This window comes from Culex quinquefasciatus, chromosome 3 (assembly GCF_015732765.1).
Source record: "Culex quinquefasciatus strain JHB chromosome 3, VPISU_Cqui_1.0_pri_paternal, whole genome shotgun sequence".
Taxonomy (NCBI): Eukaryota; Metazoa; Arthropoda; class Insecta; order Diptera; family Culicidae; genus Culex; species Culex quinquefasciatus.
Window position 1 is genome coordinate 38,288,958 of NC_051863.1, and position 122,975 is coordinate 38,411,932.

The window sequence follows — 122,975 nt, forward strand, 5'->3', positions numbered from 1 at the left end:
AATTGGCTCCATATACACAAAAAAAGCTTACATAAGCGTTGGATAATATGTTTACAAAGTTTCATTGAAATCGGAGAAGGTCCGGTACAACCGATTTCCTATTTGGCATGGAATTGTTCCAAAAGAAAAATGGATTTTCTTTCAAAATTTCATAAATATTTGAAATTATTGTCAGTTGAAGCTCTTGCACTTTCGAGCTGTTATAAAATTCAATTTCCTATACGATGAATCTCGTTACGTGCTGTGGCAAGAAAGGGCTTTGCGGAGATGTGCAATGATTAAACACTTAGTTCACACGTCTTATATTCATATTTATTATAAATAGCCTATTTATTTCATACTTTAGCTCTGCCGCGGGGCAACCATCGATTTTGAACCAGCTTGCGCGCGCTCGCTCTTTCAAACGCTTATCGCGCCCTTTTGTTTACTCTGCTCTGGAACGGAAAAAGCTGTTATCTTCTCACTTGTTTGATTTTGATTTTTTTTTTGTTTGATTTATTTTAGTTTTTTTTTTTGCGTTGTTAATTGTTCGAGCTGATTCCGTTGAAGTGACCCCGAAATGTTTGTTCTATTAGTAAATGTCATGAGTATGTAACATTGAGAAGAGAACACAATTTTTCATGCATAGTTTCAATATGATTGAGAAATAATCGATCGAGGTCAAATTGGGATGATATTCTGAGCATTACAGCGAATTCTTTGGGTTAGTTTGGGTTTCGACAGATTCGAAGGGTCAGTGAGCGTGCTCTGTCCATGCAGATATATTTACATCTACTTAAGTGACCGGACCATTGGTCAGAGAGGCGCGCTCGGTTAAGACATGGTGTCCTGGAAGGCTGGCCTGGTTTCGAAACTTCCGTACTGTCGCCCGTACTGTGCCACGTTACTAGTTTCCAACCTAGAACGGTTAAGTATTAATTCTTCATTGGACTTGCACCGTAGCCCGGCTTCGACTAACTCTGTGACCGACCGGGCCCAGTGCCCCTGCTTGCTGTTGTAGCTGTTGGTCAGGATCAGACTGTTGGCCGAGGGCAGGCGCCACGACTCGATCGCGAGCGAGTGCTGACTGGCGGAGAATCCGGCCGGTTTGTTGCTGCATTTCGGATTTTTTGGGGGGAAAAGAGCGAAAAAAAGGGAATGATAAGTTTGTGTTGTGACATTGAATAAGAAGGATGAACTTGTCCTAAATCGACTCACTACTGCTACTCCCAATGTGTGTGTTTATAGAACCCCTGTCGGCCACTGACATTTATTTTTGTAAATATACTACAAAATGATAACAAAAATAGAAATAATCTAATCAACGATTAGACGCACGTTATGTGCGTCCAGTTCAAGGAACACGGTTAGAACTATTCTTCAATAGTGGAGAATGATCTGTCTAGAATACTGAGTAGGTCACTATTGAGGCTAGTGATTGGTAAAATCGCCAAATGTCTGCAAAATGGATGATCAAAACATTACGAGCATGCATAAAAACAGCTGAAAAAAGACAAAGCTTTATCCAGGAACGTACCCCCGTAGAGTGATATCCAAGCTGCTACTCCGGCTGGCCACACTTCCATCGATCGACTGGCCGTCCTGGCTCTTGAGCAGCGACTCCACCGACGAGATCTCCTTGTACTGCGTAGGCGTCTTGCAGCAGCATATGAACAGCACGATGACTGATCCCACGATCAGCTCCAGGACCACGATGAACAACGTCGAGCTGCGGAACCCGATGGCGTCGAACAGGAATCCACTTACAGAGGGACCGACGAACGCACCAAAGGCGAACGTGGACGTCCACAGACCGGACACCAGTCCGTACGTCTCTATGTTGTCTGGTAGGCCGTGGGCACTGTTGAGAAATGAGTAACTTTTAGTACATCTAATCAAAATTTATAATTTTACTCATCAAACAATACTTACATTGCCGTACGCAAAGCGTCCGTAAAGCCGGACACCAACACTGCAGCGATTCCAAGCCCGTGGAAGACCAGCCCCACAATAATCACCGCTAACGATCTGCAAATTAAAAATAGGAAAGTAATTACTTTCAAGTCGTTTTTGGCTTCCACCCGAAATACTCACGTTTCCACCGGGAAGAACGGTGCCGGCCCTACAACAAGGAATCCAGCCACCACCAGGAAACACCCGATGGCGGAGCACACCTTCGGACTCAAACACCGATCCAGCGAGAGACCCCACAGTGGTGCAGTACCGGCGTAGATTCCTCCGTTGATGACAAACACCAGTCCCAGCACGATCGGGCCCAGGTCAAACTGGCGCAAGTGTGGTTCCAACGTTGCACTTAAAAATCCAATCGACGCAGACGTGGCGCAGATTGCCAACGAGCACACCAGCACACCCGGGATCCTCAGCAGGGTCATCATCGAAGCTTTCTTGCCACCGTTTTCCGTGGGCTCGTCCACGTGCCTCGGCAGAACGCACAGCGTTAGGATGGCCACGCCAAACAGGGCAGAACCCAGCACCACGAAGGGCAGGTAGTAGCCACCCACGGAGTACAGCGCCCCACCGACCATCGGACCAACGATCAGTCCAAAGCCGAAGCACGTTTCCAGGGATGCCTGAAGTGGAAAAAAAACAACATTACAAGGTATTGAACCAGAAATAACCACAATCTGATCAAAACTTACAAAAGTGGTCGCCACGTTGTTCGGGAACTCCTTGGCGATGATGGCAAAAGAGGCCGTCAGGAACGCGGCATTCCCGAGCGCTTCCACTATCCGGATCACGAAGGCCGCCGAGATGAAGCCTGTGTGGCTCGGGATCCGATCCAGCAGTCCGAAGATGATCGCGGACGTCCCGGTGGTGAAGATGCCGGTGTTGAATAATACTTTCGGTCCAATCCGGTTGATGTACTGACCGTAGATTGGGGAGATGATGAACACGACGAGCTCGAACACGCCAAACACCAGACCGTACTCGGTCGCGGTCGCACCCTTCTTCTCGGCCTGGAAATCAGGGGAAAGAAGCAAATACACGCGATGTAATTAATATTCGATAGTGTCGACACTACGTTGGTTCTGCCTGGATGGCGTAATTAACGCCGGTTTTAAGTTTCACAAGGCGCCAGGAAAATTTAAATCAAGCCAGTACAGATTTCTATTGATGTTGTGAAGATCACCATGTTTTAGTTCCTTATCCAGGTTTTTAAGCGAAGATGGCGTTCGAATGGTGAACGTCCGAAATGTCAAAATCGCACAGTAGCACCAACATTAGAAAAAAAATGTGGCGGTCAAACCATGGCACACTTTTTTTTCGCAATGTTGGAACCACTGCGTGATTTTGACAGAACTACTGATACTGATAGAACTACTGTCTCCTGGTATATTTTTTCCTACGATAGTTGTCACTCATAACGTATGTACGTTGGTACGGGTTCATTGTTCTTTAAAATTAAAATGCTTATCATTCAAGGAAAACTTCAAATTTAAGGTTTTCTTTAAAAAAGGATGTAACCCTTATTCATTTGTTAGTTTTCGTTTCCCTCCTTCAGATTTATCTCATTAACTAAAAATAAATAAATGTTTGTTGAAATTATGTGCCGTAGACTGGGGTCAATCGGGATACATGGGGCGAATTGGGACAGCAGTTTTAACCATGTTGGAGCACAATATTTTAATTTTTCTGGTTGGTTTCGGTTAGAACAGACTCAGACCAACAAAATGTGTACATCCATTTCCAAATATAAAAGCTTTAAGTGCTCTAAAAACTGCTGTCCCTATTCAGACTGTAGTCCCGATTCGCCCCAGATTACGGTGTTATCTTCTTGGATATAGTTTTCTTACCCGGGATATAACATTTTATTGGGGGCATGAGTCTTAAAAATTTTAACCACCGTCATCTGGGGTGAATCGAGACTACAGTCTGAATAGGGAAAGCATTGTTTAGAGCATTTAATGGGTTTAAATTTGGAAATGGATGTACAAATTTTGTTTGTCTTAGTCTGTTCTAACCGAAATCAACCAGAAAAAATAAAAATATTGTGCTGCTGCATGGTTAAAACTGTTGTCCCAATTCACCCCATGTGTCCTGACTCTCCCCAGTTGAGGGCAATAATTTTAACTTTCTAAGCAGGGATGGAATACTCGCAAAAAACATTTTTTCCTGCGATCTTTTTTCACCCACGAAAAAGAGAGCAGGCGAATCTAGAGAAAAAATCTTTCCAAACTTATCTGAGAAAATCAATCTGTTGAGGATTTTTGTGAATTTCCTTGCCAGCACTACTTAGCATTGTTTATTTCGCTTTGTTTACACACAATGCACATCTAAAAAAAGTGACAGGTCATTTTTTTTTTATATCAGGCAGACGACTCTCTCATCTGGAATGACTTAACGGCCTAACATCAACCAAAGCCGGGACCGACGTTTTACTTTCCCATCCGATGGAAGGTTAGAGCAGATGGGAATTAAACTCATGATCATCCATAACAAAGTGGGCGGCGTAACTATTCGACCTCGCCTCCAATGTACCTAAGTTTGAACTAAATATTTTTTTTTTACGAAAAAAAAACCTTTTTGCGGTTCTGTACATTGAAATTTCACCAAAAACCAGAACATTTTTCAACTGGATAGCAGCGGATCAATTTTTTTGCAATATTTTTGTTTTAATTTCGAGGGAATATTGTGGGCGATATAGACTTTGAAAAACATTTGTAACAAAGTTCCTTTTTTTTATCCTCTCCGGGTGGTGAAAAAAGGTCAAGCAAGGATTTCTAGAAAAAAAAGTTTGAGATTAAATAAATTTAACATATCATTTGAATAGGTTCTACGAAAAAATTAAATGCAGTTTTGGTGCTGTCTAAAAATATGTACATATCTTGGAAAATTTCTCGTAAGATAAAGTGAAAACAAAAAAAAAATAAGTTCGCGAAAACATTTAAATGACAAAACGTAGAAATTTTTAAGTATTTCACTAAAACGGCGATAAAACATCATTGTCATTTTCATTTGCACAAACATATTTCCTAGCATATCATCACTATATAGAAATATATTTTTAATTTTTATGCGGGAATTTAAATGTAAATTTCTGATGACGGACGCATTGTTCTTGAAACAGAGAGTTTACATTTAAAAGATATTCAAAATCTGTTTCGATTTCTGATTTAAAAATGCTATTTAATTAAATAGTACTTTTTAAAGTTGTAGCTATTTTCAATTAAAAAATCATTTCTATTTTATCTCAAAAAATCGATAGAAAAAATCTAACTGCATTCTTTTTTGAACACTTTTGATCCATTGATACAGGCCACGAAAAATATTTTTAAAGGGTGTTTTGTGTATCGATTTGAAGGAAAAGCCTTGATGTTTAAATTTAGAAATATATTCACTGTATTGTTGTTTTCGTACCATTGAAAATGTGATCAATAATTTCCAAGACATAAAACTTACAAAAAAAACTCAATTTTAATTTAATGCAAAACTTTTTTTTATTTTAGCAAAGAAATTTGAATGGACAATATGAAACATAATTTCTTGTCAATATTTTGAATGTTTAAAATCAATGGTAGTTGGCACAATTTACAAATTTGAAACAAATAACACAGTCCAACAAGATTTTATCTCTGAGACGAGTATATGTGTTCCTAGTAGAATTTTGCCTGCTGAATCCGAATCTGGGTCCAGAATTGCTCCAAATGCTCCCAATTTTGAGATACACCCGTTTGAAATGTTAGTTTTGGCCAAAAATAGCTTCTTTGTTGACTATTTTACAAAAGAACTATTGAATAAACAAATAAACCAATACATGTATCTTAAAGTTCACGTTTTCCCCTTTCTGAAACACCCCTGGTTTTTAAAATTTGATTGTTTCTACGCATATTTATAGCCATTTTAAAATTATATTTTCAGTTGGTTCTCATTCAAGTTTTTCCAACTTGCATGCAAGTCAAATTCTAATTTTAAAATGGCTATAAATATGCGTAGAAACAATCAAATTTTAAAAACCAGGGCTGTTTCAGAAAGAGGAGAACGTGAACTTTAAGATACATGTATTGGTTTATTTGTTTATTCAATAGTTCTTTTGTAAAATAGTCAACAAAGTAGCTAATTTTGGCCTAAACAAACATTTCAAACGCGTGTATCTCAAAATTGGGACTGTTTGGAGCAATTCTGGACCCGGATTCGGATTCAGCAGGCAAAAATCTACTAGGAACACATATTCTCGTCTCAGAGACAAGAAACATTTGATTTTTTGTTGAACTGTGTAATATTTGTAGAAAAAAATAATAATAAAAATTCAAAAACGGTGCACTTTATTTCAAATTCTTAAAATTTCTTAACAAAGGCAAATTCTTTTATGTTCTTTTATAATTCAATATTTTTTTAAACATTTTCTGATCGGTCAAAAACAATTCTCGCGAAATTCACTGCACCTTAAATATATATGGTATAATTTTTTTGTTTCAAATAAATTTGGTTTTTTTTCTCAAATATTATGTTTAAATGTCCGCCATTACGGGAATTGTCTCTCGTTACCCCCTGAGACCGCCCGTGGTTCCCCAAGGGGTACATGTTCCCCAGGTTGAGAACCGCTGGTATAGTGTATTTTTTCATTTGCCATGCAGATAAGCTAAATGACTAACTTTTAAAACAGTTCAATTTTTTTTTTTTTTGAAAAAGAAAGTCGTTGTCAATCATGGCAGTTCAAGGTCACCTGGCAGACAGATGAAACAAAAAAAAAAACGCAAAAGGTAACTTTTTCTAAACATTTCTTAAAATCACAAAAACTCGTGATGGTTACAAGACATGACATGTCAGACCATTTCTTTACAGTGTAGTTTCGAAAAGTTGCAGAGGGTTTCAAACAATTTTTATATTTTTGTTTTATGAAAATACAATTTATCGGAATTTCGGGTACGTCATCTAATTTTAGGCTGCAAATTGGACTATAATTTCCCAAAAAGTTTCACCGCAAATCGAAGTGAGTTCGAGGCAACTTTCGTGTGAGTTTCCAGAGATTTACTTATATTACATTATATCTGACGCAAATTTTAGAAGAAAGATAATGAAATTTTAGGTGGATAGGTCGACTAGGAGTCATAGAAGAAGATATAAAGGACGGAAACTAAGTCAGCGAAGGGCCATTTGAGGAAGTATGTGTGTGTGTGTTGAAAACTGCTTCTCGTGATACTTTTAATTCTGTATCAATTTGTTCAATATAATATCGACTCATTCCGTCCGTAGTTGAGCTTTGTTTTCAAATTGCTTACAAAAACGAAATCATGGTATCAAAGTCTCTTAGACAACGACAAAAACCCCTAACCGAAACGCACTGAATTGCTTATGCTTATTTAAACTATTTATCAAACATTAAGCTTTGCTAACAAGAGGTTATGTTTTTTTTAATATCTTGAGTAATCATAATCATAATCATAATCCACTTTTCTTCTACACTTTTCGAAATATTTGCAACGGTAACTAAATCGCTGAATAGTCCTTACCTCATTGGGGAAGAACGGCGCCTGTAAGCTGACGCAGATTGCATTGCAAAAATCCGCCAGACCCATCACCGCCAGTGTCAGCCACTGGCGCTTGGTAAAGTTGAATTGCCATGGCATGGTGCCACCACCGTCAACACAGACTCCGTCTAATAATAAATATCTCTTCCTTATCAAGTGCTGGGGATCCTTTCGTGCCGGTGTTGCTCCACTTGATCGCTAATTAGTGCAAGTGCGAATGACTCTCGCGATCGTCGACGACTAATTATTGCCAAATGCGATAAGCGGCCGGGGATTCGGCCAGCCAGCCACAACGGGGACACTCACTGCTGCCTTGCTGGGTTAGACTAGATTAGAACACACACAATTTCACGCACCACTTGTCGAACTGACTCTTCTGTGCACCGTACCAGGGTACGATCGTGGGATTATCAGTAGACAGTCGATGATCTCGGTCAAGTGTTGCGAAACGCAGAGATTCGCGCTGACCTGCAGCAAAGGCTAAGGATGCTTTGCGCTAGAACGTTCTTTTAGGGCACTCTAGAATAAGTGTCTTTTCTTCACTCCCTCAAATCAGGATCTAGATTCACGGTGAATTTTTTTTTTGTTAAAATAAGCAATTACACGCACACACACACACTGTAGACTTATTCTTTGGGAGGCACTTTTTGGGGCACAGAAGTGATAACTCTAGCTTCGTGTCGGCCGAGGAAACAAAGCAAATCCAGATTCATTGAACTTTTGCACCGCACTGCACATATCACACGGAACTCGGTGGAGCGAATACTGACTGGCAGGAGAAGGTCCTATCACCGCGGGGTCGTCGCGGGTACCGATAGTCGGACAACCTTCGGGCACTGGAGCAGCGATTTGCGCTTGCACATCTTGGGAATCAAGACGTCAGCAGGGTATCGAGTTCTACCACTTCAAGCACAATTGCCTCTCGAACTATTGTGTCCGCTTGTGTCCGCGAAACTTCTAGTTCCAACCGTACACCTAACCTTGACGTTTCAGAACCTGGCAAACCACACACACACGCCGGCAGAATCAACCGCTCAAGTACTACTCCCCGATGCTCGAACTCTACTGATGATCCGCGCTCGGAACAGATCGTCTCAACGTTACTCTCAGAGCAGCAGCTTTCCCGAGCAGCCGAACTGTGCCTTATCGATCGGATTTCACTCACTCAACAAGAACTCCTAGATCGGACTGAGCTCGGCTGGGCTTTCTCCGGGAGCGTTTATAGCCCGGGGCAGCAGGATTGGTAGTGGATTACAGGCAGTCAGGCAGTAGTAGGTAGAAGTTTGTCGATCGGTAGTAGATTTTGTCTTAGCTTTAGCGTCGTAGAAGCTTATCAGTTGGCTAGAGTCGTCGTCACTGTGTGCGATGGAGCGATGATGAGTAATTGAGCCTTTTGAGGTAGATCGTAAAGGGAAGTGTATCTACCTGGTAGTATCAGGAGGAGACATGTTTGTAGCTAAAATTGAACATGTTATGATGATTCAGCAGAAAGGATGTCAAATCGATACTTTTATAGATAAAAAATCGTTTCTCTAATATGAGATTTTAAGCATAACTATCAAATTAATTGCATAACTCATACATAATATTCAATAATTGAACTGGATAAAATCTGTAGCAAGATTTAGTTTTTAGTAGTCCATTTTGGGTCTATTTTTCAATCGCTTTTTATCTTTGCTTTTATATTTATTTTCTTGACAGTTTTTACACAAACCTTAAAACGTATTTGCAATGCCTTATCCTACCATCATCATTTTTGAAAATCGTGAAGTTTGGACACTGCTGGATTATTTAATTTGGGCCAAAAGTATAGCCTTGCACTGCTGGATCAGAATGTTATAGTTAAATATGCACATAGACAACCCTGTTATCTTCTGTCAATGGTACTAATATACTTCTTCGACTTCCTGTGAACATCGCGTAACAAATTTGAACCCTACTTCCAAAAGGTAATTATGATGCTGCCCCGGAAGTACACATGTGATGCATCACTGCTGGCGATACGGAGCTCGCATTTTAAGGCCCAACGAGTCGTGTAACCGTTATCAGGAAACCCCGCGCCAGCGTCTGCATGACGAGGACGGATCCGTCCAGTGGACCCAATCGATCTGCATCAATCCGGTATTGGCCACATCTAAAAGTGCACACAAGGCTGAAAGAAAAACAAAACTATCAATCCTGCTGGGCTGCTGGAGCCTATTTTTAGACTCGGTGTGTTTAATCCCGAGTTATCAACACTGGCAACATTGGGACTGATATGAACAGCAACAAAGATCGCCAGGAAACTCTCAATGAAGCGCTAAGCTGAAATAAAATGAGTACACACGGTACAGTAGTCCGCTGCTTATGAAATTATCAGCCTTGAAGATTACTCGCTCGACACCTTCCAGAGCTCCAAACAGGCAAGACCTCTGTACACAAACATTACGAGATTGGATGGTTTGTGCTCCTTTCCTGATTCTTCGGTCCATCAATTGGCGTCCGCCAGCTGGACGCGTCTGCCGTGACCAAGACGACGACGACGACGTCCTTATCAGCAACCAGTGTCAGTCTGTCCAAGTCCAAGTCAGTATGCGGTGCGGCGGCGATTATGCTTCTTTTGATATACTTAGTAAAGCTGACAGATGAGTTACAAATTAATTATGAGCGATTGCACGACGAATGCTGCAACAATGTGCTGTGCAGGAAAGTTGAAACTCAGCCATGTCTTGATGAAATGATTTATGTTAGGTGTTGGCTATGCGGTAGGTCGATGGCTTTTAGTTGAATCGAAATCGTATGATTTGATACTGTTTTTACATTGATACCTGGATGCTGGATCCACATTTAACAAAAACATACAACCAAAGTACAATTACAATTGCAAACATTCTACATTAGTAACACATCTAGTGATTACAATTCAGTTCTGTGCACCACTAAATTCAAGTTGAATATTTTTTTAAGGCTTTTCTAAAAAATATCATTCAAGAGATGGAGGGCAAAGGGTAGAGGTTGTTCACGCACGGTTCATATACAATCTTTATTTTTATTTCACTAATTTCAACTGAAACAGGAGACTTGGTGTTCTCGACTGCGAGATTCCTACTCAAAACTAGTCCCAAGGCATGATTGTTGAGGCAATAAAAAAAGGAAGTTGACTGTATAGCTGTCGACCACCATTGCTAGTACCAACCACTAGTGTCTTCCTTTTATCCTTTTATTATACATAAGATGAACTCAGGCCAAATATGAGCCCTCTACAACAAAGGGAAGTGGGGTAAAACGGGCTTCGAAGTTTAAGGTCCAAAAACCTAAAAAATCTTAAAATTACTCGCATTTCCGTAAAACTTCATCAATTCCGACTTTCGTAGATGCATTTGAAAGGTCTTTTAAAGCGCTTCAAAATGGGCCATAGACATCCAGGATCGGTTTGACTTTTCTTATAGCTTTTGCAAATTACTGTTAAAAATTTATTTTTTTAAACCTTAAGAAATTTTCCGAGGATTCCGAATATGACAAAATTGAGACCAAAAAGTGCCGCTATGAAGGCCTACAGGGCAAAAACTAACGTTGTAAAATGTTTGTTGTAGAAAAATCGAAAAACTATGAGAAAAACTGCGATTGCCCAAAAAGTTAATACCGTAGGCTTATAGTCCATGCAATTACCTATCTTTTGACCTATGGAAGTATGGGTGTTGGAGGCTGTTGCATAAAGATATTGAGGTTTAAAAAAACAATTTTTAACAGTAATTAGCAAAAGCTATGTGAAAAAATCAAACCAATCCTGGATGTCTATGGCCCATTTTGAAGTGCTTCAAAAGACCTTTCAAATGCATCGACGAAAGTTGGAATTGATGAAGTTTTACGGAAATGCGAGCAATTTTAAGATTTTATTTAGGTTTTTTGGACATTAAACTTTGAAGCCCGTTTTACCCCACTTCCCTTTGTCGTAGAGGGCTCATATTTGGCATGAGTTCATTTCATGTATAGACAAACAATCGCTGAACGTCATCCAAATCGGAGCACCTCGATACGACCTGTAACACATTGGTGAAAAACTCGCTCTTAAGTAGGCCATAAAAGCCTATTTAGGTTATATGCGGTTTTGCAGAACCTTCATAAAACCTGTAAGTTTAAAAATGTTACTTGGGCGAAGGCCTTGGAAAAATTTTACTCCGGATAATCGAATTAAGATAAAAAGTTTGTTGTTGTCTTATTTTTTTTTATTGTTGAGCCTAAGTATGACAAGGATTTTTCGCTACTAAGCTGAAGTGATTAGGAATTTTCAATCCCAAGATGGCGGCTAAAATGGCAGTGATGACATTTTTCTAAGAACGAAAACAATGGGACGCCAAATATTTGGAGCAACTTTTTTTAAATGTTTGTTTCCGATTTTATAACATAATTCTTCAGGAAAATTGCTGAAAATCGATAGAATAATGTACATAACCATAAAAATTCTTATGAATATGCCAAAAAGACTCTTACATACATAATTGATTTTATTCTAGCTTTCTTTAAAGTTACCCCAAAATTAAAGCTTAAAGTACCAAGACGAAGGATTTTGTTTTCTTTTTACATTTTGTCATAAAAATATAGCCTGTATACAAATTGAGCATTAAATAATGCTTATCTTTGAGTATTCCATTAACCCTCTACAACCTAACCCCGCCTTTAGACGGGCTTCGATCTAAAAAATCGCCAAAAATCAATTTTCCAACCGATTCGTGATCTTTTAAAAGCATTGGAAAGAGGAACTTTTAAAATTTTAGAAAATTTCAGGGTTGGAAGTTTAACTTGTTTTATGTGACTTTGTCAATGTTTAAAAAAATGTATTTTTTGAGAGGTCAACTTTGGCTGTGTTTTTTATTAACATTTCCTATATTTTCAGCCAAAAGAAGTATGCAGTATTTTTTGCAGTGTCCCAGACTATTCCTCTACGCATTTTTTTTTTTTGCAATTTAAATGATGATGGTGCTATTCAATAGTAGAAAATGTGAAAAACAAGCAAAAAAAAAAATAAAAATGAAAAAGTGACTGTAAAAACGTGAAAAAATAGATAGACAAAATGTAATTATATTAGGTGGTAGAATAGACAAACATAAACTTAACAAGATAACTGCAAATTAAAATACAACACAACAAGAAAAACATAAAACAAGAGAAGTTAAGTTTTTCGTAGAACAAAAGTGGCTCAAAATGACCTCCTAAACTCGTTAAAAATAAATATTTTCGAAAAAAAATTGGGCAGTGGAGGGTTAAAAGCTATTTATTACACAATAAGTTTACAAAATTATTTTTTCGATCTTCAGCCATATTAAACCATTACATTTTACGATATTTTATAATTATTCACTTTGTAGAGAACAATTTGCAGAACATGTTCTCTCAAAAAAAGTATCAGTTTTGATTTAATTTGACCAGAGATATGTCAAATATAGTGAAATAAAAAGAGACTTTCTCTAAAACTTTTGGTCCCTTTTACATGATGAAAATTTTATCAGTCTCACAATATAACCGTTTTAATTACTTAACAATTTCCAAACTAGTAATTTATGCAACAAGTTGCAAATAGAAGATTTTTCCAGCACGAGTCGTACATTTATTCGACGAGAATCGCTTGATCAAGTTTAGCAAGGAGTTTCATATTGTTCCGTAAAAACCCGCTGAATGGAATTTTAAGTCGAATTTCCATGTGTGTAGTCAAATCACCGTTAAAATAAAAACAAACTTTTTGAAGGCCGAGCCAAATTTGAAGCTTAAATGAGCTTGCGGGGAAAATTTACTAAATCATTTAAAAAAATACTTTGAGGTTTTCTGAAATTTCTGTTATTAAATAAAAAACGCAAAATGTCACTTTTCTATCAGTATTGTTAATTTTATTGTACTAGGTTTAAACAAAATTAAGTTGAATGAACTTGTATTTTCATTAAAATGTTTATTTTAAAATTTCGAAAATAGTGACATGTAATCAGAACCATTTTTGCCACAGTGAAATTTTCAATATAAATTAAGTGTAACTGGTTTCAACATTTCAATAAAAAAATGTTAGAATGTTTTTTAAGCTCCCGTAAAGTTGAATTTCAATCATTATTTTCAAAAAAAATGGTAATCTCGACGAAAAAAAATATTTGGTTATTTTTGAATAAACCCGAACATGACTAAAATAATTCTGAACGCAGAGGAATGCATTTTTAATTGATTTCAGCAAGTTGCACGTAAATTTCCATTGATATTTTGAAGTTTTTGAAAAAAATATTTCTGCTCCTAGTTTTTTGACCCAATTATTAAAAGCTTTGGAATAAATATTTTTTACAATTAGCGCAGATTTCTACCAAAGTCAAACTCCAACGTTAAATAAATATTTACAAAAATGTTTGCTGAAAGTTTAGACGATATTAACAAGTTTAATCAAATTGAAACGTGTGAAATTGTTTTAATTATTAAAATTATTGGACAATATATTTGTGTCGTAAAATGGGGATCAAAATATTAATCTTATTTTTAATAACAAAAAAAGATCAGCATAAAAATGTAATAATTCTAATTTTGAAGTATAAAATCGCCTTACAAGTCTTAAACGGGCCATTTTCCCGAGCAGGGGTAAATAACACGGGAATACCAAATTTTGGTATTACTTGGGCAAATAACAGCGACCAAAATGTGCCCTTGGTTGCCCAGTAATAGATGGTAAAATACCATGAAATCATACCAAAAGCTTGTATGTGGAAGGGCACAACAATACCAAACCATGTTATTCCAAGGGTAAAATAATACCTCAAAATAAAACCATTTCAATACCAAGTTGAGGTCTTCTGGATTTTTGAACATTGCTTGAATACCAAAACTTGGTATTGCCATGGTTTTATTTTTAGGTTTTTCCGTGCCCTTGGAAAATCATATTTTGGTATTTTTGTGGTCTTTCACATACATGATTTTGGTATGATTTCATGGTATTTTACCATCTATTACTGGGCAACCAAGAGCACATTTTGGTCGCTGGTATTTGCACAAGTAATACCAAAATTTGCTATTTTCATACCATTTTTAGTGCAGCAGTTGCAGTTAGTGAAAAAAACGTAAATGATCCTTATGCAACAACCAAATCTACTCACCTGATGATTCCATGTTGTTTTTAGTGATATTCTTCACCACACCGAATGCATTTGTCATTGATGAACGGCTGTACTTGAAGTTCTTGAAGCTTCTGAAAAATAACAAGATTGAAAAATAAGTATTATTAAAATGAAACTAGATTGAAATTCACCAAAATTCAATAATCTGTTGATTGACTCGTTTTTCAAAGTATTTGGTTATCCCAACTTAGAAAAATTTCAACGTTTTTGAAAAAAATATTAGTGGGTATATCACAAAAAAAAATTTAAATCAGCTTTAACATTTTTGGGTTTCAAATCATTTTAGCGCAAAATTAATTATTTCGTCAAAAATTAAAAAAAATCCATAGTTTCAGAGAAAATTGATGAAACCTTTCAATACCAAAATAATACCAAAATGTGGCATCCTGACTTAGAAATTTTTCCACAATGTCAAGTCATTTCTGTAGGGGGTATATAAAAAATGTTTAAAATCAAGTTTGAAATTTCCGGTTTTCAATGAAAGCATTCGCTTTGAGACCTCGTTTTAGCGCAAAATTAATTATTTTGTCAAAATTGGTCAAAATTTTCCCATAGTTTCAGAGGAATTTGATAAAACACTTTAATACCAAAATAATACCAAAATGTGCCATTCTGACTTAGAAAATTTTCCACAATTTCAAGTCATTTCTGTAGGGGGTATATCAAAAATGTTTAAAATCAAGTTTAAAATTTCCGGTTTTCAATGAAGGCATTCGCTTTGAGACATCATTTTAGCGCAAAATTAATTATTTTGTCAAAATTGGTCAAAATTTTCTCATAGTTTCAGAGGAATTTGGTAAAACACTTTAATACCAAAATAATACCAAAATGTGGTGTTCGACCATTGACAAATTCTGCAATTTTGCAATATCAAAACAATACCTTAAATTGGTATGATACCACATTATGCTCTTGCATAATCCTTAAGACAAATTTTAAAGGGTCCAGGAATACCAAAATTTGGTATTGATACCAGAGAAAGGTATTATTACGCATTTCCCTTGTTGTTTACCCATGCTCGGGTTACATGATCATTCAAAACGGGTCCGCGGGCCACAAAAAATCACCTCGCTGGCTACGTTTGGCCCGTGGGCCATACTTTGGTTCACCCCTGACCTATGTGACTGGTGCCTTCCTCATTACTTACTTAAAAGGTTCTCATAGATTTTTACAATTCAAAACTCATTGGAAAGGTCATTCAATTATCTAACCAACGTTGGATGACGGATTCGGAAATAGTTTACATACAAATAAGTGAGATCCGGCTTCAAAAAAATACAAAAATATCACTTTAGTGGTCATAATTTGAGACTAGGTTGCCGGATAATCAATGTTTTGGACTCAATTGATAAAATGAAGATATTTGATGCGATTTTGGGTCATTTATCTAACATCCGGATACATGCGAAAACTAATTTTTGGGACCCTAAACTGAGTCAAATTCAACCGGCTTGGTCTAAATCGGTTCAGCAAGTGCTAAAAAAATTGAGTGTCAATTTTGGACACAGCCACACAGATAGACAGACATTTGTTCAGTTTTCGATTCTTAGTCGATAAGTATACAGTAGTTGTTCGGTAACTGGGCTGAGAACGTAGCCCAGTCACCGAATGTTGCTCGTTAACTGGGCTAAACAAAAAATAGTGAGGGGACCACCGATGCATAATATTTTCCAGATGAAATATAAAAATAAAAGTTCGCTCAAATTTATTTACAATACAATTTACAATTTATTTACAATTTAATTGAAACTTGAAATTAAACAAAAGCTTGAAAAAAGTTTTTTTTATTTATTGAATATGATTTTTGCAACCATTAACACTTCGGTCATTTTGGTTTGTTTTGGTTTTTTGAGGTTTGTCTGCTTTTTAACTAGGCTTAGCCCAGTTACCGAACAAGTACTGTATATGAACGTGGGTCTACAAGTATTATGGGAAAACATCATTTTTAGGGCAGGATTACAGCCATACTTCAGTGAGGAATGCAAAACTGTCATGAAAAGCATTACTTTTCGAAACATGTGCTGAAAAGTTCTACTTTTCAACACCCATTTTAGTGCTGAAAGGTAGTTCTTTCAGCCATTGTATCGAACAGCATTACTTTTTGATTCTGTTGTTTTTGGTTGAGAAAAGAAGACCATTTCGTTTTTCGAGATTGCCTGGAAAAGTTAGTACAGTCGACTCTCTGGTTGTCAATATTCAAGGGACCGTCGAGGAAGAGAATCATCAGTTTACAGAACGATGCAAAATGAAGACTCGATCGAAAATATTTTTTTCTTGATACCCAGCTATGGGAGAGAATCATGGCAACGTCCATCAAACAAAAACAAACTAATGTCAAACACCCTTCAAAGCTTCGTTTCGCCAAGAAAAATGTCTATGTAAGCCATGAGAAAGTAAAATTATTGACAACCGGAAGAGATTTCGAAGGCAATCAGAATCCAAGGGACCGTCGAGGAAGAGATCCTTCAAGCAAAGGGAAATATCGAGGAAAGAAGATAATTGAAGTATGCAGATTGAAGGGACTGAAGAATTCATCGATAGGTGGAGAATTATTGATATCGAGAAGATCGACAGCCAGAGAGTCGACTGTAGTTTCTCGATGGAATTGCTAAAAGTATTACAGCACGAAATTAAAATCTTTAGCAAACGTGGGACATTATATCATAATTTACGTTCTTTGCCAAACTTTTACAGTAATCACTCATAATCTGCCTTCATTACTCTAATGTGCGTCTTCTGGTCACTAGTTTTTCCGCGCGCTTATCGCTGCCAAAGTGAGTTCCTTTCCGTAACCTTGGCAAACAAAGCTCGCCAAAATCAAGCGGCAGGAACTTTGGACGCCGTAATGCTACGTAGTAATTGCTCTCCGCTAGTTGAAACTGTCTTCTTGCTTGGTATGATTTGTGATTATTGATAACAGAGGATTTGGTTATGCTGTGTGCTGTAATTAGCAACAGTTTTTTTTAGCAATTTACCGCTATCGCTTCTTTTTTTGCGTTTATTTTCGATGATTAGTTAAAATGATGAAATAATGTTCGCTTATTGCGTGAGAATAATTTGTGTTGCCGGTGAAAGCGTTTGGCGTTTCGGAAATGAGTAAACACCCGTGAAGAGTATCGGGGCCTGCATTTACAAAGCGGATTCAGTGATAGTTATTGATTAACTTAATGTTAACATGTTACGGTTAATGTTAACATTCCATAGGTTGTCTTCCTAAGGTGTCTTGATAAGGTCCAGTTTGTGACGATACACTACCTTCTCTTTATTAAGCAATCGAATCCAGAAGGGAAAAGATCACCAGTTGTGTTGGTCCTAGCCGTGGCTCAGTCGGCGTTTCGGAAATAAATGTAACAAATTTGATGCATAATTTTTATGTACTATTTATTGGTTTTATAATTCCTGTTTTTTATCGTGTTTCCTATGGATACAATACTTTACTCATATTTACAATCATACAAACTTAAACGCTAGATGAACATAAATCGATCTTTCATAAATTTTTGTACGTTTCTGTCTTCCTAGGTTCATCGTACAAGTGAACCTCTCGCACTCCACTCGGAGAGGTTGCTGACGATGAGAAAAACTCAAATTGCTTTTTCTTTCATTCTTTACAAATACTTACAACGGGGGGCGTAAAAAGAAAACACTTTATAGCAGTACTATATCTTCAATAAATAATAACTTGTCTCAGCACAGTGACAGCCAATCGCAAGAATGATTGTTTTTTTTTCTCAGGCGAGAGTAGTCTTGCAGGAGAAACTCAGTCAATTGCTCAGCAATGACTCTCTTGGAAAAACTCAATGAAGATACCTTTGAAGAGACTTAAGATTTTTTTTGGTTAGAGATCCATAACATTGATTTCGACAAACGTTACAAAACTTAGCACGCATCAGAGTCAATCGTGTGACCTAAACTGATCGAAAGAACAGGATAAGGAAGAAAGGATAAAGTCTTACTCACTAGAACGTATCACTTAGGGGCTAGGTAGAAACGCTTATCACTAGAACTGCATGCAGTACACTCATTCACAAACGCGCGCTTCGGGGTTTACGATTTCGTTTGTCTTATCGCTTCTCTCTTTTTCTTCTTCTTCGTTTTCTTGTTCTTCACTTTTACATCCACATCCAAACTGAGCCGCACACACATACACAGCAAGTTAAGCGTTGCTTGGGATTTAGTCATCCAGCAGCCACAACCGCATCGGGATGTTGCTGAAGGTGTCGTTCAGGAACTTGCGGAACAGCTTGGCGATACTCTGGGACGCGGCCGGTCTCATCTCCTGCACCAGTTCGTTGGCGTTTTGGTTCAGGAACTGGTTGATGGCCTCACCTGCAAATGAGAGGGGGGGACAGCTTGTTAGGTGTTTGTTTTTTTTTTGCTTAAATTGAGTCTGCTTATTGATTTAGTAAACAAAACAAGTGCTCTTACAGCGTGAACGTCCCACACTTACCGAGCACATTCTGGGTGTTGACATTGTCCTTGACCTTGAAGCGGGCGTTCTTCATCGTGAAGTCAACCAGCATCTTGTCGATACCCATGAACACCTCTCCGTCACGTTCGACCGGTTTGCCGTAGATCTTGGCGATGGCACTGATGTCAGCTATTGTGGGATAAAGAAAGATTAGTATCGCCAAACATTCGACCGTCACCCGCGAAAAAACCTACAGAACTCGGTCCAGAACTCGCCGTTGGAGCGCACCGGCAGCAGCAGCACGTTCCCGATGATCTCGTACTTGCCCCGGGTTTCGACACGCGGGATTCCCAGGCTCATGTCGATGCGCAGCTTCTTCACGTCGCTGCGGACGTCCTTGACGGTGTAGTTGCCGGCTCCGAGCGCCACAATGTCCGTGAACAGGGCCTTGATGCGGACGGCACCGGCGTTGTTCTCCATCGCCAGCTCTTCGATGCGCAGCGGTTCCAGCGGGGGCGTCTTCAGCTCGGTCAGACCCTTGGCGATGTATGGCCGGATGTAGTTGAACGAGTTCTTGATGCATTTGTTGATCTCGGGGTCACTCCGCCGGCAGGGCTGCACGTACGATGCTGTTCGGGTGGAAAGGGGGAGAAGATGGAAGAGCGTTAGCTTTACACTGGTTGGCTGGATGGCATGGTTGCATACGTGCAGGCGTTTTAAGGGTTGGGACAGATTTTCATTCATTGAGGCTAGTGATTTTTCGCGATTTCGCGGAAGCCGTGTAATCCGTAAAATTTGCTCTTGGCCATAAAGTTTGGTAATTGCCGTGAAACAAAAAATCAAAAATCAATTATTCGCTCTACAGCATTGCCTTGGCGTTCTCGTTTGCGAGATGCCTACTCGAAACTAAGTGTCCGAAGGCTTGATTTTTGAGGCAATAGGGGGATGGCGTCGCTATTTTTAGACCACGTTTTCCACTTTTTCTCATCGAAACCGACTACTTTATCGACTTCATTTTGCTGGGCGAGATAGGACGCCGTCTATTTTTAGACGATGACTCAGCACTTTTCCACTCTTGCGCTTAAAAAAACCAGGTGGCAGCACGATGTAACGCCACGTCCCTATTGCAAACCTTAGCTTCCATCCATCCCGGGATTCGAACTGACGACCTTTGGATTGTTGGTTAGTCCAACTGCCTACCAGCGACTCCACCGAGGCAGGACCCAGGGAGACGACTCCTATACCTGGACTGAGCTATCGACCTTTAGGTTAGACCGGGGCCAACATTTACTTCCCCGTCCGACGGAAGACTTGGTGCGACAAATCTCGCCTCAAAAAATGCCACCGGGACCATCTGGGATCGAACCCAAGCCGATTGGGTGAGAGGCAGCCACGATTACCCCTACACCACGGTCTCGGTCTTGCCGTGAAACAGCTGTTAGCAAATATTCATGACGAATTATGAAATAATCTTTGAAGAAATTGTTCAGGACTCGTGTTTATTTGCAATAGGTCGTAACAGCCATCACGACCTCCGACACTTTTTTGATTTTTCCACTTAGGCAAATTGAATTTTGATTGTTTTTTTTTTTTAGTAATGAGCATTTAAAGGACGTGTAGATACGAACGATGTTTTTATAAATGATGTTTAAAACATATTGCTTATTTCGTCACAATTCTGATCAAACATTTTTGAAAATATGTTATAATACGTTCAAATTTGACTCAAACTTTTTATTTGAAATGAAGCAAAAATAAAACTTTGCTATATTAATTTAAAAGCGATAATGACCATTTTTTATGGACTAAGCCTCAAACTTAGTTTTGCACCTTCGAATTCGAACTAGAGCGTCCAATTTCCCGGGGTTACAAAAAAACATAGAAAACGGGATATTTTCAACAAATTTCCCTGGAAATCCCTAGAATTTCCGAGAAATTTGAAATTTATCGAAAATTATTCTGATTTCAGATCTGTTCGATATATTCAATATATTCAATATTCAATATGATATAATATTAATGGTTAAAATGAGTGTAATGATCAATTAATGGCATAACTGCTTACAAAAACAAACTAGAATCCGTATTTTCATACAAATCGAATCGCCCCCTCCTCTTCAGTAATATTTCAAAGATTCGCATTTTTCTCGAAAAATGAGAAAAACCACAATTTATATTCGCGTTGATCGAAAATTGAGAAAAAACACAATTTATATTCTCGTTGATCGATGATGGTTAATATAGGACTGTTTTTTTGTGTGAACTACAATAAAATTCAAAAAACCTCTAAATTTGAGCTTGATGAAGATATTGCTTTCAATTTACACTTTTTTATTTTAACTTTTTTGAAGTTGAATCCAAACAATTTAGATGAACATTATGTCCATTACCTTATTTCTAAAAAGAGTGAAAAAGGCATCAACCACAGGTTCAGGTTAGTGATTTAATGTTTAACATGGATCCATGGATTTAATTTCTATAGAATCAGACAACCCTATTTTTTATTTAAACTCAAAAGAGAAAGGACTAATGTGGTTTTGAACCTGTCGAACTGTCCAGTTAGTCAGAAGGTTTGAAGAGTTGGCAATCTTATCTAAAATTATTACCATATAAGTTATTACTATTATTTTATAGTGATCATAAAAAATTCACGTTATCATTTAACTTCGTTGTATTTCAATTTCAAATGATTGCTAATTTTTTTTAATTGCAACATTTATGTAACCATTTGTTGCTATATTTACAGTAGTTGTTCGGTAACTGGGCGTTGTTTTACTGGGTTGCTTTTTAACTGGGCGCTCGATAACTGGGCCGTAGCCCAGTTAAAAAGCAAACAAACGTCAAAAAACCAAAACAACCCAAAATGACCGAGGAGTAAATGGATGCAAAAATCATATTCAATAAATAAAAAAAACTTTTTTCAAACTTTTGTTTGATTTCAAGTTACAGTTAAAGAAATATGAAAAGTAAGCATTATAAATAAATTAGAGTAAATTTTATTTTTATATTTCTTCTGGAAAATATTTTGCCTCGGTTTTTTGTTCAGCCCAGTTAACGAGCAACATTCGGTGACTGGGCTACGTTCTCAGCCCAGTTACCGAACAACTACTGTAGTTATTATATTGATTCTCAAACTCTTGCCTAAACTGCACACCTTGCAATTTCGCATCAATAATAATAAAAAACTTCTAATTACATCAGCACACACCACCAATTGGCATGTTTGCGGAAACAATATGACCAAATGCAGGAAACCGTAGTCAACCTCAACTTGCTAATTTCCTAAACCTTCTCACTGATACCCGCCTTTCGTTTACGAACAAAAAAAAAAATCATTTACCCGCGAAGGCTAAGCCGATTGGTTACCCCACTCCTCGAGAGAATCCACCTTGGAGTGGCGGCGTCTTCCGGATTTTAAAAGAACGCACTCCGTTTGATTACATTAGCCAATTGCCGGCTTGGCTACTGTTCGGGGAGCCACGGAGGGGTGGGAGAACGTTGTCATAAGAGTTGTTGGTCGTTGGCTGTAGTGTGCGTCAGCAGAAGCAACATATCGCTGAAGCAATTCCAAGTGCCCCTGAGTGAAAAGTAAACAATGAAAATGTGTGGGGATTCACCTAGCAGTGACTTCAGGACAAGTGATTTTGTAAAATTTCTAACATTCTGTTTAAAAAAATCCATATAAAGTCTACTTGAAAGAATTTCAAAAAATATAAAAGCAATGCTAAGCAAACAATCAAATCGATTAAGCTTTCCTTCAACTCCGGCATAACAGTACCGGAGTTGCATAAAAGTTGCACTTGCACTTTTATACCATCTATGCCAGCGTGTTCGGCCACCCACAATTCACGCATGGGTGGGTATTTAGGTTGCGTCGTCACGTCGCGTCCTAGTGCCGGGTGGAATTCCGTTTTGTTTTGCGGTGAGTGTTGAAAGCTGTGGAAAACCATCCATTCATAAGGTTGGTTTAATAACGAAAGTGATGCGAAAGGACCGTGAAATTGATCTATTTGAATTCTTGGTTTAATTGTTGAACAACACATTTGAAATGATTAGCAAAATTCACAAAAGGTTGATGACCAGATTTTTTTTAAGTTTTGCTCAAAAATGCCTGAGCAACAATTAAAAAAATGTAGTCATCAATGTTTTGTGAAGTTTACTAATATTTTCAATTCTTAAGGGGAAAATCATTGAGATTTTACAAGCAAAAATTGACGAAATAGATTCAAGTATGTACATTGCCGCAATTTCAGCTGGAAATAATGGTTGATATGCCAAAACTTCGCACTTTGTTCCTTATCGAGTTATTCTGCTGCACTGTACTCAGCGAAATTCTGAGAAACATGAAATTTAAAACTATGTTTTTAGACATTTGGGTAGGAATGCTTCCATATTCTTGTAATATTGAAGCAAAAAGGAATTTTTAAAGTCGATATCTTATTTCTTCGCGATACAAAAAGTTGCTGACAGAATATTCAGTTTAAAAAAAAATCAATGTCTTGCCAAAAGTCACTGAAATGTACAACATTGAAAATTTAAAAAAAGTTTTTGTGAACAAAAATATATAGCTTTAAAAACTTTTTGCAAAATTTGCATTGCAATCAGGGTTGTTAAAATATCAAAATATCAGCTCTCAGCAACTACAATTATCCCGCCTGAATATTCATGCCTCAAATACAACTGCTCTTCTCTCTTCATTGAAACTCTCAGCGCCGAACATAGCCGAACACGTTTTCGTGTTTACCCACTCGCGATTGACATTTTCCTTTTCTCTCTCATTCCCGCTTCCACGATCATCCTACCGCAAAAGCGTTTAACCACAAAAGCCGCCACAAAACCAATTTCGCAAACGCAGTTTGACGGGACGTCATGCGTGGTCGGATCCTAATCGCCATCTCGCGTTCTCTCATTGCAGTTTTTGGAGAGATTGAGAGACTCAGCGGTGAGAGCGCATAGTCGAGGAAAAGGGGAAGAGTGATAGAGAGAGAATGACATCGCTGGGAATCACGAGACACAAGAAGAGATCTCACAAGCTATAGTGACGGCCACTATACTCTCGGATATTTTTGGTGCAGAGATAATCTATTGATAGCTTTTTTATCACTCATTTGCAACACTGATTGCAATCATTGATTAAAATCAGCACAAATAATCATTTCACATTTCCATATCAAATTAACTTCAGCTGCCTCACTTCTTTTCCCTGCAAAACTAGTTACTCTGCACAGCCGCGTTCTGGAAATCCTTTCACTTTCAAGTGTCACGCATTTCCGCACTAGAGTCAAGCTCTTTATTGCCACTAACTGACGAATCGCCTTGCGCCACCACAGCATCAGCGGAGTTTAGAATTGGCATTACCATACGACGCACGTCGGGCATTCCGCGCGCACAGCCGGTCCCCGGTCACCACAAAGCCCGGGCCCGTCGAACAGGTTTCCAACATCATTTCCCAATCCCCCGGCCGGTTTGGGGCACGCCGGTATGCTGCACAGGTGAGACTCGATTTTGTCAGGGTTGGAATTCCATATGAGAAGTTTGGGATTTTCCATTAATTAATTTATTTATTAATTTGAGATCAAACAAAAACCTTATTTATAAAAAAAATGACTCTGTTTTATAAATCGAAATTCTACCGTACACCACTGTCGTCCAAGTCGGTAGCAACGAGCAGGAAAAGTAATTGACTGCACGGTTCTAACACTTTCCAGAAGTCTAGCTGAGCGAGGAAACCACGAGGTCTGAGACCGGATTGCCAAATCAAATGGCACCAGCCAGCCAGCAAAAGACTAGGTCAATCCGAGCTGGTGACTTGTACCAGCTTACAAATCCAACTAGTCTGGCCTCACCACCGTGGAGAGCACGGAGGAGATCTGACGGCGAGGAGGCAGGGAAGCAAGCTGAGGCAACCTAGAAGGGTGCAGAAATATGTTTTCACTCTCGGTGAGCCGCGAGGTTGTGAAAGAGCTCAACAAGCGACGAACCTCGCGACATTAACGACGGCGGTGGTCGCGGAGGCACAAGAACGTGCCTCCGGTTGTCCGCGGTGGTTTAATGTTTATGAAGTCCGTTTAGTAGTCGGGTGTTGAAGTGGTCGCCAATAAAGAGGTGCCCGGAATAGGAAATTGGTTTATGTAAATTGAGCACACTTTAAGGAAAGGGAAGACCTTTGAAGAATCTGCGTGTCGCTTATATAAACAAGATAATTTGTGTTTTATGTTAAAATCGCTGGATAAATGTTTGATTTTTAATCTTAAAGTTTTATTTTTAGACTGAAATTCCAATTCATTTGTGTTTTTTCTTAAGAAAAACAAAGTTTTTTCTGACTGTGACCATTAGTAAAGACTCTAGCACTCTGTTTTGGTAACCCTTATCGCTCTAATAATTGCGTCGTAAAACTCAACAGAGCCCAGCGATCACCATCTCCGACACACGCCAACCTGTTGATAACGCTCGTCATGCCGGGTGATCATGACCCAAGCTCGACATTTGGAGCAGTATCGCAAAATCAACAACAAAATGGATCTACCGAGATAACTGCATTTGAGAGACAAACATTTCTCTACCACGTCTCGGTCTGGACCTGGGTCAATCGTCTACAGCAAGTGCGTCAGCACTCTCCGTAAGGCTTCACCACACCGCCACGGACGAACGGACTGTGTGGCATTTCGAGGTCGTGGCAAATCTTGCGACATCAACCACCAGTGGCAAATGGACGGTAGCAGGCCTCAGAGGTGCCGTACCGCACCATGCGGTGCACTTAATGATGGTAAATTGAGGGATTAACGACCGTGGGGGTGATTATCAACGTTGGAGCTTTGTGAACTGTGAACTCGTGGAAAGTGGTTCAAGAAAATGATTTAGAACGGAACAGTATAAATGTTTCAACGAATAGATTAAGATCAGTTACTTTAAAAGATTTTGTCAATCCAGCTAATTACACTGATAAAAACTGATACAGCAATATTTAAATCCAGAGTTACAACAATATATAAATAACTTACAACCTTCTTAGTTGCCATTTTCGGGTGCACATTTCATATACACAAATATTGGTTATATTAGCCTTAGGTAACAAGTCTACAAAGTTTCACTGATATCGGAGAAGGTCGAGTAAAAGTTCCTAAATATTTCCTGTTTTTATTTTATTTTACAGCGCCTTTCTAGAGTTTCAGAGAACTTCTACAAAATTGTCCTTCAGGTGATTTCTTCAGGAATTCTCAAAATTAGATTATTCTGCTTGTTTTCGTAATTGTTCCCCTCTGCACCTGCAGCCCCGACAAATTTAAGGCAGTACACTTGTGATAAGTATACCATACATAACCTTACCTTGATCATCCTGGATATTTGGAAGAATCTTTAGAATGATCACCTTCAAGGTTGATCCAAAATAAACACAAGTACGGTAAACCGAGGTGACATTGATAGGTTCAATTAATTTTTGATTTTTTTTTTTTCAATTTGTAAGGTTTGTCACAAGATTATATTTTTTTAACATATGCTGTGGTAGGCCACACAAGGTGCATGCAATTTTTTGTTGAATAAAATTTTATTCAATAGTGTTTAGAAAATAGTTGCTTCAATTCAAAAGAATTCTAGTTTTTCTTGTAAAAATCAGATTTAAAGTGTCGAATGTACCATGTCAATACATTGATTTTTTTAAAGAATCTGAAAATGAATTCCGTTTTACAATTCAAACTCATTTTATTGAGAAAGTCATGACACTTTGAGAATATTGAAATAATCCAATTGATCAACATGAAACTGTTTTCTTGGAGTACTTTGAACACTTCTCTATAACGGACATTATGATTTCATACCATTCCGTTCGCATTTAATTTGTACTCTTCATTTTGCGGTAAAATCTCATATTGGTAGGTTCACTAGAGTAAACCGGGACAAGAGTGTGCACTAGCCTTTTCTGGCATTAAAAGCAATGCAAATGCAAATAATATTTGGCTGGTAATGTGTCAATGGGTTTGCCCGTGAAAAGGAAATTGAAAAAATAAAGCGTGTCATTTGTGTGGGCAAATAGTAGTCCATGCAACGAGTTGCGAAAAGAAGATTTTTTCAGCACGAGTCGTACATTTATCCAACGAGGTTCACAGAGTTGGATAAATACGACGAGTGCTGAAAAATCAAGTTTTGCAACGAGTTGCGTACAACATTTTTTTTTGCAATTCCGAAAAACGGTTTTTGAATGGATTATTATGTCAAACATTCATATGTTAAGTAAATTCACCGTTCAAAACAAAACAATATCGAAAAATGTTACTTTTTGATAAAAGTGTTGAAAAGTTCAACTTTTCAGCACCCTTTTCAGTGCTGAAAAGTTGAACTTTTCGGCACTGGTATTAAAAGGTATTGATTTTCAAATCTGTTATTTTCGGTAGTTAAAAGAAGGCCATTTCATTTCTCTAGAAGGACAGGAATAGTTGACAGTTTCACAGCGAGATTGCAAAAAAACATTTTTTGCAATTCCATCGTGAAACTACTTACTTTTCCTGTCATTCTTGAACAACGAAATAGCCTGCTTTTCTGTACCAAAAATAACAGAATCGAATAGCAACACTTTTCAAAATAAATGCTGAAAAGTTCTACTTTTCAGCACTTAAATGGGTGCTGAAAAGTTGAACTTTTTAGCACTTGTTTCGAAAAGTAACACTTTTCAACATTTTTTTGATTTAAACGACTTATTGACAAAATACATGAAAATTTGACTTAAAATTTCACTCAATGGGTGTTTTTCGGAATTGCAAAAAATGTTGTATGGAACTCGTTGCAAAACTTGATTTTTTCAGCACTTTTCGTATTTATCCAACTCGGTGAACCTCGTTGGATAAATGTACGACTCGTGCTGAAAAACAACGTGTTGCATAAACTACTATTTTAGTTATTTTGTTAGTAAATTTCATGTTTGAAATACAAGGTTTACAATACCTAAGATTAACCAAAAAACAAAAAAAAAAAAACTAGTATGCAGCTTGATAACTGAGGTATTTACTAGGAAAATCGTGCAATGAATTGCTTCTCTAAATTGTACTACGACCTTTTCAAAAAAGGTGTACGGGGCAAGTGTGCGCACTTAAAATTTCCATACAATTTTTTATGGAGAAAAAATAAAAGTTGCTCAAATCCATGCAAAAAACATCAAAGATTTTATATAATACCTTAAGTATGGCTGTTTTTTATAAATTTAAATTATCAGCCTTTCTAATAATTTTTTGATTATCGTGGAATGTGTCAAGGCCGGGGCAAGAGTGCCCATGTGTGATTTTTACAGATTTTGACTTTATTTAGAAACACTTAATTTTTTGAAAAAGTCTGGCAATACGTTTTGAAGGCAATTGATATAGCTTCCTTTTGATAACAACGTCGAATGATAAATCATTCATTTTCAGTAGAAATCAGAACGATGTACATGTTATGTAAGCACACTTGCCCGGGCTATTTTATAGGTCACCCCGGCTATCAACACCACCTCGATTTACGGTACCGTAAACTGACTGACAAACTGACCTTGGTAGAGAAGTGTTCAAAGTATCTCAAGAAGTAGTTTTCAATATTTTTTGAAAAGTTTAAATATGATTATTTCAATACTCTTAAGCAGTGCTTATGAAATTTCGACTTTGTTTGTGATAGGTAACAGAACACTCCAATATTCTTCACCATGACAATCTGATTTTGATATTCTACTTTCGATTGATTCATACACAAACGAATGAGTGCTACCCAAAGTCACTCACATAGTCATTTACTTCCCTCTAGAAATACAATCGCTCAGAGAACGGTCGTTTGACATTCTACCAAGATTCCTATCATCTCTCCCGTGATCGCAATCATATGACTTTTGTCACCAAGCAGCAAACACTTGGAAGAGAGTTACAAAAACGAGAGAAAGAGAACGTTCTCTCGTTCGGGCGGCTTCTTGAGTGGTGCTTATTTTTCGTTCGTTTCGTCTTTGTGTTTGCGTTCACCAACCGCCGCCAAGCAATGATGATCATGATAGGCGCTGTGTGTCAGCGATTAAATTTCGTTTTGTGAAATTATCGCTGACAGAAAAATCTATCAAATATCGAGCAGTCCCATTCAGTGATAGATCACTTTTCAAGCATTGCTCTCAAGTGTCATGTTTTCGCAACGAAAATTAGTTCGAACCGGGAAACGGATCGCATCATCTGATTCGTAAGAAATTTTTTTAACTTTCAGTCTTTTAAATTAGAACTTCTATTACAAGTTTTCAGGCATTTTCAATAGAACAACTTTTATACACAGAAAAAAATAATGTAAATTTGGAAGCTTTAATTTTGGAAGGTTGAATATTACCTCTTTTATGATGTAATTTTACCTCAATTTAAACTGAAAAAGTGACATTACACCAGAAAAGTTGTAAAATTACACATTTCCAGAGGTAAAATTACACCTTTTTTCTGACATAAAAGATGTACCCCTTCCAAGATGTAATATTACCATGATTTTTTTTTCTGTGTAGCAAACTTGAAAAAAGTTTCATTCAAGCAGCTTAATTGGTCTAGCTGGCAAAAAAATGATATTTTAATGAAAAAAAAAAAACAATTTGTAATAATTTTTAATCAAATTTGGAAATTTTATTAACTTAACCTCAAATTTATATACATTTTAAGAAAAGGTAATAAACTCAGTTAAATGTAATTTAATTACGATTTTTTCAAATGAAACATTCAGAATAATCTTACACGAGTAAAAATCATGTCAGCTTATCCAATGAACTTGTAAACATTGAAATGTTTCCATAATCGACTACATTTTTTCAATTTAACTGTAAATGTTTTAAAACAGCAGCAGTGAAATCGTAAAAAACTGTTGACGTGCTTGGAAAAATTTTAATGTTGACAAATTTGACAACATGGAGTTACCGGATTAGCTTACATGATTTTTGTCTGTGTACTAATGGTCAATTTAAATCAAACGATTTTATTTGCACACTTTCAGGCTAAATTTTGTATGAAACACATCGACTCTCAAAGTCACCCCGGTTTATAAAACAACTTTCAACGAAACTTATTTTTTGAAGCACTATTGAAAAATAATATTTTTTTTAAAGGGCCTACCCCACATAATTTAAAAACATAAATGTTGAGCAAACTCTTACCGGTTGAATAATGTTTGAAATTCTATTAATGTCACTACGGCTTACGGTACCATGAGTGTTGCTCAGTTTCATCTAGGTATGAATGATTTGGGCTCCCCAAAACGAATTTTAGTGTATTCCCTTCCAATGAATAAAATTTGGGGTACAAATGCTATGGAATTGTGAGGGGAGAATATCCGATATGTATATGATAACACACTCGTCATTTTTGAAGTCGATGTCAGTAAACGCGTCAGTTTCTTCGATGATAGATAGCGGCTCTCTGAATACAATCCATTCGACGGAATTGAATTTTAGCAATTTTCCTGCTAATAAATAAAATTGGTATTCTGGGTTGAAATCTGTTTCAAAATAATCAACTTCAGCTTTAAAACCTTATTTTATTAATGAATACTTCTAGCAAATGACGTCATTAGAATGTTCAGCCAACAATTCTGAAGTGTTGAACAGCATTGAAAGACGGCAGCAACATTGAAAGAGGTGTAAACAAAAGAAACAAATTGCTGACGCCATCGAGTTCCAGCCACCTAAATAATATTGTTGTCGCACCATGTGCTTCCGGTGCACAAGCTCCAAACATCTCCATCAAAAGCCACCACCACCCGCAAGGTCAAGTCCACCTAGTTCGGACCTTAACTCGTTTGCACCGGTGCCGGCCACGAAACACATTTCGTGGCCAGGGTCATCAAACGATGAGATCTCTTAATTCCCCTACGTCGAGATTGATGTGCAACAAGGTGAGAATTGACCACCAACCGTGGCGTTATGAGTGTTGTTGTCGATGATTGATTAGCATACCGTCGTACTGAAGCGGCAGGAAACCCTCCGGAGAAACCTGTACCGGCGACACGCCGCTGACAAGGTCAGTCCGGGCACGAAACCAAGTCAAGGTCGAGCTGATGATAGCCGTGGACGATGAATCACGTGGAGTTCAACGAATGGCTAAGAGAAAGCGTCAACAGTGGAGAGATCTAGCTGGAGAGACACGGCTGCTTTGAATGAAACCTTCGGAACCGTATGGCAAGCTACTTGCCAGCAGACAGATTCTGCCCGTGTGCTTGGCTGTCGCAAGACATAATCCGCTCTGATTTTTACGATGCCTGACTAAGCGAATTGGCTTTGCAACCGGCCAGCAGAGGTACGCCAAGGTTGTGGCGCGCGCTTAGGGTTGATGGTGAAAATTGTGCGAAATTTATGTAATCGCTGCTGCTCGTGGCCTGACCGGGCTCGAACGAGAGCAGGCCAACACGTGGGGCCGCCTTTCAAGATCAAGGAAGCCTGACGGATTCGAGCGAAACCGATGAGGCAACATCTTGGATAGCTGTGCGGTTTACGTTTGTTGTCTAGGAATGATTGAGTCGACAGAAGCTGATGATTTGAACGATATTAATCGTTTGCAACGGACCGAACATGTGGATGCTACGGCATTTCCCTTTAAAGTGTTTCCAAAACTCCTTCCCGTTTCACCTTAATCAAATTTGGTTTAATTGACTACCAAATAAACTTAACATTTTCAACAGCAATACCAATGACGTATGAATATAAAATTGACAACTCTTTTGTAGAACACGACAAAGGCGATGGCGTTGATTAAAATCTCCGAAATGGTCCGAGACCTTCTGCCGCTGCTGGCTAGGACTCGATTTCTCCTTGATAACCACCAACACCAAGCGGACGCCATTATTACGCACAGACCGGTCCGGTTTTTTGGAAGGCTCTCCGGCGACACGCCGTTAAGGTCAATGTCAATATCTTGTGGCGTGTGACAGTCAACTCGGAACTACAACCAGTCGTCGCATTGTTTTGACGAAAGTCTCGTGATGAGGTTGGCTCTTTGTTAGGAATTGTTTACAAGTCATATGAATCATTAAGACTTGAAAACTAAAATCGTTTTTTGCTGAACCTAGCCAAGCCGATGTTTACAACTCTGGTTTTGGTTTCCAAATATTTGCAGCAAAAAAAAAAGCTCATACAAGCGTGCTTAAAAAGGAAACCTGAAACTAGGGTGTGACCTTAACCTTAATCGTAGATGCAATCTCCTAAATATCTGACGCTGTTTAATCACGGGACGCGTGAGTGTGTACTCAACAAGTCTTCGTACTCAGTAATTTTGCTGTTGCTTCTAGACTGGACTTTGTTCGGTGACGTGACTGTGGTTTGCAATTGGTCTCCAGCTCTTGCTTGATGTTTGCATTTCAGGACAATTCCAGCCGAGTCAGAGTTCAGTTCACTTGCGCAAGACGACGGCCACTTTCGAAGAGTTTCTTGTGAACTTCTTCGTCATGACCTTGGAGTGGCATTTTTCGAGCGAACCGGGGCTCGGACCAGTCAAATCATCTTGTTATTGACTTATTATCTGTTCAGCATTCATACACCACACCAGCAGCTCGCAATCGGATGCAGCTGCGGTAGTTAACGGTCCGGATTTGGCAAGGACGCCGGGAACTTGTTTGGTGAACGGACGCCTTTGCACTTTCGATTTCGGTGTTTGGCGTGATCGATCGATGGATGACGTAAAAAGCTTGATAGAGAGTAGCTTGAAATTGCTTTGGAGGACAAAATATTGTCGATTCAAAGAAAAATGGCCATCTCGCCGGCGAAGGGGCATCTTGTTCTTCTCCGCGCCAGCCTAAAAACTAATGTTTTTGAAACAAAAAATCAAGGATTTCGAGTAGCTGTGAGGAAAAACTGCGGATTTTCAGGCAGTTAGGCAGATTTCATGCAGTTTTTCGTTGCTGTTTTGCAAACCCCTAAGGTTTTCATGCAGATTTTTAGCTACGAAATATTTTTTGGTTTGATTTTCGAGCTGCGCGGAGAAGAAACCGACGGAGCCTTTGGACAAGTTTCATTTATTCGGCAATAACGGCTTCGGAAATGGACACCAACAGAATAGAAATCACCAGCTGGACTAGACAAAAAAGAGATTAATACATCCTGAAAGGGGCTGGAAGTCATATGGAAAGAAGGAAGAAGGAAAACAACATCTCTAAGTTTGTACTCCAGGGAACAACTTTGCCGAAGTGTGCGACGGTGTACAACGGTAAAAAACACGATCAAAAACCATTTCTGATCACTTCTTTTTTCATTTTAATGCAAAAAAAATGACAAGACAACATTTTTTTGATGGATCAACTTTGGTCCCCTTGGAACGAGCTGTCAAGTAGGAACTTTTCTGTCAGGAAGGACCGCGAGGTTAATTTTTCAAAATTGATTTAAAAATCCATTTTAAACTCTTTGTGGTCGTACAAAGGGTCAATGTACACAGAAAAATAAGCTTTATCGCTGTAAAAATTAATATAAGCAATCTAAGCTTCATTTTAGGACCCAATTTTAGGTCGTTCAAAGGCTCATTGTACTCAGAAAAATAAGCTTTATCGTTGTGAACAATAATATCACAAATTTAAGCTTAATTTTAGGACCAAATTCATGACATCGCGTCGCAAAACTCAAACTTTTCTTTCAAGTACTTTGTCGCTATCGCGCATTTTGTTGCACGAGCATTTTGAGATTGAGTTTGAGTCACAAATTTTCACAAATCCCCAACATTCGATTTTAATCTTTAGTTATTCAGTAAAACCGAAAAAAATTGTGCATAGTTGTCATTTTTCATATAAATCAATCTTGCAATTCCATTTGAAAAGAGCCCAAACCGAAAAAAAGCTCACCGATCGGGCTCAAAAATTTTCTGTAGGTTCCGTGGCCAAAACAATTAGACCTATATTTTTTGTTTGGCCATTAGGGTGGTTGCGTATTTTAATTACAAAAATTTTGGTATTCTAACATGTATAGGTCATCGCTGAAATTTTTAAGTTATCGTAGTTTTAGTGAAAAAAGTTGATTTTTTGCCGTTTCGGCATTTTCCTGTTTTTGCGCGTGGCACGTCGAAAAACTAAGTTTTTATTTTCAAAAAATCATATCTCGGAAACGTACGGTTCGTCAAAGCAAATTTTTTACTGTGTAGATAAAAATATTTTCAGAGATAGGCTCTTTTGTCCAGACACGGTCAAAACGCCATTCTAAGTATTCATACGACTTTTTCAAATGTTAAGCTAGATTTTTGAAACTTCTTACAAGTTTTCTGTAATAGCTAATTTAATCACCTTTCTTTTGCGGCTTAGACAGCTTATATCGGATGAAATGAGGCGGAGATATGATTTTTTTTTGAAAAAAGGGTTTTTGCAAATAATGACGAAAATTGCCATTTTTTGAACCACCCTAGCACCCTAGGTCACCCTAATGGCCAAACAAAAAAAAAATACGGGTCTAATTATTTTGGCCAAGGAACCCCAAGAAAAATTTCGAGCCCGATCGGAGAACTTTTTTTTCGGTTTAGGCTCTTTTCAAATGGAATTGCTGTATATTGACACTCCCTGAAAATTTGTCAGATCGCGTTTGACACAATACTAGCCTGACTACAGTTATCCAATTGGGTCGTAAAGCCCTAAGTAAATTGTTATGTAGCACGGTAAAAAAAGCGAATATAGAGCTTTTCTGATCACTTTTTTTCATTTTTATGCAAAACAAACTGACAGGACAACTTTTTTTCGATGTATCAACTATGGTCCCCTTTGGAACAAGCTGTCAAGTACCCAGTCACGACGTTCTAGCAGGATTCTAGCAGAGTTCTCACAGAGCTGGATATTCTTACAGCATTCTAGCAGAAATGTTCCACCGTTCTAGCAGGATTCTGGCAGAACCAGCTCTGCTAGAATATTTCGTGACTGGGTAGGACCTTTTCTGTCAAGAAGGGCCGAGAAGTTGTTTTTTTTTTAAATTCATTTAAATATTCAAATAAATCCTGTGTGGTCGTATAAAGGATCATTGTACTCAGCAAATAAGATTTATCGTTGTGAACAATATTAAGCTTAATTTAGGGCCCCAATTTCAACCAAACATCAGAATAACGCGCCGACTGGTCATCCCTACAAAACGTATTTGTTATTGTTTACATTGCGTGCTGTAGTTTTTGGTTATTCAAGGTCAAATATCAAAACAACAGGATCGACTTGTTGGTACTGTGGAAATGATAACCAAAAGAGAAAAATCAAGCTGAACTGGCTCGAGTTCGAGCCAATTGGGCTCAATTTTTCTGACTGGGAACCGACCAGGGGTGTGTTTGATGGGCTTGAGCTAGGTAGATGCGCATTTGGCTGAGGGCGCCTACAGTGCATACCTACATGATTTTTAGGGCGCTGACAGTCACTAACTGATATGTGAGGCGCTTATAGTGGAAACGTATTTTTAAACTTAAAAATAAAACAAAATCCTAGAGTACCTAAACATACACATGGTTCTTGATGGTTAAACAAAGCGTAGATTAAATTAAAAATTTAAAAAAATGGTAAATTTACCTATTTTAACAAAGTAGTACTTATATAACGTAAGTTTAATTTTGGAGATTAAAGATTACTATTTTTGTATAAATTTTATTTTTTGGTACGATTTCTGCTGATATTTTTTTTCTGTGATTTTGAATCAATATTATTAGAAATTAAAAAAAAAGTCTTGTCGCAAAAAGAACGATACACGCCTGTGAATCCGTTGCCGAAACCACAAGGTTTAAGAGGGCTAGATTATAAGGTGTTACGTCGATTCCGTTTTTTGATTTCCGTTCCGTTTATGTTTTTGATTTTTTTTTCATTCAAAAATGTACGCACCTTCCCGCCAATTTATTTTAGGAAAATTTCAAAAATTCTTTAACGGTTAGTAAGGTAATTCGCTTGGCTAAACACTTGCTAGAAAGTGTCAAAGATTTCAAGAACCTATAGGTTTGAAAACATTATTTAGTAAACTTCAAATATAAGATCAAAACAGACAAACAGTGACTTTTGCCCTTAACTTACACAAACTTCACATTATTTTTGAAAATTCATAAAATTGACTCTAAACCTAGTCGTAAACCCTTTCTTTGTCCCGTCCTACTCGATACTGAAAATGCCCATCCCCCAACGTGGACAAATAAAAATGTTTTGTCTGCAGCGTGGATAAACGCAACCCATTGCAATGAAACAATAGAATCTTTTAGTTATTTAAAATTGTTAAGGTCGTAGGTGACACAGCAAAAAATCCGATGGTAAAATCGCATGCAAAAGCATGCACATCACCTTCGTCAAAATAAACACTTAATATTACACACTGCATGTACAATTTTTGCAAACACAAAAAAAAAGTTGCAACCGACGGGATTCAAACCCAGCACCAACAGTAAGGGCTGGCGCCTTAACCCACTCGGCCATCAGACCGATGAAAAGCTGCAAGGATAAATGCATATATGAGCTTGACATTTTGGTCTTGTAGGTTTCCCATACTGATGGGCTACATATTTCAGGGTGTAAAATCACATAAAATTACATAAAATAATGCAATATTTATTTTACACCCAGGCCTTTTACACGCAGCTGGATTACTACTTTTTTAGCTGTGTATCATAAAAAGATAACTCTAACTACACATAATTAAATTTGATCCATTTTGGAATTGATAATAAAAACTGACTCTCGCGTATTCAATTCAGAAGTCAGAATTATATATTAACAGGGTATCCAGATCCACGGTAAGTTTCGGAGAACAAATCTAAGATAAAAGTGAATATTTTTAACGATTTTAATGTATATTTCTATGGAAAAATCACATGAAATTGATAGAAACACGTACATTCATATTTCTCAAATTTGTCATGAACATGCCTTGAATGACTTGAACGGGACCATCCATAAACCACGTGGTCACTTTAGGAGGGTATGGTGATTGTCCACGATCCATACAAAAAAGTTTTTTTTTGTATGGACAATTGTCCACAAGGGGGGGGAGGATGGTGGAGGTAACAGATTCCCAAAAAAGTTTCCACGTGGTTTATGGATGGTCCCAACTTGAAAATAACATATAAAAAAATCCTTATTCAGTTATCCGAAAAACACAATTAGTTAATAAGGAAAGGAGGCAGAATTCCTAAAATAAAGGAATTTCGTACTTTTTTTTATTTCTTTATCTTTTCTTTTGAACTTTATCTTTAGCTTTTGAACTTTATCTTTGCAATCAAATCGGAGAAAACAGATTGACTAGCTCTCAATAAAATAATCTGATGCGATTTAGTATTACCTAAAGCGTCTAATTTCCCAGGGTTACAAAATTCCCGGGAAACGGTAATTTTTAAAATTTATCCAAAATTGTTCTTATATTGGTTCTGGTTAATATTCTTCAACAAAATTGTATAAAATAGCAACTTAAATGATAAAATTAAGTGCGAGGGTCAATTAATGCCTTAACTGCTTGCAAAAACATTTTCAAGAAAATATATTGATATTCTAAATTTATAGACTATTTCTAAATTTACTAGTATTTTTTTTTTTTGCAGTGATATTTTTCCAATCACAGTCTTTTGACGGCGAGTAAAATGAATCCATGCTTCAAAACCATAACATTGCTATTGAATATGCTGCCCACCATTGAAAAAAACGGCTAATATCCACTTTTGGCAAAAACGAGATATTAGCACCAGGTGGTAGAGGATGTTCCAACGCATCTCCTGGAACTTGAATTTCACTGAAATAATATTTAGACTTGGCTGCCGATGCGAAAAATCAAACGGCTAATATGCCTCTCTTATGGGAAATTGCCTTGACGGAGGTTTTGTTACAAACACTAAAACGCGTTTTTCTCGGAATACTTGATTTGGCATAATAGCCGAATTTTCAATTATGGGCAGTATGGCTCTGTGAACAGTTTGAGAGAATATGATAAAGAATAATATGGAGACGACGTTAAAATGAAATACAAAATAATGAAGAAAATATGGATTTGTTGGCAAATCTTTTTTCTTGAACAAATCTTACTTCTTTGAGCTCATGAATAAATAGATAAGCATTGAATTCACCTTAAAAATCAGCTTTTTCACTTGAAATATCATTTTCATAAAATCACCTTCTACATAATACGAAGTAGTTTTTTTAATGATTCAGCTTAATAAATGATTTCGTCTAAAAGAATTTTCATAGCAATAAAAGTAGTTCAGTTCATATTAAACCTCTTACGCCCTTGTAAGCTCATGTTTTTTTTCTTGATATTAAACTGTTAACACTTTTTAACAAATTTACCAATTTTTTTTTTAATAACCCTCTCTGAGACATCAATTGATATTTTTTTCAATTTTCATCCAATTTGGCCATGGTAAACAAAACCGTAAAAAACATAATTTGATCTTGGCAGAACGGGATACCTAAGTTTCAAATGATATAACAGCAATTTTTGTTTAAAAAATTAACCAGAATTATAATAGTTAATTTTCATTTCATAATATCGTGATTTTTGTTGCTCAACGAATAAACAAGATCCCAGTTGTGAAAGCTTCAGAACCTAATATTTTTTGAAATATTTATACTTTGATATGAAATTTTCAGGCGAACTGAATGGTTATAAGAACAATAAATTGAAATGAATAAAATAAAATTGAGTTTTTCATTACTATTTTTTTGAAAATTTAAAAAAATGTGCCAAAAGTTAAGAAAATTATGAAACTATATTATGCGCAATTATTGTTACTTTTAACGGCATTGCTTTATTGAGACAAGAAATTGATATCAAAATTTTATTTTATTTCTTTAAAAAAATAAATATGAGCATTCAAAATGTCTCAGTTAACGCTTCCTATTGTGTAACTAAGTGAAATTCGCATATTTCAGCTAGTAACGAACAAATACTGATATTTTATTATTCCGAAATAGTAGTTTATGCAACAAGTTGCAAAAAGAGGTTTTTTTCAGCACAAGTCGTACATTTATCCAACGAGGTTTACCGAGTTGGATAAATACGAAGAGTGCTGAAAAAATCAAGTTTTGCAATGAGTTCCATACAACATTTTTTGTAAATTCCAAAAAAACACACACTGAGTGAAATTTTATGTCAAATTTTCATGTATTTTATCAATAAATCGTATAAATAAAAAATCTGTTGAAAAGTGTTTCTTTTCTAAACAAGTGCTGAAAAGTTCAACTTTTCAGCACCCATTTGAGTGCTAAAAAGTAGAACTTTTCAGCATTTATTTTGAAAAGTGTTGCTATTCGATTCTGTTATTTTTGGTACAGAAAAGAAGGCTATTTCGTCGTTCAAGAATGACAGGAAAAGTAAGTAGTTTCACGACGGAATGGCAAAAATTGTTTTTAGAGATCTAATTGATAAAGTCTAGATTATACAAAGTGGAATCAAATTAGATAATTTATAAGAATATGTGCAATTTGCATAGATTATGTATATGTATTAGGATGTAACAAAAATTACATTTTGGCGGGCATTCAGAGGTTTGTTCCGGTGGTCATACTGAGCTCAAATCCCAAATATGAGCTTGATTGGATGTAACAGGAGCTGGCGCTTTGCATTTGAATTTTAAATGGGATTTAACCCGTAAAAAGATTTTTTTTTCAAAAATGTAATTTTTTGAGGCACTTTGGCCACTGAAGCGCTTATTTTTAACATCACTGGCGTGTAGGCCCGATTCTTGCACATCTTTTGATACATATAACATTGATATTTGGAGCACCCCGGAGCTCGGTACAGACCTTCAAAGTTTGGCATTTTTTTCGAAAAATCGATCCCAGCATAATCAAATGGTGTCTCGGACGCCGCGAGATGCGACGTATATCTTTTTTACGATTCAGTAGCCAAAGTGCTTAAAAAATATAGTAAGCATATTGTTTCAATCAATTTTCAGCGACTTTCCAAAGAAATATCTGATAAGATCGTAATAAAATTCTTAGATTCTTAGAAGAAGTTGCACTTGGGGCCAAATATTATATTTCAATTTACCCCTCAAAATTTCGGGAAATAGACTTTCTTACAAGGTGCAAAATATCAGACCTACCTTATTTATCTAGGAGAACTCTAAATAATCACACCGTGTACATTGTACACTGTATGACTTAATCAAACTATGTTTCATTTTCCATATCAGTTCCCGAACTATAAAATAAACGAAATCACTTATTAAAGTCCTCTACTAGAATAAAGTTGCCACATAGAGCGATTTGTTTTAAGGTCCTATCACTTCGAAAAAAGCCTTAACCAGAAGCGAAGATCTCTTTCATCAAAAATAAAACAGCAATTAAAACATTAATAATAATGGTGCTGATTTCATAAGTATTCTTTTTTTCAAAGCTTCGGGGTAAATGTTCCGAAAAACTCTACCCGTCAAAAATCATCCTCTGTTAGAGGATAAAAAGAGTAAGTCAGCCTACACAAGTCATCTGTTGGAAACATGTTAACAAAGCGATGCATAAGGTTTGCATGCCCTGCGAGGCTGTTGCTGTGAAGTGGTTGTTCAAGAATGCTACATCGTTAAATACTGTAAGCACAGAGTTAAAGGATGAATAGCACGTATTTACAATATGGAAGAGCATAATTTTTTCATAAACATTGATGATCGTGCCAAAAAAAACGCATTACGCAAATGAATGACGAATTAGATTTTGCGGACTTCCAAACAAATAAAAAATAAATCAATGCGATTGTGCTTTTAAAACGAGCTCCAACATTTTTACCAATTCGGAGTATCGATTCACCTGAAGGGTAGGCTTACTCCTTCAATATGAGAAAGTCATTTGAAATCATTGGTCCAAATTTGATACATTTTGGTGAGCGAGTAGGCTTCTCTCGCTCTTGGGGAAACATATAATTGCGTGCGCACAACAACCAAAAATCATTTAGTCAAATAAAAAAACTTTTGCATCGCAAGAGTGACAAAGCTAAATTTAAATAAAACAAACAACGAACCATCGCGCAGCGATCGCGCATCGACTTAGCGACTTTGCGACTGACTGCGACAGCACTACCTTGGGACACTGAAATGTTTGGTTGACTTTCCAGAAAGAGTGCATATGACTTGAATAAAAGAAAAGGGCGCTTCAAAATTGAGCCAAGAAATTGGTGAAACTTGGTGCAAGCCCATTTATGGTCAAAAATATCGTTTAACTTGAATATTTTTCCTTAAAAAATAAATAAATTTAAGCAAACAGCTAAGTAGATGTCATCTACTCAAATCTACCCATAAGCACACCCCTGTTCAATTTTTTTTCAGCCAAAAGGGCGCCTCCAGTCAAATTTTCATATTGAGGATTTCAATACATTTTTTAAGTCGTAGGGGCGCCTCCAGTCAAATTTTCATATTGAGAATTTCAATACATTTTTTTAAGTCGTAGGGGCGCCTCCAGTCAAATTTTCATATTGAGAAGTTCAATACATTTTTTTAAGTCGTAGGGGCGCCTCCAGTCAAATTTTCATATTGAGAATTTCAATACATTTTTTTAAGTCGTAGGGGCGCCTCCAGTCAAATTTTCATATTGAGAATTTCAATACATTTTTAAGTCGTAGGGGCGCCTCCAGTCAAATTTTCATATTGAGAATTTCAATACATTTTTAAGTCGTAGGGCGCCTCCAGTCAAATTTTCATATTGAGAATTTCAATACATTTTTTTAAGTCGTAGGGGCGCCTTCAGACAAACTTAATTTTAAAATATCGCTCCTCGACTTGGCAACTTTGCGACTGACTGCGACAGCACTACCTTGGGACACTGAAATGTTTGGTTGACTTTCCAGAAAGAGTGCATATGACTTGAATAAAAGAAAAGGGCGCTTCAAAATTGAGCCAAGAAATTGGTGAAACTTGGTGCAAGCCCATTTATGGTCAAAAATATCGTTTAACTTGAATATTTTTCCTTAAAAAATAAATAAATTTAAGCAAACAGCTAAGTAGATGTCATCTACTCAAATCTACCCATAAGCACACCCCTGGAACCGACAGCGTGGTTGCAACAGTGCTGCCAGAAAAGCTTGTTTGAAACGGTTGGAGTTTTGAGGAGTGATTTTTGTTAATTCTGTCTACTTGTCGGAATTTGAACTCAGTGCAACTAGATGATTTAATTCTAAATGCCCGCAGAATTGACCTGTTTAGACAGTGGAAAACATATATGTCAGCACATAAAGCTTAGCAATCAAAGTGTTGCCAACTTTCGTAATTATTTGAACAAATACAATAACACTTACAAGCAACAGGCACCAACTCAGGTGGAATCCAAACATTTTGTACCATCTTATCGAATCGTGTACAACCGGCAGTCTGTGTAGTAAAACCAGCTGATTGCATCGCTTCGCATATATACTAACTGCCGAGTAGATTCCATTTCGCCACACTTTTCCTCCACCTGTGAATTGCGGCAGCAAAATCGTTTGATATGGTACACACTTCTTTCAACTTACTAAACGCTGAGTAGTGTTCGGTTACCATCTAATACGGCGCGCGCACTCGATGACGTTCGCTGGCCGTCTTCACCTCCTCCAAAAGAAAAACCAAAACAACTCTGATGAACACTATCGCCAGTGTAGTTTTGTGCACTTTTAAATGGGTCACTCGACAGACAGACCGCAACTTCGCGTGAACTCTTCATGTGCGATGGCACGACGTAAACTGCACATTTCGGCTGTGCTCCATGGGCCACGTGGGTCAAAGTGGTCATCAAACGAATCTCTTCTACTTGAATAGTTCGGATTTTCCCAAGATGGTCGATCTAAGTCGGACATTCCCACCGATACCTCAGTTGACCAACCCGCCCCCGATGTCCTGTTTGAGACCACCACCACCGTTCGAGAATGTCTTCTGCGCAAGAGATCTCTTTCAAGGTGTCTCGCACTCCGCGGCATAAAGCCAACAATCCGGTTGGTTCGCCACCGACCAACCAGCAGCACTGTCTCGTCGACGGCCAAAAAGATTCGAACGGTATGGTTGGGTTGGGAAATCCACTGCACTCGGGTCCAAGACATGGCGGCGCATGCCATCGCCGGAGCAGAACAAGGTTGGCCACCAGCTTCAGAATCACACGTGGTTTCCCAATTTCGTTGGATTGAGCTTTGCAGAAAAGCTGCAAAGTTCTTACGGGGTGAGGAAGTTTTCAATTTATTTAAGGCTGTGGCCTGTGAGACTTGTTTGATCAACCGGCTTTTCATAATTGTTTGGATTTTCAAATGTGTCAAGGTTTTTTCACACGAATTCTATTTGAAACAAAACGGAATTTTTGCACTGTTTGCTCAAACAATTATATATGGGTAATTCTCTACCAACTCACACGAAATCGGGAAAAGTTGCCCCGACCCCTCTTCGATTTGCGTGAAACTTTGTCCTAAGGGGTAACTTTTGTCCCTGATCACGAAACCGAGGTCCGTTTTTTGATATCTCGTGACGGAGGGGCGGTACGACCCCTTCCATTTTTGAACATGCGAAAAATGAGGTGTTTTTCAATAATTTGCAGCCTGAAACGGTGATGAGATAGAAATTTGGTGTCAAAGGGACTTTTATGTAAAATTAGACGCCCGATTTGATGGCGTACTCAGAATTCCGAAAAAACGTATTTTTCATCGAAAAAAACACTAAAAAAGTTTTAAAAATTCTCCCATTTTCCGTTACTCGACTGTAAAAAATTTTGGAACATGTCATTTTATAGGAAATTTAATGTACTTTTCGAATCTACATTGTCCCAGAAGGGTCATTTTTTCATTTAGAACAAAAATTTTCATTTTAAAATTTCGTGTTTTTTCTAACTTTGCAGGGTTATTTTTTAGAGTGTAACAATGTTCTACAAAGTTGTAGAACAGACAATTACAAAAATTTTGATATATAGACATAAGGGGTTTGCTTATAAACATCACGAGTTATCGCGATTTTACGAAAAAAAGTTTTGAAAAAGTCACTTTTTGCGTTTCTCTTTGTTTCGTCGTCCGTGTCTGTCGCGGGTGACCATGAACGGCCATGATCGATGACGACCAACTTTTTCAAAACTTTTTTTCGTAGAATCGCGATAACTCGTGATGTTTATTAGCAAACCCCTTATGTCTATATATCAAAATTTTTGTAATTGTCTGCTCTACAACTTTGTAGAACATTGTTACACTCTAAAAAATAACCCTGCAAAGTTAGAAAAAACACGAAATTTTAATATGAAAAATTTTGTTCTAAATGAAAAAATGACCCTTCTGGGACAATGTAGATTCGAAAAGTACATTAAATTTCCCATAAAATGACATGTTCCAAAATTTTTTACAGTCGAGTAACGGAAAATGGGAGAATTTTAAAACTTTTTAGTGTTTTTTCGATGAAAATACGTTTTTTCGGAATTCTGAGTACGCCATCAAATCGGGCGTCTAATTTTACATAAAAGTCCCTTTGACACCAAATTTCTATCTCATCGCCGTTTCAGGCTGCAAATTATTGAAAAACACATCTTTTTTCACATGTTCAAAAATGGAAGGGGTCGTACCGCCCCTCCGTCACGAGATATCAAAAAACGGACCTCGGATTCGTGATCAGGGACAAAAGTTACCCCTTAGGACAAAGTTTCACGCAAATCGAAGAGGGGTCGGGGCAACTGCTGTGTGAGTTGGCGGAGAATTACCCATATAGCGATGTTCAGTTTTCCACCAGGTATAGGAAAAGCGTCGTAGAGTGGAGCTCTGATTTTGATAGATAATTCGACATTGTTATTTAGAGATCATTTGTTCCAACTTCTCGAGTATAAGTGCGATTGTAACTATTTCTCACTTCTTTCAATTAATTTGATTAATTATGAATATGTTTTTACCATTGAAAATAGGAAAATGGTGTGATTTTTTTTCATTTTATTTATAAAACTTGTGTTCAAAAAAATATGCTCAATCTTTTGATCATGAAGGCTACATTTTATTGTTTTGAAAAATAATGCAAAAAAAAAAATGTGTTGCAAGAAGTGGCTAATCAAAATTAATAAAAGTTATTGGTCTTTTGTAACAATTTAATTTGCAAAGAAGAAGGTATGGTCCAAGGGTTTCCAGCAAGGCCTCAGACTGGCAAGTAATTAATAATTACTTTGACTTTTAGCTGGTAATTAGGTAATTCTTTAATTACTTAATAATTCATGGTAATTACAGTAATTTAAAATAATTAATTTGTAATTAAAGTAATTTATGAGTAATTAAAGTAATAGATTTTTTTAAATTGTACTTTTTCAACGTACAATTTAAACTAATTTACTTTTTATACAGAATCTATTATAACAGTATTTTATTAATTTCATATAAGTGTGAAACACAAAGATTAAAAAAGACTGATTCTGTATGTAGAAGGCCTTATTCACCATAGTTCTCTCCTAAAACTCTCCTAAAATTTATTTTTATCATGTTGTTTATCGAAGCTGATTAACAACAAAAGGCAACGTCATGTTATATTACCTAGTGAAAAATGTTTTGTGAATCCGAAATCTATTCATTTTTATTAAGTTTTTTTTTGAAATATGTTTTTTTGCAGGAACTACATTAGAATTGATAAATTTTTTATGCTTTTCCTTTCAAACAGGCAGTCAAAATTTTTTAAAGTTTATGTGGATTATTTATTTAAAACCGAAATGTATTTAATTATCATTGATAAAAACAAAGTTTTCAAGTGATAGCCATTTAAAAATCAATAAAAAATATATTTTTTTTAATTTTTTCATCATCTGCAGAAATTGACAGTCCTGTAATATCTATTAAGAGCTAAGCTATTTTCCCGAAAAATTTACAATATATCTGAGACAAATGTTGCAGTGCGTGGCCGAATGGTTAAGCTGTCCGCTTTGTAAGCGGATGATTCTGGGTTCGATTCCCATCTGCTGCAACCTTCCATCGGACGAGGAAGTAAAATGTCGGTCCCGGCCTTGGTTGTTAGGCCGTTAAGTCATTCCAGGTGTAGGAGTCGTCTCCATGCCATAAGTACAAACAACACACCAAACCAAGCCTACTCCGGTGGAATCGCTGGCGGCGGTTGGACTCGCAATCCAAAGGTCGTCAGTTCAAACACTGGGGTGGAAGGTTCCTTGGAGTAAAAAGAGGTTTGCAATAGAGACCACAAAAGACCCGGGGGTCGTTAATGTGGATGGTTTGATTTTTTTGAGACAAATGTTTCAATGTTAAAAACCAAACTCAGTGAAATTTAAATCGACTAATATTCAGAAGCAGAAATTAAATCCAATGTAAATGTCACATTTTACATTATCCGTATTTTCAGTTACAGATTTCTTTAATTTGCTTGAGAAAAAAAAATGCAAAGTAATGTCAAACCAATGTTTGAAAAACATTTTAAAACTTAAGTTTTTTTGATAAATTTCACAATTTTAAAGAAGAGCCGCTGCAAATATTTGTCAAAGTTTTTGTTTGGCTCGTATCGCCTATAACTATTTTTAATAAAAATTATACGTGAATTTCACAATATCCAGATCGGTACAAAAAAAATAAACAGCATAATTTTTGAAAGAGCTATCGAATAAGCTTTTTATAAATAATTAAGTTCTGATCCGTAGAAATGAATACTTAATTTTTAATTTAATGTTTTTTATCGTAGTGAAAAGTAATGAAGTAATTTATGTAATTAATCATTTTGGACCAGTAATTTGAGTAATTAATTGGCAGACTGGCAAGTAATATACGCTTCTGGAAACCCTTGGTATGGTCCTTCTAAGATTCACATTATTTTTTGCCGTGGATGCCTTTTTCTATGATGTACGTCACGCGAAAATTGAAAATATTAAAAAAAGAGTTTTTAATTTTAAATATTGTGAACAATGAAAAAAACATTATGCATTGAAAAAACCCTGGGAGATGTCACGGTCAAATATCCCCCCCCCCCTCTATCCTCTAAGAGCGCACGTCCGCTTCAGTTTTATGCTTTTCCATTTAAAATATTAATTTTAATTTGATATGAATAATAACTTCAAGTTAGTTCTTTCATGAAGATTTGTAACAAAATAAACTAGTTTTACATGATTCAACTATCTGCCAAACTCTAATTTCTTTTTATCATTGTTTTTACATTATTTTGATTAAATTACACAACTCGACTTTTTTGAAGTTTACGTCAGTAAATGCTTTAAGGCATCGCACTTAAAAGAATCTGTGTTAAATTATTAAAAAAAAATTAAATCTGCGTTAAATTATTAAATAAATTATGTGGATTTGTGATTCCTCTCATTTCATAACTCCCTTGAATAAATACATAATTCCTCCAGAAAATGTATCTTTCTATTTCGATTTTTATTTTTAAAGTGATTTTTTTCCTCATTTTAATTTCACACTGGACGCAAATTTATATTAATTTGTTTACAGCTCCCCAGAAAATTAAAAAATGTATTTAAATAGGAAATTTTCAATATGAAAATCTAATTCAATGTCTGTGTGTTTAAAAAATCAAATGTTCATTTACAGAAAAAAATCCTAAAATATTTCGGTATAATTTAGCAATTTTATGCCTTAGGTGAAAAAAAAGTAAATCTTTCCCAGTTCCTGAGGGGAACACCCTTGAAAAGTATCGGGGCCGGCATTTACAAAGCGGATTCAGTGGCAGTTTCATTCTCAACTTAATGTTAACATGTTAAGGTTAATGTTAACATTCCATAGGTCGCCTCCCTAAGGTGTTGTGATAAGGTCCAGTTTGTGACAATACACTACCTTCCCTTTACTAAGCAATCGATTCCAGAAAGATCACCAGTTGTGTTGGTCCGAGCCGGGATTTGAACCCCGGCTACGTGGCTCGGTGACATTATGCCTTAGGCCTCTAATAAAAACTAGATAGTAATACCATAAAATTAAGTCTTTTATTTGGGTAATTCTCTACCAACTCACACGAAATCGGGAAAAGTTGCCCCGACCTCTCTTTGATTTGCGCGAAACTTTGTCCTAAGAGGTAACTTTTGTCCCTGATCACGAATCCGAGGTCCGTTTTTTGATATCTCGTGACGGAGGAGCGGTACGACCCCTTCCATTTTTGAACATGCGAAAAAAGAGGTGTTTTTCAATAATTTGCAGCCTGAAACGGTGATGAGATAGAAATTTGGTGTCAAAGGGACTTTTATGTAAAATTAGACGCCCGATTTGATGGCGTACTCAGAATTCCGAAAAAACGTATTTTTCATCGAAAAAAAAAACACTAAAAAAGTTTTAAAAATTCTCCCATTTTCCGTTACTTGACTGTAAAATTTTTTGGAACATGTCATTTTATGGGAAATTTAATGTTCTTTTCGAATCTACATTGACCCAGAAGGTTCATTTTTCCATTTTGAACAAAATTTTTCATTTTAAAAATTTCGTGTTTTTTCTAACTTTGCAGGGTAATTTTTTAGAGTGTAATAATGATCTACAAAGTTGTAGAGCAGACAATTACATAAATTTTGATATATAGACAGTTTTAAAAATTCTCCCATTTTCCGTTACTCGACTGTAAAAAAATTTGGAACATGTCATTTTATGGGAAATTCAATGTACTTTTCGAATCAACATTGACCCAGAAGGGTCATTTTTTCATTTAGAACAAAATTTTTCATTTTAAAATTTCGTGTTTTTTCTAACTTTGCAGGGTTATTTTTTAGAGTGTAACAATGCTCTACAAAGTTGTAGAGCAGACAATTACAAAAATTTTGATATATAGACATAAGGGATTTGCTAATAAACATCACGAGTTATCGCGATTTTACGAAAAAAAGTTTTGAAAAAGTTACTTTTTGCGTTTCACTTAGTTTCGTCATCCGTGTCTGTCGCGGGTGACCATGAACGGCCATGATCGATGACGACCAACTTTTTCAAAACTTTTTTTCGTAAACTCGCGATAACTCGTAATGTTTATAAGCAAATCCCTTATGTCTATATATCAAAATTTTTGTAATTGTCTGCTCTACAACTTTGTAGAGCATTGTTACACTCTAAAAAATAACCCTGCAAAGTTAGAAAAAACACGAAATTTTAAAATGAAAAATTTTGTTCTAAATGAAAAAATGACCCTTCTAGGTCAATGTTGATTCGAAAAGTATATTGAATTTCCCATAAAATGACATGTTCCAAATTTTTTTACAGTCGAGTAACGGAAAATGGGAGAATTTTTAAAACTTTTTAAGTGTTTTTTTCGATGAAAAATACGTTTTTTCGGAATTCTGAGTACGCCATCAAATCGGGCGTCTAATTATACATGAAGGGACTTGACACCAAATTTCTATCTCATCACCGTTTCAGGCTGCAAATTATTGAAAAACACCTCATTTTTCGCATGTTCAAAAATGGAAGGGGTCGTACCGCCCCTCCGTCACGAGATATCAAAAAAAACGGACCTCGGATTCGTGATCAGGGACAAAAGTTACCCTTTAGGACAAAGTTTCACGCAAATCGAAGAGGGGTCGGGGCAACTGCTGTGTGAGTTGGCGGAGAATTACCCATTTAGTTTTCATTTGGGTGTTATTATTTAGCCCAAATTAAGAAAATTTTATAATAAATTTACTTACTTGAACAAAGAAGTACTTTTATAACAAAAGTTATTTTTTTTTGGGTTAAAATCTTTCTATTTTCGATAATTTTTTATTTTTTTTTTATTTATTTTTTTATTTATTAATTTTTTTTTGTTTGCTCCGATTTTGGCAGTTATACTTTTTTAGTGATTTTGCATCAATTCCAACATCAAAAATAAAAGTTAAACAAAGTGTTTAAATGTTTTTCATGTTAGAAATTTCAGCGCGCATCTATGCCTCGCAAATTTCTATTTATAAAAAAAATATGATAAAAATTAGAAGAAGAAGAATTTTAAAAAAAAATCTTTCGACGTTAGCAAGGTATATGGCTAGGCTAAACAATAGTTGATTGGTTCAATGGGTAATTCTCTATCAACTCACACGAAATCGGGAAAACTTGCCCCGACCCCTCTTCGATTTTCATGAAACTTTGTCCAAAGGGGTAATTTTTGTCCCTGATCACAAATCCTAAGTTCTTTTTTCAGGTATCTCGTGACGGAGGCCCCTTAAATTTTTGAACATGAGAAAAATGGGCTTTTTTTGAAAATTTGCAGCCTGAAACGGTGATGAGATAGAAATTTGGTGTCAAAGGAACTTTTTTGTAAAATTAGACGCCCGATTAGGTGGTTTACTCAGAATTCCGAAAAACGTATTTTTCATCGAAAAAACACTGAAAAAGTTTTAAAAACTCTGCCATTTTTCGTTGTTAAATTGTAATTTTTTTGGAACATATCATTTTATGAGAAATTAAATATACTTTTCGAATCTACATTAACCCAGAAGGGTAATTTTTTCATTTAAAACATTTTTTTTCATTTTAAAATTTTGTGTTTTTTTTCTAACTTTGCAGGGTTATTTTTTAAGAGTGTAACAAATGTTACTGCTGTTTGCGTTGGCGGAGAATTACCCCAATATATTTCGTGAGCATATAGTTTGGTAAACCTTCTCTCGCAAACTTATTTTTTTACTTTATAATTGTAAATACAAAAAAAAATGATCCTAAAACAAATTGAACATTCAAATATGAGCTTTCAGGTTAAAATAAAGCATTAAACCTTTTCCCCGTGTTCACTTTTATTTGAAAATATTGCAAAGTCGTTGCTGCTGAATTCTCATCCCATTTAGGTAAACTATTATTATTAGTTGATGCACTCAACAAAGCCCAAGCCAGAGCTCAGGTAATTGCAGGCAAGGTGCTAGTAGAGGCGATTGCAAAATATCCCTGCCGCTTGCAGGAATTCATGCCTATGCCAAAATGCCAAACCCAGAATCCGCTTCCACCCCCTGCAGCAGAAAATGTTTCGGCTCATTGAGGTTCGCGCTGCTGTCTCAAGACCCAGAGTGCATTCGCGGTACGATACTTCACTGAGACCCCAAAACAGCCACACTTGGCGTATGACGGAATGTCGGTAATTTTGGCCGGGCCGGGGTCGGGCGAACAAACGGAACAATTGAGCACCGGAGGCTGTGAACCTCAGCTTGAAGTATTCATTAACACTCCTCCGTCCAAGCCTCCGAAACCGTTGCTTCGCTAATTTCAACTCGCTCGCATTTGGCCCCATTTCAACCAATCTTAATCGTTCTTGCAGCATTCGAACCGGTAGGATTTCAAGATTCATCTAAAACAAGAACGAACCTGATCCGACTTACCTGCTAGTAACACCGACTAAATTCGTCGAAGCAACTCTTTTTAGGCGCTCGTTTTAGGAACACACCATGGCCAAATCAACAAGAAAGCATTAAAATTTGAAATCAACCATTCAAATTTAACTAATTTGGGGTCGCTGAACACGAATATGACACTTAGAAAATCCCAAAGTATTCAGAAATCCAGAAATCCAAGATGGCGGCCAATATGGCGCCTGTAGTATATTGGAAATATTTTTTGAGGTTGTAATAGTGATTCAACCACTCAAATCTAACTAATTTGGGGTCGCTGAACACGAATATGACACTTCGAATATTCCAAAGTATTCAGAAATCCAGAAATCCAAGATGGCGGCCAATATGGCGCCTGTAGTATATTGGGAACATATATTTGAGGGTGTAATAGTGATTCAACCACTCAAATCTAACTAATTTGGGGTCGCTGAACACGAATATGACACTTCGAATATTCCAAAGTATTCAGAAATCCAGAAATCCAAGATGGCGGCCAATATGGCGCCTGTAGTATATTGGGAATATTTTTTGAGGTTGTAATAGTGATTCAACCACTCATCTAACTGATTTGGGGTCGCTGAACACGAATATGACACTTAGAAAATCCCAAAGTATTCAGAAATCCAGAAATCCAAGATGGCGGCCAATATGGCGCCTGTAGTATATTGGGAACATATATTTGAGGGTGTAATAGTGATTCAACCACTCAAATCTAACTAATTTGAGGTCGCTGAACACGAATATGACACTTCGAATATTCCAAAGTATTCAGAAATCCAGAAATCCAAGATGGCGGCCAATATGGCGCCTGTAGTATATTGGGAATATTTTTTTGAGGTTGTAATAGTGATTCAACCACTCACATCTAACTGATTTGGGGTCGCTGAACACGAATATGACACTTAGAAAATCCCAAAGTATTCAGAAATCCAGAAATCCAAGATGGCGGCCAATATGGCGCCTGTAGTATATTGGAAATATTTTTTTGAGGTTGTAATAGTGATTCAACCACTCAAATCTAACTAATTTGGGGTCGCTGAACACGAATATGACACTTCGAATATTCCAAAGTATTCAGAAATCCAGAAATCAAGATGGCGGCCAATATGGCGCCTGTAGTATATTGGGAACATATATTTGAGGGTGTAATAGTGATTCAACCACTCAAATCTAACTAATTTGGGGTCGCTGAACACGAATATGACACTTCGAATATTCCAAAGTATTCAGAAATCCAGAAATCCAAGATGGCGGCCAATATGGCGCCTGTAGTATATTGGGAATATTTTTTGAGGTTTTAATAGTGATTCAACCACTCACATCTAACTGATTTGAGGTTGCTGAACATGAATATGACACTTGGTATAATCCAAAGTATTCAGAAATCCATAAATCCAAGATGGCGGCCAATATGGCGCCTGTAGTATATTGGGAATATTTTTTTGAGGTTGTAATAGTGATTCAACCACTCAAATGTAACTAATTTGGGGTCGCTGAACACGAATATGACACTTCGAATATTCCAAAGTATTCAGAAATCCAGAAATCCAAGATGGCGGCCAATATGGCGCCTGTAGTATATTGGGAACATATATTTGAGGGTGTAATAGTGATTCAACCACTCAAATCTAACTAATTGAGGTCGCTGAACAAGAATATGACACTTAGAAAATCCCAAAGTATTCAGAAATTCAGAAATCCAAGATGGCGGCCAATATGACGCCTGTAGTATATTGGGAATATTTATTTGAGGTTGTAATAGTGATTCAACCACTCACATCTAACTGATTTGAGGTTGCTGAACATGAATATGACACTTGGTATAATCCAAAGTATTCAGAAATCCAGAAATCCAAGATGGCGGCCAATATGGCGCCTGTAGGATTTTGAATATATATTTGAGGTGTAATAGCCATTCAACCACTCAAATCTAACTAATTTGGGTCGCTGAACACGAATATGACACTTGGTATATTCCAAAGTATTATGAAATTCAGAAATCCAAGATGGCGGCCAATAAGGTGCCTGTAGAATATTGGGAATATTTATTTGAGGTGTAATAGTGATTCAACCACTCAAATCTAACTAATTTGAGGTCGCTGAACAAGAATATGACACTTAGAAATTCCCAAAGTATTCAGAAATCCAGAAATCAATATGGCGGCCAATATGGCGCCTGTAGTATATTGGGAATATTTATATGAGAGTGTTAAAGCCATTCAACCACTCAAATCTTTCTTATTTGGGATCGCTGAACATGAATATGACACTTGGTATTTTCCAAGTATTCTGAAATTCAGAAATCGAAGATGGCGGCCAATATGGCGCCTGTAGTATATTGGGAATATTAATTTGAGGTTGTAATAAAGATTCAACCACTCAAATGTAACTAATTTGGTGTCGCTGAACACGAATATGACACTAAAAATATCCCAAAGTATTCAGAAATCCAGAAAAAAAAATAAAAATTATTCCCAACATACTACAGGCGCCATTTTGGCAGCCATCTTAGATTTCTGAATTTCTGAATACTTTGGGATATTCGAAGTGTCATATTCGTGTTCAGTGACTTCAAATTATTTAGATTTAAGATGTTGAATTACTATTACAACCTCAAATCAATATTTCCAATATACTACAGGCGCCATATTGGCCGCCATCTAGCATTTCTAAATTTCAGAATACTTTGGAATATACCAAGTGTCATATTCATGTTGAGCGACCCCAAATAAGTAAGATTTGAGTGGTTGAATGGCTTTTACACTCTCAAATAAATTTTCCTGATATTCTACAGGCGCCATATTGGCCGCCATATTGAAATTCTTGATATCGTAATACTTTGGGATATTCTAAGTGTCATATACGTGTTCAGCGACCCCAAATCAGTTAGATTTGAGTGGTTGAATCACTATTACAACCTCAAATAAATATTCCCAATATACTACAGGCGTCATATTGGCCGCCATCTTGGATTTCTGAATTTCATAATACTTTGGAATATACCAAGTGTCATATTCGCGTTCAGCGACCCCAAATTAGTTAGATTTGAGTGGTTGAATGGCTATTACACCCTCAAATAAATATTCCCAAAATTCTACAGGCGCCATATTGGCCGCCATCTTGGATTTCTGGATTTCTGAATACTTTGGATTATACCAAGTATCATATTCATGTTCAGCAACCTCAAATCAGTTAGATTTGAATGGTTGAATCACTATTACAACCTCAAATAAATATTCCCAATATACTACAGGCGCCATATTGGCCGCCATATTGAAATTCTTGACATCGGAATACTTTGGGATATTCTTAGTGTCATATTCGTGTTCAGCGACCTCAAATTAGTTAGATTCGAGTGGTTGAATCACTATTACACCCTCAAATATATGTTCCCAATATACTACAGGCGCCATATTGGCCGCCATCTTGGATTTCTGAATTTCTGAATACTTTGGAATATACAAAGTGCCATATTCGTGTTCAGCGACCCCAAATCAGTTGGATTTGAGTGGTTGAATGGCTTTTACAACCTCAAATAAATACTCCCAATATACTACAGGCGCCATATTGGCAACCATCTTGGATTTCTGGATTTCTGAATACTTTGGGATTTTCTAAGTGTCATATTCGTGTTCAGCGACCTCAAATTAGTTAGATTTGAGTGGTTGAATCACTATTACACCCTCAAATATATGTTCCCAATATACTACAGGCGTCATATTGGCCGCCATCTTGGATTTCTGGATTTCTGAATACTTTGGGATTTTCTAAGTGTCATATTCTTGTTCAGCGACCTCAAATTAGTTAGATTCGAGTGGTTGAATCACTATTACACCCTCAAATATATGTTCCCAATATACTACAGGCGTCATATTGGCCGCCATCTTGGATTTCTGGATTTCTGAATACTTTGGGATTTTCTAAGTGTCATATTCGTGTTCAGCGACCTCAAATTAGTTGGATTTGAGTGGTTGAATGGCTATTACACCCTCATATAAATATTCCCAATATACTACAAGCGCCATATTGGCCGCCATCTTGGATTTCTGAATTTCTGAATACTTTGGGATTTTCTAAGTGTCATATTCGTGTTCAGCGACCTCAAATTAGTTAGATTTGAGTTGTTGAATCACTATTACACCCTCATATAAATATTCCCAATATACTACAGGCGTCATATTGGCCGCCATCTTGGATTTATGGATTTCTGAATACTTTGGGATTTTCTAAGTGTCATATTCGTGATCAGCGACCTCAAATTAGTTAGATTTGAGTGGTTGAATCACTATTACACCCTCAAATATATGTTCCCAATATACTACAGGCGTCATATTGGCCGCCATCTTGGATTTCTGGATTTCTGAATACTTTGGGATTTTCTAAGTGTCATATTCTTGTTCAGCGACCTCAAATTAGTTGGATTTGAGTGGTTGAATGGCTATTACACCCTCATATAAATATTCCCAATATACTACTGGCGCCATATTGGCCGCCATCTTGGATTTCTGAATTTCTGAACACTTTGGAATATACAAAGTGTCATATTCGTGTTCAGCGACCCCAAATTAGTTACATTTGAGTGGTTGAATGGCTTTACAACCTCAAATAAATACTCCCAATATACTACAGGCGCCATATTGGCAACCATCTTGGATTTCTGGATTTCTGAATACTTTGGGATATTCTTAGTGTCATATTCGTGTTCAGCGACCCCAAATTAGTTAGATTTGAGTGGTTGAATGGCTATTACAACCTCAAAAAAATATTTCCAATATACTACAGGCGCCATATTGGCCGCCATCTTGGATTTCTGGATTTCTGAATACTTTGGGATTTTCTAAGTGTCATATTCTTGTTCAGCGACCCCAAATTAGTTAAATTTGAATGGTTGATTTCAAATTTTAATGCTTTCTTGTTGATTTGGCCATGGTGTGTTCCTAAAACGAGCGCCTAAAAGAGTTGCTTCGACGAATTTAGTCGGTGTTACTAGCAGGTAAGTCGGATCAGGTTCGTTCTTGTTTTAGATGAATCTTGAAATCCTACCGGTTCGAATGCTGCAAGAACGATCAAGATTGGTTGAAATGGGGCCAAATGCGAGCGAGTTGAAATTAGCGAAGCAACGGTTTCGGAGGCTTGGTCGTCCGTGTAAGTGAAATATGCCTTGGACGGAGGAGTGTTAACAGCTAGCGCATGTGTATGTGCGCGTGTAGTTTGAAAGATTTTCACGAGCAAATGGGTTGTGAAAAAAAAACCACCCGAGACGCGAGACTTGACCTACACGAACGCGGCCCGTTCGAGTACAATGATCTTGCACAATTCAGCAATTGCTGGAAAGAACGCAGAGTTGCTGCTGCAACGGACACGGAGATCCGTGCTCGGCATGTGACTGCCAGGAGGGGGTTGCCACTTGGCTTGTACAGCTAGATAGCTGCAAGGCAGCCGCGGTCTGGTCTAGTCCCTTAACATTGAGTTGAAGTGGTACCGAGGTAACCTTCGAAAAAGTGCACACCTTTTGGTACTGCAAAGTGCGAAAGTTCTTTTAGTATTTAAAAAAAAAAGTTTTCAGATAGCGGTACAAACGGTTTGAGGTTATACAAGTATGTTATTATAATAAGTTTAAACAATTACGCATACCAGGTGGCTGGCTATGAACTTCCCTCGAACGAGCCAAGACACCCAAACCAGAGCCAAGTTTTTCCAATTATGAGCTTCGGGGGTCATCCAAACAAACTGCAGATCGTAGACCTAGCGGTGACCTTGCGTTGTCAGCAGAAGAGGTGCTAACACATTTGAATAGTCGAAGTACTTTTTCTTCTTCGCCAGGGCCGGACTCGTCGTGGCGGTGAGTCAACCGCCACGCGGCCACCGTTGCTGGGGCCACGACTGGACGTGGTGCAACTGGCAGTTCGGGCAAAGCTCTCCCCTGGTGGTGCGCTTTATTTACTTTTGTTTTCGGCGCAAAAAAAGAGCAGTAAAAGCCCCGGCCGGGCTGTCTTGGGAAATCGTTGTCCGTCTGTCGGAGTGAAGAATCGCGTTGGACATTGGGTTAAGGTCACGCACTCCTCACGGGCGGGGTTCATTATCCGGCGGGTGTTAATCGGCCAATTTGACCGCGCAGACTTCACGGAGACGCAAATTATTGGGGGGGACCTATCGAAACAATCGCAGCCGATGGTCATGACCGCGTCCGTGCCAAGGTCCGCGGAATGTCGAAAGTGCGTTGACTTTGAAGCCTGGTAGCGATCTTAACGGAAGCCAATCCGCCATCCGAAAAAGGGCTCAGAAGTGTCAGCTTTGTTCTGGTGACATGACGGACGCTGATGCTGGCAGCCTTGACAGTATTCGCAGATTTACGAAAGAGGACTTTGAGGCTCAGCCAATTTTCACACCTGGTCGTTGAACGACACGCTAAGCTAAGGTGATGTTGATGACCGGGGTTGTTGTTGAATGTGGTATTTTTAATGACATTTTTTTCAATTTCGGAACTCCTATTATAAATCTTAAACACTTTATGGCAGAAAAAAGGTCTGCTAATAACATTAAAGTTTGTTTGATTTATCTTTCCCATTTTAGGAAAGAATGAAAAATTTCTCAAAGAATTAATTCAATTTTAACATTGAAGTTGAAATAAGTTAAAATGAAGATAGTGTTGTGATTATACATGGTTCTACTTACGTCTCTCGTACGCCGCCAGGGATGTTCCGGCTAGGACCGCCAGACAGCCAAGCAGGTTCCATATAATATGCATTTTTAGTCGGTTGGTTCGTTCGATCTTTGTTTTCGTTGTCTGGACGTCACGACGTTTTCACTACCCGAACTGGTTTGTTTCTCTTTGCTTCAGTTGATTCGGCTTAGCGGTTGACGATTTTCTTTTTGTTCTAAAAACTTTGAGTTCTTCTTTGATATTTGCTGTAAATTGAGGACGTGTCAGATTTAGTGAATGTTGCTTGAGAGGGAAATTTATGTACCGGAAGGGAACTTCTTTAAATAAATCTAGCAAAAAACATTGAATGCTCTCCAAAGTTGGGATTTTTTTTAAATTTCATATCACAATGAACAAGATTTGTTATCTTCAAAAAAAATTAAAATGAAATGAAATTGTCTAATTCAAGGGTACCCAACCTTTTATCCCTGCGAGCCAGATCTGCTTTTTTAAAGCAGTAGCGGTTCAGATTTTTTTTATATAATTTGAAATGAATCAATTAATAACCTAGTGTTGAAATAAAACTAATATATGTATTATAATTTTAAGAAAACTAATGCAAAGATAATCTTAAAAAGTTATTTTTTAATTTTGAATCGTATGAAATTTGTCAATTGCAATTAAATACTCTGATATCATAACTTAAAAAAGCATTAAAATTTTATTAAAGTTTCATTTCCTCATCAAAATAAAAAAAAATCAATCATAAAATTAATTGAAACAAAATTTGGAATGAAATCTTTGTAAAAAAAAACTTTTTACGTTGCTGTGCACATCAATTCAAAAAATATTTTTAAATAATTTGAGATACACAACAATCTCCGTATATTGAAAATTATTCAATTAGTTGTATTTGGAGTTTCTTTAAAATATAGAATTATTATTTTTTAATTTATTAAATAAAATTTGTACCAGCCTAATAAATTAAGAAAATATTGTTCTTGAAATTGTAAGAATTAAATTCATACAGGATGATTGTTTTAAATTAACTTGAAACTAAAATTAATATTTAATTAATAGACCAATGTAAGTTGTGCAAAATCCTAAAAATACGTTAAATTAGCTCTATTTGATTGCTAAAGTAAAAAAACTAACAAATAAATGTTTTTTTTGCAATTCCGTCGTGAAACTACTTACTTTTCCTGTCATTCTTGAACGACGAAATAGCCTACTTTTCTGTACCAAAAATAACAGAATCGAATAGCAACACTTTTCAAAATAAATGCTGAAAAGTTCTACTTTTCAGCACTCAAATGGATGCTGAAAAGTTGAACTTTTCAGCACTTCTTTCGAAAAGTAACACTTTTCAACATTTTTTTGATTTAAACGATTTATTGACAAAATACATGAAAATTTGACTTAAAATTTCACTCAGTGTGTGTTTTTTGGAATTGCAAAAAATGTTGTATGGAACTCGTTGCAAAACTTGATTTTTTCAGCACTCTTCGTATCTATCCAACTCGGTGAACCTCGTTGGTTAAATGTACGACTCGTGCTGAAAAAATCCTCTTTTTGCAACTTGTTGCATAAACTACTATTAAATAAATTTTCGTTTTAAAATGTTTTTCGACAATTTCATTTTAAGCATTTTTTTTAATTTAGACGCTCATTTTTTTGTATCTTAAGGGCCAATCATCGAACTTTTTTGAAATATGTAGTGGGCTGGAGGTTGGGCAGGACTGAACTATGTCATTAGTTATTTAAAAAAAAACATAGGCATTGAAAATACTACGAACATTTACAAGTTATCATAAATTCTTAAAATTAGATTTTATGACAATTTTTTTTGAAGAACTGTTCGGCGTAAAACCAGTTTTTTTTAAATAGACGAAATTGATTCTGTTGAAAAGGCTCGCTTAAACATATTTTGATTATTTTTTTTATAAAATTTCAATAAACAGTATCGCAAAAACTTTCGCCTGTAGATAGGAATTTTTGAAATTTATTATTGCAAAACAACTGGACAGGTGTATTATGTTTAAATACAAACTTTTTTCATTTAAATATTTAAAAAGTGGCTTGTTATTTTTATACTCGACGTCGGTCAGAGTCGAGGGACATAAACCTAAAAAAAATATTTGCAACGACTTAATTGTTTTAATGCGAAACTATCATAAACAAATTAAATCAAACCGAAAGAGAATGTTAATGGTTTTGAATTTGAGTGCTAGATTCTTCATTTTACTGTGCCTTCAATGGCATCTGAACTGATGAAGAAAAATTATTTTGTAAATCCGAAGATTTATTGACATCTAATAATCACCAAATCGCTGGCATTGATCTATCGAATCAAAACATCAATAATTAGTAGAACCTTGGTCCGGTTTCGAGTCACACGAAGCCATTTGACGGTGACGAAATTGTGATCGATTTTCCGACCGGACATCAACCACAACGGAAGTCCATCCGGTTCGATTTGGATTGCTTAAGTCTCTGTGAAAGGACAAGCGACGAACCTAATTTATTCTTTATTTATTTTTGTTTGAGCATTCAAATGGTTCGAGCTCGAAACCTAAATATCAATCGGTCAAGGGGTCGAACTTCCCGCACTTTGCTGGAGCAATGGCCACAATCTCTCGGCGTTCGGCGGTCCCCGTCCAAAAACTGGTACCCTGCAATTGGCACTCTTACACAACATTTATTATTCAATTTTGAATGTGTGGTTTTTTTCTGCTGCTGCTCTCTCACATGTTTTTTTTTGTTCGTTCAACAGTCAATCGAATTGACCGGTTGAAGCCCAACCCAGAGGCCACACTTGACTTGAGATTGACGACAAAGGTGCGCACCTCTCCGGTTTAAAATAAACAACAAGCACGCGTAATCTATCCACAAGAAGAAGTTGAAGAAATTGGTTCAACGAAAACGTTTTGATTCGTTCTCTAATCGAAATTTGGTTCAGCAGCGTTCAGCCGCCAAATTTTCGCTGAATTTACCAACTTGTCTGTTTACTTCTATTTATTTATTTTTTCTTTGAATTTGTTTATGTGTTTATGTCTCTCGTTTTGCCTTCTCAATTCCACAGTCTTTCTTCACAGATTTTTTTTTCGCTCTGGTCAACACATCAAATTCCACTGCGTTTTCAATGCCGTTGGTCAATGAGGTCTCTCTTGCCGAGGTGTTTCCAAACTCGACGAAACTGTGCACGAAACGTCACGAAATTCAATCTTGCCAATCTTCTCTCGGCAACACTTTTCAAGTTTCGCGCGTTAAGCTCGTCAAAGTCCTTCGCGAGCTCCTTTATCCCGATCACACAAAGACCAGCACTTTCAAGGCACTCTGCTCCGTTTTGGCAGCCAACCGCGCGCGGGACCTTCACGATCTTCCACAAAACCAGCACAGGGCAGCAGGGTGGGGCGTAGATCACCACACTACACTTGCAAACCGAGCCAACAAAATAAAAAGGTCGTCCAAAACTCACTCTCAGAGGATCGTCGCAGCACTACTAAATGCCCACTCGGCAACACACCTTCGGCCAGCAACACCTTTGGACGACAAATAAAGAAGAAATTATGAATGCCGTACACTTTTATATAGATTTCTGCCGCGAGCAACGACACTGGTGTGCGGTCGGTGCTATGTCGGTGTGCGCGAGACCGAACCACGAAAGCTCGCCAAAAGCTCGCCAAAAACAACGAGCCGAAGCTCAGTGCTTCACTGGTAGTGGACGGTATACTAAAGCGCGCGCGCACAACCACACTCACACTGGTGCAGCGTGCTGCCAAAATCAACATCGATCAGTCGTCGATGTTGCTCTTTCTTTGGGCGAGGCGTGAGAGAGTTGAGCTTTTTTATGGTTCTCGGGAGGATGTGTTACGCGCGAGCATGAGCATGATTCAGCAAGTATTGTAAACATTAGATGATAATATTGGTAGATTTATTTTATATTTTTCAAAAGACGATGAGTATAAGTATTGGGGTGGCTTAAAGTTGCATGGGGAAAAAAATTAAATTGACTAATTCAATCATTTTGCGGTTCCATTTGGGCCCCCAAAATTTGTTTTGAGCCGGCTTTCCGCAAAGCGATTCAAATTTGTATGGAAAGTGTCATGTGAAAACCCTCTTTTTTACTTTTTGATTTTTATAATTTTAATATTTTACTGAATTAAAAAACACTAGCACCGCACTATGGTACATTGGGTGGCCAAGTTTCAAAAAAGTGACCTTTTCCAAACATTTTTTGTTTTTTTTTTCTCGAATGTAAACATTCTAACTAAGAAAAATCCAAATTTTCAAAAATCTAAGTTTGTTCATTACGGAGATACGCAAGCTGAAATTCAAAAAATGGGGTAAAAACTAGCGTTTTTCGTAAAAAAAAGGCTGATTGTTTAAGTTTAATATAGCCATCGTTGGAAAGCTTTGATAAGCTTTGAAACTATCAATACACAAAATGTTGTTTCCAAACCAAAAACTGAAGTTTTCATTGAATTACTGGAGCATATTTTTGAAAAAGCTTATTTTTTGTGTTTGTTAATCGAGTACTTTTTTGCTAACGGATGCTAAACATGAAACTAAGATCACTTGAAAGATTGGATCATAATCTAACATTGCTGAAATTTCCAGCCTACGATTTTTTGCGTTTTTTTTGGAGATATGCCATTTTGAACATTTACGTTTTAACAATATTTGCTGCAATCTATGTGCACGTTTATTTCACTTGCTTTGCTACCTACTTCGTGGGCATCGAAATGTTGTTGTTTATTTTATTAACGTGACTTTAACCTAAAGAGCTCGAAATGACTTTATTAGACTTTTCTGTTGCCTACATTTAAAATTGAGAACCTTAGTCAAAATAAGGTATTCGCACCGAAGTTTCTCAAGCGGTCGCCGGTTCGAATCCCGGGGCGGACGCAAAAAATTCTAAGTGTAAATATAGGTATTCGGTGCCCTCTCCCCGTGCCCATACCTTCACACTTAGGAGACCCGGGAGGCGGAGTCTTGTCGCAAAAAGAACGATACACGCCTGTGGATCCGTTGACGAAACCGCAAGGTTTAAGAGGGCCACATTATAAGGTGTTACGTTGATTCCGTTTTTTCCGGAGAATCTCAGTTTGACACCGAAAAAAGAAATTGACTAAGCATGATGAATTTCTGCGATCAATCCATGAAACTGATCCACATTTAAGTTTTATGTTGGTTAGTACAAAACGTCATGAAAAGTACCTTTAACATATCCTGAAGGGGGGGAGGGGGGGGGAGGGTTGTGTCCTCAAAGTGGGGATGTATTAACATATCCATAATTTAATAATATAAACTTGCAATACAATATATACGCAATTCTGTTGTTCTTGCAAATCTATGAAAATACTATTTATTAAATCAACTATTGAAAAACATGAAAAGTCATAAAAATCGACCTATACCATTTCAATACCATACAATTACCCAAATTTGTATGAAAAAAAAACCTTTAAAAAGCAAAAAAATAATTTGGCCGCCTGTTTGTATGGGGATGGCCCAGGCCCATTGTGCACCGTAAGCCATCTAAAACTTTCCCGAAGAATGTTTAATCCTATCTTCCCAAGTAACATTTTTTTCCAGGAGCTCTACAAGATAGCTACAGCATAGCAGTTTGGACCGCGGTAGGATAAAATTCTCTTCAAAACTTCTACAGGAGTTTGGAAGAGTACTTGAAGAGAGTTTTATGATGGGATTCCTAGAAATGAGCGAAAATTTGCAACAGAGAACACAAGAGACCCGTTAAATTGCATTGCTTTGCTTTTTTGTTCTCACACAGAACGTCCGACGTCCGATTTTTGGTCATATTTTGGGTTTACCAAACATCGATTTTTCGATACTTTGGCTCAATTCTGAGGGCAGATTCATACCAAGTGGGCAAAATTACATGGAAAAACATATATTTGGATGATTTTCAAATGTCTTTAGGGTGGTCCCATATGGGTTTCCCTTGAAAATTAGACTTTTTTAAATAAAGATATCTCGAGTTTAAAGAAAAACACTCCTGAGATTTTTATGCGTTTGTAGTGTCGGATCTCCTCTTTAAAATGCAACCTGGCGCTTAAAATTTGGATTGATTGGGCCTTTTCGTGATATTTGAGTAATTCTCTATCAACTCACACGAAATCGGGAAAAGTTGCCCTGACCCTTCTTCGATTTGCGTGAAACTTTGTCCCAAAGGGTAAGTTGTAGAGCAGACAATTACAAAAAATTTTAGATATAGACATAAGGGGTTTGCTTATAAACATCACGAGTTATCACGATTTTACGAAAAAAAGTTTTGAAAAAGTTACTTTTTGCGTTTCTCTTTGTTTTGTCGTCCGTGTCTGTCGCGGGTGACTATGAACGGCCATGATCGATGACGACCAACTTTTTTAAAACTTTTTTTCGTAAAATCACGATAACTCGTGATGTTTATAAGCAAACCCCTTATGTCTATATCTCAAAATTTTTGTAATTGTCTGCTCTACAACTTTGTAGAACATTGTTACACTCTAAAAAATAACCCTGCAAAGTTAGAAAAAACACGAAATTTTAAAATGAAAAAATTGTTCTGAATGAAAAAATGACCCTTCTGGATCAATGCAGATTCGAAAAGTACATTAAATTTCCCATAAAATGACATGTTCCAAAATTTTTTACAGTCAAGTAACGGAAAATGGGAGAATTTTTAAAACGTTTTTAGTGTTTTTTTCGATGAAAAATACGTTTTTTTTCGGAATTCTGAGTATGCCATCAAATCGGGCGTCTAATTTTACATAAAAGTCCCTTTGACACCAAATTTCTACCTCATCACCGTTTCAGGCTGCAAATTATTGAAAAATTCCTCTTTTTTCGCATGTTCAAAAATTGAAGGGGTCGAACCGCCCCTCCGTCACGAGATATCAAAAAACGGACCTCGGATTCGTGATCAGGGACAAAAGTTACCCCTTAGGACAAAGTTTCACGCAAATCGAAGAGGGGTCGGGGCAACTGCTGTGTGAGTTGGCGGAGAATTACCCATTTGAGTTTTAAATTTGCATCTTTTTTAACCTTAAAATGGCTGTAACGTTTGACCTTTAAGTCCAAATTGACATGTCAAAAAAAAAAAAGTTCGTTTTTTAGAGCTCTAAAAATGCCATCACTATCACTTTGCTCTATAACTTAACCCTGAATTGCCACGTTCAAAAAACTGATTTTGGATGGTTTAATCAGCTTTCTATAAATTTGGTCGAAGGCCTAGATTACGTTATAAAATTTTTGGTGTCTTCGACAAAGTTGCTTGAATTAGTAAGCTCAGCAACTTTCTAGAAGACGGAAAAATCCCAAAAATATTCCTGAAAAGTTAGATTTTCAAAATCACCCTAATCGTGCTTCACCCTAATTTTCAACCAAACAAAAAGTTGCCCCTTTTTATTTGCAACAACTCTTCTCTAGGCACCAAAGCTCCAAAACTTTGCACTTTATTTTGCGATCTAGACCACTGTGCATTTTGATTATCTCAAAAAATTAAATCCTAGAATTGTATAATAACAAACTCTATACGCATATACAATTTGATTTTTGTTCTTTATTGCTCTTTATATCTATCTTCAGTTAAAGTTTGACCAGTTGCAATACGAATACAAGCTGATTTCCATTCACTTCCCGTTCTACCATTGGTGATATGGTCTTTTAAATGCTCGATGCAGTATTCTTGTTTTTATAGAAACCTTTTCTACAGTTGAGTCCAAAAATAAATCCGTGAAGTCGTAGCTGTTTCAAGTGATAAGAAACGGCAGCTGCTGGAATAGCTGCTGGGGGGCCAATGCACTTTTCCTGACTGTAGAAACACGTTTTTCAGTAATTTCAAAAGGAGCGGAAAAATATCCGCTTGGATTCAAGGAGCTCGACGGAATGGTTGATAATTTCGCTTAGGCAGCATCCCCATTGTGGGTAGGCAGGTTCATCAACAAAAGCTGGTCGACCTTGCAGGGGCTCGACACTTCCGCTATGCTTCTGTCGGGCGCTGCAATGTTTGTTTTATGCGATCCGTCTGGTGGATATGCGCGACGAGTTTGGATGAATAAAATAGCTAGTGATTGACGTAAATATCGCTGTAGTTTATTTTTAAAACTTAATGTCGATAAGAAATGATTTTTATTTTTATTGATTTGAACGTTGATCACTCAGTGAATAAGTTTTAAAGCTTCCTAAGAGCTATAGTCGAGTAATTTTAGCTCAGTAATTTGCATCAATTTAGCTCATGACCTGAGGACAGAGTTACATAAATCATTTTAGTCTTTTTTGCCTTCCTCACTGAGGTAAGGCTATAATCCTGCTCTAAAAATGAACTTTTTATTAAAAGCTCAAAGACCCACCTTCATGTATACATATCGACTCAGAATCGAAAACTGAACAAATGTCTGTGTGTGTGTATGTGTGTGTGTATGTGTGTGTATGTATGTATGTGACTAAAATTCTCACTGAGTTTTCTCAGCACTGGCTGAACCGATTTTGATCAAACCAGTTGCAATCGACTTGGTTTAGGGTCCCATACATCGCTATTGAATTGTTTGAAGTTTCGATAACTAGTTCAAATGTTATGTATAAAAATGTGTTTTCACATATATCCGGATCTCATTTTAATGCATGTAAACGATGTCCGGATCCATCATCCGACCCATCGTTGGTTAGGTAATCGAGAGACCTTTCCAACGAGTCCACAACATTGAAGATCTGGCAACCCTGTCTCGAGTTATGACCACTTAAGTGATATTTATGTACTTTTTTGAAGCCGGATCTCACTTAAATGTATGTAAACGATGTCCGGATCCATCTTCCAACCCATCGTTGGTTAGGTAATTGAAAGACCTTTCCAAAAAGTCCACAACATTGAAGATGTGGCAACCCTGTCTCGAGTTATGACCACCTAAGAGATATTTATGTACTTTTTTGAAGCCGGATCTCACTTAAATGTATGTACACGATGTCTGGATCCAACATCCAACCCATCGTTGGTTAGGTAATTGAAAGACCTATCCAACGAGTCCACAACATTGAAGATCTGGCAACCCTGTCTCGAGTTATGACCACTTAAGAGATATTTATGTACTTTTTTGAAGCCAGATCTCACTTAAATGCATGTAAACGATGTCCGGATCAATCATCCGACCCATCGTTGGTTAGGTAATTGAAAGTCCTTTTCAACGAGTCCACAACATTGAAGATCTGGCAACTCTGTCTCGAGTTATGACCACTTAAGTGATATTTATGTACTTTTTTGAAGCCGGATCTCACTTAAATGTATGTAAACGATGTCTGGATCCATCATCCGACCCATCGTTGGTTAGGTTATTGAAAGACCTTTCCAACGAGTCCAGTATTTTTCTAGATCTAAAAAAATAGCTGAAATATTTGTCCAAACCACGCATATTACCCATTGTTGGTAAAAAGTGAGGAAGGCATCAACCACATAGGTGGTTTAAGTTAGTTTTTCTTGAAAAATTGTCACTGTAGTTCTATTTTTCCGCTCGTCTCAATAATTTATTTCTCAAAATGCTAGGTGTCCTATGAAAAAAAAATATGCAACAAGCCAGAATGGATAAGCCATTTCCAACATTTACTCCAGTAGTGCTAGAAAAGTTCTTCCAAATATCCTCCAACAAACAGCAGCGTTGCTAGCTTTGGTCCTCAAATGGCAATCGGTAATGGCCTACCCTCATCACCATAATTGAGTTGCGGCTCATCGTTTTAGACCGGCAATTACTGGGGCGTTCCATTGTGTGATTGCCACCCTCAACCGCGCTGTAAATCTTCCGGCGGTCAACCGCGCATAAGGGTAGGACTGATAATGGCCCACCGTCAACCCGTGACACGTTCCGACTCGTCTCAAATTCAGCTGTGACTTCATCGATAATAACAAACATAAATACAAATCCGTGCGAGTTTGTTCAGGCTGGTGTTTACCTTTGAGATGACGTTGACCGGACGGATACTCAAGGAGTTGTCAGGTACAAGGTGGCAGTGTTGGCTTGACCTGCGGTGGTCAAGAACAACTGGATTCACCTCCGATCATCGACTTCAGAGCGTTTGGGAACATTGACCGTCAAAGTCATGGTGGAACTTTTTAAGTGGAGTAATCAATTCTGATAACGTAAGCAAATTTAAATATGGCCGTATGAGCATTGCAATTGTCTTCACGAATACGACCTGTTGAAACCTTTGTCAAGATTTCATCCTGATTTGCAGTTTTTTCCACGTTTGGCAGACTCATATCCATAAAACGGCCTTCAAACGGTAAAAGAGTTCAGCGCACCATTTTCTGTTTAGCGTCTGCACAGTTTCCGGTTTGAGCTAATTGATAACGTGCAGAACTGGAATTGGATTCGGTGTGCGGGCGATCATAATTAAGAGAGTCCAAAAATAAAACGCACGGTTTCAGATAGATCTAGTTAGTGAGTGTGATCAAAATATTGTAAATTTAATGAAGAGATTTTCACATAATGAAAATGGATCTGACGTAAACTTAACCTTATCGGTGACAAAGTCGAGCCACATCATGGTCAAGGATACAATTTGATTAGAATACAGCTTTGCAGCTAGAATACCATCAATTTGCTAAGATAACAGCAAAAAACCCCACACGTGAACTGAATCAATTTGATTCATTCACGGTCCTCAACCGTGACATTGTGATGGAGTGGTCATATAATCTGTCGAACAATTGTCACATTCATATTACATCATTTCACCGCGGCTACCCTGGACGAGGTCATTTGTCATCAAATAGCTATTACCTTGTTCAGAATATCGCACCCACTGCTGGCCAGACCCAGGCCGCTGGCTTGGTCATATTATCCGACAATCAATTGGCTACAGTTATGATTATTATTTACCCTTGTGTGCTTTTATGTCTCACTCTTACTGACGCAAAATACCCTAACCCGTATGCACAGACATCCAGGTGTGGTGATTTAAGTACTTTCTGCGGGTACTGTTGCTAGCATGCGCACCGCGGTGGAAAGTTCCAACGCTTGGAGCCATGAAAAAAGCACACCAACTAGTATTGACCTTGGGAAATACCTAGAGCGCATTGTTGACGCCCGGGAGCTTTTTCTGCGCCACTTTTATTCATTTTAAAAAAGCGACCAAGACGATGCTGCTGAGATTGCAGTGAATCATGGTTTGTGTTTGAAGGATGATGATGTTATGTTTTGTAAACCCTTTCAGGCTTGATGCCTTAGAAGTAATTTATATTATTCATGTTTTAACATATTTATTTTTTCACGTACGACAAGTTAGCACGACAGCGACGATGAGCTATTATCAACAGTAGAGCCTACGAAATCAGCCGATTTCGACCATTTTTATTTTTTGTATTTTTTGATTATGCTTAAACATTGTGGGCGCTTTCCCTATCACCAAAGAAGCTTTTACGTGTCATTGGTTCACCCATACAAATCTCCATACAATTTTGGCTGCTGTTCATACAAAAATGATACGTAAATATTTGAAATTTTTACTGATTTGGTGTCTTTGGCAAAGTTGTAGGGCTAAAAAAAGGAACACGAAAAAAACATTGATTTTTAGTTAATCTGTAATTTTGATTTTTTTGTATGTTTTAGGGAACAAACCCCCGCATCCTTTTAGCTATTCAGAAGTATGGACCAAAATTTTGCCGACGAGTTATGATTTTTTTAAATTGATAATTGTAAGAAAAATCAAATCATGTACTTTAAATTGTTTTACCTCATTTTTTAATGTAAAATAGAATTTACCTTGTTTTTGAATATTATTTTGATGGTTTTGAATGGCTTTGGTTACAATAGACACAAATCAAACAACTGTTATTACGATTTATAAATTTGAAGCCTTATGCTCTAATAATGGCTGTTCATAATTAGACTCTATCCCCGATTTCCCCCGGTTGACGGTTATATGTTTAACGTATTTATGATTTAACTTGTATAATCAAAAATATGTGTTCAAGATATAGTTTGAATGCATTTAGAAAATTTGATTGGGTCGATTAGAAACAAAATAACATTGCATTGCAACAAAAAAGCTTGCAGCCATAAATATCTAGAGTTTTTTTTATTAAAAAAGGTCCTATGAAAATTTTAAATTTTTGCTTTTTGGGTAAAATTTTCAAAAAAAAAATCAAATGTATTCCTTATAACCGACAATTTTATTTCAATTGATATTTCTAAGATTTTTGTATTTTCTTGTAAAGCCCAATGCAAATTTTATTTAAAAAAATCCCCCACCACTTCTAAAGTGCTCCCAAATATAAGGGGCCGATGTTTCCAAAAACTTAAATTTTAAAAAAAGCTAGATATAATAAATAATTTGAACTGCGCTTTTTTAATGCAATAGGGCATTTTAAGCCTACTTTTTTTTCGCAAATTTTGAATTTCGAGGCATCAGATTGGAAAAAAAACTCAGAAAAAAATGTTTTCACATATTCATTGATATTACGTAAGTTCAATAAACCATTTGAAAATGCATCCATTAGTTTAAAAAAATAGGATATGACCAAGATACGACAAAAAAAATGCGAGAAAAAACTTTTTGCGGTTTTGTACATCAAATATTCAATTACGTTCAACATTTTGTTGAACTAACTCAAACATGCTTAAAATGCTTAGTAATTGTTTCATACGCAGGGGAATGTATTTTTATTTGATTTTATGTAGTTGATTGTACTTAAAATTCCATTGAAAATTTCAAATTAAAAAAATGTTTTGCCACCTGATTTTTCAGGACGACTTTGATGAAGGGGGGAGGGGAGAGGCAAAAAGTAGCATAATAATTTGTGGAAATGCTTTTAAAATTTTTGTTTCATCTGTTAAAAAATATATTCATTGAAAAAGCAGTATAGTAAAACTACTATAAGAACCTCTAAGTTGTATTGTTCTTGTCACCACCATATTTTTTTTATATTATGCAGAGAAATCTTTTTTAACGCGGTTTCGTTACGTTTTTTTATATCGTCGATTTCTCTTAAAACATACAATATTTTTGCATGCTCCCAAAAGCGTTTTGAAGATCTTAACAATAATACCTATAAACTGTTTTAAAAGATTGAAAGAATGTTGCGTTGTTATTAAAAAATCGACAAATTAAAAAACGTAGCGTAACTAGCTTAAACCTATAAAGTTATCCCGAGCAGACGGAAATAACTTGGGAAGGTCAGTTTTGATATTGTGAGAAGATCGAAATATGTTATTGGGATGATCGGATTAGTTGTTAAAATAACAAAAATCAATAACAAAGATTTGTTCGAAAAATAACATAAACTGTTATTATGTTGTTACTGCATTAAGAAACCAATAACACAGAAGGAATTATAAAGGAAAAACAAGATTTGTTATTTTGTGCGGAGAGGTGGAGCAGCATAATAACAAAAACTGTTACTGAACTGGTATGTCTCCAAAACAAAAATAAGTTATTGTTTTGGTTTAATTGCAATTTGCCAGCTCAAACTTCAACGTCAGCTCCGACTACCTCGCTTTGTAAAAAAATAACAGTTTGTGTTATTCACATTTCGAATATTTCAATAAATAAATCAATTCCCTTAGGGAATATAACAAAATAAAAAAAAATCAACTTTCAAAAGTTTATTTTATTGGATTAGGACCCCATATCATGGTCAAATAAATGACCACGTTGAAATTGGTCAACATTATTCCATCAAAATCAAACCATCCACATTAACGACCCCCGGGTCTTTTGTGGTCTCTATTGCAAGTTTCTGCTCGAACCTAGGAGTCCGAAGGCTTGAATGGGGAGAGCACCCAAACCTCTTTCTACTCCAAGGAACCTTCCACCGCAGTGTTTGAACTGACGACCTTCGGATTGCGAGTCCAACCGCCGCCAGCGATTCCACCGGAGTAGGTTTGGTTTGGTGTGTTGTTTGTGCTTATGGCATGGAGACGACTCCTACACCTGGAATGACTTAACGGCCTAACAACCAAGGCCGGGACCGACATTTTACTTCCTCATCCGTTGGAATCGCTGGCGATTGGAATGGGAACATTATTCCATAGTTCTAGCCAATTTTAGTACAGCCCCTTAGAGGGTATAATAATAATAAAAAACAACTTTCAAAATTTCAACTTTTTCGAATAATTTTAACTTTAGGACCCTATTTTATGGCCAAAATAATGACCCCGACGAAAATGGTCAAAATTAACCATAGTTCTAGACAATTTTAGCAAAGTCCCTTAGACGGTATATCAAATAATAAAAAAAAACAACTTTCAAAATTTCAAACTTTTAGAATAATTTTAGCTTATGGACCCCATTTCATGGCCAAAATAATGACCCCGACGAAATTGGACAAAATTATTCCAAAGATCTTAACATATTTAACAAAAGAAAAAACACACTTAAATACTTTTCCATTTTTTCGATTTATAGTAATTTTATTTCTAAGTCAGAATATAAAACGAATAACAAATCTTGCTATTAAGAGAGTTTTTGAAATGCATAACATTTCCTCTTATTATTGTCATGTCTTTGGGCTATAATACTAATAAACCAAACATGAATCGTTCAACCGGCTAGGAAAAACGATTCCGTCCGCCACTGTTCAAGGCTCATCCGTGTCACCACCATGTTTTGATTCCAATTCAGCAAGCACAATTTCCCGGTCAGCAGGGGAGGGTTGTTGAACATAAAGAATCAATCCATCTGATTTGCATCAAGCCGTGTCGTTGCAGGCCGCGGCTTCTAGTTATGGTTCGGTGGCTAAATTGGTTACACTGATTAGATCGAGCCTAGAAGTTGGAAGCTTTCTGAAAGTGTCGAAACAATGAGCCTCATTCGCTAAAAGCTTTTTCAAACATGGTGACACCGGCTAATGCAACCGGATGACTTAATCGGAAAGTTTCCAGATAAAATTTACGTGTGTAGTGTGGACATCACCGGTTAAAATATAGACATGTTTGACATTACATGACCGAGCCATCGACGGCTGACCGTCAATCTGAGGGTGATTAATGGTCAGAGGTAATTGTCACAAAGTTATGGGTTATGCACGGCAGCACTCGAAGAACACTGTAAATATCTCATCCATGTGATAGGCCCAGCAAGAGCGACGATCTTTAAGGGACATCGGTGATGAGTTGACTTTGCATGATCTGATTGTAGGAATTCTTTGGTAATTTCGTCATGTAACTTTGTAATGACTAAATACTAAATTGTAAACAGAAGCAATCAAAATGGTCATCAAACCTCAATCACTTGAATTTAACAATGCATATTGTTGCCCTCAGCTGTCATGTAAGTGTCTTAGTTAAGTGATTTTTTTGTTTTTAACCCAGCTGCATTCTAAATTATGACTACCAAGTCGCACACAAACGCCGCGCAAAAGCCGACGATAACCGCCAGCAAACCATTTCAAGTGCATTTTTTTTTTTTTTTTTTTTTTTAATTTATATTTATTCAAATTTCTCTTCCATGTACATTCATTCAGTTAAAATATTATTGAGTGTCCAATCACAAACGATGACTTTTCACCTCAATTTTAAATACTAGCAACTTTCATTTATTCATGAAATATTGTAGCTTTCGCTATTCAGTGATTTCAAATGTAGGAGGTCCTACATGTACAAAAGGGAAAAGGGATACCTTAAAACTAACTTATAAACTATATAAAGAGCGGATCAATGCAGCTGAAGACTGCAATGATTTTTGTCGAAATGCATCAATTATCTTATTGGACATAACATCCAAAGTGTCAACTTCGGCTAATTGATGAAGTTCACTGGTGCTGAACCAGGAGGAAGTTTCAGAATCATTTTCAGAATTTTGTTCTGAATCCTCTGAAGTTTTTTCTTCCTGGTTAAGCAACAGCTTGTCCAGATCGGCACAGCATAAAGCATGGCAGGTCTGAAAATTTGTTTATAAATTAACAGTTTATTCTTGAGACAAAGTCTAGAATTCCTGTTTATTAGTGGATACAAACATTTAATATATTTGTTACATTTAACCTGGATACTTTCAATGTGATCCTTGTAAGTAAGGTTTTGTCAAAACCAAGTCCAAGATATTTCACTTGATCCTCCCACTTTAAATTTACCTCATTCATCTTTATAATGTGATGACTTTTTGGTTTAAGAAAATCAGCCCTTGGTTTGTGAGGGAAAATAATAAGTTGAGTTTTTGCAGCATTTGGAGTAATTTTCCATTCTTTCAAATAAGAATTGAAAATATCCAAGCTTTTTTGTAATCTTCTTGTGCGGAGATGCTTGTGTCATCAGCAAAAAGTGATTTCTGACATCCTGGGGGCAAATCAGGCAAGTCAGAAGTAAAAATATTGTATAAAATTGGACCCAAAATGCTTCCTTGAGGGACGCCAGCACGTACAGGTAGTTGATCAGATTTGCTATTCTGATAACATACCTGCAGAGTACGATCCGTCAAATAATTTTGAATAATTTTCACGATATAAATCGGAAAATTAAACCTTTTCAATTTCGCAATCAAACCTTTATGCCAAACACTGTCAAATGCTTTTTCTATGTCTAGAAGAGCAGCGCCAGTAGAATAGCCCTCAGATTTGTTGCTTCGAATTAAATTTGAAACTCTCAACAACTGATGAGTAGTTGAATGCCCAAGGTGAAATCCAAACTGCTCATCAGCGAAAATTGAATTTTCATTAATGTGCGTCATCATTCTATTAAGAATTATTCTTTCGAATAATTTACTAATAGATGAAAGCAAACTAATGGGCCGATAGCTTGAGGCTTCAGCAGGATTTTTATCCGGTTTCAAAATCGGAATTACTTTGGCATTTTTCCAACTACTGGGAAAATATGCCAAATCAAAACATTTGTTGAAAATTTTGACCAAGCAACTTAAAGTTGCTTCTGGTAATTTTTTAATTAAAATGTAAAAAATTCCATCCTCACCAGGGGCTTTCATATTTTTAAATTTTTTGATAATAGATTTTATTTCATTCAGATCCGTATTAAAAACTTCATCTGATGAAAATTCTTGTTCAACAATATTCTGAAATTCTATTGAAATTTGATTTTCAATAGGACTCAAAACATTCAAGTTGAAATTATGAGCACTCTCAAACTGCTGAGCAAGTTTTTGAGCTTTTTCCCCATTAGCTAATAGAATATTATCACCATCTTTAAAAGAAGGAATGGGTTTTTGAGGTTTCTTAAGAACCTTTGAAAGTTTCCAAAAAGGTTTGGAATAAGGTTTAATTTGTTCGACATCTCTTGCGAACTTTTCATTTCGCCGGAGAGTGAATCTGTGGTCAATAACCTTTTGCAAATCTTTTTGAATTCGCTTCAGTGCAGGATCACGAGAACGTTGATACTGTCTTCGGCGAACATTTTTCAGACGAATCAGAAGCTGAAGATCGTCATCAATAATGGGAGAATCAAATTTGACTTGGACTTTAGGAATAGCAATATTCCTAGCATCCAAAATTGCATTAGTTAAAGATTCCAAGGCTGAATCAATATCAGCTTTGGTTTCTAAAACAAAATCATGATTTAAATTATTCTCAATATGATGCTGATACCTGTCCCAATTAGCTTTGTGGTAATTAAACACAGAACTATTGGGTCTGGTAACTGCTTCATGAGAAAGTGAAAAAGTTACTGGAAGATGATCAGAATCAAAATCAGCATGAGTCACTAAAGGACCACAATACTGACTTTGATTTGTCAAAACCAAATCAATTGTTGATGGATTTCTAACAGAAGAAAAGCAAGTTGGCCCATTCGGGTATAAAACCGAATAAAGACCAGAAGTGCAATCTCTGAACAGAATTTTACCATTGGAATTTACTTTTGAATTATTCCAAGATTGGTGTTTGGCATTAAAATCACCGATGATCAAAAATCGAGATCTATGCCGAGTAAGTTTATTCAAATCCCCTTTGAAATAATTTTTATTTTCCCCAGTGCATTGGAATGGCAAATATGCAGCTGCAATCATAATTTTCCCAAAAGAAGTTTCAAGTTCAATGCCCAAACTTTCAATAACTTTTAACTTAAAGTCACGTAACGTGCTATAAGTCATACTACGGTGGATAACTATTGCAACTCCACCGCCATTTCGATTCATTCGGTTATTAGTTATAACTTTATAATCTGGATCACTTTTCAAATAAGTGCCAGTTTTTAAAAATGTTTCGGTTATAACAGCAACATGCACGTTATGAACTCGTAAAAGTTGAAAAATTCATTTTCTTTCGCTTTTAAAGAGCGAGCATTAAAATTCATAATATTGATGGAATTACTTAGATCCATGATTAAACTTCAGGGTAAGAACAACATCATTCGCAAATTTTAATCCAATCTGGATTGCTTCCATCATGGATGTAGCATTACTCATTGTTTGAATCAAACCAAACAGTGAGTTTTGCAAAAAGTCATTTTTCAAACGTAACATCGCCGAGATCAGAAGATCCCAAAGCGTTGCCAGCAGAAAAATTTCAAATGAGATTTGAGGTACCTGCCCAATTTCAGAAAGATTGGTAGAGGATTTAAAATTCGTGGATGAACCCGAACCCGAAACGACGTTAGCATAAGAAATGCCATTGTTGTTACCTAACTTTTCCACGGTAGGGGTATTTCTAGCATTGTTCGAGTGAGACAGCACGAACGTTTGATTTAAAGATGCAGGTACAACCTGACTTTGAGAAAATTTCGGTTTGGATTTCGGCTGATGCTTAGCACGAGAATCCAAAACCTTTTTCTGATGGGGCAATCCCAGAAATTTGATTTGTGATTTCCACCACAATTTGCACATTTAAATTGGGTGACTTCTTTCACGGGACAATTGTCCTTGTCGTGAGAAGAATCCCCGCAAACCATGCATTTTGGAACCATGGCGCAATGATCAGTACCGTGACCGAATGCCTGGCAACGCCGGCACTGGGTCAGATTCTGGCCATTACCGCCATGTTTCTTAAAATGTTCCCACTTTACCCGTACATGAAACAAAAACTGTACTTTGTCCAAAAGTTTCAAATTGTTGATTTCATTTCTGTTGAAATGAATCAGATAAAATTGTGAAGTCAAACCAAAGCGAGAAATATTCCCGTTTGATTTTTTCTTCATTGGTATTACTTGGGATGGGGCAAAGCCAAGCAACACCTTAAGTTCGTTTTTGATCTCATCCACCGACAAGTCGTTGGAGAGACCTTTCAGGACCGCCTTGAATGGGCGAGCATTCTTGGTCTAATACGTGTAGAAATTGTGTTTGTGGTTTTTCAAATAACCAACAAAAGTTTGGTGATCTTGTAAAGATTCCGTCAACAAGCGACATTCTCCTCTTCGACCAAGCTGGAACGAAACTTTCAAATTGCAAGTTTCCTTGCAATTCTTCAGTTGCGTTCGAAAGCTGGCCAAATCGGAGACGGAAGTCACTACAATTGGCGGAGCCTTTACTCGTTTCTCGACGGCAGAAGGCTCAGTACGAGGAGAAGGTTCCTTGTCATCAGTTTCGGATAAAACACCGAAACTGTTTGTCAATGGAATTGGAGGATTGACCTCACATTCAGAATCAGAATCAGACCTCAGAAGAGGCTGTTTTCTTTTTCTGTTTCCGTTACCCGGTTTAGCGTTCAAACGCTTCACCGACGTAACGACCAAATCTTCAGAAGATTTGCGTTTACCTTTGTTTTGACGCATTTTGCAAGCAAAGTTCTCTTAAAAGATGGCTTCGTTTGTAAAATACAACAAAATTTCAGGTGGGGTTAGTCTTGAAAAGACTGTTTAGAATTTTGGAAAATAACTCAGGTAGTCTTTAAAAAGACTGTGAATTTTGTTTTGAAATAACTCTGAGCTTAGGTAGTAAAAAATACCGCAGCTCTAGTGTCCGTTCACCACGAAGGTTCGCAAGACACTGGCATTTCAAGTGCATTAAAATGCTGAATGTGGTGGGACATTGAACGAAACAAAAACATGGCAGCGTGCTCGGCGGCGAGCAGCGCGTCATCGGAAAAGAAAACAAAACTGTCACCCGCTTTGTTTACTACCCCCACTGCACAGTGGTCCAGATCGCAAAATTAAGTGGAAAATGGATTTTCCGAAAAATGGTGACGTTTTGGAGCTTTATTGTCTTCAGAAGAGTTGTTGCAAATAGAAAGGGGCAACTTTTGGTTTGGTTCAAAATTAGGGTGGTTCACGATTAGGGTGATTTTGAAAATCTAACTTTTCAGGAATATTTTTGGGAATTTTTTTGTCTTCTAGAAAGTTGATGGGCTTGCCAATCCAAGCAACTTTGTCGAAGACACCAAAATTTTATCTCGTAATCTACGCCTTCTATGACCAATTTTATAAAAGCATCTGAGCAAACCTTCAAAGATCAGTTTTTGAACGTGGCAATTCAGGGTTAACTTTTAGAAAAGTGATATTCAGCACTTTCTCTACAAAACAAACATTTTCATTTTTGACATGTCAATTTGGACTTAAGGGTCAAAGTTACAGCCATTTTAAGGTAAAAACAAATTTAAATACTCAAAATGGCGCAAGCCAAATTTTAAGCACTAGGTTGCATTTGAAAGAAGAGATCTAGCACTACAAACGCTGAAAAATCTTTAAACTTGAGATATCTTCATTTGAAAAGTCTAATTTTCAAGGGAAAACCATATGGGACCACGAAATTCGAAAATTGTCCAAATATATGTTTTCCATGTAATTTTGCCCGCTGAATCTGAATCTGCCCTCAGAATTGAGCCAAAATGTCAACAAATCGATTTTGGTCATATTTTGGGTTTCCATGTAAAATTATCATTTAAACCCAAAATATGACCAAAAATCGATTTGTTGACATTTTGGCTCAATTCTGAGGGCAGATTCAGATTCAGCGGGCAAAATTACATGGAAAAACATATATTTGGACAATTTTCGAATTTCGTTAGGTGGTCCCATATGGTTTTCCCTTGAAAATTAGACTTTTCAAATGAAGATATCTCAAGTTTAAAGAAAAACCCCTGAGATTTTTCAGCGTTTGTAGTGCTAGATCTCTTCTTTCAAATGCAACCTAGTGCTTAAAATTTGGCTTGCGCCATTTTGAGATATTTAAGTTTTAAATTTGCATCTTTTTACCTTAAATGGCTGTAACTTTTGACCCTTAAGTCCAAATTGACATGTCAAAAATGAAAATGTTTGTTTTGTAGAGCTCTAAAAGTGCTCCGAATATCACTTTTCTAAAAGTTAACCCTGAATTGCCACGTTCAAAACTGATTTTGAAGGTTTGCTCAGATGCTTTTATAAATTTGGTCATAGAAGGCGTAGATTACGAGATAAAATTTTGTGTCTTCGACAGTTGCTTGGATTGGCAAGCCCATCAACTTTCTAGAAGACAAAAAATTCCCAAAATATTCCTGAAAAGTTAGATTTTCAAAATCACCCTAATCGTGAACCACCCTAATTTTGAACCAAACCAAAAGTTGCCCCTTTCTATTTGCAACAACTCTTCTGAAGACACCAAAGCTCCAAAACGTCACCATTTTTCGGAAAATCCATTTTCCACTTAATTTTGCGATCTGGACCACTGTGCACTGGGACAGTCGTGTGGTCGTGAGGAAGTTTCAAGGACTTTGTCGGACTTTATGAAGAGGCTTGTTGATTGCCTTATGATGGTGCTAGTTTTTGGAAAGAATTTGCAGTTTTTCAAATCCTTAGAATTTTGTTTCTTTATTTTGTCAACTTTGTGTTTTAATCGTTTGACAACAACGCATTTTACCAGAATGACTGCAATATCGCAGAAATATGTTGAAATGCTTATAAACTGTGCAATTTACTTCTTTTTTATTTATTATTTATATTGTTTTTTTATTCCTTCTAAAAATATATTCGTGAATTAAAACAAATTTAGGTTTAATTGATGCCTCATAAACAATGTGTTTATGCATTGATTCCGCACAAGTTGCACAAGTTTCCTAAACAAGGTGGCCAACATGTCTACTGAACTCATGCGAAATAGTTTTTTGTTTTTTGATTTGTGTTTTTCGTTTTTTTGTTTTTTGTTTTTTGGTTTGTGTTATTCGTTTTTTTGTTTTTTGTTTTTTGTTTTTTGTTTTTTTGTTTTTTTTTGGTTCTGTCTTTGACATCGACCCGATCAAGCATAATTTGTATGGATGCTGTCAACTTGCTTCTAGGCTGTTTTCCAGTATCAACACTTTTTAGCTCACTGTAAAATCGCCGTTCGCTAGGCAAAGTGCATTCATAGCGTTATGAAAAGTAACGTTGAATTTTGAACTAATTGATGTCACTGTTGTAACGGTTTGACATTGTCCATTACCAAATCAATCAATCAAAATAAAATAACAATATAATACATAGTATAATAGAATACATAATACCGATTGTAACAAGCATGAGATTTGAAGTTTGCATATTTTTATTTAATTAGGATTAATTTTTGTGTAAATTTATAATAGATGTTCGATATGTTATATGTAAAAATGTTAATATCTCAGGTTATGTTTCAATAGGTCCTAAGCGCCCGTTTTGAACAATTTTACGAAACATTTTATTTGTTTCAGGAAAAATTAATGACGTATTGCAAACTAACCGGAGATATTTCCTATAGTACTATCGTTTCAATCTGGTTTTTCGACATTTTTGTTAAATTAATGACTTTTCAATGTCGTTTCATGAAAAACAACCAGAACTTTTATTGTTCCTTGCACTATGAACTAGATTCATACTGCGGAAATCTACTTATCAATTGATGTCAGTGGCGAGAAGCAGTTCAAAACATCCAAACCCTTGAAAAATGTGTAAATCGTAAAACTAATAATACAGGATTTTCATATGTATTCATAACAAGTTATTTTTCAAACCTTTTGATGGCTTCTTGTTCGCTTTAAAACCCTATTAAGAAGAAGAATTGTGTGGTAATTTTGCTGATGTTTTAAATGAAAAAAATATGTTTAAGAGAAAATAAGAGTAAAATTCCCATTATTGTACAGATTCCCACATTTTCAAATTTTGTTTTAGAAAGAAATAAAATAAGTGAGTTATTCGGGAAAAAAGATATTTCAGTTTGGCAATCAAAATTTCTTTAAAAAAAAACAGAAAATCGTTAGTGAATATTGAAAGCGAGAAGAAAAGATTTTTCCTGGCAAATGAATTACATTTAACATGAACTTTGAATACTTTAGGTCACGATCCAGAGTTTAGTAAACAACACAAAAAAGAAAAAAAAACATTTTTCAATATAATGTGATATTTATTCGTTTTTTTATTCGTTATCATTCGAACTAGTTTATGAACTATTTACAGAGGCAATTTTGCTAACCTAAATCTAGTAACAATACATCAATGAATTTTCGGTTCTTCCAAAAATAAAGAAACTACTCGCTCTTATGACACTTTCTACAAAACCTAGTAAAAACAAATCAGACAAAGCTCTCAATCTACCACAGTCACTATTTACACAAGTTGTACATCTGCACCAGTTGGCCAATGTTTGAGAAGTTTGCCAACAGGGTTGATTCTACATCCTAACCTAAATGGCGATTCCTACGCGAGCCACAGCTTCAGCGGTAGCTTGTTGAAAAGCTCGTTCCACAACCCGGTGAAGATCTCCGCCAGGCCGTGCTCGAGGTCCGCCCGCAGCTCGGAAATCACCTCGTTGGCGTTCTGGTTCAGGAACAGGTTCAGCGACGCCCCCAGGACCTGGTTGCCTTGGAATAGGTTGTCCAGATGAATGCGCATGCCACCGACCAAAAAGGTTACTTTCATCTCCTCGATGTAGATAGCGTCCTTTAATATGCAAGAGGGGGAAAAAAAGAACATAATCGAAAGTTAAACCGGCTGCCGGACAAGGAAAACTGCATTCTTAAGTGCACGCGTAACAATGCACTTGCGGTGCGGTAAAAGGGACAGACTCACCTCGGGCAGCGGCCGCACGCCAAACTTGGTCGAGACGGATGTTTTGACGTCCTTCAGCACCATCGTTACGTCACCGTCGCCGACCAGGGGCAACAGAAGGACGTTTCCCTTCAGGTTGTACGCCGCGTCGATCTTCAGCTTCGGAATCTCCAGGTCGAAGCTGAGCTGGTTCGTCTTAAAGTCCAGGCTGGCCCGCTTGACGGTGGTGTTGGAGGGGCCCTTGACGTTGAGCTTCTTGAAGCCACCGCTCAGCATGAGTCCGCCCGAGCCCCGGGACACCTGGACCGATTCGATGCGCAGCGGGTCGAACGGTTGGACGCCGATCTCGGGAATGCCTGATATATTGCATATAAAATTAAAATAAAAAAATATATTGAAGAAGGTAAAATCAATTTGAAACATTAAACTTTTCCACAGAACATCGTCAAAACTCAAAATCCAACCAAATAATTCACTGACCGTTTGCAATGTAGGGGAACGTTTCCTCGAACATCTTCTTGAAGCACTGGTTTTCGTTGGGGTTGTCCCGCCGGCAAACTCGCAACCAATCAGCTGAAACGGCAAAGAAAAAAAAATATCAGCATAATTAGACCCAACTAGGCAATTTAGTTGACATGATTGGTCGTTTACGACAGTGAAAAACCAAAAAAAAAAAAATCTCTCTGAACCGGCATTAGCCGGCTGACTTGGTTGTAAAGGCGCCAGCTTAGCAGTTGATTATGGTATGATGGTTATGGTTAGCCGAATTTCACGGTTTGGCTGAGCACTGCTATTTATTTTATTTAGCAATCGAATTGAAGGGGGTGGTGTTGTTCAAAACGAACAAAATAACGAAACCAACGGCGTGCATTTGTTGAGCATACCACGAAGATGCGAATTAAACGTACTCAAAATTATAAACAAAAACATGCCAGAAAAAAATGGTGTTGCATAATTTAACTAAACCTTACGACAGCTCTCTATTCAAATCGTTCACGAGTTTGCGAAGTTTATTGTACGAGAGCATAGAAGCACAAACATAAAATTAAGTCTCGTGACCATTCGCCGTATAACATAGTTAGGATAATTATACGATCATGCCGGTAGTTAGGGACTCTGCGATCAGGCGTTGAAGGCTTTGCTTTGCTTAATTACTGGAGTCGTTGAGGTGTTAACTTTATGATCTGATTTTGGTTAACATTTACGATCTTTCAACCATGAAATTGAATTATAAATTGAAAGAAATTCTACGTAGATAAGTTCAAGTATTCAAAAAATCACCACTAAAACCATTTTTATTTTTTTAATGAAAATTCTGTATTCAAAAAGGTTGAAAAATTTCACGAATGTTTCATATTTTAACATTGTAAATCGGACCATTAGTTGAAAAATAGTGGGTTGTTTGGGTGAGACTAAGAAAACATCAATTTTCATGTTTTTAAACCAGGGGTGCCCAGCCTTTTGGCCCTGCGGGCCAGATCTGATTTTTTTTGAAGCAGTGGCGGGCCGGAATAATATTTGATAAAAGTTAAAATAGGAAACACATTTTTTTTAAATTATGATTATGTTCTTTTAAAGTAAATAAATAAAAGACCTAGTGTTGCAAATGGGATTCATTTATCTTAATGTTAAAAATGAAAAACATAGATAATTTTCAAAAATGTGTTTAATTAACTTTGTTTTTAATTGTGTGGTTATTGTTTTTGACGATTGCAATAAAATACCATGATATAATTTCGTAAAAAAAACATTCGAATTTCAATGGTCGTTGCATTTTTTTAAGTTCAATTTTTTCAACACTACAATAATAAAACATTGATGCGACATGATAAATAAATTCAAATGAAATATGAATTTAAACACACACAACATTTTAAAAGTGTAGAAAATATAAATCAAATCATTTTTAATTCTTTAATTTAGAAACTCAAAGTTTAATCAAAATATAGTTTTTGCTCCCTGATTTCAAGACTCATTTCGAGACATTTTTTAATGTTTTTAAAATATTTACAGCGATCTTTTTTCAGTATTAATAAGTTTTTTAAAAACTTTATCACCAAAAAAGTTATGGAAAAATATATAAGTTTTTGCTTACTTATTTATTTAAAAAAAATAAAAATGGTAAAAAAACTTCAATTTGGAGTAAACACAGTTAAAACTGAAAGAAATTTAAATTAGGTGTCTTTTTTGTAATTTTTTGACAACAATCCAAGTTTTTCTTTCATAAATTTCACAATTTTACGAAATTGATAATTTTGTTTTCTTGCACCAATTTACAGCCTTAAGACCGCGTAGAACTATTTTGAAAAGCCGTCGTGGGCCGGACGTTGGGCAAACCTGTTTTAAACCTTTGCATGGCAATCTCAGCAACTAAGGATTTTATCAACAAAGTTAAAAAAAAATAAAGTGAATTTTCTCAGTTTTTCAAAAATATTTTTTTAAAGTGGCCAACATGTGCACTAGTTTTAGAAAATGAATCACTGTGACTATTTTCAAAAAAGTTACCTTAAAGAAGCTTTAGCATTAAAACATTTTTTAAATCAGTATTGATTCAAAAATTTAAAACTCGATCAATATTTTTTTGCACAACGTGGAAATTTCTGAATAGCTGGAATTTGATGTCCCCAAAAACATATTAAAAGATTAAAAAAATGTGTTTTTTGTCAAATCAAGTTTTAATGACAAAAAATTACATTAAAAATAAATCAAATTCAAATCAAATCAAATTTTGTTTTCACAATTTATAATTTTTTCCAGTGTAGTCTTTATCCTTACTTACAACTTTGCCCAAGACAGCAAATCGATAGAAAAATTCGTTCAAAAGATACAGATTTTTGAATTTTCACATATAATTTTTGTATGGACAGCTGCCAAATTTGTATGGAAAATTATATGGAAAAACTAATGATGCAAAATGGCTTCTTTGGGCTTATTGAAGGCACCAAAAAAATTTCAATCGGATTAAAAAATACAAAAAAAAAATCTAATGACTGAAATCCGAGAAAATTGCTCAGATGCAATAACTTTTCCTTTCTCAAAAGGTTGTTGTTAAATAAGCCTTGTTTTGTGTCCTCAAAAATATTAAGAAAAAGCGAAAATATAAAAATAAATTTTGGCTCTTTCTCTGCTAACTCACCCCCCTCCTCCCCTCGTGGACAATCGCTGAACCCCCTCCCCCCTAAGGTGTCTACGTTGTTTATGGATGGTCCCATAGGACCTTTTCTGTTATAAAAAAACTCTGCCATTTTTCGTTATTCGACTAAATTTTATGGGGGACATATTACTTTATAGAAAATGTATTGTCCTTCTTGAATCTTCATTTTGAACATTTTTTTATTAGCATCAATATTTTTAAGAGTTAAGCAATCAATACATAAGTAGAAAATTTCCAGGCTCACTTTAGCCAAGGGAATGGTGGAAAGAGAGGAATCACAAATCCGTATAAATAATTTCAAGATTTTTCAGGTGTAAACCGAAAACACGATCAAAAATTAAAGTGGAAGAATAAGGCTTTTAACTGCTTATTTAATTATCGGTGTATAGGACGCCGCACTGTTTAATCATTTTCTGACGTCCATTCAATTTTGCAGTCCAAACCCAGTCATTGAATTGGAAAAATAAAATTCTTTTTCAAATTTTCTTTTCTTGATTTGTGTGCACCTACGTCGAAGACCAAGATTGTTTACTTTTTGCTCTTTGGTCTGACAGTCTTGGTCTGACAGATTTGGTCTGTGAGCTTTATCATGGATTTTGGTCTGGTCTAGGCGAGGGATAGGACACAGCACCTTCCTGACTTTAGCACCTTACTGCCTTTGAAATAATTGTTCGGGACATTCTAGAGTCTAGACTAAACTTTTACACAGTATTATCACCTCTTTTGTGTTAAAATTTAATGATATTTTTGACAAAAAATGTTACATTACACCAAAAAAGTGGAAAACTCACAAATTTTCAGAGGTTTTTTTACTGTGTATGGTGTAACTTTGATAATAATTTACACATTTCTTTGCAGTAATTCCTATACAAATTTCATTTTCTTTACGCCTATCGTGGACTCTCATAGTGCTGCTGAAAAAAAAAAACAATTTTTCCATTCCATCCTAATTACTCATTTTGAGAATTTAACAATCAGTGATAAAAATAGATTGATTGAATTGAATCTAAATGAATATCCAAATCAGAAATCAGCATTCTTATCAAATTGTTTAAAAATATTCATTGAGATAAAAGTATCAGTCACATTTGAAAGGATCCCTCAAAACTTTAAGCTGCACTTACAAAAACTATTGTAATACTTCGACAATAATTGTTAAGATTTTTTTTTTAATTGTTGAGATTTTTTGCTTGATGTAGGGGAGAGTGGGGAGACTTGATCCCCGGGGACACTTGATCCCAAGCCTGTATCTCGTCAGCATGTGGGTAAAACAATTAGCTTTGTTCTAGAAAGTTGTGCGAAATTGACTAAAACTCATGGTAGAAAACAAAGAAAAAAATTAAAAAATGTTTAGATTGAGTTACACACATTTTTCTAAGAAGTGCTGCAAAAAACTTCCAAGAGATCTTTTTTCTTTGTTTTGATAAGTATAGAAAAAAATTATTCAAAAAAATATTTTTTATACATGAATTGTTTGATAAACATATCAACTCCAAAACCCTTACGCATTTGACGTTAAATTTATCGTCATACTATTTTTACAATCAATTGTTTAAAAAAGTGCGTTTAGGGAGACTTGATCCCTGAATTTTTACAGTCACTGGAATCAGCCTCAAGATGAAATAATTGGGCTGGGTTTTCGTTCATAGCGTTCTTTAGTATAGTTGTATATAACTTACTGCAGTTTGAACAATTTTTCAAAAGTTTTGTAAACAAAAATTACCAGCTTTTGTAAACATGCTCAATTTTGGTCTAAAAAAGAAAATTTGATGTTTTTAAATATTTTGCATGCTAAACTTGTTATATTTTGAACACAAACGTACAGGTTTAATGTGAAATTGCTGTAACTTATAGAAAATTAAAAGTTTGGATGAATAAGAAACATTTTGCTTAAGATTTCTTCAAAATGTTGAAAGGGGGATCAAGTTACCCCCAACATTTTGAAAATGCCGGTTTAAAATATTTTTTTAAAACGCTTGGCATGATTCGAAGAGTTTATCTGATGAAATACCCTTATCAGCCAAACATAGTTGAATGTTTAAGCTTTCAATTCATGCAAAAAGATCATAGTTTTGTGAGAAATTGACAGAGATATGTGCGATACAAAAAAAGGGGATCAAGTCTCCCCACTCTCCCCTAATAAAGTTTTCGTAAGGGAACAACCACAAACCACCTGGAAACTTTTTTTAATTCTCAACCCACCCCCCCCCCCTCCCCCCTCGTGGACAATTGTCCATACACAAAAATCTCTATTGTATGGAGCGTGGACAATCGCTTACACCCCCTCTCCCCCTAGTATTCACGTGGTTTATGGATGGTCCCTACACTAATTGATTGATTCTTCTTATTTCTCTTGATTTATGATCAAGAAATTTTGATAACAGAGATTTTGTAGGAAAGAAATTGTGCTTCTCATAATAAATACTCGATAACTGTAACATAATGTGTAAAATATTTCTCGAGAAATGATTTGGGAACGAAGCTTGATTTGGCGTCGGAGCCAAAAGCAAACACTATACCTTTCTTTAGTAAGAAAGGCAAAAAAGGAATTTTGCAAAAAAAATGTGTGTTTGTTCTTAGATGCAACTTTTTGTTAATCTGTACCAGAATCGAAGGATATAAACTTAACAAAAATGAGACTGCCTTTCCATGTATGATGCCTTTTGAATACTTTGAATACAAAGAGATGAGTTGTTCCTTTTAATTCCACTATATATTTTAATATTTTGACAGATACGTATTTCGTCTACTACTTGCAGACTTCATAAGTGTTCTGATTTTTAATGCTTGTTTAAGCTGCTATGAATATTTTGTTTAATGTTATTGTCTGACTTTTATTTATTTATTGGAAAAATATATTTTATCTTGAAACTATTTATTTTAATCAATTAAATTATTGTGTTTGAATTGTTATTATATTTAATTTTCACATAAATATTTGTGCATCATTATTTCACATGAGTGTGCGTTTAAATCGACAGAATTTCCATCAATTGGGTACTAAAGCCCTATGTCAATTTTTATGTACAACGGTAAAAAACACTATGAAAAACCATTTCTGATCACTTTTTTTCATTTTAATGCAAAAAAAATATTGTCAAGACAACATTTTTTCGATGGATCAACTATGGTCCCCTTGGAATGAGCTGTCAAGTAGGAACTTTTCTGTCAAGAAGGACCGCGAGGTTAATTTTTCCAAATTGATTTAAAAATCCATTTTAAACATTTTGTGGTCGTACAAAGGGTCATTGTACTCAGAAAAATAAGCTTTTTTGCTGTAAACAATAATATCAGCAATCTAAGCTTCATTTTAGGACCCAATTTCCATGTAAACACCTATAAAAGCGTCATACTTTAAACCATTAAAGTTTTCTAACACTTCACCAAACAGCCCTCATCAATTCACAACCACGACACGACCCTTTTTTAGAACTTACGTTTCTCCTTTAGCTGGGGAAAGTCCTTGTTGCGAATGGCGATCTCCTTGGCCTGGACAGTGTCAATGATTTCTAGCAGCAGCACCGCGGCCAACACTAGGGCCACCCTTCGTAGCGCTGCCATTAGTGCAGTGCGTGTAGAACTTTTAGCCTGATAGGTCATCACCGCCGATGATTGCCGTTGCCGCCGTACCGCCGAAGTCGCGATCATGTTCCGAGTCACACTGAGCCGTTTGGCACCGAAACGATTAGGTTTTGTTTGGTTCTTAAATCGTTGCAACAAGCTAACGACGATCCGCGCGCGCACACACCACGTGGATTGCACAACTTTTGGAGTTGAACACACCGCTTCGGTACAACACCGCTGCTACTTAGTGGTTTGTAGGATAATATCACCTGGCGAGGTACAGGTGCAGCAATGCAACATAAATCTAAACTTCCAGATGGTTCGGCAGGTGCTGAACTTAGAACCTACCAGTTCTCTAGCGAAAAGATCACTGACACCAGCCGTGTTGAGGTATTGCTCAACCGGTAAGAGATTCTAGAAGAAATCACTTGCGAAAACTTGGTTACTTCAAAAAACGAGTTTTCGCAACTCCATTGGCAACTTCGAAGCAGGTGCAGTGACCGGATCTCCAGCGAACTCAATCTCCCGAACTCCGTCCAAAGCGTCTCGTCAGTCAAAATCGCTAATTTCCACCAGTTATGCAAAGCACTGCACTTTTAGATAACACCGAGCACTGCCAAGGAGCAACACTAACCTATAGCTAACAAACCAACTAACTAGCGTTTACTTTGCTATGCTGAGCCTGCACACGTTTAACCAGCCTGCCTGCCAGCGATTGATGGAAGCTACTAAGCTGGCCAAGCCAAGGAGGGTACAGAGTGAGCACAGAGTAAACTTTTGGGCTTTTGGCCACCACCAGGTGCGAACTGCACAGTTACCAACACACGTCCGAACCCGCGCACTGTTGATGAAGTAATAAACACAAAAATTTTCATTAAAGGTTCTCCTGCAACGCCAGCGCATGGCCAACCTCTGATCATGTTGGGGAGAATGGCCCCACCTGCGATAGGCTGAGTCAAAAGTTGGATTTTTCCTAATTACGAAAAAAATAATACATACAAAATTCTCTTCGTGTATCATATTGATTTTCTTTGTTTTTTGGCTTTATGCTAAATTTCAGTGTTTGTTTTAATGATACCCAACTTTTCATACCTTTTAAAAGTTCGTGTAGGCAATTGTAAAACTTCCCAGACTGTATGATTTATTTTGTATTGAAAGGTGGGCTAAATAGTAAAAATAAATATGCTTGTTAATAAAGATGGCTAATTACCCGTGGATATTGAATTTAGAAGTCATTAAAATAGGGTCAAGCAGCTTAGTTTTTCTAAGACAAAATCAATTTAACAATTATTTTTGAAGCTAATTTAAAAGCGAAGCTTGGAATTTAATTTTTAATGTATTTTCTTCTGATTTTTGTTAGGAATCATCCATAAACTATGTAGACACTTAAGGGGGGCTCAGGGGAGGGAGTTGCCGATTGTCCACGACCCATACAATTTTTTTTTGTATGAACAATTGTCCACGTGGTTTATAGATGATCCCTTATAGAGTTTACTAAAAAAAAATTAAACAATTTAACGAACTAATAAACTTTGTACAAACAAAGATTTTTTTCTAATATTGTTTTTGTTCAATAAAAACTAAATAAAACAATGCAAATAAAAAGTCATAATTCGACGGCAACATTTACATTTTGACACTTTCTGGGTCATTGCATATTCTGAAAGTACTCCTAATAAGCTACGTTTCAACCAAAAATAAGCAAACGTTATTTCAGTAAAGTCTGTTTAGTAATGATTTTAAATAACATAAAAAAATCTCTGGCATCAGCAGTGCCTGTTAAAATATCCCTGTCAATCTGTCAAATAAAACATTGGTGATTTAATTGTACATGGTTTTTCAGTAAAATTTCACCCAATTTATAGTATTTTTTCCTTCCGCACGCTAATACTGAGGAAAGGCTATAAAATCACTCGAAAAATGAACTTTTTAATTAGACCTCCTAGACCTACCGTCATTTATACATATCGACTCAGAATCACCAGCTGAGCAAATGTCTGTGTGTTGGGCTGTATGTAGAAATGTATACCGAATCAATGTCACTGGAATATCTCGTCACTGACTGAACCGATTTGGACCGTTTTGGCCTCATTCGATTCGTCTTGGGGTCCTATAAGTCCCTATTGACATTTATAAGATTTGGTAAAGCACATCAAAAGTTATGCTTAAAAAACTGCTGCATATAAATTTCACAATTAGCAAAAAGGGTGGTTTTTGCATGAAAACCTGCCATATTATATATTTCAAGTAAAGTTCTGAAATGACCTTTCTTGTCGATTAAGAATTTTCAAGATCTGACTTACCTATCTAAAATTACAATCAGTTTAAAAAAATGGTCAGAATTTAGATAACCTCAAATGGTCGGGTCTGATCGCCACAAAAAAGCCGTGTAGAGGGATGCCATTTTCCTCAAAGGCGGTGTCTGTATAATCTTGACGAAAAGTCTGTAGATAGTCTGTTTTTTTTACTCATCACTTTTTTTAATTAGGACCTCTTAGGTGCTGCGATCACGTTAGGCAAAATCCATAAACCATGTGGACACTTTAGGGGGGTTGGAATCACTCTATAAATGAGAGGAAGGCACCAACCACCTAAAAGTGGATTAAATTAGTCGAGCCATTACAGAAAATTTAATTAAAATCTGTGCAATCTATGTTTTATATGCTAAGAATAAATATAATAATACATTCCTAATAATCATAAAATGCTCAAACATAAATTGATAGAAAAAATCAAGATCCAAGTGACAACCGAACCAGCCTAAACAGAAAATGAAGATGATGTTCATAGCAATTTATGCTGGAGTCAAACTTGAATATCACTGATGAATATCAAGCAAGAATATCGCAAAAGATGGTTTTGTCACAGTCAATTCAAAAGTCGTAATTGAATTTGATTATTATATCAGTATTAAAACATGTAGAGGGTGACGAGCGGGAATTCCCGGGAAAAATTTCCCGGGAAATCGAACATTTTTGGACCTCTCGATTCCCGGGAAATTTGGTCGAGACTCCCGGGAAATTTTAAGCTTATGAATATCTTAGCAAAATTATATAAACTAATCAGCTAATCAACTGATTCGAAATTGTTTTTGTCATTGGATGTTAAATTTAATATTCGGTGTTCAAGTTTGAATAAACCAATGCATCTCTAATCTTCTTATTCAGAAAGTTCTGGCAATCTTTATAAAGTTAAGATCCGCCACATTTGAACATTCGGATTTTCCTAATAACTATTTCGTCAATTAACATTTACAGTTGACATTAAAAAGGAAAAAAAAAAACAATTTTAAATTGTTGTTTTGAGTCGTTATTTATCATATTGCAAATATTTATCATATATGAAATATGAAAAATCACTTAGTACGAATTAAGATTCGTAAACATTTTAAACTACAATTATGAGTCCAAAAAAAAAAAAAAAAAGCGATCTTGTATTTGCAGATTCAGAAAAAAATAAAGGTAGACAGTTCCCGAAAATAACGAGGCTAGTAATTAACGTTTTATTGAAAAAGTATAAATTAATTGTATCTAAATTCATTGAAAAGAAACACATTAATTACTTTTCTTTATAAAGATTGGCACTATTGGCATATTTAAAAAAAACTCCCGGGTCCCGGGAATTCCCGGGAAATTGCAAAATTCAACTCTCGATTCCCGGGAAATTGAAAATCTCGAGAATCGTCACCCTCTAAAAACATGCAACTTTGCAATTTTCAATACATCCAAGAGAAAAAGCTTATTAGTGTTAAATTTAAGTTGAACTTTTATTGTGAGATTAAGCAAAACGGGTAAAAACCATCGTCGGGTATAGAATGCACCAACATGGTCGCTTCTTCGGGCTAAAGGTTGCAACCTCTGTTTGTCTATTTGTGATGCACCTCACGATTTAATGACAGTCAAATTGCGAAGCATGGCATGAATCGCTGACGTCTTGTTTTGGTTATTGCAATAATCAGCGGTTTATCCAAGGCTAGACATTGTTTTTTTTTCGCAATAAGTATACAGGTATATATTTGTAGAAATGTTTCAAATAAATCTGTAATGATCACTCCCTCATATTTCAAGCATTGACGTTCCTGGCATTTTTCAAGGTTTAAGTTGTATCAGTTGCTATTCTAAGTTTGCTTTTCTTCATGTGATGCGTGACTCGAATCCAAACATTATTTAAAAAGGCTATGGTTAAATATTAGCGCCTTTGTTCGTAAACAGCAAACATTGTCAACACTTTAAAAAACAGTGATATCAAGCTCATTGTGTGAAAACAAAATTAATTGTCCTCAAAGTTGCAACCGGGCGCAATAAAACAAATTTACCACACAAAAATACATAACTTCACATCTTGCCAGACAATCTGTTACCAAGAGGTGTGCATCTGAAAGGCTGCCCAATTCTCCGTACCGAAACAACACCGGTTAAATCCTGTACCGAGCCAATCCCAAAACCCCCTTGCAGCAGCGGTCATTAGATAACCCACTAACCTCCAGGCGCCCATTCGCATCGCACTTAAAGAGTCCTGCCCCCAAAAATGAGCCACTCTTATAATGCGCTCTCTTGTTGTCGAAAGGTCTGTAGGCCATGTTAAACGTCGATTAAAGTACGAGGGTTTTTTTTCTTTTAGTTGCACTTCATGTGGGCGCGTCACGCGATGTAATGTGCGCCAAAAATTTCGATTAACTTATGTGATTACTGGGTGGACACGGCAAAAATGGGGTTTAATATAATTTATGGCTCTTCAACTTAAAACGTCTGTAAATATTTTTGTGATTTGTTGACAAAAAAGGTTAAAATAATTTTTGAATGTTAAATTATTTTTAAAATAAAAAAAAAAATAAATTTGTTTCGAAATTTCGAGTATGCCATCAAATCGGGCGTCCAATTTTACATAATTGTTTCTTTGACATCAAATTTCTATCTCATCATTATTTCAGGCTGCAAATATTGAAAAACATGCCTTTTTTGCATGTCCAAAAATTTAAGGGGTCGTACCACCCCTCCGTCATAAGATATCAAAAAACGGACCTTGGATGATGATCACGAAGATCAGGGACAAAAGTTACCCCTTAGATAAAGTTTCTAGCAAACAGGGGTGGGGGCAACTTTTCCCGATTTCGTGTGAGTTGGTAAAGAATTACCCAAATGTTTTATTTTTTTAAATCCTGTTTTAACATCACATTTTAAACATGACCAGTTGATTCAACGAAAACATCATCAACGGCAATAAACTCACGAACAATCCGCCACCTTCCAACACCACCACCACCTCCACCGGTCTCGACGCCAATCACCTCCACCTCCCCTTGAGGTCCAAGCCTACTAAGACCGAACGGCGCGGGGTCCGAAAAATTTCACAGAGGTGCGACTCTTGGCGCAAGAAAAGGCGCGAACAACAATAAACAAGCGAAACCAAAACAAAACACCAAGAAGAGTTGAACAACAGTCACTCTTGACCGCTGCTAGGTGTTTGCAAGAGGTGCACGGGAGGGCAATGGTCCAGTGATCCAGTGGCCGCGGCGGAGAAAAGTAGGTGAAAAATGCCTTTATCTCGGCATCGGCGGCGGCGGCGGCGTCTGTTTACAAGTAGCAGCGTGTGCGTTATGCAACCCCAGCAACACTGTTCAGGTGAAGCAGCAGCAGCAGTTATCGGCGATGTTTCGTAACATACACACGTGTGTGTGTGTGTGATTGTGTGTTCGGCGGATAATTTCGATGGGACTGACCGGTTGATGAACCGACCAGCCAGGCTCTCTTGACACGAGCCAGACGTCATAGCCAATTGATCGAGTCAGCTCAGAGACGAAGATCGGACCACAAGATTTGACGGATGATGATGTTCATTCGTCTCTGTAGTCAAGATCAGGTGGTACATTAAACATTAAACATCAAACATTAAACATTAAACATTAAACATTAAACATTAAACATTAAACATTAAACATTAAACATTAAACATGAAACATGAAACATGAAACATGAAACATGAAACATTAAACATTAAACATTAAACATTAAACATTAAACATTAAACATTAAACATTAAACATTAAACATTAAACATTAAACATTATCTAATCTAATCTAATCTAATCTAACCCTAGCGCAGCCAGTCTTTCGAGGGCATCCTGGAAAATGCCTTAGGTTGATTAACGCCTAGCATCCTCTTGTCATTATTAACATTTGCAGTGCCCCAATGCAATAAATTGCCTTGAAACATCACAAAACGTTAAAGCCGCCAGGCCAACTGCGTAAAGTTTACCGCAAAGATGATTCGTTGAATTGGATTGAGTTTGAACACGAATGTTCAAACAGCAATACAGTTCTGAATCTACAGGGGAGGAAGAAACGTGGGGATCCCCCGCTCACGTTCCTGTTTGTTTAGGCAATAAATCGTTGGAAGCCATCATGCTAAGAAGTTTTGGTGCTCCGGGACCCTCGAGGATGGGACATTGTATTTCCACAAATGCCCTGGACACTATTTGCCGTGGTTAAAGCGCCACAACTCGCTCTAAACATTAAACATTAAACATTAAACATTAAACATTAAACATTAAACATTAAACATTAAACATTAAACATTAAACATTAAACATTAAACATTAAACATTAAACATTAAACATTAAACATTAAACATTAAACATTAAACATTAAACATTAAACATTAAACATTAAACATTAAACATTAAACATTAAACATTAAACATTAAACATTAAACATTAAACATTAAACATTAAACATTAAACATTAAACATTAAACATTAAACATTAAACATTAAACATTAAACATTAAACATTAAACATTAAACATTAAACATTAAACATTAAACATTAAACATTAAACATTAAACATTAAACATTAAACATTAAACATTAAACATTAAACATTAAACATTAAACATTAAACATTAAACATTAAACATTAAACATTAAACATTAAACATTAAACATTAAACATTAAACATTAAACATTAAACATTAAACATTAAACATTAAACATTAAACATTAAACATTAAACATTAAACATTAAACATTAAACATTAAACATTAAACATTAAACATTAAACATTAAACATTAAACATTAAACATTAAACATTAAACATTAAACATTAAACATTAAACATTAAACATTAAACATTAAACATTAAACATTAAACATTAAACATTAAACATTAAACATTAAACATTAAACATTAAACATTAAACATTAAACATTAAACATTAAACATTAAACATTAAACATTAAACATTAAACATTAAACATTAAACATTAAACATTAAACATTAAACATTAAACATTAAACATTAAACATTAAACATTAAACATTAAACATTAAACATTAAACATTAAACATTAAACATTAAACATTAAACATTAAACATTAAACATTAAACATTAAACATTAAACATTAAACATTAAACATTAAACATTAAACATTAAACATTAAACATTAAACATTAAACATTAAACATTAAACATTAAACATTAAACATTAAACATTAAACATTAAACATTAAACAATAAAAGGTCAAAAAAAATCAGGCTGACGAAGGTCGATCGGGGTGTTAAATTTCTCAATAGCTAAAATTAATAATGGAGTGCTACAGGTTTCGTTGAGCTGAAAATATAACGCTCCTAACGTTAAGTAACGATTTTGATAGCATAACTCGAGGCTCTTTGCCAACAGTCCCCTTTTTTTGTAACGCTATGTTTTGAGTGACATAAGCGGACCAAACGGCCTACAGTTAAACCTCGCATAGTGCGCAGGCGTTTCGCTTTGTATTTCTTCGATTACTCTAAAACGACACAATATTTTGCAAACCTTTTTTAAGCTATTTGTAGATTGGATCAAGACGAACAAGTTGCTTTAAAAAGAATGCGAAAATATTATAGAATATTATAGAAGAAATACAAAGCTTAACACCTACGTACTATGCGAGGTTTAACTGTACATAATTTTGAATTGACTTTTAAGGCTGTAGATTTGGAGGCGGATCCGGAACCGGTGTACGAGAAATTTTTTTACTTTTTGAGGACACTGAGTTAGATCCCATGTGGATCAATCGGACCGCGCACTGGACTCACAATCCAGAGGTTGCTGGTTCGAACTCCACGGCGGGCGCTCTAAAATTCTTTTTGTAAATATGGGTATCCGGCGCCGTCGCTCCGTGCCGTTCTCAAACACTTAGGAGTTCAAAGCGGCGAAGTCCTTGTAGATAAAAGGGAAGACAATAGTGCAGGGGTGCTCAAAGTTTTGGGAGGCCGGGCCAAATTTGAAGCTCAAATTAGTTTGCGGGCGACATTTACAAAATAGGTTATTGAAAAAAAAAAATACAGTATTTTATTTTCTAAGATTAGAAATAACATGAATCCATAAGTTAACTTTTTTCATTTCTGTTATTTTTTAACATTTTCATCAATTAAAATTATAGAAAAACAAAATGGCAGTTTTCTATCAGTTGATGTTGTTGTTGATTTTATTGTTTTAGTTAATTGAAAAAAGAAGTTTTTATCTCAATGTACAGTATGTAAAAAAAGTATTTACACCCCTTGGGCACTATGCACATTTTGTGATGAAACATGTAAAAAATTTAAAGTTTTACAGGAACCTAGTACTACATTTGGTTCAGAAACTCATGCCAGACATTTTGCTACAAAAAGCTCATGAAAAGATGATTTCTATAAAAAGTTATATAACAAATACTATTTCGAAAGTAAAAAAGGTGCAAAAAAAGTTTGTACACCTTTCGAAAAATTAACATAAATAATGTTATTTGTTGACAAATTAAATCCAGTCTCTCAACTCCAAATAGGCATTCTTGACTGAGTAAAAAAATAATTTGGATTGAATATTTATAAAGTTTACAAACTACTTAGTATAAAAGTTTATATAACTGTGGAAATTCTATATAAAACTTATCTAAACTTAATTTTGCAAACTTTTAATTCAACTAAATGTCAATATTGCTAAATAAACATTTTTTACGTTTTTTTTCTGAGTGCGCCATCAAATCGGGCGTCTAATTTTACATAAAAGTCCCTTTGACACCAAATTTCTATCTCATCACCGTTTCAGGCTGCAAATTATTGAAAAAAACCTCTTTTTCGCATGTTCAAAAATGGAAGGGGTCGTACTCGTACCGCCCCTCCGTCACGAGATATAAAAAAACGGACCTCGGATTCGTGATCAGGGACAAAAGTTACCCCTCAGGACAAAGTTTCACGCAAATCGATGAGGGGTCGGGGCAACTTTTCCCGATTTCGTGTGAGTTGGTAGAGAATTACCCAATTCGAAAATTATTACATGTAATCTGAACAATTTCTGTAATGGAGTAGTTTTATTTTTAGAATAATTTTTAGAAAATCGTTGAGAACCAGAGTTTCAACATTTCACTGAAAAAATTAAAAATGTTTCAAGCACTCATAAAATGCAAAAATGTTCTAAGCACTCATAAAGTTACATTGCACAAAAAATAAGATCTGGCAAAACAATTCACTACAATTCAAATTATTTTTTAATAAATCCGAACATGCTTAACATGATTCTAAAGGCAGAGGAATGCATTTCGAATTGATTTCAGCTAATTACAGCTTACAGCTATTAGTGATAAACATATCAATAAATCATTAGTTTTTTAATAACAAAAATAAAATAAAAAGGATTAGCATAAAAATGCTAAAATTAAACCCTAATTTTGAAAAAGTATAAACTCATTTTACAAGTGGTCAACGGGCCTTTTTACATGATCTTTCAAAACCGGTCCGCGGGCCACTAAAAATCCCCTCGCGGGCCATACTTTGGTCACCCCTGCACTACTGGTTGGTACTAGCAATAGTGGCTGACAACTATAAAGTCAACTTCGTTTTTTCGAGTTGGAGTTAGAGCAAGTCTAAATGATTCTTGAAAAGCCGGAGTCATTTAGAAGATTTAAAGTTGGAGTCAAAAATTTGAAATTGAAGTCGAAGTGAATGATGCAGAAAAACTTAACTCCAAACCTAAGGATGGTGCTACCCAAAATAGGGTGGTCCGAGAAATTTATTATTTGAACAATTTTAGCATAAACCACATTTTCAAAAATCATATTCCCAGAACGGCTGAGTCAATTTTAGCTCTCCACCAGGGTTGTAAAAATATCAAACAATCAGCTCTCAGCGACCACAATTATCAAGTCTGAATACTCACACCCCAAATACAGCTACTCGCTCATTTTTCCGTTTTGATATTCTCAGCGCCGAACGAAGCCGAACACGCTTTTGTGTTTACACATTCGTGTTTGAAGCTTTCACGACCATCCAACCGCAGCAGTGTTTAACCACAAAAGCCGGCTCCTAATCGCCGTCTCGCGTTCTTTCATTGCTGTTTATGGAGAGACTTAGAGACTCAACGGTGAGAGCGAATATTCGAAGAAAATAGAGCTATCTAAGCCCGATCTCACACACACTTGCACACCATTTGTTTTGCTGGCCGGTACAAAATTTAACCTAATTTTTTGCCGTGTACGTACACACAATACATGCGCAAGTAGATAACTCTATGGGAGGAATGATAGAAGGAGAATGTCATCGCTGGAAATCACGAGACACAATAAGAGATCTCATTGGCTATAGTGATTGTCGCAATACTCTCTTATGTTTCGATGTAAAGATTATCAAATGATCGCTTCTTCTATCAGTCATTTGCAACACTGCTATCCACGTTTCAAAATAAATGTGATTAGTTGAACTTTAATTAAAATCACTAAGATTTTCAAAAAAATACCTAGCAGAAAATATTGTTTCCTGATTTGAAAATCTCGGGACTGAAGAGCTCAAAGCTGAAAATATGTTTGTAATAATTGAACATAAAGCACCATGCGTCTCCAGCAAAATGCACTGGGAACTCATTTCGATGGAGAAGCTTAGATTTTCGTTAGAAAATCATATCTCAGAATCCTGTTAAAGGGTATTCATCATTCCATCTAAAAAATAGTAGGATAATATTATGCATCTTTGAGCTCTTTAGTCCTGAGACCATCAAATTAGCAAACAAAGTTTACATTTGTGCTTTTATTTTGTTTAAGTATTTTTCATTAAAAAGCTCAAATAAGCGCCATTCTTTTAAAACTTATGATACAATTTGATTTCTTTTTGTTGAGATTTTTTGTAATGAAACAACATTCTTGCTTTTTCATAAAAAACATGTGTAGAGTTTTTTTGAAAAGGTCCTATAAACAAATAAAACACAATTGTTCCATAGTAACAGTTCAATAGGGCGAATGATAAACACTTTACAAAAAAAAATCTTTAGAAGTATACAAATTTCCATAATCACATTTTTTATTTACAATTAAATACATCGAATTTTAACAGTATGTACACCTCTCAAAAGCATAATGGCTGGGCAATTCAATTGCTCCGTACCCTTAAATAATAGGTTTCAGGTTTAAAACAGTTGATCACCTCGTGTTTTTGTTGTAAGTTTAGGTTTTTGTATAGTTCAGTTTCACCTCCTCTCCTGAACTGAAAGTACTCGCGATTCTTTTTCGTCAACATTCACTTTTTGATCCATCAACAGTGCCGGGAAGTGCGACCTCCCCCTCAGGGAAATAGCACTTCCTCTGGGAATCGCTCCAAAATTTTATTGCCCGTCTGTTTGAATATCCTCTGCAGGGCCTTTTCGATCAGCGGAATCAGCTCGTGGCTTAGCAGCGAGAAGTTCTGGTTGATGGTTTGGTTGATGATTTCACCTAACACTCGATCGCCGCCGAACAGGTTCTCCAGCTTGATCTTTCCGTCTCCGACTTTGATTTTGATGTCCAGCTTGGCCAGCGACAGATGGTTCTTTCCGTTGATGACCTTTCGGTCGCCCTTGATGCGAACATTTCCAAATCCTTGGGCTGAAAGAAAAAAGCTTTAAAATCGGTTGGAATCATTATTGACATTGTCACTTACTGAAATTGCCGGTGAACTTGCCAGCGCCCTTCACGGGAAGCAGCAGAATGCGTCCGTCCACCACGTACCGACCTTCGACGTACAAATGGGGAAGTTCCAGCTCAAAGGTGTATACCTTGCCGTACTCCACAACACTGAAAAAGGGTTAAGATCGTCAGTACCTATCGAAACCAGAGGCGCTTACAATTTTTCCGTGTACTTTAATTTCTTCAGCCGGAAGTTGGACGGCCCGTAAGCTTTGATGTCCTTGGCGGTGATGCTGATGCCCTGTCCGGGGACGCTTTCGGCCACGATCAGATCGCCCAGGTTGATGGGCTCGATGGCGGGAATGTCCAGCTCGGGGATACCGCGCGCCAGGTACGGCCGTAACGTCTCGATCGACTGCTTCATACACTCGGTCAGCTTGGGATCTTCGCGGTGGCACACGTGCAGGTATTCAGCTGGGGAAAGGGGAAATGGTTAGAGTGCATTTTTTTATTTTATTTGGTTTATACTAAATACTCACGAAGATCTAAAGACCGAACTGTGTCTATCGAGAACAGTATCACTATCGCCCATGTTAACTGGAATGCCCGCATTTTGAACTCTGAAAGAAAAAAAAAATAAAAACAACATTGGAAAAATGCTAAGAATAAACACGTGCAGCAATTGGCAAACGATAATTGTTCTGGAATCATGCAACCGTTCAACTCAAATCACTTTGATCTTGACCAGCCCAATTAGAAAACCCTTGACACTGTCCACTCGTAACGCTCCGCCATGGCCGCATCGACGTGACCCCCAAAACACACCGGCACCACTCGATAACTGGCTCTCACCGTCCTAATGAATGTCGACGGTTCAAGTGTCCAACTAGCGTACCTACTAGAATCTAGTGAAGCGGCAACCGCCAACCGCTCGACCATCCTTCCCACAAAACCGGCATGACGCAATTTTTCCTCATAGCTCACAGGTGGTGGTACTTTCGCAATTTTCACGCGCGCCAATTAGAAGCAGCAGCAGCTCTCAGAACTTCCTTTTGCGGGTTTCGCACCGCAAGTGACTTGAATGCCACGGCGGCGCGCTCGGAAGACATGCGGTGGCGAACCTGATCTTGCTGAAAACCCCCAGCGCCAGATTGATGGGCCCTCGTCACACGCAGAGACGGGTTGGTGGGTTTGGTTGGGCACAAAAAGAAAGAAAGATTGATACCGCTAGGTTAACCTTTGTGGGGATGAATTTGGTGAGCCATGGGTGTTCGATGCAAACCTTGAACCTAACGATCAAATTTGGGCATTAGTTGCATCTCTGAAATCTCTGCCAGAAATTAAAATATAAGAGTTTTTTTTTAATTGTGTAACTATCGATTTTTCTATACTTCTAGAATCAATTCAAATTTAAATGCAAAAATGTGCTTTCCCGAGCAGGGGTAAATAACACGGGAATACCATATTTTGGTATTACTTGGCATAATAACAAATACCAAAATGTGCCCTTGGTTGCCCAGTAATAGATGGTATAATACCATGAAATCATACCAAAAAACTGTATGGGGAAGACCAAAGCAATACCAAAACATGCCATTCCAAGGGCAAATCAATACCAGACAAAAAACAACTTTCCGGGTAAATAAAAATCTCATTGGACAAATAACAATGAGAATTCTCTATAGGATTACAGCTGGAATTCAATTTGGCTAATGGGATTGCTGTGAGAAATGGGTAGAATTTTGATGCTATATTTAAATCCTTCGAACAGGCAGGAAAACGAAGTCTTGCTTTGGAGAGCCAAAAAATATCAGGTAAAGAAAACTAAAGAATACTGGAATCGAACTCATGACAGGTAAGGTGCTGACACCATTTTAGCTACCCGTTTACCAACTGAGCTATCAACGCTTGTTGAAAACGAGCTGCTGCTGCATCAACATGTTTTAGCTGCAGGCAAAAATATCAGGAAATTCAAAGAAAGAGAAACAAACTAAACCAGAACGAGAAAGGCTATAGCCCAGGCAGCGTGGCATTTGTCGTGGGATTTTCGAGGATGGATGATTCCAACTTAGAAGGATTCAACACAAATCCAATATTAAAAGGATTTTAGAACAAAGTTCGAATACCACATGCATACCAACATGTTGGTATTGAACGAGTTTTTTTTATCAAATTAACAAAGATTGACATTATTTTTTTGAGTTTATCGATTATGATGAAAATAGGCAAACAATGTTAAGTAAAATCCATTCTAAAATTTAAAATTTTTCACTTTTAACCTTTTGTTGTCGTAAAGTTAATCGTCTATATATAAATGTTTTTCTTATCATTTTCAAATGCATCAGCATACTTTTGAAGAATGTTAAACATCATTTTAAATAGATTTTTTTATTAAATCTTCATTATATTATAATATTTTTATTTAAAATACCTTTACAATACCAATGTATGGTATTCCCTAATTTATAAAGATCATCAAATGACTTTTTTAGACCAAAATAAAATAGTTGGCTTTAATTTGGAGTAGATTTGCGTTTTTAAGTATGTAAGTAAGTAACAGTATGTCAAAATTCGATATTTTTCTAACATTTGCTCAATAACAAAACAATACCAAAATTTGGTATAATACCACAGATTGGTATTAACTTACACTTTAGACATTTTTTCAAGGGCTCGCGAAAACCAAAATTTGGTATTGATACCATTGAATGGTATTATTTTGCATTTCCCTTGTTATTTACCCATGCTCGGGTTTTGCTACGTTTACGGTAAGTGCGAGTGATTATGAAAATATCGAAAATATAGGCAAAACATTCATCAAAAATCACTTAAAACAGCGAGTCCACGAACAAGGCATACCCAGAGAGAAGGGATGCAATGCTCTTTGGCATACCCCTGTGTTTGGGACGTGGATTGGACCTCACAAATCTGCCTAAAAATTTCAGGGTTTTTTTTACATATAAAACAAGCATCTGGGCCAAATATCATCACTTTAGTTGGGGCAAATAGGGAAGCAAAGTTTGAAGGTTAAAAAACGTCAAAAAATACAAGGCTGTAATTTTGGCGAAATTCAATTTCATTTTCAAAATTGAAAATGCATGAATCACATTTATTGAAAATCAAGTCAGTTTCCAAGGATGCTAGATGTCATCAGAAAAAAAAGCAGCTGAGCAGTTCTCTACGAAATCGGTTTTTTTTAATTTGAATTTTTGTATTTTTTAATCACGATGAAACATTTTTGGTGCCTTCGGTATGCCCAAAGAAACCATTTTGCATCATTAGTTTGCCCATTTAATTTTCCATACAAATTTGGCAGCTGTCCATACAAAAATGATGTATGAAAATTCAAAAATCTTTATTTTTAGAAGGAATTTTTTTATCGATTTGGTGTCTTCGGCAAAGTTGTAGTTATGGATATGGACTACACTGGAAAAAAATGATACACTGTAAAAAAACATTTTGGTGATTTTTTATTTAACTTTTTGTCACTAAAACTTGATTTGCAAAAAAAAACACTATTTTTAATTTTTCTTATTTTTAGATTTGTTTTTGAGGACATCAAATGACAACTTTTCAGAAATTTCCAGGTTGTGCAAAAAATCTTTGAGTGAGTTATGAATTTTTTAATCAATACTGATTTTTTCACAAAATCAAAAAATTTGTCGCAAAAATTTTTCAACTTAATTTTTTGATGTAAAATCAAATTTGCAATCAAAAATTACTTTGGTGAAATTTTGATATAGTGCACTGTTTTCAAGTTAAATCCATATTTATGTGACTTTTCTGAAAATAGTCACAGTTTTTAATTTTTTTTTTTAATTAGTGCACATGTTTGCCCATCTTTAAAAAAAAATATTTTTGAAGAGCTGAGAAAATTTTCTATATTTTGCATCTTCAAACTTAGTTGCTACGACCCTTCGTTGCTAGGATATTGCCATGCAAAGGTTTAAAAACAGGAAAATTGATGTTTTCTAAGTCCCACCCAAACAACACACCATTTTCTAATGTCGATATCTCAGCAACTAATGGTCCGATTTTCAATGTAAATATATGAAACATTCGTGAAATTTTCCGATCTTTTCGAAAAAAATATTTTCAAAATTTTTAAACCAGGACTAACATTTTAAAAGGGCGTAATATTGAATGTTTGACCCAACTTTGCCGAAGACACCGAATCGATCAAAAAATTCCTTCAAAAGATACAGATTTTTGAATTTTCATACATCATTTTTGTATGGACAGCTGCCAAATTTGTATGGAAAATTATATGGACAAACTAATGATGCAAATTGGCTTCTTTGGGCAAACCGAAAGCACCAAAAAAGTTTCAGCCGGATTAAAAAATACAAAAAAAAAATCGAATTACCGAAATCTGAGAGAACTGCCCATTCAAATTTGGCAGCTGTCCATACAAAAATGATGTATAAAAATTCAAAAATCGGTATCTTTTGAAGGAATTTTTGATCGATTTGGTATCTTCGGTAAAGTTGTTGGTATGGATAAGGACTACATTGAAAAAAAATATAAAGGGTATTTTTTTGTGATTTTACCCAAATATATATCAAAGTTTATGTCACCCTCCCTACCCTTCAAAATTTGTCCGAAAATCAGGGGGCAAAAACATATTTAAAAAAAAAACTTCGAAATTTTAATGAAAATAGAAGTAAAATCAACTGAAAACAATCTAAAATGCATTTTTCTGCGTTGATAATCATATTTAGCATGTTTGCACAAAAACTTTTTTGTGCAAAAAATTTTTTTTTGTCAATACTTAGATATTTTGGAAACAACTGGACAGTTAAATAATGAATTTCAAAACATTTTTTTCATTCAAATGTTAAAATCATGGCTCTTAAATTCATTTTTTGATTTTTTTTAATTAGTGCTCATGTTTGTCCACTTATGAAAAAAATATTTGAAAAGCTGAAAAAATCTCTACATGAGCAATTCTCTACCAAAACCGGAAATGGATTTTATTTGTATTTTTTGATTTGGCTCAAACTTTGTGGGAGCCTTCCCTATGACCAAATAAACTATTTTGTGTGATTGGTTCATCCATACAAGTCTCCATACAATTTTGGCAGCTGTCCATACAATAATGGTATGTAAATATTCAAACAGCTGTAACTTTTGAGTTAATTTTCAGATCAATTTGGTTTTTTTCGGCAAAGTTGTAGGTATTGTTGAGGACTTTTGAGAAAAAAAATAAGTACAATGAAAAAAAAATTGCAGATTTTTTTATCAACTTTTTTTCACTAAAACTCAATTTCCCAAAATACATATTTTTTGATTTTCGAGATTTTTTGATATGTTTTAGGGGACAAAAATCCGCAACTTTTGAGCCATAGAGAAACATGGTCAAAAAATCTGCCACCAAGTTATGAATTTTTGAAAAAATAGTGTTTTTTGAAAAAAAAATCGAAGTTTTATGCAAAAACAAGTTTGACATTACTTTTTAATGCAAAATTGAATTTGCAATCGAAAAGTACTTTACAGATTTTTTGATAAAGGGCTCCGTTTTCAGAATATAGCCACCGAAAGTTTGATTTTAGCGAAATATTCACAGTTTTTCAATTTTAAAAAATAGTGACCATGAGTGACCATTTCTAAAAATATTTTTTTTGAAAAGTTCAGAAAATTTGCTGTCAAATTGTCTAAGAGATATTGAAGATTGGACCTCGGGTTGCTGAGATAGAGCTGATTAAGAAAAAGAAGCACGAAAATTGAAGTTTTCTAAGTCTCATCAAAACAACCCACCATTTTCTAGTGACCATATCTCTGCAAATAATGGTCCGATTATCAATGTTGATGCATGAAACATTCGTGAAATTTTCCGATCTTTCAAAAAAAAAAAATATTTTGAAATTTTTTAAATCAAGACTAGCATTTTAAATAAGCGTAATTTTCAATGTTTGGTACTTTTAAAATGTCAGTCTTGATTTAAAAGTTTTTAAAATATTTTTTTCGAAAAGATCGGAAAATTTCACGAATGTTTCATGTATTAACATTGATAATCGGACCATTAGTTGCTGAGATATCGTCATTCATATATTGAAAAGACCAGAAAATTTGGCAAAAGTTATTGTAATGACGAAAATCGTGTTAGTTCCGCAGCAAGTTTTAGTCATCAAGTCTGTGGTAACATATCGTACAAATTAGCAAACAGCTTTTGTGAATAAATCAGTGGACAGCATTAAAACATCAGAAAATATATTCAAACAAATTGTCATATATTTTGCATCCCAGACTTCTCAATTTTACCTCAAACTTCCTCGTTTCACGGCTTTCAGCAATAAAGATTATCAATTTTAATCATAAATTTCCATAAACCCAAAAATACCGGCTCAAACTTGTCTTGATATCATAAACGAGTCTAGAGCCGTAAGCCGACCAGCCAAGACTTTCTTCTTTGGCATCTGGCCGAGAGAGAAGCCGTCGGAATCATAAACTGTCAAGGTCAACGGCTGAACTTGACGGGTTAACAGTTTCTATGCGGTGGCGTTTGAACTTGACAGCACACAAAAAAAAACCGGACGGTGAATGCACCAGACGTCAAACGTTGATAACCTTTTATCAATGTCGGGCCGAAAAATCCAAACGTCGCCGTCTAGCACCGCCACAGGGGATTGGCTATAATTTATTACGCTCTGCTAGAAAGCGGAAAGTGAGATCATTCTAAATCGTGTTTTTTTTTCTATTGAGTTCATTTAAGCTACGTAGTAACTTTAATGGATTTTAAAGGCCAACAAAAAATCAATTAATCCACATTAATGACCCCCAGGTCTTTTGTGGTCTCTATTGCATGTTTCTGCTTGAACCAAGAAGTCCGAAAGCTTGAATGGGGAGGGCACCCAAACCTCTTCCTTCTCCAAGGAACCTTCCACTACAGGGTTCGAACTGACGACCTTTTGGTTATGAGTCCAACCGCCACCAGCGATTCCAAAGGAGCAGGCAAAAAGGCCAAATGCTTTTTGAATTATTTTTCTACGTTTTCTGCAATTCATGTTAAGTTATTAAATTTTGATTTTACTATTTAGATGAAAATTTGTCCATTCTTATGCAAAGTAAAATAAATGCACTGAGTAATATTTCCAAGAATGAGCGATTTTTTTGAATTTTTTTATTTTTGTATGTTCTGATTTATATGAAACTTTGTGAGTACTTTTTCTATGACCTAAAAACCCTTTTTCATCATTAGTTCGTTTATAAAATTTTGGTGACAGCAAAAAATGATTTTAGGGCTCGATTCCTAAGGCAAAATTTAGCATTTGTGCCAATTTTTACCGAAATCTTTAGGGGTCACTATAGAACGCTGGTGAAAAACTAACTTAATCCACCTATGTGGTTGATGCCTTCCTCACTTTTTACCAACAATGGGTAATATGAGTGGTTTGGAAACATACTTCAGCTTTTTTTCGATCCATAAATATCACTTATCACATGGACCCGGACATGGTTTGCATACATTTAAGTGAGATCCAGCCTCAAAAAAGTACATAAATATTACTTAAGTGGTCAAAACTCGAGACAGGGTTGCCAGATCTTCAATATTGTGGACTCGTTGGAAAGGTCTCTCGATTACCTAACCAACGATGGGTCAGATGATGGATCCGGACATGGTTTACATACATTTAAGTGAGATAAAAAAAGTACATAAATATCAATTAAGTGGTCATAACTCGAGACAGGGTTACCAGATCTTCAATGTTGTGGACTCGTTGGAAAGGTCTCTCGATTACCTAACCAACGATAGGTCGGATGATGGAACCGGACATCGTTTACATGCATATAAATGAGATCCGGATATATGTGAAAACACATTTTTATACATAGCTTTTGAACTAGTTATCGAAACTTCAAACAATTCAATAGCGATGTATGGGACCCTAAATCAAGTCAAATGCAACCGGTTTGATCAAAATCGGTCCAGCCAGTGCTGAGAAAACTTGGCAAGAATTTTGGACACATATATACATACACACACATGCATACACACAAAAAATACAATTTTTATTTAATTTTTTTTATATATTCTAGGGGGCATTTAATACCAACTTTTCAAAAATTTCCAGAATGTGTAAACAATCTATGACCGAGTTTTGAATTTTTGAATCAATACTGATTTTTCCAAAAATCAAAATATTGGTCGCAAAAAAATTTCAACTTAATTTTAGGTTGTGAAATTGCATTTGCAATTAAAAAGTATGTTAGTAAAATTTTGATAAGATGCACCCTTTTCAAGGTTAAAGCCATTTTAGGAAACTTTTTGAAAATAGTCGCAGTTATTCATTTGTTTAAATTAGTGCCAATGTTAGCACACTTTTGAAAAATATACTTGAGAAAATTCTCTATATTTTGCAGCAATTGTTGTATGATTTATCTTCTTGATTTGCTCACGAATATATCAATACCTAAAATATCGACTTCATTGGAAAGGCACCAGCAACACTTTTCGTCGCATTGTGCCGTTCCCTTCGTTGGCCATGAGCTTAATGCTGCCTTCGTAGAACTTTTCGGATGCAGTCAACCTGCCTGCCAACCGCTGCACAAAGTAGTTGAACAAGTTCCGGTGCGCACTGACTTGGCATAGATCAGAGGGCGGGAGGGGGGAGGGAGTGGGTACTCCGAGCCACAGCTCAACCTTAAATCTTTCCACCAGAGAACGGTGATATTTGCCAGAACGTCTGAATGCTCGCTCGTGCAGATAGCAATTCTAGACTACGATCACCAAGCGTGGCCCACCAAGGCCAAGAATGCACCCTGCGCTCTGTGGCTGTGAACGCAAAATGCAGTATAACTGGATTTTGAACAGTTTTGAGCTGTGTTTGTACCGCCAAAAGGATAAACTTGACTTTGGAACAAACAGCTTGACAAACAGATAGGTAGAGGAACATAATTGCAGTTTTCTATCAGAACAAGTTTAGCGATTCTCGAACGCTCCAAACGATTTGATTATAACTCTATCGGCAGCGAACCTGTTCAAATACGGAGAGGTCATGGACAAATGTCCGAGCGGAAAGTATAGCATGCCGCACACATGGCGTTTGTTTTAATGTTTTAAAATAAGCTTTGTTTTTAAAAAAAAAACAACATATGTTTTGAATTTTATAATGGTTAGCGGATATCATCTCTGTAATTCACTTCCATGTTTATACAAAAAACAATATTTCAAAAAAATAAGTTAACTTGAAAAACAAAGACTTGAATGGGCTGGAACGTCTGATTAACTAAAATCAAAAATCACAATAATATATATTTTAAGCTCACGGATACGCTTATGTACTGTTTAAAGTTATTTAATTTTATTAACGTTATTTCACAATCATAAAATTGTATCGAGTTGAACTACATCGCAGCCTTGATTTCAGCTCTGACAATTGAGCACAGCTATTTTTTTTGCGATGTAAGTAACAGAGGCCGGACGGAACTATTAGACAATTTCGATTCCAAATTTTCTAAAAATAATTGGCCTTGATAAGTGTAGTGTAGTGTAAATAAAAAAGTAAAAGATTTTTTTTTCTTTTTAAACTTGTGGTTTTCTATGTGTTTTTTACTTATTTTATTTATTCTGAACCATGTTTAATTTAAAGCTCCCAGCAGCTCCTCGATGGAATAAGAAAAAAATACGTTATTTTTGGACGCTTCCTGAACAAATTAAAAACAAATTTCCTAGAATGGTAAGACATCTGCCCCATCTTGCCCTACCGTGTTCTGACAAAAGGAACTTTGTAAAATTCCCTTTTAAGGTGAAGCCGTTGATCATTTTCAAAGAAAATTGATCATCACTATAAAATATTCTGTATTAAATTCAATTTAGCAAATTTCAGCACCAAAAGGAATCAGCATGTGCCGGTTGTTGCCTTCTTGAAGCCACTGAAAGAATGTTTGATCTAAATCAAATGTGCTTCAAAATTTATATAATTTTGTATCACAGTCATTGACGTCCTAGTTGGCAATCATTGATTAATGACGATTTCCATAACTTTACAAGGAATGGGATAATCGTTACCAAAAGGAATCAGCATGTATAGAGCACTATTCTAAACAACTTGTTGAAGGAATTTTGTCAAAATATTGAAAGCGACGCAAAATTTATATCTTTGAACGAACAATCATGACAATCATGGAAGTCTTCACGTTAATGATCTCTCGAAAAATCATTTTTATATATGTTTCTCAACTGCTCATAAAATACAACGACTTGATTCAAATAATAACTCCTGTTCTCATTAACATGGTAAGCAGCTTGTAAAAAAAATAAACAACAAAAAGAAAACACAAAACAAAAAAGTGAGATTTGGTACAGAAAATATTGATCAGAAGCTATTCATTATAACATGTTTTGATAGTATCAATAGCTCCTCCAAATTTGAGCTTGATTAGAAAAAGTCGATTTTGAATTTGTTTTTGTGTACAGTTGAGGCGAAATAATCCTTATATTGCATAACTTACGCAAACTTTCACGAATACAAATATCAAATTGATTCAGATGTCAGTTGAGGATCGACCATTGAATGCCGCGATCCTGCGAAGGCAATAGTGACATACGCAAAATTTTGCGATTTGCCACTGTATATACAAATTATTTTTAATGACAATTCTAGCAAAACATTGCAATAGGGCCGAAGCCGAAGTGTAAACAAAAAGTCTATCCTGCTCGTTCCTAAAGTAAACATCAACATTGTTTTTTTAATCTATATTTTTTGTGCGTAAATCTCTGACTCTGACGCAGGAGGAACCGCCCTAATGGCCGGAGGCTAGAGAATCCCAGATCAAAGTTGAGGCCGATCCGAACAGGCTCCATCCATAAAGAACCTCACGCTAAAATCAGCAAAAATTTACCCCCCCCCCCCTTTGTCACGCTTTTCCTATACTTATAACATGCAATGTCACACTTGCTCAGACCCCCTCAGAGCGTGACATACTGAACGGATGACCAGGCCGTTTGCTTAGGGAATTGCAGTATTGGATCATTGGTAGTAGAAGAGTTTTGTCGATTTTTTTTTCCATAAATTAAAAAAAGGTTGATATCCAACTCAGGATTCTTGATTTTTCAAACTGGACGTGGTCAAAATAGCTTTTGAAATTGAAAAATGTATGGGTCATTCTCCGCCAACTCACACAGCAGTTGCCCCGACCCCTCTTCGATTTGCGTGAAACTTTGCTCTAAAGGGTAATTTTGGTCCCTGATCACGAATCCAAGGGGTCATTCTTATGCAAAATTAGCTGAAAATTCCGAAACAAATACTTTCAAAAGCACACGATTGAGTTTATGAGGTTAAAAATTCGAAAAACTGGTCAAAAAATGGTCAAAATCAAAACTTTTTCAAAAAACTTTTCTGTAAAATTCTGATAACTCGTGAAGATTACATGCAAACCCCTTATGTCTATATATCACATTTTTTTTGTCTGCTCTTCAATTTTGTAGAACATTTTTACACTCTAAAATGTAACCCTGCAAAGTTATAAAAAAACACGTAATTTAAAAAAGAAAAAAATGTTCTAAATGAAAAAATGACCCTTCTGGGTAATTTCAGATTCGAAAAGTACATTAAATTTCCCATAAAATGACATGTCTCACGATTTTTGACAGTTGAGTAACGGGAAATAGCAGCGGTTTTTAAACTATTTTTTAACTTTTTTGATGAAAAATACTTTTTTCGGAATTTTGAGCACGCCATCAAATAGGGCGTCTAATTTTACACAAAAGTCCCTTTGACACTTTGATTTCTATCTCTTCACGGTTGCGAGCTACAAATCACTGAAAAACGTGTCTTAGGGACCGTCCATAAACCACGTGGACACTTTTTTGGAAACCTCAACCCCCTTCGTGGACAATTGCCCATACAAAAAAATCTTTTTTGTATGGGCCGTGGACAATCGCCATACCCCCCCCCCCAAAGGGTCCACGTGGTTTATGGATGGTCCCTTAATAAAAAATAAGAAAAATGAAAGGGGTCGTACCGCTCCACCGGCACGAGATATTCAAAAATGGACCTTTGATTCATGATCATGGACCAAAATTACCCCTTAGAGCAAAGTTTCACGAAAATCAAAGAGGGGTCGGGGCAACTGTTGTGTGAGTTGGCGGAGAATGACACATACATTTTTCGATCTAAACAGTTTTTTTTACCACTTCCAGTTTGAAAAATCAAGAATCCTGAGTTGGATATCAACCTTTTTTTAATTTATGTAAAATTTCCGAGGAATCAGGTAAAAATATTTTCAGACATCTTTGGTCCCGAGACCTTCAAAACAGAATTTTAAGTTTTCATAAGACCTTTTCAAATGTTAAGCTAGATTTTTGAAACTTCTTACTATTTTCTCAAATAGCCAAATTAATCACCTTTTTTGCGTCAGCGTCTAAAAATGGACATTTTTTGGACCACCCTAACATGGCGTAGGTCACCCTAATGGCCAAACAAAAAAATACGGGTCTAATTATTTTGGCTAAGGAACCCCCAGAAAAAAATTGAGCCCGATCGGAGAACTTTTTTTTCGAATCATGCTGTTTTCGTGGGGAATTGCTGTTTGACCATTTTTGACAATCTTGAGCTTTTGAAAGTATTTTTCGAAAAATTCAGCAATTATTGCATTGCAATGAACCTTGGACGATTGTTGTGACTCGTGCTTTGTTAGAATCAGACCTTTTTTTCTAAAAAATATTTTTGTGATGAGCGGCAATATCCGGTTTGTTTTTTTTAAACCCCCAAATAAAAGCAGTGCAAATTTGCAAAATTTTATGAACTTTCCGAAAATAATTATATTCAAAAGTACACTTAGTTTTAAGGGTTTAAAATTCGATAAACTGGTAATAAATGGTCAAAAACATCACTTAAAAAAAACTTTTTTGTGAAGTTCTGACAGCTAAAAAATTAAAATTAAATACAATTTCTTATCACTTTTTTCCATTTTATTGCATTCTTTACATTATATTTTCAATATAAGAACGCTCCACAAGTATTTGAATGAAAGTTTAAATTTTCTTGATTTTTCGGGTCAACTTGAAAAATTGAAATAAAATTGGCAACGGCCGAATACGAAAAAAAACCATTGGCCAGTGTACAAAATTCTCTAACTTTTGACCTAATAAGTGTGGCATACAAGAAAAATATAAATAAATCGTTTTAGGCATTAGAGAATTAACCTGAGAGGAAATTGTTCTCGACAGTGACGTGATTCATCCTTTCGATCCATACATGGTACCTTTGCTCTCATTTGGAAACTTAGCTGCTTTGTTAGCAACTATCAATATTATTTCATGCAATTGAAAAAATATTTCTGATGTAATAATAATGAAACAGTGCCCCAACCAAAAATTCATAACGTTGTTGAGATCCATTATCATTCACTATGTTTGTTCTTAATGATCAATCAGAACATGTTTTATCATCATCAATCGGAATGCGGCTCGCATAACGTTTCAAGGTCCTGTAACTTTCCGATAGACTTCACAACTCGTTGTCCCAGAATCCTTTCACCGCCGTTCATCAGGTACACTCTTCACCGTTGCCCCATCACTAGGTAAAACCCTTCAAGGATTTCGCACCGGTTGCCTGGAAATATCACTTGCACACACAATTTTGCTTTCACTCGCTGACCCACTCGTTGATCTTGGCATTGACGAAGCGCAGACTGTCCAAAAATCCAAGGATCGCTCACCTCTTCTGGCTCCGGCTTCCCGAACAGTAACTTCCCTGCGAACAATATCTGCAAATCAAACCCCGCACGACAAAACGGCCTGGAAAACGCCGCGACGACACCCGAATCCTTCGACAGACTAATCCGAACTGATCGTCCCAAACCAACGGGGTTGTGAATTTTCTCGTGGGGTTGCGCGGCCAAGATTTTCCCTTTCGGGTGGCTCAACCCTCATACACACACACACACTTTCAAAGTCACGATCCGATTGAGAGCGAGAGAATGTCACCGCAAAAAAAGTATGCGACGAGCGCGCGCACAATCACGAATGTTCTTTCTCGTTGGTTCTCTCTTTCCCTCGTTCGCGAGCGCGATAATCGCCAAGTCGTTCTTTTTCGTGCCACAACGGAACTTCGTGCTCGACTGGATCGGAACTTGGCGTCGTGAGTGCGCGCGCCCCTTTCGGAAGATCTGAGGCGACGCGTCTTTTTTTTTTGCGAACGAAAAACGAACCGCGTCTTTGCATTACTTTAGCGGTAACGCCTTTATATACCTTCGGTGACCATCGTTTTAGGGGGTGTGTTGAGATGCTGTGTGTCGAGGGGAGATTTTAACATATTTATGTATTGCAAAACGAGATTCGGTGCACAGGTATGCAAATAATTGCATCAATTGTTTGGGCCAGTTTCAAGTTTCACTTCCGTGGGATCATCAGTGTCAGTGATTCTAGTGATTAACAGTTATTGTTTATTATCATGACCACTTATTTTTATTGCGGATTTTATTTTTCTTTGTTGATTAAGATAGCTCTTCAATTGAGTTGAAGCATCATTCACCATGGTTGCTTAAGAAATCCACAATTGTTGCCTCTCTTTAGCTAAACAGAACCATAGTGGTGCCCACCAAGTCAGGTTAGTACGGACCAACTTCTTGCATTAAATTTCACGGCGTGTTTTCTAGAACAACCTTATCAGGAAAAAATAGTCATCGCCACTTTCAAATGTGTCTTATAGAAAATTTTCTCAGCTTTCCAATGCTTCTAAAAGCGAAATGTTTCATCGGAAAATTTCTGAGATATCTCTATTTTTAGTTTTTTGGTTTTAAATTCCTTTATTATTCATTGGAAACTTTATACTAACAGTTCAGAAAACTTATCAAATGATGTATTTCATGAGTCATTTACTCATCAAAATATTTGCACATTTTGATGAGTAAGACAAGAAACAACTTTGTAGAAGGTTGCAAACCGCTAAACATTTTTAAAATTATGTTTTGTCTAAGTTTTTGAATATCGACGTCGTCGTGCTATCTTGTCGCACCCGCCATTTTGACGTTCCGAGAAAAACGCGTTTTAATGTTTGACCTTGAATATACAAAAACGAGCGCACGCAATGTAAACAATAACAAACACGTTTTGTTTGGCTGGCCATTCTGTGCATTGTCCCGAAGTTTGGTTGAAGTTGGTTGCTGGAGTCCCGAGTTATAATTACAAATGTTTACGGTAGTCTAGCTTGTACGTGCGACAAACGCATCCTGACTTTCCTGGCCTGAAATCCCTTTAGACTTTTGTCGCACTTACATCAATTTTCATGGAGTGACAAGATAGCACGACAAGATTGAAACTACTTTCATATGTAAAGTGACAAAAATGCACGGAGTTTTTTCGGTTTTTGTTGAATATCTCAGGATTGAAATCGAATTTTGGGGATCTGTGAAGGTCAAAAGGTGAGGCATTGTGAGCTGCACAAAATGGCGTTCTTAACTCAATTTGGCCCAAAATGCACGTACGACAAGTTAGCACGATGGCGACGATATATGGGATTTATTCAGAAATTAAAATCATAAAACAGTGTAAATTTTTTTTTTACAAGAATTATTTGATAATTACATACTTTTTGTGTACAAATATCACGTGTCTACTCTGATTTAGCTTGTTCAACTGAAACTTTGGCAGGTTTGTGATTGTTAATGGTATTATTGAATTTTAATGAATAAATTTGATATTTTCTTAAGCAAACATTAACCAGGAACATAAATACAAAAATGATTTAAAATCGATAATGTACTACATATTACTGTAGCAAGCTTCAAAAGTAATATTTTCAAGAGTATAAAATAAAGATAAAATTTTATAAAATGTTTTCTGTAGGAAATGCACTTAAAAGTTGCAATAAAACTCGAGTCTTCGAATTCAGAATTCTGAAAACACTGTCACAAACATTTATTTTGTTTGAACAAAAATTAAATAGTATTCTAACAAAAAAATCTTACAGAAACTTTATTTCCAAACTATTTGAACAAAAATCAAGACACATATATTTTTTTAAGATGAGATTGAAGATGAGAGTCTTATAAACTTCAAAAATATTGCTAATTCCTTGATCATTTAATACAAAAAAACTGAAACAATCATTTCATACTAATGAAAAGTATTTCTCCTACAGTAATTTGCAGTATAATTTCGAGTATAAAACATGTTTTGCATCCATGCAACTAGTTAGTGTTCGATTAAGGAAATATGATATTTATTCTTAAAAATCTTGTAATACCCTATCAATCTCAAACCTGTAGAAATTGCGGTTGTATCAGCTAATTCCAAGCTGAATCAGAGCAGATCGGTATTATTTGTACACAAAAATTATGTGATAATCTATTTGTTCTTGTAAAAATAATATTTCAATACGGTTTTATTATTTTATTATTTGAATAAATCCCACATATTCAAAACATCGGTTAAAACTTAATTTTCAAAATGTTTAGCGGTTTGCAACCTTCCAAAAGTTGTTTCTTGTCTTTTTTTGCACATTTTGGTCAGTAAAATACACATGCCACACATCATTTGACAAGTTTCCTGGACTGTTATTTAAAAGTTTTCAATAAATGATCAAGAATTTTAAAAGAAAAAACATAAAAAAGAGATATCTCAGAAATTTCCCGATGAAACATTTCGCTCTTAGAAGCATTGGAAAGCTGAGAAAATTTCCTATAAGACACTTTTGAAAGTAGTGATGACTATTTTTTCTCCTTAAGGTTGCCCAGAAAACACGCCGTGTAATTTGGTATAAAAACAGACCTGTACCAGGATTGTACAAATATCAAACCCTCAGTTCTCAACGGCTTAAATTATTATGACAGCAATTCTCCACGAAAACAGCATGGCAAAACAGAAGTGCTTGGAACGGGCTCAAAATTGAACGAACTCCCAGTCTGGTCGAAATAATAAAACCCGTTTTTTTTTTGTTTGACCGTTAGGTGGACCGAAAAATTGTTATATTCGTCGATTTTCGAAAAACAACATCATAAACCGAGTGTCGTCTTTCAATAAGGAAAATGTTAGTGCCCAAAAAAGTTTAGGTTATCGCAGTTATAGTGGAAAAAAGCTGTGTTTTTCCCTTTTACGTAATTCTCCCGTTTTTGCGCGAGGTGTGCCGAAAATCCCAGTTTATATTTTCAAAAAAATCATATCTCGGAATTCTGGTAATAAACTTTTAAGTATGACGCAATATACTTTCAGTGAAAAGCTCTTTGCTTCAGACACCAAAAAATTTTCCTTTAAAGGTCAACTTTTATTTGTATCCAAGCCAGCTAAAATAGGTTATAGGTAACCGACGAAAATGGCAATTTTTCAATATAGGTTTAATTATTTCGGCCAAGGAACCTTCAGTCTAATTTTGAGCGCGATTCGAGCACTTTTGTTTTCGGTCGTGCTGTTTTCGTGGGGAATGGAGCACCCGCAGTCGAGCAGTTTTTGACAGTTCGCTCCATAAGAAATACATTGTAGAAAAAGCAAAAACTGCTCGAATGGAAGTGCTCTATTGCTAAAAAATGAATGCTCATTAGGGAGACAAGAAAAATTGATAATTTTAGAAAAAACTTAAGAGATAGCCCCTTGCTTGATTCTTTAACTTAACCCTCTTGAACACATTTTTTTCGAATTTTTTTTTATTTTTCCCGTGTTCAGGAGGTTATTTTGAGCAACTTTTGTTCTACTTTACTTCTCTTGTTTTTTTGTTTTTCTTGTTTCATTTTTGTATTTTAATTTGCATTTATCTTCTTTAGCTTATGTTTGTGTTTGGTAGTATTTAGCCTATAGATATAGACCCGGGGGTCGTTAAAGTGGATTGCATTGCTTTGCAAAGTCGCATAAAACAGGTAAAACTTCCAACCAGTGTTGCAAATGAGAGATAGAAATGCTATCAATGGAGCACTTCCATTCGGACAGTTTTTGCTTTTTTCTACAATGTTTTTCTTATGGAGCGAACTGTCAAAAACTGCTCGACTGCGGGTGCTCCATTGATTATTTCTGCACCAAAAAACCATCCGAGAGTATAGCGGCCGTCACTTTAGCTTGTGAGATCTCTTCTTGTGTCCCGTGATTCCCAGCGAGGTCATTTTCTCTCTATCATTTCTCTCTTTTTTCTCGACTATGCGCTCTCACCGCTGAGTCTCTCAATCTCTCCGAAAACTGCAATGCGAGAGCGCGAGATGGCAAATAGGAGCCGACCACGCATGACGTCCCGTTAAACTGCGTTTGCGAAATTGACTTTGTGGCGGCTTTTGTGGTGAAACGCTGTTGCGCTAGGATGATCGTGGAAGCGGGAATGAGAGAGAAAAGAAAAATGTCAATCGCGAGTGTGTAAACACGAAAACGTGTTCGGCTATATTCGGCGCTGAGAGTTTCAATAAAGAGTGGAGAGCAGTTGTATTTGAGACATGAATATTCAGGCGGGATAATTGTAGTTGCTGAGAGCTGATATTTAAATATTTTATCAACCCTGATCATGGGTTCGACTCCAAACTGCTCCAGCCCTCCATTGGATGGGGAAGTAAATCGTCGGTCCGGCAATAGTTGTTGTTAGGTTATTAAGTCATTCAAGGTGTAGGAGTCGTCTCCACCCTATAAGTACAAACTACACACCAAACCTAGTCTGCTCCGGTGGAGTCGCTTGTCAGCGGTTGGACTCGCAATCCAAAGGTCGTTAGTTCGATCGTGGGGCAAAAGGGTTTCTTCTCATTAAAGCCTTGGACTTCTTTTTTCCAGCATAAACATGCAATAGAGACCAAAAAAGTTTGTTTTGCAGTTGTTCACCAGTGAAAAAAGGTTTCTTCAAGTCGATTAATATGCGGAAGCTTGTGCTCATCAAGATGTTTTACTTTTTGCAGCACAGCTCCACCGTCAACTCATCTTCAGAAACCCCACCAAGCCCAGTAAATCTTGAAAGCAGCACTTTAAATTCTCGATACGTTCACGCCTGAATGACGCACACGACCAGTCTTTGTGTGTTTGAACAGCTTCCAAGAAGTACCCAAACAACAGTAAACTATGACCGCAGAGTATTGGAAATTTCCCAGAACACGTTCGTGGAGGAATTAGCATTCAAAAGCATGTGTTATTGGCATTAATAACTTGATCCGTTCCAGCTCGGTGCCTAATTGCTTGCGCGCTGATTAATCCTTCGATGAGAACGACATTCTTCACTGCTATCCGAGATCGGTCCAGGTTTCTGAGCGCGGATACTCATTATTTTAAATGGTAGAACTAATCTGAAATTCAAATTCATCGCTGAGTTCACTTAACTTCGATGTTATCTAACCTTATCAACTATTACAACATAGTGGTTAATTGTTGACCTAATAAAAAAAAGATGAGAAATTGTGTTTATTTAATATGGCAATAATTTATTGTATTCAGTTATCTATTGTTCACAAGGTCTTGCGTTAGAAAATGCCGACTGCCTAAAATGTATACATGGATTGGAATCTAGGACGTAAAGACCACCTTGGGGTACGCGTTCGGGCAGTATTTGAGGTCACTTCTCTAAATGTGTAAACCGGGGTGACTTTGATAGGGTTCAATTTGTTTTTGGAATATTTTCCAACAGGAAAGGTTTTTCTCCAGATTATTATTTTTAAAACATGTACTGGAGTAAGCCACACAAAGTCCATGCATTATTTTGGAAAAAAAAAGTTTTTTCAATAGTGTTCAGAAAAATAGTTACGATGAAAATTCGATGAACGATGAAAAAGTTTTTCTTGTTAAAACCATATTTAACATGTTCAAACTTTATTTGTACGTTAAATGTACCATCACTAAAGTAACTGATATTATTAATTCGGCTATTATGCCAAATCAAGTATTCCGAGAAAAACGCGTTTTAGTGTTTGTCACAAAATCTCCGTCAAGGCAATTTCCCATAAGAGTGGCATATTAGCCGTTTGGTTTTTCGCATCGGCAGCCAAATCTAAACATTATTTCTGTGAAATTCAAGGTTCAGAAGATGCGTTGGAACATCCTCTACAACCTGGTGCTAATATCTCGTTTTTGCCAAAAGTTGATATTAGCCGTTTTTTCAATGGTGGACAGTACAGTTTTAAAAAAAAAAACCAATGTTTATATTTAATTAACTAAGTTTATAAGCGTTTTAACAAAATACAGTATGGCCCATAAAAAAATGCGACATTTTTATTAGGTGGTAATCTGGCCTATTTTGACTATTTACGATGTATTTAGCATGTCTAAATGTTAAATAGGATCCAAACAAACAAATAATGCATTGAAAACATTTTCCTTATCTTTAAAAAATGTCACAGCACATTTAAATTTAAAATTCTCAAATTTGCTCTCAGCCCAGGTCATATAAAGGAAAAATGACTTTTCTATATTGGTTGATCTGAAGATTTTTTGTATGGATTTAAAAGTAAACGGCCTCCAAGACGTGAACAATTAATTTCATCGAATTTTTCGCATTCTATTAACTACATCTACTAAAACAGTGAAGTTTTAAAAAATATCCCGATTCTGAAAATGCTCCAATTTTAGGGTTTACAATGATTCAAAGAAAAAAAATTGCAACAAATGATGGCAATTGACTTTAAAAGATGCCCTTATATAACTTTTAACAGTATAGAGCCGTTGGGCACTCTTTAGAGCTATCGACATAGGTTTTTAGTTATTAATTTATTTAGACTGAATCACTCAAGATGATAACCCAAATTGCATTTTTCTCAAAAATGACTAATTCAATCAAAATTTATGAACTTTTCCAAATGGGCGTATTTAAGAGGGACTTCTGACGATGCTTTTGGCACATGGTTGGATATTTTAAACTGTTCCGTTTTTAAGATGTAAGGTATGAAATTAAGGTAAATTTTGTACCAAACATACATCCATTATTGTAGCCCACCAATACCCAATTTTGACGAACTGCAAAAAACTGTCATGAAAATATCTTCAAAACATACTTAACTTAAATACATTAAAGAACATTTTTGAATGGAACAATTTTTCTGTGAAAAAAGCACATGTCGCATTTTTTACGTGCCATACTGTACATATAAATTTAAGGTAAAATTGTTAAAATGTCAGAATTTTGCCTAAAATTTGTTAAAACCAGTTTCCACATTTTACATGAAATTTGTTCAACTGAAATTGCTTATAAATTCGGAGATTGATTTTTAATTGTGTTTCAAAAACATATTATTTATTATTTACAGACTTATTTAACCTTCTCCTAGTGGAAAACTGTCCAAAGAATCTGAAAATGCATTCCGTTTTCCGATTCAAAATCATGTTCATTGAGAAAATCATGACACTTTGAGAAGTTTAAAATAATGACTTTCATCAACATTTTTTTAACTATAGTTAACTATCTTTTTAAACTTTCAAAAATTTTATGAAAAGATACTTTGAACACTTCTCTACCACAGTCAGGACGATTCTGAACCATTCCGTAAGTATTTTTATTGTGCTCTTCATTTTGCGGAAAAATCGCGAACCTATCAAAGTCACCCTGGCTCTCAAAGTCACCCTGTTTTACGGTAATTGAGAAAAGAGTGTTGCTCCGAGAATCGGCTGTGATAATCAAGCAGATGGGTTGTTTACGTTTTCATCTTGTAGTGAGCATGTTTTATCACGTGAGCACATGCACATGATTTTATCAAATGTGATCAACTTATCAGTTTCACTCATTCTTCAAGCTTCTCCACTTGTAACATCATGCAAGAAATGTGTGTTTTTTTTTTACTTTTCTCAGAAAGGTTGAAGTGAGCAGCAAAAACAGTAGGGTACCAGAATCTGATAAGATAATAACACTGTTGATGTGAAGAAATTATTCTCAGCAATTGACTTTGCGATCAAGCGGTCAGATTGTTCTGCTAAGCAAATTGTTTCATGTTGACATCGAAACGTGACATTGCACGTGTGTGCTACTGTAGCACTTTTTGATAATTAAGGAAAAAAAAAGTTGGAGTAAAAAGAATAAAATCAGGTCAACTGAGTACACTTTTGGACTCGATCTTCACTGATTTGGACCAAACTTGAAGGGAACGTTCCTCTATCGATAGTTATCAGAAATTCCAAGTTTGGAGTGGTTTGGACCATCCCTCTATTTTTGGCACCGCCCTCCTTTTTGACGATTTTCTAAAAAACTCTTTTTTATTTTAATCATAACTTAGAGCAAAAGACTTTCTTCAAGGAATCTGTCCAAGGAATTCAATAAATATAAAATGTTAACCCTTAAATGCCCCTAATATTATATTTTTACGTTATAAATTTAAAAATTCACGTTTGACCAATTCCTTCTATTTTTATTTTATTTTTCATTTTAACACCATCGCGTTCCCCAGACAATTTTACATACTTACATGTAAACCTCAAACTTAAATGAACTACCGGCGAGAAACAGCGATTTTACTGAAAAAAGTTTGATTTTGCGCAGCACTCGGAAGTGCATGGTATACTTTGCAACAAAAAGAGTTGAATCCCGCATAGTTCAGTTTTTATAAGTGGGAAACTCATTTCGGATTTGAATTTATAGGATAGAGTGCTGCGCAAAATTGAACTATTTTTCAGTAAAATCGCTGTTTCTCGCCAATAGTTCATTTTAGTTTGAGGCTGACATTGACTATTATGCAAAATTGTCCGGGGAACACGATGGTGATAAAATAAAAAAAAAATAAAAATATCGACGTCGTCGTGCTATCTTGTCGCACCCGCCATTTCGACGTTCCGAGAAAAACGCGTTTTAATGTTTGACCTTGAATATTCAAAAACGAGAGCACGCAATGTAAACAATAACAAACACGTTTTGTTTGGCTGACCATTCTGTACATTGTCCCAAAGTTTGGTTGAAGTTGGTTGCTG

At 36.2% G+C, this 122,975-nt stretch overlaps 3 protein-coding genes across 9 annotated transcripts; all 3 read right to left on the bottom strand.

Moving 5' to 3' along the window:
• Nucleotides 1-290: 290 nt before the first annotated feature.
• On the bottom strand, nucleotides 291-8,539 carry LOC6039400 (MFS-type transporter SLC18B1). Of its 7 annotated transcripts, none has more exons than XM_038264492.1 (8): nucleotides 7,452-8,539; nucleotides 2,640-2,957; nucleotides 2,074-2,570; nucleotides 1,912-2,007; nucleotides 1,517-1,840; nucleotides 959-1,093; nucleotides 790-898; nucleotides 291-429 (listed from the first exon to the last, which is right to left on the bottom strand). In XM_038264492.1, exons 1-7 carry the CDS (start codon nucleotides 7,566-7,568, stop codon nucleotides 814-816), a joined length of 1,572 nt encoding a protein of 523 aa, XP_038120420.1. In that variant the 5' UTR covers nucleotides 7,569-8,539; the 3' UTR covers nucleotides 291-429; nucleotides 790-813. The 7 variants fall into 7 exon arrangements, with proteins under 7 accessions (XP_038120420.1, XP_038120419.1, XP_038120418.1 ...); XM_038264491.1 differs by having other exon boundaries at nucleotides 291-434; XM_038264490.1 differs by having other exon boundaries at nucleotides 770-898.
• A 9,408-nt stretch (nucleotides 8,540-17,947) lies between these two features.
• LOC6039399 (circadian clock-controlled protein daywake) lies at nucleotides 17,948-61,328 on the bottom strand. Its single transcript, XM_038263617.1, has 5 exons — nucleotides 61,223-61,328; nucleotides 57,777-58,010; nucleotides 19,253-19,627; nucleotides 19,038-19,187; nucleotides 17,948-18,916 (listed from the first exon to the last, which is right to left on the bottom strand). The coding sequence occupies exons 2-5, from the start codon at nucleotides 57,847-57,849 to the stop codon at nucleotides 18,762-18,764; spliced, it is 753 nt and encodes a 250-aa protein (XP_038119545.1). The 5' UTR covers nucleotides 57,850-58,010; nucleotides 61,223-61,328; the 3' UTR covers nucleotides 17,948-18,761.
• Nucleotides 61,329-81,212: 19,884 nt separating this feature from the next.
• LOC6039397 lies at nucleotides 81,213-114,344 on the bottom strand. Its single transcript, XM_038260737.1, has 9 exons — nucleotides 113,855-114,344; nucleotides 100,732-100,812; nucleotides 100,426-100,666; nucleotides 100,227-100,360; nucleotides 99,876-100,171; nucleotides 88,170-88,536; nucleotides 82,059-82,151; nucleotides 81,600-81,934; nucleotides 81,213-81,470 (listed from the first exon to the last, which is right to left on the bottom strand). The coding sequence occupies exons 2-9, from the start codon at nucleotides 100,802-100,804 to the stop codon at nucleotides 81,228-81,230; spliced, it is 1,782 nt and encodes a 593-aa protein (XP_038116665.1). The 5' UTR covers nucleotides 100,805-100,812; nucleotides 113,855-114,344; the 3' UTR covers nucleotides 81,213-81,227.
• Between the last annotated feature and the right edge of the window lie 8,631 nt (nucleotides 114,345-122,975).

Bases quoted from the DNA above. Each gene is read 5' to 3' on its own strand.
- LOC6039400 (XM_038264492.1), bottom strand. From the start codon at position 7,568: ATGCCATGGCAATTCAACTTTACCAAGCGCCAGTGGCTGACACTGGCG. The intron at 1,094-1,516 runs GTACGTTCCTGG...TCCGAAATGCAG, and splicing joins TTGGATATCACTCTACGGGG to CAACAAACCGGCCGGATTCT. The intron at 899-958 runs GTTAGTCGAAGC...TAACCGTTCTAG, and splicing joins TGGGCCCGGTCGGTCACAGA to GTTGGAAACTAGTAACGTGG.
- LOC6039399 (XM_038263617.1), bottom strand. From the start codon at position 57,849: ATGCATATTATATGGAACCTGCTTGGCTGTCTGGCGGTCCTAGCCGGA. The intron at 19,628-57,776 runs GTAAGTAGAACC...CCACCCGAACAG, and splicing joins CCTGGCGGCGTACGAGAGAC to CATCGTACGTGCAGCCCTGC. The intron at 18,917-19,037 runs GTAAGTGTGGGA...TCTCATTTGCAG, and splicing joins CAACACCCAGAATGTGCTCG to GTGAGGCCATCAACCAGTTC.
- LOC6039397 (XM_038260737.1), bottom strand. From the start codon at position 100,804: ATGCGGGCATTCCAGTTAACATGGGCGATAGTGATACTGTTCTCGATA. The intron at 100,667-100,731 runs GTGAGTATTTAG...CCCTTTCCCCAG, and splicing joins AGTTCGGTCTTTAGATCTTC to CTGAATACCTGCACGTGTGC. The intron at 88,537-99,875 runs TGAGGGGGAGGT...ACCACTAAGTAG, and splicing joins CAGAGGAAGTGCTATTTCCC to CAGCGGTGTTGTACCGAAGC.